The sequence below is a fragment of the Mesocricetus auratus genome, unplaced genomic scaffold (assembly GCF_017639785.1).
Source record: "Mesocricetus auratus isolate SY011 unplaced genomic scaffold, BCM_Maur_2.0 Super-Scaffold_100007, whole genome shotgun sequence".
NCBI classification, from domain to species: domain Eukaryota; kingdom Metazoa; phylum Chordata; class Mammalia; order Rodentia; family Cricetidae; genus Mesocricetus; species Mesocricetus auratus.
Window position 1 is genome coordinate 31,167,317 of NW_024429191.1, and position 105,056 is coordinate 31,272,372.

The window sequence follows — 105,056 nt, forward strand, 5'->3', positions numbered from 1 at the left end:
CCAGCCTGGACTACCAAGTGAGTTCCAGGACAGCCTCCAAAGCCACAGAGAAACCCTGTCTCGAAAAACCAAAAAAAAAAAAAAAAAAAAAAAAAGCAAAAAAACACAAAACAGATGCCAAAGACACTTTTCTCGTCTGCCTCTCTCATCTGCCTCTTTGGGTTGATGTGAAGTGGGCCGGAGCTGGCAAGGGATTGGTGGCGGGACCACAAGGAGGCGGAACTGAGGGCCAGCGGCGCTAGTGTCCCACGGACTGTCACAGGCAAGGCGCCCGCCGACCCGGAAGGAGCTGAAGAGAGCAGGGGCCGCGGCAGCCATACCGCTTGCAGAGCCGGCTCGGAGCGTGGAGGGCGGGCACGGAGCAGGGAGTCGCGTTCTCTGGAGTCGCAGGTGGGTAGCAGTGCCCTCGTCGGGAAGGAACCCGGGCGACAGCTGTGGCCCTCCGGAAGGCGCATTATTTAGGCTGTACACTCGCCCAGAGCACTTGTCCCTGGCCCTTCGCGAATGGAGAGCCTGGTTGTTGTTTAGTTTGTTGTTTTTCGGTGCGAGGGACTACAAGTCCCGTTAGTGCCCACGGGGACCGCTCTGGTGGCCCCCGGGGTAGGACAGTGGTTGTCACACGCAATTGTTTCAGGAAAGAGTGACAGGACGGCACGCGAGCCTCTTTCCTTCTCCCGGGCCTCAGTTTCCTCACTTAGTAAGGCGAAGAAGGAAGCAGGAGTCATTGACAGCTGGAGAGGATGGGAAGCTCGGCGTTGTCCCAATTAGTGTGGGGACCAACCGAGCCTCTTCGTTTTCAGTAGTTGTCATTTGCCACAGCTCTAGTTGAGCGAGGGGGAAGATACTAATGGGGAGGGAGGGAATCACAATTTCCCAAGACAAAAAAAAAATGTTTTGAAAACATCCAAGTCAAACCTGGCGGTGGTGGCGCACGCCTTAATCCCAACAGAGTCAGAGTCAGGTGGATCTCTGTGAGTTCGAGACCAGCCTGGTCTACAAGAGCTAGTTACAGGACAACCTCTAAAGCCACAGAGAAACCCTGTCTCGAAAAAACCAGAAAACATCCAAGTCTGTCCCTGTTAGCTGGAGGCATCAAAGTCGTCGGGAGTTTAAGGTATTGGGGTGAAGAAAATCGAACCTACCGTCGCGAATTTGGACATCAGTGGGTGGGTATCTGTTTTACAGATGACCAGTGAGGGAGGCTATACAGTGTGCCAGGGAGTGGTGGCGATAAAGGGGAGCAACTCGTGGCTACCACTGTACCCTTTTAGTAGATTTGTATTTGTGACCAAAATATTTTGACCTTTAAAGTTTTTGTGAACTTAGGCAGGCACCCTGACCCTATAATTCCACCTACTCAAAAGGGGAGGGACATCATTTGAACCAAGACTGCCTGGGTGACATACCTAAGATCCTATCTGAAGAAAAAAAATTTCCCAAGTGTTAAGATACTCCCAGGGCATTCGTGAGTTTATAGGAAAGTGGCCCCGTTGTCAAAATGTCAGAAGAGCATTGTGATTTTGAAAACTCACAGTTTAAATAAGGCATGTTTTAACCTTCCTTTGCCTAGTACTGTTGTGCTGGAGTAGAAATGCAAGCAGGACTTGACACATAGGAGTGTAGTCTATCAGGGATGGAAATCACTGCCACCTCACTCGCAGTTTACAAACTAGAGTGCTACAGAGTGACTCACCACTTCCCCCCTTCCTCCCTCACGCACATGGTGGGCTGAAACTCATCGTAATTACTCTTTTACAAAATATGATGAAGAAATAATACTTAAATCCGTGTCCAACAGTTTCTCCAGTCTATGTAGTTTTTAGAGTAACTTTGATTATTGTTTTAAAATATTTTATTATATGCATCATTATTATGAATGCACCTGTGTTGAAGGTCACCCCAGGAAGTAGAGGTAGAGGTCAAAGGACAATTTGTGGGAGCTTGCTCTTGCTTCCCACCACGTAGTTTTCTTTCTTTCTTTCTTTTTTTCTGAGACAGAGTTTCTCTGTGGCTTTGGAGCCTGTCCTGGAACTAGCTCTTGTAGACCAGGCTGGTCGCGAACTCATAGAGATCCTCCTGTCTGCGCCTCCTGATTTTCTGAAACCAGGCTTGGTGACAAACTCCTTTACCTACTGAGCTACCTTGCCAGCCCTCTATTGGTGTTTTGAGGATGCAATTTGTTATATACCAGTTTGAATTTTCTTAGTCCACTAGTGGCAAGTCCAAGTTCAGTACTCACTCTCATAAGATTCTTTTTGTTGTCTCACAGGCTGCCCTCTTTGAGATCCCCCATCAGCCTCCCAAGTCTCTCTTTCTCTTTCTCCTCTCCCTTTCTTCTTTCCTAGCCTTTTGACAGAGGTTTTTCTTAAAACCCTCTCTCCTTTTTTCACTCTTAAAGTCATATTTCTTGTGGTTTTAACCTTCTTTCAATTGGGCGTTATTTTTTTCCAGAATAAACAAGTATAGACTTCAAAAAATTATGAATTAAAGGGTTTAGTTCACATAATTGCTTTATTTTAGGGGTTGGGGTAAGGGATTAGTTATTGTCCAGTAAGCTGTTTTCCAATGAAAATGTGTGAAGCAGAACTGTTTTGAAACATTTATATAAACAAAATATAGTCACTCCTGGTGCGGTCTACACTCCTTTGATCTCAGTACTCCATCAGAAGCAGGCTGATCTCTGTGAGTTGCAGGTCAGCCTGGGATACAGGAAAGTTCCAACCCAGCTACACAGTGAGACCCTGTCTCAAAATAAAACAACAACAAAAACCAAGGTCAGGCATAGTTTTATCTGGTATCACAGGCTGGCCTTGAACTTGATACGTAACTGGAGATGACCTTGAACTTTGCATCCTGTCTACCTCCCAAGTGCTGTCCCATGTCTGGCTCATATGTTGTTGGTGATCAAACCATGCAAGTAAGGCAAGCACTCTACTAACCAACCTTCATTTCCAGCCTAGCCATTGCATTTTTAATGGTAAGTTAGATTACAGATAGCAGTCCATCTGGTGTGTGGGGTAGGGCTTGTATGCGCCATGTTGCACCTGTAGAGATCAGAGTACAACCTGTGGAGGTTAGCTCTCTCCTATGTGGTCCCTAGGGATCAAACTCTGATCTGGGTGTCATCAGCAGTTGCCTTACACACTGAGCTTTCTTGCTGGTCCTTTTCTATTTTGTTTCAAATTGTTTTTTTTAAGTTATCATAAAAAACAATGGGTTTTATTGTGACATTTTTAAAGTTTTATTTTATTTTATGTGTATGGGTGTTTTGTCTGCATCTGTGTATATGTACTGCGTGCATGCTTGATGCGTGTAGACCAGAAGAGGGCATCAGATCTCTTGGAATTGGAGTTACAGATGTTGTGAACCGCTGTGTAGATGCTGGGAACTGAGCTGGATCAGCAAGAACAAGAGGTCTTAACCACTGAGCTGTCTCTCCAGCCCCTGTCTTGTCATTTTCAGGGTTGTATATCACTGTGTCTTGCTCATGTTTACTGTGCTGTTTTTGATCGTCATTGTTGTCTGTTGGAGACAGAATCTCATTAGTCCAGGCTGGCCTTAACTCACTATGATCTTTCTGTCAAGTCACAAATGCTGGAGTTACAAGTTACAGGCAAGCACACCATACCCAAATCTCCCCTCCTCGTCACTATGTAGCCAAGTGGTGATCCTCCCATTCAATCCCAGCACTGGGGAGTAGAGGCAGACCTGGTCTACATAGTGAGTTCCAGGTCAACCAGTGCTACTCAGTAAGATCCTATCTCAATAAAAATATAAAAAGAATAATGATATAGTCCATGCTGGTCTCAAACCAAGAATCCTCCTGCCTTAGCCTAGAGTTATGATTAGGTATGTGCCATATTGGTGGTTTGTAGTGAAATTTCTATACCTGAGTCGGCAGGACACTATCCTAGTACTTTTTCTGATGGCAGTCAGAGACAGTTCTCTGTGGCTTTGGAGGCTGTCCTGGAACTAGCTCTTGTAGACCAGGCTGGCCTCGAACTCACAGAGATCCGCCTGCCTCTGCCTCCCGAGTGCTGGGACTAAAGGCGTGCGCCACCAACACCCGGCTGAGACAGTGTATTTCTATGTAATGTGAAAACAGGGGTGACGAGGTGGCTGCTCAGGGAAAAGTGCTTGCTGCACAAGTCTGGCGACCTGAGTTCAAGCCCGGAACACATAAAGTTGTTCTCTGACCTCCACACAGGTGCCATGGCATATGAGCCCCTACCCACCACACAAAGATATGTACATACACACGCATGTGCACGCGCGCGCGTGCTCGCGCGCACACACATACACACACACAATAGTCAGTCAGCAAATTTTAAAATGAGAATGCTATCAATCTTTTTTATATTTAAAGTTATTAATATTAAGTTGGACATGGTACCACAAGCTTATAACCCCAGCACTTGGGAGAGCCAGCCTGAGCTACATGATAACTTGTCCTAAGGGAAGGAAAAAACCAAAAACTTTAAGATTTGTTGAACTAGACTTGACATACAGTAGTATTTACCCTTTAGTATGTTCAGAATGTTCTCAATATAGTCACAATCTTACACAACCTTCACCACTAAATCTAGAACATTTTTCCTCACCTCTAAAAGAAACCCAGCCCCCACTAGCAGTCGCTCCTCTCCCCCTCCTGTCTCTCACTCTAGACTGCACTAATCTGCTTGCTCTCAAGACCTGTCTGTAGTGGGTATTTCACACCGAGAGTTATCCAGGGAACTTCAGTGGGACAGAGTTTTAAGCAATGATTTGTAACCCGAGTTCTGTTCATTGTGCTGATTTTCATGTTACCTGAGTAGATTGCCTTTTAATCTGCAGAGCTCTTCCTGTTTGGTGTTCAAGTAATAAATAAATCTGCTGACGTGCTGTGTTTCCTTGTAGGCGACCTTTGCTCTTCACATGTCTCTGTGATGTGTCCTGGGTTGTGTAACCCACTCTCGGGGCTCAGGTGTCTGTTTGTAGCTAAGTGACTTTATTCTCAGTTGGATGTTTTTATTTTTACGTCTATTTGAAAAAACAAATAACTAATTCTGTTTAATAATTCCTAGCACGTTTTAAGGCTTTTAAAAGTTATAGTTTTGTAGAAATATAGTATCTGTTTTCTCAAGTAGAGTTTCTTTGTTAATTAGATAATTTCTCTGAAGATAAATTTTATAGCAGCATTGGTACCACCCTCATGCAGACAGCTCTTTCCTTCAAGGCTTATGCTGCTCCGCCCTCCACCTTTTCCTGTAGCTCTCCATCCCAGGGAAGACTTTGCCTCTCGACTCACTGTCATGTACAGGGATGCCCTTAACCTTTAGATGATTCTACAACCTGTCACTGTAGACAGTTCACCTTCTGGCCTGGCTTCCTGTACCTTTTACCCCAATGTCTCTTTATCTTTCTGTGCTGGTGTCAGACCTTGGAGCTGCCACCACGCAGACCTGAACTCCTTTGACCTTTGTTCTCCCACATCACCATGCACCCTGGTCTACTTCACCCCCTCCCCTTTCCTACAGCCACACTTATCTTTTGGTTTCCAGACCTTTCCTCGACTCTGTTGGCTCTGTTCTGTGGGAAGCCTGCCTTTGTCACCGCACACCTCAGTTATCCTGTTGTGTACTCAACCTGGAATGAGGGCGGCTCACACCCATGCTTCTCATGGTGCCCTCCATACTATTCCTCGTGTTCTTCTTTCTTCCCCTTAGCACTAGGGTCCGACCCACAGCCCTCTCCCTGTCCTTTCTCACCTCTATCTTGGAAGTCTGAGTTTCCTAAAGCCCAGCATCGCTGAGGGTGGGGTGTAAGATGGGGGTGTTGAGGGTAAAAAAAAATTAGTGCTGATTGGCAGTGCTGTGAATGTTTACGAGATCTCCAACACTTTTTTTTTTCTTAAATTCAGTGGTGGCTGGGCGTGGTGTTACATGTCTTTAATCCCAGCTCTCTGGAAAAAGAGGCAGGTGGGTTCTGAGTTCAAGGCCAGCCTGGTCTACAGAGCAAGTTCCAAGACAGCCAGGGCTACACAGAGAAACCCCATGTCAAAAATTAAAATGAATAAATAAATAAACTCAGTGAAAGGACTCAAACCCTGGTCCTTTCATGTTCTTGGCAAGTATGATGCCACTTAGCCATACCCCAGCCTCTGAGCAATCATTTGACTTCATCCATCACCTATCACTACAATACCTGTTGGCTATCTCGAAATTTCCTCAGCTCTCCTCTGCCACTGTTTTGAGAGAGGGTTTCACTATATATGTAGCCCAAGAGCTAGCCTTAAAGTCAGCGTCCTAAATTCTGGGACTTAGAGGGCCCTACCCCTCTTCATCTCTGGAGTCAGATTGCTCTTGGCTCCACAGATTTCCTGGGCCTCCCTTCTACTCACAGAGAAGGGGTGTCTCAGTTCAAGCTCCCTGCCAGCCTTTGCTCCTTCTTTTGGTTAATTTCTCCCCTCCTTTTCTCGATTAGGTAGCTCTTTGCTCTGGACTCACTAGGTAGAACAGGCTAGCCTTGAACACACAGAGATCCATCTGCCTCTGCCTCCCTAGTGCTGGAATAAAAGTGTGCAAAGGTTTTAGTCAATATAGTCAGTTTCTCCATAAAATGGAACGCCAGTATATTTGAAGGATTTGGAGGTTATTTAATAGTGAGCTAGAGATACATATACAGATAATTGCTGAGTACTGTAGACCATAGAAGAAATAACACCTGCAGGGACATTATTGAGGGTTTCACTCCATGCTAGATTTGTGCCACTAACTTACTTAATCTTCACAGCAACAGCTCAGGTAGCTGCTGTTATCTCATTTTACAGGTGAGGGAAGTAAAGTCAGTTGCCTAAGATAGACAGGAAGTGGTCAGGTCCTGGCTTCAGAGTTCCTTGTCTTAACCTCTAGACCAGTGGTTCTTAATCTGTGGGTAAGGACCCCTTTCTAAAACCTCTGTCTCCAAAAAGATTTAATTACAATTTATAACAGCAACAAAATTACAGTTATAAAATAGCAATGGAAATAATTTTGTGGTTGGAGTCACCACAATATGAGGAAGCATTAGGAAGGTTGAGGACCACTGAGCTAGACCATAATATTCCTAGATATTCGATGAATGGTAGCTGTTTTGTGTGCTTTCCTTTGATTTTTTTTTTGGTTGTTGTTGAATGACTGTAGTAAGTTGAGGTGGCCCATGCTTATGATCCCAGCATTCAGGAGGCAGAAACAGGAGGATTTGAAAGTTTGGGGCTAGCCTAGAACATGTAACAAGACCCTGTGTCTCAACTGTAGGCCACCTGCAGCCAAAATCACATAACTGACTCAGCACTCTCTTTTGTCTTCATTGTAGGTGAGGAACAATAAGGTGTAATGCCTGTCTAGTATGTGATTTGCTAGTTAGCATCCATTGATTTCATTTTGTCTCTGAAAACTTGTTATGAAGTTGCAGATGGTCTTGACTTCCTCATCATTCTCATCCTGCTCCACCTCCCAAGCCCTAGGATCACACCATACCTAGATTTCTGTTGTTATTTTAAGACATTGTTTTGTTTCAATGTCTTCTTTGTGTAGCCCTGGCTGTCCTGGAACTTGCCTTGTAACCCAGGCTTATCTCAAAGTCAGAGATCCGCCTGCCTCTGCCTCCTGAGTGCTGGGATTAAAGGTGTGTGCCACCACTGCCCTATTTTTTTATGTAAGAATGAGAGAGAGAGAAAGAGAGAGAGAGGGAGAGGGAGAGAGGGAGGAAGGGAGGAAGGGAGGAGAGGGAGGGATGAGAAGAGAGAGATTCATGAGCATAAGTGCAGTTGTCCTCGGAGTCCAGAAGAGGGCATCAGATGCCCTAAAGCTGGAGGTACATGAGGTTGTGAGCCACCTGATGTAGGCACTATGAACCAAACTTGGGTCTTCTGGAAGACCAGCAGGCACACTCTTCCATCTTTTTTTTTTTTTTTTTTTTTTTTAAGAAACAGGGTTTCTCTGTATTATTTTGGAGGCTGTCCTGGCACTCCCTCTGTAGACCAGGCTGACCTTGAACTCACAGAGATCCGCCTGCTGGGATTAAAGGCATTCGCCACCAACGCCCGGCCACTCTTACATCTTAACATCTTAGGTGTGTGAGTGTTTTGCCTGTATGTGTGTATGTATGTATGTACTGTTTCAAATGTCTGCTGGTGCTCTCAGATCAGATGCCCTGGAGCTGTCTGGGTGTTGTGAGCTGCCCTGGGAGTGTTGGACACTGAACCCAGGTCCTCTGCAAGAGCAACACGTGCTCTTGATTGCTGACCCATCTCCCTAAGCCCCTCTTCAGCTGGGATTGTAGGTGAGAGCCAGCACAGCCTGTTGTGAACTAGTGGGGTTTGGGCAATTTTTGGTTAAATTGCATTTGTGTAGCTAGTTTGTCGGTCTACAATCTATTTGAGGAGCCACGTGGGTCATCCCTTTTTGTATTCTTAGCAGTGTTTAGCGCAGGTCCACAGGTCCTTGGACTTACTGTAAACTCAGAAAACATCAATTAAAATAACAATACATTCTGTATCTTTGGAAAGATAAACTTTTCACATGTATTCTTTAAGTTCCAATGTATTTCTATATTTTTTTTGGTTTGTTTTGGAGACTGAACCCAGAGCCTTATGCATACCATTGCCCAAACCCTCAGCCCCCACACATTTCAATTTCTATGTCACCCAGACCATAATGGTAGCAGGTTGTATAACTTCTGGGGAAGGGAAAATTTTTGAGCAGTTTCACTATGTAGTCCAGGTTGGTCTGAACTGGATGTACAGCTCAGATTGTCCTTGAACTCAAAATCCTGGCTCGTCCCTGCCAAGGACTAGAATTCATGTGTAAACATCCTGCTCATATTTCTCCTTCTTTTGTTACTGACACATTCATAGTTTGTATTTGATCTCAAATTGGGATTCTTGGGCTATAAAAACAGAATTTGAGTTAGGTATAAGGGTGTATCTCAAAAATTCCAGATACTCAGGAGACTGAGTCAGGAGGATTGTGAGTTGTAGGCCAGCTTGAGGAGTTTAGTGAGACCTGGGCCCCCTCCCGCAATGAAAGAGATTAAAGGGGAGGGATGAAGCTTAGTGGGTAAGAGCTTGCCCAGCACTCTTGAGACCCTGGTTTAGCACCTACCCTCACCTCTCTTAAACCAGTTTCAGAAAGGAGAGAATAAAGGACTTAGAGTATTTCAGAAAAACAAGCTGGGCTCATATGCTCCCTCTTCTTCTAAAGTGATATGGGTATAGGGTCGCTTGACTGCTTGCCCCTGTCATATCAAGTTTGACAGCCTACTGCAGAGATGACTAAAGCAGGCAGGACATGTCTAAAGAATGACAAAGACAGCATAGCCTCCCCAGTGTTTGAACTTGGTCCAAGTTTCAGGCCAGAGTTACTTTTTCACTCTAGAAAATGAACTTTGTTAACCTGTGAAAGTACATTTCTGTGTCTATGAACTTTCAAGAAACTTTCTGACTTGTTTTTCCTGTTACCCCATTAGTTTGCCAAGCTCTGTTAAGTAAATGCTGAATTGTACTGTTTTCTACTGTGACTTAAAAGATTTGTTTGATATGTGGTAATAGTTAAATGTTGAAAAATTCAGAAAGATAGCATACCCCAAATTTATCACATGGAACCGATTACCATGAGAAGAGACAATAGGCATGAAGGTACATGTAGTGTTCTTAGCGCTTAGGAGATGGAAACTGGACTATTGGAAATTCAAGGTCCTCCTTGGCTACATAGGAAACCAGCCTAAGTTACATGAGACCCTGTCTCAAAAACCATAGAGAAAGATAAGCTCTGCTTCACTGCAGATTCTCTCTCTCTCTCTCTTTGTGTGTGCTAGTGGGGAATTGAACCTAGGGCCTGACATGTTAGACAAGCTGTCTACACCTCTCTCTTTGTGTTAGTGGGGATTGAACCTGGGGCCTGACATCTTAGACAAGCTGTCTACACCTCTCTTTGTGTTAGTGGGGATTGAACCTGGGGCCTGACATGTTAGACAAGCTCTCTACACTACGCTCCCCCCATTTACATTTTATATATTGGGGAGGGACACACACATGCCATGGTGTCCTTGTGGAGGTCAGAAGACAGTTTCCAGGGTGGTTTCCAGGGACTGAACTCAGATCTTCAGGCTTGGCAGCAAGTGTATTTTGTCGATCAAGCCATCTACCAACCCATACACTGAGCTTTTTTATATATTTTTTTTATTTTATTGCAGGGGTGGGGAGAGGGATAAGAGACTGGGATGGACTTGTGTTTTTGTGTTTTTGAGATGGTCTCAGAAAGCCAAGGCTGTCTAGTTAAGTCTGGCCTTGAACTGTTCTCCATGACATCTGATCCCAGGCTTTTTATTATTTATTTCTGAGCCATCCTTAATTGAGTATACCAGGCTCTTGGTCTTGAGCCCACAGTGTAGCCCAGCCCAAACTTGAACTTGTTGATCATCCTGTCTCAACCTTCTGACTAACTGGAGTTAAAGATTTGTACCACCAAGCTCAGCGGGGAAATTCTTAAACCAATTATTATTCTAAAACTCAGAAAATAGACCAGACTGGTCTTGAACTCAGAGATCTGCCTGCCACTGTCTCCATAGAATACTGGGATTAAAGACTCGTGCCACTACACTTGACCTTACTAATTATTATTACTATTTGTTGTTGAAACAGTCAAATGTAGCCCAGGCTAGCCTTGAACTAGCTATACAGCCAAAGATGTCCTTAAACTCTTGACTCTCCTGCTTCTTATCTCCTCAGATATCAGGCATGAAAACTTGTCATACTCTTTCTCTCTTCTCCATATTTTCTTCCCAATGTCCAATTTTCATAGCTCATATCTACATATGTTGAACAAGGCAGAAGAGAGCTTTGGAAATCCTGGGGTTGGCTAGAGTCATAGGCAGTTGTTAACCACCAGGCATAGTTGCTGGGGATTGAACTCAGGATCTCTGGAGGATTAGGAAGTGCTCTTAACCACTAAACCATGTCTCCAGCCTCCCAGTTTTTCTTGTTTTGAGATGGAGTCTTACAGTTCACCCTGCAGTCTAAGCTGGCCTTGAATTTGCAAGCCTCTTGCCTCAGCTTCCCAATGGCTAACATTACAAGTATGTGCTACCATGCTTGTCTCTAACTTAGTTTTGAAAAGGTTTTATGTTAGTTTATACTTCTACCTAATTTATTTCCTTTTTTTCTAAAGAGACAAGTTTCACCATATAGCTGTGGCTGGCCTAGAACTGCTATATAGACCAGTCTAACCTCAAATTTACAGTGATCCTCCTGCCTCTTTCCTGAGTGCTGGGATTACAGTTGTTGGCCACTATACGGCTCTTATTTTTTTCCCTAGTCCTAGTTGCTGCAATTCATTTTGTTCCTTCCATGGACAAAGAATGGTCTTTTCCTGATAGGTTAGTGGCATGTTGAGACTGATGCATCAGCACAGATGAGGTTCTGTCAGCCTGGATAAGTCTGTTGTTGGTGTTTACAGGTGTGCACACATGCATGAGTTCATGTGTACCACAATGTATGTGTAGGTGTCAGAGGGCAGCTTGTGGGGTTGGTTCTCTCCCTACCATGGGAGTCCCAGGGACTGAACTGAGGGTGTCAGGTTTGGCGGCAGTGCCTGCCTTTCTCTACTTAGGCCTCTCCCTCGGCTCTGTATTACTGTTCCTAACACTTGTATAATGTTGGTGAGTACTTAGGCTTGTTTAACATCTAGTGTATGTTAGCAATGCTGAGTGCTAAATCTAAACCTTGTTTTTCAGACCCTGTAAGATCTGGACATGTCCTTCATATTTGACTGGATTTACAGTGGTTTCAGCAGTGTGCTGCAGTTTCTAGGTAACCTCCGCTTTGCTCTTTGTAGCTATCCCATTTGACCCTGTTTATGTAAATGCACCTGTTTGTTGAGAGCTCCTTTATGTAAGCCTGTGGTTAAGAAAGTGAACTTTGAAATTATGAAATACATCCAGTGACTCACTCCCTTGAAACCACAAATCTCAGGTCAGGTGTGGAAGAGCGCACCTGTATCCCGGCTCTCAGGAGACTGAGACTGGAGGATTACAACAGGCTCCAGGCCAGCCTGCTCTTCAGAATGAGCTCAGTTTTTTTTCAAAACTTGTATAATCTTGGAGAATTTGCTTTTTCTACTTTACTCCAAGTTTCCTTATCTATAAAATGACATTTTTCTTTTAATGTGCTAGAGCTTGAACCTAGGGTCTCACATGTTGGGCACTGAGCCATGTTCCCAGCCTTGGCTCTAATGAATCTACTGTTACAATTTATTTATTTATTTAGAGACAGGGTCTTACTATGTACCCTAGGCTGGCCTGGAACTCATGGAGATGGGCCAGCCTCTGCCCCTAGCCCCAGTGCTGAGGTTAAAGGTGTGTGTCACCATGTTTGGCTTCTATCTCTTATAATTGTTGTCAGTAATAATCCTAACAGAAATATATATTGCTTCTTGGCTAATTTATCTGCATTTTTTAACACTTTATCTCATTGAATCTAGTGTGGAATCCAGTGTGTTACTTTTGCTTTTGGTTTCTTTTGGTACAGAGACTCTGACTCAAGGCCTTTTGAACATTAGTGTATGGCTATTGCTGTATCAACTGAGCTCCCATAGCCCTGTCAAGTATTAGACTTATTATAAACATCTGTGTCTAGGGCTGGGGCAAGGTCTCAGTCAGCTACAGTACATGTTCAAGCATGAGGACCTGAGCTGATCCCTGCACCCACAAAATAAAAATAGAGGCTGAGCATGGTGGCACACACCTTTAATCCCAGCATTTGGGAGGCAAAGGCAGGTGGATCTCTATGAGTTCAAAGCCAGCTCCAGAATAGTGAATAGTTTCTACACAGAGAAACCCTGCCTTGAAAAACCAAAAATTAATTACATAAATAAAAATACAAAACTGCTGATGGGGGTAAGGTAGGACTGGCTGGAGAAATGGTTTAGCTGTCAAGAGCACTGATTGTGCATGTGGTGGTGGCACATGCCTTTCACCCCAGCAGAGGCAGACAGATTTCTGTGAGTTCAAGGCCAGAAGAGCTACACAGTGAGACCCTGTATCAAACAAACAAACCAAGCATGATTGTTTTTCCAGAGGATCCAAGCTAATACTCAGCACCCACATGGTAGCTGACAACCATCTGTAACCAGCTCCAGGGATCCAACTTCCTCTTCCGGCCTAAAGCACCGGGTGTGCACATGGTGCACGGGTATACATGACATGGTACACAGATATACATGCAGGCCAAACTCTTATATAGCTCAGTGGGCTAAGGTGCTGACTGCCAAATCTGATGGTTCCCAGGTTCCCAGAGTCCACTGAGTACAGAAAGAGAAAAAAAATAAAAGTTTAAAATTTATTACCAGCTGAGTAGTGGTGCCACATGCCTTTAATCCCAGAATTCAGGAGGCAGAGGCAGGCCCATCTCTGAGTTTGAGGCCAGCCTGGTCTTCCAAGACATCCAGGGTTACACAGAAAAACCCTGTCTTGGAAAAAGCAAACAAAAAAGGTGCCTACAAACTAAGAATAATTTAGTGCAGTACACATTTTGTGGGTTGTTTGCCTTGGGGGTTAACATGCTAGGGATTGGATCTAGGTCTTCATCTGTGCTAAGTAAATCCTCTACTATCAAGTTACATTCACTGCCCCAATCCACAATCTTCTTTTCTTTTGTTTTCAAAGATTTATTTATTCATTACGTATACAGTGTTCTGTTTGCATGTATGCCCATGGGCCAGAAGAGGGCACCAGATCTCATTACAGATGGTTGTGAGCTACCATGTGGTTGCTGGGAATCGAACTCAGAACCTCTGGAGAAGCAGTTGGTGCTCTTCACCTCTGAGCCATCTCTCCAGCACCCCCAATCCACAATCTTTCAAAAGTAAAGTTTAAGTGTTCTGTGTTCTAGGTATCCCTTTTGAGAATCAAAGTGATGTACTTTACTATTTAGTATTTAGGCCACTGAAAAACAAAAACAAACCAAAAAGAAAATAAAATTTAGGCTACTAACCATATGTGATGGTATATATCTGAGGATGGGAGTTAAAGGCCAGCCGTGGCTGTATTGGGAGATTCTATTTTCTGTTTTCCCTTTTTCTTTGTTTTTTTTGTTGTGTTTTTGTTTGAAACAAGATCTCACTATATTGCTCTGGCTGTCCTGGAACTCACATCTGCTGGTCTACAAAGTGAGTGGATCACAGAAATCTGCCTGCCTCTGTCACCTGAGTTCTAAAATTAAAGGTGTCAACCATTATGCCTGCCTGGGAGATTCTATTTTCAAAAACAAAAAGAAATAAAAGGAGGAGGAGGAGGAGGAACAAAGAGAGAGGAAAGAAATCAGACAGAGAGACAGAGAGAGACATTCATAGCTTATCAAAGATTAGGACTTCAGTTTACTTCTAAGACTAAAGTGTCAATAAAAACTAAACGTTGTTTTGGAATGAACTTATTAGAAAATGGATGGCCTAAAATGTTCCTTAGTGGCCTAAGATGTCAATGTAATTAGGTGTATGAGCATGCCGTGGCAAACAGATCAGAATATGACAGGAACTGGGTCTTTCCTTCCACCCTATGGGTTCTGGGAATCAAACTCAGGTCATCAGGTTTGGCTACAAGAGAGTGTGCCCACCCAGACATCTTGTCAGCCCCAAGTAAATATTTCTTGAGCTGCTGCAGTGAGTCTAGAAAAGCTTCCTGTCCCTTTTTGGTAACTTTGGGTGCAGTTGAACAACTGAGCACGTCAAAAGTAAAGCTCAGAGCTGCCTGGAACTCACAGAGATCCGCCTGCCTCTGCCTCCGGAGTGCTGGGATGAAAGGTGTATGTCACCACCGCCCAGCTAATGTGTAGGTCTTAAATCGCTGTTTTAAAACTGAAAATGAGGGACTGAGGAGATGGCTCAGTGGTTAAGAGAACTGGCTTCCTGCCCTTCCAGAGGACCTGGGCTCAACTCCCAGCACCCACATGGCAACTCATGTAATTGTCTCAAGGGACCCCTCTTGTGGCCTCCTCGAATACTGCACTACAGGCAAAAAATAAAATAAAACCTAAAAATAAGAACTATGCCTTACTTGGTGGTACAGACTTCTAACTCCGGTTACTCAGGAGACTGAGGCAAGAGGATCACTTTTTTTTCCGAGACAGGGTTTCTCTGTGACTTTGGAGCCTGTCCTGGAACTAGCGCTTGTAGACCATGCTGGTATGGAACTCACAGAGATCCGCCTGCCTCTACCTCCTGAGTGCTGGAATTAAAGGCGAGCATGTGCTGCCATACTTGACCTGGTTTTTGTTTTTTAAGACAGGGTCTCATGTAGTTCAGGCTAACCTCCAACTTACTACATAGCTAAGAATTGCCTTGAACTTCAGATTCTCCTGCCTTTATCTACCGGTTACATACCTGTTGGGATTGCAGGTGTGGTAAAGTTGGGGTTTATTAGGGTTCTAATATCAATTTAAGCACAGACATTAGAGATGGGCACTTAAAAGGACATTGCACCCCAGGAGCTCTAGACTTCTCAAGAGCTGGCACTTTAAGTGTCTTAACAATAACCTGAATACAATGATAACAGTAACTTTCAAGCCATGTCTAATATAAAGTCATTTTTTTTTTTTTTTTGGTTTTTCGAGACAGGGTTTCTCTGTGGCTTTAGAGGCTGTCCGGGAACTCACTTTGTAGACCAGGCCTGCCTCTGCCTCCCAAGTGCTGGGATTAAAGGCGTGAGCCACCAACGCCCAGCTATATAAAGTCATTTTCATGATGGGTGTTTGATGTCACTCTGACTGATCATTGCTCTTTATTCTGCAGGACTGTATAAAAAAACTGGTAAACTGGTATTCCTTGGATTGGATAATGCAGGGAAAACAACGTTGCTACACATGCTGAAAGATGACAGGCTTGGCCAGCACGTCCCAACACTACATCCCAGTAAGTATTTTCTTCCATTTGAGTAATGCTGAGTCAAAAGTTCATTTGACTTGGGGTTTTTGATGGATAAAGTGTGAGATTATTCAACCTGTTCCTGAAATAGCTGGGTAAATAGCAATCTCCCTGGTTCCCAGAGCACAAATTAAGATCTCGAAGTAATGCTCAGACATTTTCATCCCTGCACTTTAATCCAGCCTAGGTTACAGAAGAAGAACCTACAGAACCATCAGCAGAAAGAAACAAAGACAGTTATCTAACTGTCACAGTGAAAAGATTGTAAACCAGGCAGATACAGTTTAAAAACAAGTTGCTGGGCAGTGGTGGGAGGCAGAGGAGGCGGAATCTGTGAGTTTGAAAGACCCTTTGTTTCTTTATTACACTTTTTAGTTAGGAGTAGGTGTGTGCATGCTGCAAGGGGAGGTCAGCAAACAAACTGGATGTCAAGTGCTCTCCTTCTACCCTGTGGGCTCTGGGGATCAAATTTAAGTCATTAGGCTTAGTGGCAAGTGCCTTTACCTGTTGAGTGATCTTGCTGGCCCGCTTCTCTCTCTCTGTCTCTCTCTTCCTTTTTTCCTTCCTTCCTTCCTTCCTTCCTTTTAAAGAGATCCTGTGACCAAGGATTTAGAGGAAATATGTACTCAATGAGGGGATAAATGGAAGATAATAAATAAGCTTGTCTGTATAGTCCAGGCTAACCCTGAACTTGCTCTATAGCTAAGGATAGCCTTAAACTTCTGTTCTTCTTGCCTCTACTTCCTAAGTGCTAGGATTACAGTCATGAGCCTCTGTGTCTGGCAGATTTCTGATTGTGTTGTGAAAACATCTTGTTTTTATTTAGCTTCAGAAGAACTCACTATTGCTGGCATGACTTTTACAACTTTTGATCTGGGAGGGCACATCCAAGGTAAGATTCTATTTCTCTTAGTCTCTGTTTTATCTTAATTAGTAACCATGACTACTGTGGTCCAGAGCTTGGAACTGCATGTTCTTCAAGTAAGGAAGAATAAGGTCAAGGGTCATCAGCAGATATACTGGCCTTGAAAGCCAAGAGGGTTTTTAATGGTACTTCTGAGTCACTGGAGTCTGGACTGACTGCTTGTGGTGGTGAGTTATGAAGACAATTCAGCTTCCATTTTCTCTTTGCAGCAGGCTCCTCTCACCTGTTGTCAAAAATCATATTGTGAACCCATGATACTGCCCCCCAAGTCCCCAGAAAACCGTTTCTCATAACACTTGTCATTGCTCCAGCATTCTCTGTGGTCCTTTCTCTCTTGTTTTCCCCTCTGCTGTTGTTCACAAATCCCCATTTGTAAGATGTGACGTCCTCCCTGGAGAAGCTGCCCTAGCTAGGAGTGCTCCAGCTGTACCTGTGTGGGACTTAGTGCTTCTGTGTGATTTCTGCAAGTCCTGAGCCCTAGACTCAACTTCTGTGGACTAATAGCCTGTCCATTTTTTATATTCCAGTAGTTCTTAGCATGTGGGGCCCATGGTACAGCACAGATAGTGACCACTCCAGACCGAGAGGCTTCCTGAATCCTGCTGTTAGGGTATGGTTAGAGATGGTGGGCTTCCTGAACACTGCTGTTAGGGATGGTTAGAGCTGGTGGGCTTCTGGGAGGATGGTATTGGGTTGGGTGCCAGCCCCACAGTGCCAGTGCTCTATAGTAGAGCATGCCACCTCATATGCACTTCATTCCCAGCACCATAAAAATAACAGTAAAATATTTTTTTAAATGATGCAACATGTTGTTGTAAAAGATCTTCAGTGGATGTAGCTAGTGAAAAAGCACAATTGAGACACACATCTATTAATCTCTGGGGTATGAAGATTAGAGAATTAGAATCTAGTGCTGGGGAGGTGGCTCAGTGAGTAAGACTCCTTGCAAACCTGAAAACCTGAGTTCAATTCCCAGAATCCACAGTAAGAGGAGAAAACAGACTCCAAAGGTTATTCTCTAAACTACACAAGCTTGCTCTTGCACACACACACTTGTACTCACAGACACATCATAAATAATAATAATAAATAAAATAAAACTCAAAATTTAATGAGGTTTACCTGAAATTTCATTTCTACAATGTATTCCAGATGGACTATAAAGCTCAAGTCAGGGAAGAGAGTCATTTCCCATGGGGTCCTCTGAAAGTTGCTTTCTCAAGGCTGGAGAGTGTAGAGTACTGCCTGCTCTTGCAGAGGACCTAGGTTTGGTTCCCAGCACCCACATGGCTGCTGACAACTGTCCTTACTCCAGTTCCAGGGGATCTGGTGCCCTCTTCTGGCCTCCACAAGAACCAGGCACACAGCATACAGACATGCAGGCAATACACTCATACACATAAAATAAAAACAAGAAAGTCTTTTTAAAAATTAAAAATTGAGCCAGACAGTAGTGGCACACACCTTTAGTCCCAGCACTCAGGAGGCTGAGGTAGGCAGATCTCTGTGAGTTCAAGGCCAGCCTGGTCTACAAAACAAGTTGCAGGATAGCCAAGACTACACAGAGAGAGAAACAAACAAATAAATATCATTTTTTAAAAAAGATTTATTTATTTATTATGTATACAGTGTTCTCAACGCATGAATCCTTACAGGCCAGAAGAGGGCGCCAGATCTCATTATGAATGGTTGTGAGCCATCATGTGGTTGCTGGGAATTGAACTCAGGACCTCTGGAAAAGCAACCAGTGCTCTTAACCTCTGAGCCATCTCTCCAGCCCCCTAAATATCATTTTTTTAAAGAAACCTTTAATGGAAAAAATTACCCTCATGTTTTCCTACACTTTAGCTAATTAATTTCTTAATAATAAATTATAAAGAAATACCTTTGATAGATATGTAATGTTACTACTTATTAAAGATTAAGGAAAATTTGCATGCTAATGAGATGGCTATACTTACTTATTTTTATATAAAGAGTTAAATCCTAGCTGAATATTTTCTACAGTGAGACAGAGAATCTTTAGCATTTTCAAACTCTTTTTTTTTTTTTTTTTTTTTTTTTGGTTTTTACGAGACAGGGTTTCTCTGTATTGTTTTGGAGGCTGTCGGTCCAGCCCGGCCTCGAACTCACAGAGATCCGCCTGCCTCTGCCTCCCAAGTGCTGGGATTAAAGGCGTGCGCCCAGCCAAACCCTTTTTTTTTAAGATTTATTTTTTTATGTGTATGAGTGCTATGCATATACGTCTGTGCATCACATGTGTGCCTGGTGCCTGTCTAGCCCCTGGAATTGGAGTTACAGATGGTTGGGGACCACCATGGGGGTGCTGGGAATTCAACTCAGGTCCTCTGAAAGAGTAATAAGTGCTCTTAACCACTGAGCCATCTTTCCGACTTTGATGTTTTGATTATATAGACATAGTACAAAATGGCAAAAGTATATTCAGGGCCATTTTAGAAACTGTTGGAAATTCTATCCTAATCCCAAGCTAGAATTATTTAATGATTTCCCCCCCTCCTTTTATGGAGCTGAAGTCAGCAAATTAATCAGCAGTTTTTATAATGAAACATTCAAAAACAATACAATCCAAAGTTATATTAATTTGATACTTACTGAGGAATGATGGTAGGAAAATATTGAAAGTCTTTTTTTTTGTAATTAAACCATTATGTTTCTATAAGAGCAGAAAACTTTCTGTATAGCTGAAATACTGCAACTCCTAACACAGAGAAGTCTGAACTCTGAACTGAGGTGTTGGAGGCAGTGTTGGTTAGAGCTGTAGTGTGACGCATGCCTAGTGCATGTGTATGTTGTAAGAACCAAGGCTGCAGTGAAGTCAGGGTCTGCCACATGCACATGGGCCAGCAGTGCCAGAAACACCCCGGAATCAAGACTCCCTGGTTTTCGAGGTCACTTGTGGTTGATGGGCATTCAGATTCTTGACCCACAGCTTAAGAAGCTGAGGTATGGGCTGTAAAGATGGCCTAGTGGTTAAGAGCACTGACTGCTCCTCCTGAGGACCTGGGTTCAAATCCCAGCCCCCAGATGATGCCAAACAACTATGTATAACTCCAGTCTCAGGGGATCTGATGACCTTTTCTGCCCCCCTCTGTGGGCAATGCATGCATGTAGTAGTCAGATACATATACTCAAAATTTTTAAAATTTAAAAACTGGGATATAATGTACATGTACCAGGAATTCCTTAGAAAGTAGATAGAAAACAATAAGTGAAATAGTGGATCTCAGTTTTCCCAGTCTGATGAAAATGGAAACTGGGGGCTGGAGGGACAGCTCAGTGGTTGAGAACATTTGTTGCTCTTGCAGAAGACCTCCATTTGATTCCTAGCAGTCACATGGTGACTCACAGCCACCCCATTTCCAGTTCCAGGGAATCCACTTCCTTCTGTTCTCCTTGACTATCAAGCACATAAAATAAATCTAAGAAGACTGTCACCTCTCAGGTGTAAAGAACTCAGTGAGCTCCAAGCTTTGTGATGCAGGCAGCACTAAGCCCCACAGAAATTAAAGTACTCTGAGCCAGCGACTGGGAGAAGAGCCCCTAGAGGAGAAAAGACATGTAACCCACAGAACGCAGATAGGAGGGGCAGCACATCAGGCATCGAGGTGGCTCAGCAGATTGGGTGTTTGTGCCGAGTCGATGACCAGAGTTCACTTCCTCAAGATCCTCACAGTATAAGGAAAGAATAGACTCCCCACAATTGTTTTCTGGCCATATAGTGGTGACCTATTGATCCCAGTACTCTGGAGGCAGAAGCAGGTGGATCTCTGTGAGTTCGAGGCCAGCCTGGTCTACAAAGTGAGTTCCAGGACAGCCTCCAAAGCCACAGAGAAACCCTGTCTCGAAAAACCAAAAAAAAAGAAAAAGAAAAAGAAAACAAAACAAAAATTCTTTTCTGACCTTCACACATTTACTACGGCATGACTACTACTCCTATACACTACTCTCACACACAGAAAATAATAAATGTAAAAAGATAAACCACATTTATCATCAGAAACAAGGTAAACATGAAGACAGTGAAGAAATGTTTCAAATACTGAAAGAAAAACTTTTGTTTAGATTTACTTATTTTGAGTGTTTTACATGCGTGTTGGTGCACCAGATAAATGCCTGGTTCCCTTAGGGGTCCAAAGAGGGCATCGATTCCCTGGAACTAGAGTTACAGATGGTTGTGAACCACCCTGTGGGTGCTGGGAACTGAACCCTGATCCTCTAGAAGAGCATCTCTCTTAACCACTGAGCAATCTCTCTAACCCCCATGAAAATGTTCTTAGAGTAAATATGAAATGTCCTTACAACGTTATCTGTTGAACATTCATTCCCTGGATGGTGGCACTCTTTTGGCATATTCTCATTAGTTAAATTTTTCTGTTTTAAATACAACAATTTGTAACTTAGCCAAGCCTGTACCCAGTACTAACATCCTTCTGACCTTGGCTTCATATTTATCACTAGCTAAAACCTGAGAAACTAGAAATGTCAAAAAAAGTAATACCATGCTCACACGCATGCATGCATGTGCATGCACACGCACACACATGTATATAGTTTATATTGCTTTATTTTGGTTAATGGAAGTTAGCAGTGGTTCTCTAGTGAACCGAGTGAGAGTCACTGTGTCTGTGAATGTACACCATGTGTGTGCAGTGCCTATGGGAGCAGAGCAGGGTATTGGATTCTCTGGAACTGGAGTTGCTAGTGGTTGTGAGCCACCCTATATGGGTTTCAGGAACCAAACTAGGGTCCTCTGGGAGAACAGGAAGCACTCTTAAGCACCCAGCCATTTTCCTGCTCCTATTTACTTTCTTTTTAAAGATGTATTTATTTATGTGCTTTATGCATGTGGATGTTTTGTCCATATGTATATTTGCACGTCAGAAGAGGGAATCAGACTACAGTTATAGATGGTTGTGAGCCACAGTATGGGTGCTGGGAATTGAACCCCGGGTTCTCTGGAAGAGCACTCTGTGCTCTTAACCACTGAGCTATCTCTTCAGTTCCCTAATTCAGTTTCTTTCTTTTTTTTTTTTTTTTTTTTTTTGGTTTTTCGAGACAGAGTTTCTCTGTATCATTTTGGAGTCTGTCCTGAAACTCGCTCTGTAGACCAGGTTGGCCTCTAACTCACAGAGATCTGCCTGCCTCTGCTGGGATTAAAGGCAGGCGCCACCAACACCCGGCTCCTATTTCAGTTTCTTAATGGGAGGAAAGTTAAGGACTGGATTTACCCATGATCAAGGAAAGTCTGAAATTTGTTTTGGTTTTCTGGGGAAATTTTGGTACCAGAATCTTTCACAAAACAGGCAGTTGACTACACAATGAAACAGCAGCCAAAGGGATGCCTCAGTACTCTTGAAATCTTACTGGATTCACCATCAACCATCTGACAGGCTTGACCAACACATAAATCCTAACTCCTGATTGTTTTTGTTAGCTCGAAGAGTATGGAAAAACTACCTTCCTGCTATCAATGGCATTGTATTTCTTGTGGATTGTGCAGACCATGAAAGGCTGTTAGAATCAAAAGAAGAACTTGATGTAAGTTGAATAATGAAAACTAAAACAACTCTCTGTGGGCAGCCTGAAGGAATCGGTGCAGCCTGAGCTGCCAGAACAGCTTTCCTGCAGTGTCTGAGCTAACCCCAGCAGTCTGGTGGGCTTGGTGGTGGTTTTCACTGATGGTGACTCTGTTTAGAGTGGAGTAGCTCAAACTAGTGAGGAAAACTCGGAGCTCACGTTCTCCAGAGTGTGCCCTGCATGTGTGTGCACGCCTGCTCATTCCCGAAACCAGTTGATCAGGATCCCAGGATAGTTCTTCGGCAACTATCCAGCCAGCTTTGTGACCGCCTGCAGAAGGCAGTAGGTGCATGTTCTCACCCTCTGCACCCTCTCTAGGTCAGGTACTCGTAAAAAGGCTCAGCAGTTTCCAGCAAGACAGAACTCAGTCTGAGACCACAGAGTAAGGAGGTCCGTGATCTGACTGAAGGTTAACCCTGACCCTAAGTAGTCACTGCTGATCCTTCTCAAGCTTCCATGAAGCTAGTTGTCTAAGATGGGACCAGGTTGCCCCACCTCCAAGGTGTCTACACTCTCTTAGTGATTTGTATAGTACACATCTCCAGAGAACGGTAGGGAGATAGGAGAATCTAGCCTACAGTTTCTTAGTGCTCACTATCGTCTCAAAATAAGCTTTTTAGATAGCTTTAAATCAACTTGTCTTTGCTGTTATTTGCTTTGTTTCAGTCACTAATGACAGATGAAACCATTGCCAATGTGCCTATATTAATTCTTGGAAATAAGATTGACAGACCCGAAGCCATCAGTGAAGAGAGGTTACGAGAAATGTTTGGCTTATATGGGCAGACAACAGGAAAGGTAAAAACCTTTTATTTTTATTTTATTTTATTATCTGTTTGCTTGCTTATTTTTGAGACAGGGTCTCACCATGTAGCCTTAGCTGTCCTGGAATTTATTATGTAGACTGTACTGGCCTCAAACTCAAGAAATCCACCTGCCTCTGCCTCCCAAGTGCTGGGATTAAAGGTGTGTGCTACCATATCCAACTAAGAAAGGTAATAAAAAACTTTAAAGGGTGATTTGTTTGCATTTTTGGTTTTGAACAGGGCCTCAGAATGTAGTCCTGGCTAGCATTAAAGAGCTCACTGCTAAGACACTTGATTCTCCTGCCTTTACCTCACAAGGACTGAGGTCATAGGCATGCACCAGTACGCCTACCTTTGACCAATGTGAACATTAGTTCCGCAGTAGAAGCATCTTAAGTTACTATGTACAACTACACACGCTCATTGTTTTCCTTAAAGAAAACCTAATTGTCTGTGCATGGTGATGCACTCCTTTAGTCCCAGCACTCGGGAGGCAGAGAGCAGGCGGATCTCTGTGAGTTCAAAGCTTGGTCTATAAAGAGAGCTCCTATTTCTTCATTAATTTTTATTTTATGTGCATTGGTATTTTGCCTTCATGTATGTCTGTGTTAGTGTCTAATCCGCTGGAACTGGAGTTACAGACAGTTGTGAGGTGCCATGTGGGTGGATTTGTCGAGGCATGGTATGGGGCATGTTAGTACTGAAAAGTTCCAGAAAGCCACAGAACACAGTGGTCCATGTCTGAATACCAATACTTGGGAAGCTGAGGCAAGAGGATCACAGGTTTAACTACCCTGGGTGCTACATAGTGAGACTGTCTCAACAAACCAGTAAGAAAAAAATATTCCCAGACAAACCATGCATCGAACCTCATGATTTATAAACAAAACCTCCTTACTTCACACATGCTCTTTCAGGGCAAAGAGCTACTGCAGCAGAGGAAGGGACTCAGAGCTTTACTGCTGTGGACAGCCTAGCCCTCTGTGCCATACCAGTCTTAGGCAATGGCCTCACTGTAGCCAAGGCAGGCCTTGAACTTTGATCCTCTTGAGTATTATGATGACATGGGTATGCCACCACCTGGAAGAATGCTGTCTTAAATGTCAGGAAAGAGAATTTGGACTTTTTTTTTTTTCTGTTTTGATTTTTGAGACAAGGTCTCACTTTCCAGCCTAGGCTGCCCCGGAGCTTGAGATCCTCCAGCCTCAGGCTCCAGGGTGCTAGAAACACAGCGTGCCTCAGCGCTTGGATGATTATTTTATTCCTTTGTACCTCCCAAGCTCATGTCTTTCCCACTCATTGACCAAATTGTCACAGTAGAGTAAGAAAAGGCTTGGTGTGTAAGGGGACTTGGATTCTAAGCAACCATGGCTTTTTCATTTACATACCCTTTGTTCTGAAGTGGAATCTGCAGTGTGCTGGGAGTAGAACTTGCATTCTGTGAGAGCAACCCCGACCTAGCAGCTCTCTTCTCTTCCAGGGCAGTGTGTCGCTGAAGGAGCTCAATGCCAGACCCCTGGAAGTGTTCATGTGCAGTGTGCTGAAAAGACAAGGCTATGGAGAAGGCTTCCGCTGGATGGCACAGTACATCGATTAGCAGCCGTCCTGCCCACTCACACCAGGCCTCCGAGATCCATCCCCAACACGCATAACTTGAATTCAATAGACTTTTGTTGGTTTCAGAATAGGTGTTTTTTAGATTATTAATATATCTACCTGAGTGGGAATTGCAAACTGATTCAAGTTTGAATATCACAATGTTAGCTTTCTAATTCCATACAGATAGTTTTACAGTTTACAGCCCTACATCGACCCGGTCACCGTTTATAAAGATCAGCTTCCCAGCGGTACATTTGAAGCACTTTTTAACGATGTGAAACTACAAATATAAACCATATTTAAAAGCTCATCATGTGAAACTTTTATGTACTTTTTGGAAATAGTTTTTCAATTTTAGATTGTCCGCCTACCTTGTGTACAGTTAAAATCCACTTATCAGTGATTGCATGATGCCTTACTGTTTTCAGGACTACTTTTTCTTATGCAAAAGTCATGCAATAAAACAAACTACAACGTTTGGCTCTTTGTTGGGCTCTTTGTTGGGCAACTATTTCATTTGGGTGTGTCATATGTGACTAGTGTGCTCTGAAAATGGTCTAATATTACATATACGAGAGGATGGTTGATGATCAAGGTGGTTCCTTCAGAATATTAGGATGGTGCTGGGGGGCTAGAGAGATGGCTCAGGAGTTAAGAGCACTGCCTGTTCTTCCAGAGGTCCTGAGTTCAATTCCCAGGAACCACATGGTGGCTCACACCATCTATTATGAGATCTGGTGCCCTCTTCTGGCATGCAGACATACATCCAGGCAGAAAAAAAAGATTTATTTATTATGTACACAGTGTTCTGTCTACATGTATCCCTGCAGGCCAGATAATAAATCTTAAAAAAAAAAAATGCTGAAACCCCTGGAGGCCTTGAACTTACCACACAACAGATGGAGTTCAGAGTACCAGACTCCAAGATTCTGAATTCTCCATTTTCTTTACCAGTCACTCAGCCTGCCATTACTACCAAAGCTTCAGTCTGCAGCCTATCCTGTCCTGCAATCTCTTCCGCCCCATGCTAGTCATCTGTTGCTGAGTTTAGCAACTCTTTGAATTCAGTGGTTCTCTGACAAGTGACCTGGCTGTCCACATTGAGTCACTCTCAGAGCTCCTTACATGGAATGGGACTTTCAGAAGGAAGCAGCCCAGCTTAGAGACCCGCACGTCTGGGGAAAGCGGCAGCTTGTCAGGTGGGATTCTGCATTAGGCATGCTTTATTTCCTGGGAGGAGGAAAACGAAAGCTTGTTTGGGGCCATCTTTATCTCACTGGAGCTCAGCTTGCCCAGCTCAAATAGCACAGAGCACCCTCCCTGTCAGCCTCTCTGCTGATGCAGCAATCCAAATCGGACCAAATCAAACCGAATTAGAAAAGGCCCAGGTTTATGGGTTAAAAGGCACCCAGGTGATATTCCAGGCCCTCAGAGATGGGGAAGAGAGACCAAAACCAAAACCACACACATCTGTTTTATAGTGCCCTTTAGGAGTGCTCTTGAGCATCTCTGAGGGAGGAGTCCTGTTTGGCAGGCTTTTAGAGATGAGGCAGGGTTTGGGGAGAGAGATGGAAGAGAGGGATTGAGGTGGAACTTTCATCAGAATATTCCAGACTCTTTGGGTATACGGATACAGGGGTTGGGGTGAAGCTTCCACCAGAACACCCACCACTTGGGAGGCAGAAGCAGTCAGATCTCTGAGTTTAGGGTCAGCCTGGTCTACAGAGTTCCAGGACAACAGCACAGCAAAAACCAGTCTCAAAAAACAAAACAGATAGAAAATGGAGACCTGGCGTTACCTCCCAGAGAGATAGCAATGATAACCAGAGGGCTCGGTGTGAATATGGAGTGTTATCTGTTATGGGTGCCACCATTTTTGTTCATACCAAATAGTTACTTTAACTAGGGTGGCTGCCAAGTCACATGGCTGCTTCCATCTTGGTGAGGTTACCAGCCAACGTGGCTGCCAAACGCGTGGTTACTGAAAACTTTTGAACTGTGACCTGTGACCTATAAAGTGTCTGGGTCATGGATAGATTCACAGTCAACCCCACCCACCCAACACACACACACACACTCACATTTGAAATTAAACTAAATGTACAAAATAACATAACAACCGATGTGACTCTCTTTACTATGGTACTCTAGTGGGGGTGGGGGTTCCCAGCTCAGCAGAGTGCACCTGGAGAAACAGCTCCCTGAGACTTGCCCCTTCCATCTCTCCTGCCTGTTTGCTGTAAGCAGCCTGTTGTATGCAGGGAATGGATGGGGAGTGGTTCTACTCCCTCTCTCATGGTTTATGTAATCTTGAAAAATATTTTATTACTTTATGTATATGCACTTGAGTGAAAGTGCCTGCAGAGACCAGAGGCATTGGATTCCTCTAGAACTGTAGTTGCAGGTAGTTGTGAGCTACCCAACGTGGGTCCTAAAAATTGAATTCATGTCCTCTGGAAGAGCAGTATGTATCCGTAACTACTAAGCCATCAATCACTTCAGCCAGTTTATGTAGCAGGCTTTCTTAGACCAGCAGCCTCCAAATAATGTCACAGACATTTATTATTAATTTAAATGCCTGGCCTTACCTTAAGCTTGTTTTCTTGTTTTTAGCTAGCTTTTATTTTATAACTTAATCAACCCATTTCTATTGGTCTATGTGCTGCCCGAGGCTTGTTTACCTCAGCTACATAATGTCTAACCTGCTTTCCTGCTTCCTCTGTATCTGGCTGGATGGCTCCCCTTTTCTCTCTGCCCACTAGCCTTGCCTATCTCTCCTCTGCCTAGCTACTGGCTGTTCAGCTTTTTATTAGACCAATCAGGTGCCTTAGGCAGGCAAAGTGAAGCAGCACCACATCAGTGCATAGTTAAACAGTTATTCTGCAACACAAATGTAACACATCTTTACTTAGTTAAGTATTCTATTCCACAACAAGTTTATGTTTCCTTTTCAACAAATGATGTGTAGAATCGGAAAACTCAAAACCTACTATTCTCTAGAAAGAGTAAAAAAGCTACCCCCAAGCCAAGCAGTGGTGGTGCACATCTTTAATCCCAGCACTCCAGAGGCAGAGGCAGGTGAATCTCTGTGAGTTCAAGGCCAGCCTGGTCTACAGAACGAGTTCCAGAACAGTCAGGGTTGTTACACAGAGAAGCCCTGTCTGAAAAAAAAAAAAAAACAAAAAACAAAACCAAAAAGCTGCCCCCCCAGCTGGGCCAAAGGATCAATGCCAGAAAGTGAAGCCTAAGACACTACAGATTTTACCAAGGAGACTGGACAATTTTTATCAGGCCCTCTTAGAAAAGATTAAAGACAGCTGCGAAAAAAGATTGTTTTTGTTTTGCAATTGGCCCCAGATATTAAATTAAAAATAAAAGACTTAAAAAAAGAAAGAAGGCCTTGAGGGTATGACTAGGTCCCAGCTGTTAAAAATAGTTTTAAAAAAAGTCTACAATAACCAAGACTAGAAAGAGGAATTGTAAAGTCCAGTAGAAAACCCTGGTGTCGCCGGGCAGTGGTGGCGCACGCCTTTAATCCCAGCACTCGGGAGGCAGAGGCAGGCGGATCTCTGTGAGTTCGAGACCAGGCTGGACCGATAGCCTCCGAAACAATACAGAGAAACCCTGTCTTGTAAAAACCAAAAAAAAAAAAAAAAAGAAAGAAAACCCTGGTGTCCTCCCAGCCCTGGGTCTCCTGGACACCACCACCCCTTCCACCTATATATAGATGAGGCTGGGAATCTCAAAATGAATCCTCACTCAGTCTCTGGGGCTTTGGAAGTGGCTGATGGCATATCCAAGATGCTTGACCAGTCTCAGTTGGGTGGCCAGTGTGTATCCCAGCAGTAGCCACCATGGCTTTTCTGGTGAGGGAGGCTAATAAAGCTGACTCTGGGACAGGAACTAATGCAGAAATATTAAACTACACAAAATAGGGGTGTCCTATGATATTTTATTGAGGAAGAGATCACGTATGTGAGAAGCCAAGAAAGCCGAGAACCAAAGGTCTGCACACTGCTCTCCAGGCTGGAACCAGAACCCAAGAGAAAGAGTCTTTTTATCCCCCCCCCCCCCCGTACGTTCTACTTACCTGTGAACACACCCAAACGGGCGTGGTCAGCGCTATGGGTACACAGACCTCTCCCTACAAGGAATTGTTCCTGACTGCCCCACAGTTGGTTTATGCCATCCTATGGGGCATTCTGGAAAGATGACGTCAAACACACTGGTGACACATTACCAAGCCCTGTACCCAGTTCTGCAAAACATCAGCCTTCAGCCCTGCTAGCCTGTTACCAGGTGATGATCCTGCAGAACCTCTGTGGGACTGCCTTGAGGTGATGAGCCTGGCCCAACCTGACTGACGCCCTGTTGCAGAAGGCGGATGAGGTACTGATACCGAGGGGAGCAGTTTTGTCCAGAATGGAATCAGGTACAATGGGGCTGCAGTGGAAATCCAGAATAGAACTGTTTGGTTGCAATCACTCAACCAAGGGATCTCAGCTCAGTGAGCCAAGCTTCTAGCACTAACTCGGACACTGTACTGGGGAAGAGACAAGTCTGTCACTACATACAGTAATAGTCTACCTTTACCACAGCCCACATACTGCCGTTACCACAATCCATATACATGGGGCTCTGTATCAAGAAAGAGGGATCCTCACCTCCACCAAGATGATCAAAGACAAAGAGGACATTGTGACAGTTAGAATCCATCTAGCTACACAAGAAGGTACCCATTGTCCATTGCAACCGACACTAAAACAGAGATTCCCTCCAGATTTTGGTTGACATTGCCAGAAAGTAACCTGCTTTAATGCCCAGACTATACAGTGGAGGAGACTGACTTGGCCAAGCAAGAGGGTGCCAGACAAGATGAAAAGATCTGGGAGATGTTGCCAGACAAAAGGCCTGTACTTCTAATAACTCTTGGAAGTCAACTAGTAATGGAGCATCACCAAGTCACTCATCTAGGGGAGTCCCCAAAACTTCAGAGTTCCTCAGACTCTACTGTATCCCCAGCCAGAGTGTTCTCTAGATGGGGAAATGCTTCCTACTATAAAGTGGCTTGCTCTTAAACCTTCTATCCCACCCTCTGATCTCCAGGCAAGCTTTATTTGTCAGAACACAAACAAAATATCACACAGCTCTCAGGTGAATGAAGTCAGGTATTTTTTTAATGATACTAGTGTGTAACTGAACGCAGAACATCCTGGTAAGTACTGGTAAATGTCTTAATGTTGCACTCATTTGAACTCTCAGTGCTGTAGAATTGAGGTCCAGTGTGTACTCTAAGGACAGTGTGTCTAGAGAGTCCAGCATGACTTTAGACATTTCTGTGTGCCTTTGTATTGTTACAAAGAACAGTTAGCTGTTGCATGTTCTTGTGTTAATTTGATCATGATTTATTTTGTTTTGTTTTGTGTTTTTGAGACAGGGTTTCTCTGTGTAACAGCCCTTGCTGTCCTGGAACTCCCTCTGTAGACTAAGCTGGCTCTGAATTCACAGAGATCCGTCTGCCTCTGCCCATCCCTCCCCCAATAAGTGCTGAGACTAAAGGTGGGCATCATCACCACTACTTTTCTGTTTATCACTCCCTATGCATTTGATGTCAGGAACAGGAAACTAAAATGCTGACTTGACCTTGGAAGGATTCTAGTGTTGATGTATTTTGTTTTGTCTTGGCAAGAACAGTGAACCCAGGAATCTGAGAACACAAGGTAAGCACTCTGCCACTGAGTCACACCCCCAGGGTCGGCTCTGTTTTTATCACCCAGCTCTAATTTTTATTTTCCTCGTAGTTTTAAAATTACATGACTGGGGCTAGAAAGATGGCCCAGGGATTGAGAGCACTTGGCACGATTGCGGTGGACTAGTGTTCAGTTCCCAGCCCTCATGCCTGGCAACATACAAACACACCTGTAACTCCAACTCCAGGGGATCTTACGCCTTCTTCTGGCTTCCTTGGCCACCAACCCACAAGTGTACATATAGACACACACATAACATAAAAAAATAAAATAAAAATCTTAAATTACAAAAACAGTATATTTTATGCATTTTTTGTTTGTTTGCTTGCTTGTTTTTTGAGGCAGAGTTTCTCTGTGTAGCCCTGGCTGTCCTGGAACTCACTTTGTAGACAAGGCTGCTTTCAAACTCACAGAGATTCACCTGCCTCTGCCTCCTCAGTGCTAGTATTAAAGGCATGCACCCTCTGGCCTGTCTTGCTGTTGAAGTCAGTGTCTTTCACAGTTCTGCAGTGCACTGATTAGGCTAACTGCCTGGTCAGCGAGCTGTGTTCACCACACTTGGATACTTAAGTGGGTTCTGAGCATCAAACCCAGGTCCTTTTGCTTGCATGGCAAGCACTTTACCAGCTGACCCATTTCCTCAGCCACCAATGATTCTCTAGCATGTACAGAAGTTCCTGACAGTTCTTTTAAAGCTATCACTATATCTCTCTTACCCTCCTGCAGGGTCCATAGTTCAGTTCCCAGTACCTACATGGCAGTACACAACCATCTGTAACTGCAGTCCCAGGAGATTTGATGCCCTCTTCTGACCTCCCTGGGCACCAGACATATATGTGATATACATACAAATAAAACACGGATAAAATAAGATTTAAAAAATTAAATGTCACAATGGCTTCAGTGATGACCATTGGGCACTTGTTACAAATAGGCAGATAACTTTGCAAAAATAAAATTTAATTTTTTTTTCTTATTGGCTCCTGGGGGTTGGGCTAATGGAGAACAGATTTCCTCTACTGAAAAGAATTTGCTTGATGGCCTGGAGAGATGGCTCAGCAGTTAAAAGCACTTGATTGTTCTTCTATAGGACCTAGGTTCAATTCCCACATGGCAGCTCACCACTGTCCGTATCTCCAGTCCCAGTTGGATTTAACACTCTCTTCTTGCCTCCACAGGCATTGTGTGCATAGGAAGCATAGACATACATGCAAGCAAAACACCCACACACATAAAAATAATAAACAATTTTTTTTCAGTTTTTCGAGACAGGGTTTCTTGTGTAGCCCTGGCTGTTCTGGAACTTGCTCTGTAGATCAGGCTACTCTAGAACTAATAAAGATCATCCTGCCTCTTGAGTGCTGAGACTAAAGTCTGGCGCAACCACCACCAGGCTTTATTAAACTTTCTTTAGTTCAAGAAAGCAGTCTATAGAGCTGGGCAATGGCTCAGTCGATAAACCACTTACCATACAAGCATGAGGGCCTGAGGCAAACCCCCAGAACCCATGTAAGAACAGGCAGTAACAGGATACTTCTGTGATGCCAACACTCCACCAATGGAGAGATGGGAGAATCCATGGAAGCCTGAGGACCAGTTGGCCTGGCATATGCAGCAGGGAACAAGAAACATTTCTCAAGCAAGATAGAATTTGATAAAGCCCAGCATCCAAGCTACTGACTTTTTTTTTTTTTGGAGACAGGGTTTCTCTATGTAGCCCTGGTTGGCTTGGAACTCACTCTGTAGACCAGGCAGGACTCAAACTCACAGAGATCCACCTGCCTCTGCCTCCCAAGAGCTGTTGACTTCCAGGTGTGCACTGTGGCATGTGCTCCCTTTCCGCTCAACACAGGAAAGCAGTTTAATATAGCTGGTCTGTGGTGGCGCACACCTTTAATCCCAGCACCCAGGAGGCAGAAGCAGGTGGATCTTCGAGTTCCAGGACAGCCAGGGCAACACAGAGAAACTCTGTCTTGAAAAAACAAAAAAGAAAAACAAGGTTTAATATGAAACTCAGTGAGATTGCAGTCCTACTTCATCTGGTACTGGCCACACAGCAGAAAGCCAGAAGACACAAACATGGCCAAGTACTGGCACCCCTTCCAGGTCTCATTTAGATCTTGGGTTTTCACTGCACCCAACTAGACTTTAAGTTTGAGGTGGTGTCTGGTCCCATTTCCTGATTAGGAAGCTAGACAAGCTTGGTTGCAGTCTAGAGAAAAGCAAGTTTAGGGCCTTCGCTACTGAGGGGGGCAGGGAACCCTCAGTAAGTCAAGGCAGGAGAGTTCTAGCTCATTCTGGCTGTACAGAATCTAATGGGCACTGCTCTGCGGATAAAACCCTGTGACTCAAGGACCCAGCTCAACAGCTCCCGAAGGAAGCCAGCTGGGGCTGCTTCCCTTCCCGAGTGCCTGACAGCAGATGGCAGGGCATGGAGCTATTTACAGAACAGCCTCGGAGTTTCGCTCCACCCCAGCTTCTATTTGGGGCCAGGCTGAGAATCAACAGAACCCTTGCATCATCTGGCATCAGGTAGCCGCGGAGGCCCCCTTGGAGTCTCTGTCAGTCGTGATTACCTGGGGCTAGGCAGCCTTTGATGTAATTATCCTTAGTATCATGCTGGGCAAAATCAGGACAGGGCACCTCCTTGTGGGAGGTCTGTCCGTCAGATTCTCTCTTTCTCAAACACTTACATGAAGGCAAACTGTAATTGTTACCAGGTATTTAACCAAGTGTGTGGAGTCGGGCTTAGGCCCTTGGACTCTATTTCTTTCTGTTTCCCTCTGATAGTCATTCAAGAGGCGTTAGTTCCTATAAATTGTCAGCTGAGGGCTACCATGGTGGCATAAGCCTGTAATCCCAACATTCAAGAGACTGGGGTAGATGGATTGCCATCAGTTTGAGGCCAGCTTGGGCTATATAGTGAAGCCTTGTTCAAAAAATAAATGGTTGGGGCTGGAGAGAAGAATCAGCAGTTAAGAGCATTAGCTGCTCTTCAGAGGTCCTGAGTTCAATTCCCAGCAACCATATGGTGGCTCACAACCATCTATAGTGGGATCTGATACCCTTTTCTGGCATAAAGTTGTACATGCAGATAGAGCGCTCATATACATAAAATAAATGAATCTTAAAAAACGGGCATGAGGGCTGGAGAGATGGCTCAGAGGTTAAGAGCACTGACTGCTCTTCCAGAGGTCTTGAGTTCAATTCCCAGCAACCACATGGTGGCTGACAACCATCTACAATTCAATCTGGTGTATATGTAATAAATAAATAAATCTTTAAAAAAAAGATTAAAAAAAAAAACGGGCATGAGGGCCTGGCATTGGTGGCACATGCCTTTAATCCCAGCACTCAGGAGGCAGAGGCAGGTGGATCTCTGTGAGTTCGAGGCCAAGCTGGACCGGCAGCCTCCAAAACAATACAGAGAAACCCTGTCTCATAAAACCAAAATAATAATAATAATAATAATTCTTTAGCTGGGCATTGGTGGTGCATGCCTTTATTTCCAGCAGAGGCAGACAGATCTCTGTGAGTTCGAGGCCAGCCTGGTCTACAGAGCAAGTTCCAGGACAACCTCCAAAACAATACAGAGAAACCCTGTCTCGAAAAACCAAAAAAAAAAAAAAAAAAAAAAAAATCCAGCTGCTGGAGCCGGGTGTTGGTGGCGCACGACATTTACAGTTTCCTGTTGTGTAACCTCCCTCCTTAGAAAGTTGTAAGAAAGTTAGGCGAGGTAGCATGCGCCCTTAGTCCCATCACTCAGGAGGCAGAGGTAGGCAGCTCTCTGAGTTCCAGGCCAGCCTGGTCTACAGAACAAGTTCCATGGCAGCCAAGGATACACAGAGAAACTCTGTCACAAAAAAAGAGGAAGAAAGAAAGTACATAAGAGCCCCCCACACCTGTCAGGTTGGCTCTGATTTACTTTCTTCAGAGCCCTCTGTTTGTCTATGGCATTAAGTACTTTTTCTGACCTCCAGAAACAATCTCTGTCTCCGTGTCCTGTATCATATCTGTGAGAGAATTTTCACCAGGGGTTGGGGGTAGAGACTAGGAATAGTCTATCCTGGTCCTCATTAGGTCCCATACATAGACAAGCCAAAGTTTGATTCCACCAAAATTCACCCTAGGGAGCCACTGAGTTTACTAGGGTTACCAGAGTAAGGGTGAGGGGTCGCAAAGGAGTATGGGTGTCCCCGGGCTGTGGCATTACAACATGTGCACCCAAATGGCTTCTGTGGTTGTAGAGAAGGAAGTTTCTTCTTTCAGGGCTCCCAGAAGACCCAAGCCATTAGGAAAGAAGGAGTACCTGGATAGTCAGGTGAGGGTCCCATGAGCCTCCCTACCCCCTCCTTCTATGAGGGAACTCAACAGTCAACAAACCTGATCTTTTTTTTAAACACAGACTTTTTTTAACGATATTATATATAGTGTTCTGCCTGCATGTATGCTTGCACACCAGACGAGGGCACCAGATCTCATTACAGATGGTTGTGAGCCACCACGTTGTTGCTGGGAATTGAACTCAGGACCTCTAGAAGAGCAGCAGGTGCTCTTAATCTCTGAGACATCTCTCCAGCCCTTAACATAGACTTTTAAAAGTTCTTTCTTTCCTTCTCTTTTTTTTTTTTTTTTTTGTGATGATCTTTCACAAGGAGACCCGTCTGCATGTCTGAAGATGACAGCAGTTTGTCTTGGGGGACAGTCCAGTACAACAGTATCCAAGACCTTTCAGGAGGCAGGAAGACATTTCTTCAGCAAGGAGTGGGCAGACCTGTTGTGGCTGGAGGCAGGAGTCTTTGCAGCCCGATATCCCAAACAAACACCAGCACCAACTAGCCTCTCAGATTCTGGAAATAGCACCAGGCGGTACCCACCGGTGAGGGGAGGGTTTTGGCAAGCTACTTTTCTCCCTTGCTTTCCCTTGCACAACTCTAGCTGACCTTCTGAGTCTCAAATTGATCACAACAGTCAATCCCAAGCAATGGAGCATTCCTTGTGGGAGAAGGAAGGAGGAGGTCGGATCCAGATTCCTCTGCCCGCCCTGTTCTCGGGTTACAAGGTTTCAGGTGTGCTGAGGAGAATCTGAGACACTCAGAATTGCTGGCAGTTGTGTCTCTGGCTCAAGCTGCTGTCACATACACCTCTTGGACTTCATCTCCGGTCCCCACCAGCTGTTTCCAACAAGCCCCTGTCAGGGAACTGCAAAAGGCTAGTACTTTCCCTGACCCCAGACCACACTTGTTGGGTTGGCTTATGGAGGCCCTTGAGAACTTGTAAACAGAAAGGCTGTTACCAGTTCTGATTCCAGGAAGTGCAAGTCAGTAAACAAAGCACCTTGCCTCTGGGCAGTGGCCAAGCTGGCACTCCTCTCTCCCTCAATACCTTTGGAACATCATTTTGTCTCCTCTATGAGAATGTAATGTTAGCAGGGCGTTGGTGGCTCATGCCTTTAATCCCAGCACTTGGGAGGCGGAGGCAGGCAGATCTCTGTGAGTTCGAGACCAGCCTGGTCTACAAGAGGGAGTTCCAGGACGGCCTCCAAAGCCACAGACAAACCCTGTCTTGAAAAACAAAACAAAACAAAAAAGAATGTAATGTTAAAGGGGCTGGAAAGATGGCTCAGCAGTTAAGGACACGCTCTGCTCTTGAAGAGAGGACAGGTTGGTTCCCATCCATTTTGGGCAATTTACAGCTGCTTGTAACTCCAGCTCCAGATGGTCTAAAATCCTGGGAACCCAGAGTATATGTGCCCACACAGACACGTACATTATGGTTAAAAATGAAACAAATATGTATTTTTAAAAAAGAATTCGATGTTAGGATGCAGCGTAGACTGCTGCTCAGGCCACATTCCTGCCGCAATCATTCCCCGCGCACAGATACCGCCACTAGCTAACAGACTTCCAGGTGCCTGGGTCTCCCACCTGGTGAAGTGAGTTTACATCAAAGGGGATGTTGCTGACCACACCCTGCTCTTCACCCCTTCCCTGCCTCCTGCATGGAAGCCACTTCTACCCTCAGAACAAAGAGAGAAGGGACCCTTACTTACCCTCGTGCTATACAGACCCTGATTCCTGTCTTCAGAGTCCCCATCATGCTGTCTGTCTGTCTATGGCATTAATTAACTCTCCTAATAAATTTTGATCCCAACAATCCATCTCAGTGTCCTTAAGCCCACATTGAGGTGGCTCCTTGGCCACCCTGCGTAAATGGCTCAGGCAGGCTCAGGGGCCAGAAAGCAGGCCATGCTTCTCCAGGAGCTCAGGGCCCACAGGAGTCTATTTCTAGTGCATACACACTAGAAATTCTCATCAACACATGTTCTACGCTCAGATGGCCACATACTGTTTGATGGAAGCTAAGGAAGGAGGGAACACAAACGTGTGGACCCAGCACCAGCCTCCCTTGGGATGGACCACTCAGAACACTCAGCTAGAGCTGCCCGGGGCCTCGAGGACCTCAGCCTCCCAACACCCCTGGGCCTTGTTCCCAGCTTTTCCTCATCCCTCAAACAGCCACACGCGGTTATTATTATTTACAGTATCATGCAGCCTACGCTGGCCTCAAATTTAGCATCTAGTAGAGAATGACCTTGAACTTTTGTGACCCTCCTGCCTTCACTCTTCCACCCCACCCCAGTGCTGGAGCTGGAACCCAGGACTTTCTATAGTGTCATATCCGCAGACACTCAGATGGCTTCATCCCCCTTTGTCTCACTACACCTTCCCCCCAGCATTATTGAGGATGGAACCTAGGACCTCATACATGGTAGACAGTGATCTATGACAGATTTACACAGCAAGGCCCCAGACCTGGTAAGCATTTCACTACATATTCACTCCCTATACTTTCAAAGGCCTTTTCACCCAGCAACAGATGAGTCAGGGTCTGCTTGGGCATCTAGTGTTCTGACTGGGCAAAGGCCCAGGCTGCACGGACTAAAAATTCCCTGTCTCTTTTCTGCCCACATCCAGTTTGAAGGTTCATCTAGCTCCATCTGCCAGCCAGTCACCTCATCCAGCTGGCCTCAGGTTAAAAATCCTTCTAGAGAGCCTGGAGTGTTGGCTCGGAGGTTGGAAGAGCTCTTGTTCTCTCAGAAAACACGGTGGCTCACAACCTCCACAACTCCAGTTCCAGGAGTTCTGACTCCCTCTTCTGGTCTCTTCGGGCACCAGGGATGTGCACACATTTACATGCAGGAAAACAATTCGTGCATGCATGCACGTGCGCACACGCGCACACACACACCCCTAAAAAAATCTAGAAAGCTCTCCCCTGGTGTGCTGGTTCGTATGAGAATGACCCCCAGAGGCTCGTGTACTTACTTGAATGCTTGGTGGCCAGTTAGCGATGATCATAGGTCAACCCTGTGAAACTGTGAACCTGTCACTGAATAAATGCTTAGTTTTGTAAGTTTTCATAGTCGTGGTGTCTCTTCACAGAAGTAGCACAGTAAGGAAAACACCTGGCTTCCCTGAGTATGGGCTCTGCCTCAGGGGCTGGAATTTGGAGAGCTTCTCACTCCTGGGTCAGAAGTCTTTTTGTAAGCACTGTGCAGAAAGCCAGGAAGATGGGCGTGGGGTTAACAAAGAAAAGGGAGCCTTGAGATGAAGTTGGGAGACCTTAGGGGAGTTGCCAGTGTGCTAGGGAAGATCCCATTATTTATTTTAATATTTCTTTTTGGCTGGGCATTGGTGGCTCAAGCCTTTAATCCTAGGACTTGAGAGACAGAGGCAATCAGATCTCTGTAAGTTGGAGGAAACCTGGACAGCTGGGGATATCTATCTCTAGCTATCTCTATCTTTTATCTATCTCTTTATCTATACAAATAGAGAGGGAGAGAGAGAGAGAAAGGAAGAAAGGAAGGAAAAGAGAGATTTTTTACTTACGTGTCTGTGTGTGCGTGGCTGGGGATATCTCTATCTATCTATCTATCTATCTATCTATCTATCTATCTATATCTATCTCTCTTTATCTATACATATAGAGAGGGAGAGAAAGAGAGAGAGAAGAAAGGAAGGAAAAGAGAGATTTCTTACTTACGTGTCTGTGTGTGCGTGCCTGTGGCAGTACCAGGAGGAAGGGTGACGTTATCCCTTGGAACTGAAGTTACAAACAGTTGTGAGCTGTCTGACAGGGGTGCTGGGGCCTGAACTTGGGTCCTTTGCAAGCACAGTAAATACACTTAACGATGATGAGCTCAATAATTAGTTTTCTCTTCAAATAATTGTGTTGTATTTATTACCGTGTGTGTATGCATGCCACGTGTGCACTAACTTAGCTCGCGTGTGGAGGTGAAGGCCGGCTTGCAGAAGTTAGCTCTTTTCTTCTACTGTCAGGGCTGACAGCTGGTACCTTAACCCACTCAGGATTCTCATTACCTTCCTTCATTTCTTTGAGGTGCTGGGAGTGAAATCAGAGCCTCACACATACTAGGTGATTCCTCCACCTTTAGCTACACGCCCGTCTCCAGCATGGACCCCTTTCACGTTTCAGGATGGTTTCCTTTGTTTATTGTGTTTGTCATTGCAGCAAAGCAGTTGGGTGGCTTCTGCATATTTTGTTCGAGGTGGTGGGTTTTTTGTTTGTTAGGTTTTCTTTCTTTCTTTCTTTTTTGAGACAGGGTTTCTCTGTGTAGCTTTGGAGCATATCCTGGCACTCGCTCTGTAGACCAGGCTGGCCTCTACCTCTCAAGTGCTGGGATTAAAGGCATGAGTCACCAACGCCCGGCCTGTTTGGTTTTCTTGAGACAGGGTTTCTCTGTGTAACAGCTCTGGCTGTCCTGGAACTCGCTTCATAGACAAGGCTGGCCTCAAACGCACAGAAATTCACCTGCCTCTTGCCTCCCGAGTGCTGGGGTTAAAGGCGTGCACCACCACTGCCTGGCATGCTATTGGTTTTTGGTTTGTTTGGTTTTTTTGCATTAAAAATTGTTTCATGTGCATTTGGATTTTGCCTGCATGTATGTCTGTGTGAAGGTGTCAGACCTCCTGAAACTGGAGCCACAGGCAGTTTTGAGCTGCCATGTGGGTGCTGGGAATTGAACTCTGGTCCTCTGGAAGAGCAGCCAGTGCTCTTAACTGCTGAGCCATCTCTCCGGTCCCATTTTTTTCATTTTTATTTTATGTGTATGGGTGCTATATTTGCACATGTCTGTACACCATCTGCATGCAGGACCCACCAAGGCCAGAAGAGGGCACAGGATCCCCAGGGACTGAAGTATGGAAGGTCGTGAGAACCCATGTGCATGCTGGTCTTCAACCAGGGTTCTCTGGAAGAACACCATCTCTCCAGTCCCTACATTGTACTATTTTTACAAGACTGTGAGGCAAATACTACAAAATAATCACTTCCTGGTCTTTTAGCTAACACCGTGTGTAATAGAAAAGAAACTCAATGGTTTCCGAGTGCAGCACAGTATTATACATACACACATTTACATATCATACATACACATCAGTGGGTGTCAGTTCCCCTGGCCCCACCCACTTCTACCACTATGCCCACCAAACACGTCCTCACTTTCTCCTGCCAGTCCCTGGCAACTACCATCCTGCTTCTGTCTCTATAATTCTGACTATTCTAAATCCCTCATATGATCCGTATATAGCAGCTTGTGCCTGTATTCCCAGATACAAGTTAGTCTCTAAAGAGGAAGGCTATACATCATATGTCATTCAGCCTTCCATCACTGGGAGGACACATTCAGTCTGTGGCCAGGCGGTTGTTGCTCTTGGGCCTTGGAGAAGCAAGGCATCATGGAGGCCATGCATGGCAAAGCCTCAGCTTAAGGCCAGGGAAGCAAAGAAAAATCGAAATGGCTGAGGTCTCCATGGTCATTCAAGGGACATCCCCAGAGATCCAATTTTCTTCCCCTAAACCCACTGCCTCTGAGTAGGACCACATATTGGTAACAAGAGTAAGCACTGTAGGGACTAGGTGTAGTGGTCACACTGTAATCTCAGCACTGATGAGGTAGAAGCAGGGGATTGAGTTCCAAGTCATTTTGTATAGAGTTCCAGGTCAGCTGGGCTACATACAGGAGACCTGTCTCAGAGGCAGAGAAATCCTTACAAAGGGAATCCTGATACCTGATAAGCCTCAAGAGCACTACGCTAACTGACATGGAGCCAGACATGGGTTGCTGAATTGGTACCACTTATGATGTCATAGTTTCAGTTTGTTGTGTAAACCTATATCCCATGACTTTTAAAGGCAGTGCTAGGAATTTGTGCATGCACTCTGCTCACAGATCCGTGGTGCCCAATCCATGACAGTTCTGCTATTTGTATGTAACATGTGGTTCATTATCCAGAAATATTGAATGGAAAGATTCTAGAAATAAACACTTTATGTCACTATTGTTTTTACCTCACATCAAGGAGACTCATGGCTATGATACAGTAAGTTTGGATTTCTTCTTTTTTTAACGCCCAGAATGGCCAGGGTTACATAGTAAGAAAAAAGTATTAAGAAATGCAGAATCATCAAATTGATGCTGTTCTGTTGCTGTCCAGATTTTATGTTTTCTTTTTGGTTTTTTGAGAACAGGGTTTGTGTTAACAGCCTTGGCTGTCCTGGAACTCACTCTGTAGACCAGGAGGGCCTCAAACTCAAGAGATTCACCTGCCTCTGCCTCCTGCGTGCTGAGGTTAAATGCGTGAGCCACTACTACTTTTCAGGAAGTGGGTATGCAACAGTGCACACATGGAGCTCGGTGGACAACTGTACTCATGATCACAAGCACATCAGATGTCTCCAAGCTTCTGTGTGCTGATCTTGGATGACAAGTATCTCCCAAGCATCCTCCCAAACTTGAATTTCCTATCACTCCACCTCCCATATGTAACCAATTCTTATTGGTTCTTTGGGTCTCCATCAGAAGGTGGGGTGGGCACAACACCTCAGCAGTATGTGGTCAACATACCAACTACTAAAGGAAGGAATGATGCCACTTCCTCAGAGGCACCCTCCCTATGTTGTCTACCCCCACAGGACTAGGAGTCCTCAGCCAGTACCAGAAGCCATTCCCTAGACCAATCCCAGAACACGGCAAGGAGTAGGGGCGGAGCAATAATAAAACATAAGCCTAGGCAGAATTCTCCACTGATTTCTGGAAAAGATCCTCCCACACTTTCCAGTAGGTGGCTGTTAGGTGGTGTCGGAGCACAGCAACCCTGCCTTTGATGTGACACTTTACCTAGTGCCAGAGTTGTGATTTTGGGTTACCCCTTCATCCTCGACCCTGAATGCCAGGGGCTAACTCTGAAGTTCAAAGACACTCCCGTAAGGCACACTGTGGAATGTTTGCAAGCACCGCTGGAACTCGGGACTTTCTGAGCACACTGTGCAGGCATGCAATGGGATTCCCAGGTCTCCTACGCACCCAGTGCAACAGAACCTCACAGCAGCCAGCACAGAAAACATCGCTTTATTAACTGAATTTGCCAACACACAGGAGTGCAATGGGCTCCTCAGACAAAGACCCTGGCAGGGGCCACAATCCAGAAGCCCCAGTGAGTGAGCAGGACAGGACAGGACAGGGCTGGAAACTATGCAGCAGCAGCAGCAGCAGCACAATCATGCAGGGCACTGGCCACACGGGGTGACCGGACATTCTATTGCTCGTTAAGGGTTGCGAACAAGGACAATGTACAAAAAGGAGAAATAGGTCTTTGCGGTAATGAAAAATACATTTTTCTCTACAAAGGAATCTTCTCTAATACAAGAAAATAAATATTGCAACATAAGCCAAAATAATTTAAAATTGCTCTTTTCAATATATTTTCAATATTTCTCTTGTATATTAACAAATGGCACATCACTTTCTTTGAAACAAAGACAGAAGGTGTGTCTCCTCCTGTGACATTCATATCACCCTCCCCACCGCCACCCCCAAATGATTTGGATGGAGCACGAGTGTGTCCTCGAGGGAAGGCGGCAGGAAGAGCCTTAAAGAACAACCAAGGGCCCCTGACTCCGAGACCTCTGGCTCTTGGGCCAATGTGGCCAGCCAGGCCAAGAGCATGGGAGAGTTGCCTCAAGGACCTTACTATAGAGATCACACATGGTTCCACAGAGCTTCAGGCATGGGCACAGGTGGGCCACATGTGGCAATGGCAAGGAAACCCTAAGTCTAACCTGTTACCAACATTTCTGCAGAATCAGGCAGTTGATTCCTCAGAAACCCTAGCAAGTCCCATAAGGTGTCCATGCATGCACACATGTGTGCACAGTGATCTGCTCATACACACACGTGCACAGTGCTCTGCTGTACACACACACACACACACACACACACACACACACACACACACACACACACACACACTCTGAGTCTAAGACCGATGATGCCCAGGAACCTGGGTGGCTGGTTTCTCCAATGAACCTGTGGCCCTTACATCGCAGAGACTCTCACACCATTTACAAAGTCAGAGCCCATTTAATAAAGTAAATGGGCTTTTTCTCTCCTTTTCTTTACTTGTTTCAAAGTACACCTAATGACACACAAAAATACTTTCCTTGCACATTAGCCTGTTTCCTGTGATGAGGGAATGAGGTGAAGGGTAGCCAGGGTTGATGGGAAGGGTACAATATCCAGAATGAGTTACAGAGTCCTTTCTGCCTCCTTAAGGAGGGGTAGTGGATGTGGGCAAGAGAACTGCCTCTGGTCTGGAAAGGGTGCCACCTACGCCATGGGCATTGAGTGGCCTGGAGGAACTAAGGGGAGAGGCTAACGGGACCTTCTCATCCTCCCTGCAGACTGATGGACATCTTAGAAGAGACAGCTGCCCGATGAAGACTGGCACAGGGCTTGCCTACTGAAGGCGCCTGCAAACCAGCCACAGTAACAGACAACTGGGCTTCGTGGCAGGCAGGACCTAGTGGATACAGCGGGCCCAAAGCGGGTGCCAACTGCCAAGAGGCCCAGAACTCAGAGACTCTTGGAAGCGCCTCACTTGCCTACCCAGTTCAGGCTCTGGGGGAAGAGTACCAGTGGCCCAGAAAAAGGGGCCAGATTCACTCCACTCATCACTAATGCCTACCCACAGAGCCCAGCCCCTGCCCCGGGTGGTACAGAGTGTCAAGATCATTCCCTGGCTCGCTCGCCCGCTCGCCCGGAAGCATTTGGTTGTTCTTTAAGCCCCATTGCCCTTTGTGTCCCACAGGTCAGACCACCAGGCAATCCAGCAGACAAGGTTGCAACCCGAAGTGACCCAAAGCACAGGGGTAAGGAAGGTCTGTTCAAAGGCAGTAAACAAGAGACTGGGGTGGGGATGCTGACACTGACACCGCGTTGTCACTACTACCAAGACGGGCAGGCAGACTAAGTCTATGTGGTAGCCGATGCCATCCCGATGCCCAGGATCCTTGGAGTCCACCCCATGCCCTCGGAGAGTCCATTTGAATTAGACATGTTTGTCCAATCCACCAAACTGAAGTCATTATCTTTGTTTCTGATTTTGCTCAAACTCACTGTCGTACCTTGATAGTTTTGGAGTCGAGGTGGGTGAAGGTCCCGTATATTTGCTCTTTGTGTATCTGTGTGGTGGCGATGGGGGAACCACGCTGGACTCATAGTCAGGATTCTCCCCACAAAGGGGAGAGTCCTCAAAGTTAAGGACCACACTCACAGCGGCCCAGCCCAGGGACCGTAAACCAACAGCAGCAGCAGCAGCAGCAGCAGCAGCAGCAGGCGGCGGTAGTGGCAGCGGCGGCGGCCGAGGCCTTGGGCCCTTCTCTGTAGGTGTGCAATAACCGAGTCTCAGAACTCTGTTGCTAACCAAATCCTTTGAAACGAAGTTCAAGTTGACAGTTGTCAGGTCCGGGCTGTGCTGTATGTTATGGTCAAAATATTCTTTGGCATTCTCAGGATGATTCGACTGGTTCACTGGACTTTTGCAAGGTTCTGGTTGGAGAAGTTCTGGCTTTACCAGTGGTGGAAGTGACCCAAGAGTAATTCGTAAAAGAAAAAAAAACACAAAATGTTTTCACGGAATTCCTTTGTTCCCTGAGCTATCACCCTGGGGCCACTCCATCGAAACTTTTCAGAACTACCTGGGGACTTGGAGGAGGGAGGACTGAAGAGGAGTAGGAAAGGGGTACAGCAGGGAGGGGAATAGGTTTAAGGCGTCAAGGGACACAGGAACACAGGAAGATCCAGCAATACTTCAATCAGCCCCAGCAGGCCCACACTGGCCTGCCCTGGGCCCCGGGATCCCACTACACTTGTTGGAAGGATGTTTCCAGAAGGAAACCAATGAGGAAGCTCATCTCTTAGCAGGACTAGGAAACTTCAAAAGGCAAACGGTCTGGTCTGGCCAGCTCCACACGGAGAGAGCAGACTGTGGCCGAGACTGGCCCCAAAGGAAGAAAGGAAGTTGAAGCCCCAGAGTGATTCTCTGCAGTGGGCGGATCTGAGCCCCAAGCCCCGGCCTGGGCACTGGCCCTCCCTTGGAGCCTTGCACCTGGACAGGTGGTTGGCTGTTTGGGGAGTCCCCTGAGTAAAAATAGCACAGCTCAGGAAGGATTGTGGGAATCACTTCCCAGAGCTGCTTGGGCTGGGCACTGGCAGGGACAGAGCAGCAAGGGAGGGGGGGTTGCGGGTGGGTGGGCAGGCCTAAGATGTTGTGGGCTATTCGGGAGCCGGCAGGCCCCCTGCACCCCCTCAGTGCTTTCTCATAGAAACTCGTTGTGCTTGTGACAGTGAATAGACTGGCTGGGTATCACTCCTTATACTTCCTTAGGGATCAGTGGAGTGCAGCAGGGCACCCCCCCACCTAAAAAACAAACCCCAGTACAATCTGGGAGGACAAGGCGGGGCAGGCCCCGGGATGGCCCATCTGCCATGAAATAATGCCCAAATGACAGTCTGTGTCACCCAGTGGCAGTGGGCAGGAGCCCTGAGCTCTCCTTCACCTTGTCTACATCAAGCCAGAAGCCCGGCGATGTTGGGTGGACTGGGACAGGGTGGCAGAAACTGGCATAGTCTCTGGCCAGGGCCACGGGAGGAATCCTAATGTCCTAGGCCAGCACAGAGGAAAGACAACGGAGTGGAATTCACAACTCTCTCTATATTTAAAAAAAAAAAAAACCACGACAGAGTGGTGGGTCTGGGGCACTCAGCAGTTGGAAATGGCAGTTGTGATTGGGCTGAGGCCCTGTGGGGGGACCAGGGCAGTGCCCTGGTGAGTTAGGAGGCCAGTACCCCCATGCGAACCACCTCCTCTGCCCCTGCCTCCCTGGAAGCCCGTTGTACTCCACTGTCCTCTGCCTCTATGTCAGACTCGCTCATCTCCTCATCAGAGAAGTAGCCATCAGCCTCAGCGTCAAAGTGCAGGCTGACCTTTGGCCTCTCGGCCACAGCAGACGGCAGTCCTGTCCCAGCGTCAGACCTAGCACCCGGAGATTTCCGACTGATCTTGATCTCTCGGGGTGGCCGGAGCCTGCCCAAGGGTTTGGGGCTCACTGTAGGGCCAGGCACTTGGACATTCAAGTCAGAAGCCACGAGGGCTGTCGTGTCCAGGGTTTCAGAGGCCAGTGGGGGGCTTTCCATTGATGCTGGGACAGGACAGTCCCCAGCTGCAGGGCTGGATGGCAAGTGAGAAGACGTCCTCCGTGGCGGCTTCCTGGTGGGTGGTCCTTGCAGGCCCTTGCCACTGCCAGCACCCTGGGCCCAGGGCTTCTTGGGTGACTTGTCTGGAGTGGTCCGTGCACTGGGCCCATCCTGAAGCGGGGGTGGTTTCTTCTTGGCAGGAAGGCGAGTGCGGCCTCGGGCCTTCCTGGCAGGGTCACCGGGTCGTAACGAGGGGTCCCTCATGAAGCTGAGTAGCGTCTCCTCATCTTGCAGCAACTCCTCTGACAGCAGACCTGGAGCAGGATCCTCCCGGTGCCCACTGTTCAAAGACCACTCACTCATGGCCATGTCTTCTGCTGTGATCTGCACTGACTGTGCCAACCAGCTGTTGAAGAAAGTGCCATCGATGGGGAACGAGGTGGACAGACCTGACCGACGGGAGAAAGAAGGCAGGTGTGTGAGCTGTGCGCACTACCCTTTCAGGGGGCCCAAGACAATCAACACACTCAGGCAAGTCATCTTGTCTGTCCACCCCTCCTACGAATGCCATCAGAGAGCAGGGCCAGACAAAGTCCCTGCTCACCAGAGTGACGGACCCCAGGACAGGCCTTGCAAACTGCGGAGTGGAAAGGAAGTGGTGAGTTCTTTGTTCAAACACTTAAGAAATTTCAAAGTGGTAAAAGCAGAGAGGCCACCAGGGGGCGCTGCACCTTCACAGGCAGTCCCCCTGCTGAAGGAAAGCAACTGACAGAGATGCTTCCTTGGAACAGGGTGGCCAGGGCCAGCTTCAGCTTTGGGCCCTGTTTTACTGAGGTCTATTATGACAGTGACTAGGGGGCCTGCTGTCACTCCTCTTGGTCTCAGGGTGGCTCAAGAAAGGTCTACTGGGGTTGAGTCAGCAGCCCGTGGGGGTGAGGGTGGAGGAGGTGACTCTGGCCGTGTGGAATAGGGGCAAAGACTTCCCCTCCCAGCACGGGGCTGGTTTCTAGGCAGCTCTGGGCGGATCCATCACTCAGCCCAGCGAAGCTCCTGAACTGTCTCCATCCAGCTAGACTTTCTTGGGATCTCAGGTGAGGGGAGGTTGGGATGCCGAGGGCACCTGGAAGAGGAAGGGCCTAAGTGGCTCTTCTCTGAGAAGGCCCCCGTCTCTGCTTCATGCTGCTGGCCTCCAATGGGGTGAAGCTGAAACGTAGGTTGGCGTTGGCCAGGCAGCAACGGCCCCTCACTTACCCAGCTGCCCTAGGACAGACTCGGGCGCGGCCTTTATCTTCTCTTTCTTCTCAGGGCTGCTGCCCTTGGGACCCTCTCGGCCTTTCCTCTTCGAGTCACTCTTCTTGCCCTTTGCTCTCCTCCCAGAAGGCTCTGTGTCAGAGAAAGAGAGTTAAACTCGAGTGGCAGTCCGGGGTCCTCCACGACACCTAGACGCAGGGAGCGTTGGGGTAGAAGAGAAGGTAACCGCCCACAGCTCTATGAAGGGTCTTGGGGTAGGCACCGGACTTGGACTTTAGTGGACACAGTGACTGGATGTTATACAGACAGGACAGGGCCTTGAACGCCAGGATAAGGAGCTGGACACAGGGCAGAAAAGCATCATCTTGGGGTAAGAGGCTTAGGTTCGGAGCCTGACATCACAGCCAAGCTCCCGATCAAGCTTCTTGCCTCCAGGTCTGCTTCCGCAGTAAGGCAGAGGATGGGAGGTTCCAGTTTCAGATCTGGTTCTCATGTCCCCAGCTCCTCAACAGAGGCAGGAGGGCTTCCTGAACAATATTAATAAACAAACAAACAAACAAACAAAAAACAAAAAAAGAGCCTGGCGGTGGTAGCCCACACCTTTAATTCCAGCACTCGAGAGGCAGAGGCAGGCGCATCTCTGAGAGTTTGAGCCCAGCCTGGTCTACAGAGCTGACAAACTGCAGCAGCAGCAGCAGCAGAAGAAGGAGAAGAAGAAGAGTGGAAGGCATGCCTTGAGCTGTTCTCAGGCCCTAGAGCCTTCAGCTGGTCCTCAGTCTCCTTTCCTGTAAAATGGGCCCCATGCCTGACATCCCAAGGCCCCACTATCTCCCATGTCTCACCGTGGTTACCCCATAGCCTTGTCTAAGCACATTCTCTCCCCTGGGTCCGTCACTTCATGCAGGGGTAAAGCAGTCTTCTTCAAAGGTGCATTGCCCCAAACAATGGTGCTTTCACCCACCCAGGTCAAGGAGCTGCAGAGCCTCCAGAACCTACGCTGGGGTGCAGATCCTCTGGTTGTAGGATCCTGTGCCCGAAGGTGCTTCTCCTGCGCTGCCACCCTCAGCTTCCTTGAATACAAGGACTTTGTGTGGGCCTTGGGGTTCTTAGGAAGACACGTGTGTGGCCTCTTCAAGTGCTGCGGTATCCCCCTTAATACCTCAGTCCCTCAACCGCAACTGACTGCACACCCTGGGACACTACTTTCTTGCTCCAGAGAGTAAACTGTCCATGGGCAGGAAGGCTCAGGAGGCTACATAGCAGCCCGCATCTCTAAAGCTCTATCTACCTAGCCATTTCTGCTGCCTATGTTGAACATTTGAGCATGATGGCGTGTGTATGCGGGGTGCTAAGCATGTCCTTAACACGTCTAGACTCCACAACTAACCAATGCAATCGATGCCAAGACCTTTGGCCCTGATTTCTAGATGTGCTAAATGCCATGTCATACCCAGAGACTGAAAGAGGACAAAGAAAACACAGCTGATAGGAGCCTCAATTTTGTCGTGTTTAGAGAAGGAAACACACATCCTCATCTCTATGCAGATGCCTTCCTGAGGACTGAGCCCCAGTCACACCAGCGCTCAGGGAAGATGGCCAGCAACTGCCTGGCTTGAGCCCAGCAGAGCCAGGAAAACTGTGGATCTGCACCTGTCCTGGTGCAAGCTAAGCCATCGTTGATGGAATGGGGCTATCCCAGGGAACCAGTGGTGCCCCGGGGGGCAGGTTCAAAAGTCACAGTCCAAACTCTGGCTGCTTGCCCATGAACACAGCCAGGGCCTTGACAGCTCCCACATGGACCCGATGATGGCAACGGTGGTGGTAAGGGACACACCGACGGCTTCTGGCCCCAGGCCCCTCCAGGCCCCACAGACACACTTTCCCAGCAGCAGGGAATGCACCGCGCCTACCTCGACACAGCTCTTGCTCCATGAGCTTCATCTGCAGGTGGAATATCTGCTCCTGGAGTTTGCAGATGGTGTGTTTCGTCCTCTCGCGCCTTGTCACCATGTAACACAAGTTCCTAACCTGCGGAGACACGGGACATTCCCACCTTACTCACCGCCACCCATCTCAGATGGGCCATCTCTAGGGGCCTTGTCCCTGGAGAAAGCAGTGCTTGGAACATGGGCCACCGCTGCTACTTCCCCTCTGCCCAAGACATTTGAGAATTCACTTCCAAACCCTGAGTGTACAGGCAGTCTGGTCTCACGCTGGCAACCCTCTCGTCCTGTCCAACAGCTGCCTTTCCCAGCAAAGCAACTTCAGATACAAGCATCATTAACACCCAGCCCCAAGGCACCGGCGGCACTATACTTTCAAATGAGCACCACCAGGCAGAACAGCTTTCCCAAGTCTACCTGCCACACCAGGACCTGGGCCAGGTCCCTGCCACTCCCGCAATGCTCCTGTGCCCACAGCGACACAATGCCTTACTTTACAAAGGTCAGCAGCCTCTGAAGCCATCTGGCTTAGTCTGCAGGACAGGCACACATTCTCCAGGCTGTCTGGAAGCATCGGAGGTGGACCTGTCAGGGTGCCGCCTCCCCACACTGCTCTCTCACACACTTCTGGGGCCAGGGCCGGGCTTCAGCCCTTGATTCACTCCCTTGGTCTGCCATTTCCTTTGGGGTCCTATGGAGCTTTCCAGAAACAGATGTAAGGACTCAGGCATTATGCCGGCCTGTCCCATGTCACCTGGCAGAATGCACTCAGACAGCTCCCTGGTCAGCCTAGGGTTTCATGGCTTCCTAGTCTGCATGCAGGTGCAAAGGACCCCTCTGAAAGAAAGACCCCGCCCACTTATGCTTCCTTTTTCCACTCTGCCTTCTTCTCCTCTGTCCTCCCAGTCTCTGTGTCTCTTTACCTCTGTTCTCTTTCCTCCCCTGCCCCTTTTCCTTTCTAATAAAACTTCTCACTAAGCTCTGTCTGCCTGGCGTGTTTGTCCCTGTACCTCAGTCAACTTCAACAGCCATGGAATCTGCCAAGGTCCTCCACGAGTATTATCACAACAAGACAGAGCTTATCGAGAAGCTTTATTAGAAAGGGAAGAGGGGAGGGAGAAAAGAGGTAAAGAGACACAAAGACAGAGAGAGAAGAGGGAGACAGGAAAAGTCCTGTCTGCCCCAGGGAACAGTGGGAAAGAGAGCAGGAAAGACAGGAGCCCGAAAGAGAGCGGAAGTGGGCAGGTGTCTTTTTTCCCCCCCCGAAACAGGGTTTCTCTGTATTGTTTGGAGCCTGTCCTGGAACTCGCTCTGTAGACTAGACCAGGCTGGTCTGGAACTCAAAGAGATCAGCTTGCCTCTACCTCCCGAGTGCTGGGATTAAAGGCATGCGTCACCAACGCCCCGGCTGGCAGGTGTCTTTCTTTTAAAGGGGTCTTTTGCATCTGCATGCATGCAGACTATGCAACTATGGAACCCTGGGCTGACCAGGGTACTCCCTGAGACACTCCCTTGGTCTGGCATTTCCTTTGGGCTCCTATGGAGCTTTCCAAAAACAGAGATAGCTGTTTCTGACCATCGCTGTTCAGCTTGAATCCTATTCCCACCAAGGCCTTCCTTAGTTAAGTCTCTCTGTCCTTAAGCTGCGTGGAGTGGCCTTTAATTCGGAACCCCCACTTCTTGGCATGACCCCTTCTTCTAGCTCAAGGGAGTATGACCAGATTTCTGTTGGGTATGGCCTCCCCTCTTTCCTTTCTGAGACTAGTTGTGAAGAAGATTCTAGAAGACCCAGTTCAGCCTGTAAGCACCAGTAGGATGGATTCAGTATGGACTCTTCCTGGGACAGCCCATGTGGGTACTCCCACTGTGGAACTGTGAACACCAGGCCACAACGGTCCACCCATTACTGATCCCAACTTTTCCAATTCTCATGGGGCAGCTTTGGATTTTGACCACTTCATGCCAGCCTGGGACCCATGGCCCACCTTCCAACCAACTTCCTCTCCACAACCCTGCACACCAGTCTGACTCAGAGCCACCTACTGTCTGGGAGGAATCCGTTGAAAGCAACACGGTCAGGGGCTCTTTCTCCCCGAAGCCAGCCACCAGCAAGGCAGAGATTCTGATGAGGTACTCCCAGGACCAGGTGGCCTTGACCCAAGACTAGAGGGGTGCAAGGCTGGATAAAGGGACAGCCAAGACCAGTGTTGGGGTCCCTCGAATTGAGGAGGGGTCCCCAAGCTGCCAGGCAGCAGGGGATGGGAGTGGGGAAGCAGGCTCTGCGGGTGTTCTATTGGGCCAAGGAGAGCTGTGGAAGGGTATGGTTGAAAACTGGAGTCATCCCTGGACTTGCTCTCTCGGCCTCCACCCACAACAGACCCATTGGTACATTTACATTCCTCTTGTGACTGACACCATCTCCCTTCACAGCTAGGTTCTGCCCACCCCCCAGCCTTTCATAGGGACAGTAAAACCATCCCCCAGCCATGCTCTTGAAATGCAAATGAGACCACTTCCTGGAGGCCTTACACCTTCTAGGGCCTCTATATGGGTTGAATTCCCCAAGATTTCCTGCTGGGAACCTCAGAATGGGACAGAAGGTCTCAGAAGATAGAATTAGCTAAGATGAAGTCATCCTGGGTGTGTGTGTGTGTGTGTGTGTGTGTGTGTGTGTGTGTGTGTGTGTGGTATGTGTGTGTTAGAGAAGAGAGTGGCGTGTGTGTGTGTGTGTGTGTGTATGTGTTAGAGAAGAGAGTGACTTGTCCACCAGCCAAGCGCTGTTAGGGATTTTGGCAAGAGATCGCAATCTAGAGACCAGCAAGGAGGTGAGTGGCAAGGTCAGAAAAGGGCAGGACCCAAGTCCCACAGGGCAGCTGTGACTGAGAGCCCCTGCTCCCCTCCTGCTTCCCACACAAGATCCGTTCAGTCTCTGGAATGAATAGGTCCTGTAGCAAGAGCCACAACCAAGTCCCTGCAGGGCCCGACGACCAGCGTGGCTGCTAGGGGATGTGAGCTGGCATTTGCAGGGCCGATGTCCACTGCTGCAATTTTTCTGTCAGCCGTGAGTAACTCTGGAGGCTGCAGTGGCCGTGCCCATCCACACTGCCTGCCAAGGCCCAGGCCTGCTGCTGAAATCTGTAGGAAAACGCATCTTCTGGGTTGGCCATAAAAACCAATTTCATGCCGGAGGCAGCCCTGCTCCTGAACCACCAGAGATGCCCACGCTGGAGCACCAGGCCCTGTGCTTTCTGGAGCCCACTCCTGGGACACAGGCTTCACCCTCTTCCAAGAGCTGAACTGCTTATGGGGCCAACAGTGGCAACCACCAACCTGCAGTGGGCTAGGTAAGGGGAGGATTGTCACGAGTGTGAGGCTAGCCTAGGCTACAGGGTGAGTCCTAGCCTCAAACAAAATAAAACCAGCAATGGAGGCCACCGTCCTTGTGTGACCCCAAGGCCAGCTGGATCCTTACTTCCATTTCTTGGAAAAGGAAACAGAAGCAGTCATGGACCTGGGGGGAGGGGTGCTGGAATCAGTGAACGGCCAAGACCACCCAAGACCTCTTAAGTCCAACTTCATCCTGCACCTTCACTCCGGAAGCAGGCCCAAGCTGGCCTGGTGCCCAGTCAAAGGCAGGGTACTTTCAGCTATTGGCTCTGGGCCATGGTCAGAGACTGCGCCTGCTGGCCAGGCCACTGCCACCATAGGGCTCTGCAGGAACCCCCACCCCCCCAGATAGAGAGCTTGGTGACTTTCATCATGTATGTAACCCACATGTGATCCTGGGAGGGTTAGGGTTAGGTGTCAAGGCTCACAGTTTGCTTCTTCAGCCCTGAGGATTCTGGGAAGCCGTTTAGAAAGGGGCTCCTGTCAAAAGCCTCCAAGAGACTTCACAGAGTTCCCAAGTAGGCTCTTACACCTCTTTCTAGATGCTCAGATAGGTGTCACCTGCCTTTGGAGGGGTCTGTGGTAGCCCTCGTCAGCCTCAGATAGTGGCCCCTGTACCAGCTGACACTGGGGTGGGAGCATGGAGGGATCGTAAGAGGACACATTTGCTCAGGAAAATCTACAGAACTGTAGATTGTAAACACTCAATATTGCTTTTCCTGACCTCCATCCCCACCCTCCAAGTCCAAATCCAAAGTCGAGTTCCAATTCAAGGAGACTGAGGCTTCCTATCAGCTCAAGCTCCTGAGCCCCATCTGCTGCTGCCTCCCGGGCAGGGACGGTCTTCCTCGGGAGGTTAAGTCAGCTGGGGGCCACATCTGCTGGGTCCTCTGAGAAGCAACAAGAGGGACAGCAATTTGCACTGGAGACCTGGGGGTGGGGACTTGGGGAAGCCTCAGGACAGCCCTGAGATGTGGTGGCCACTAAGTCAATTAGCTTTCCCCTCTGGCCCAACAACCAGGGACATGTGATTCTTACCACATGCCTTCTGACCCGGTGACAGACTCAGTGGCTATCAGGCAGTAAGTTCCTTCTCAGGCCACCAGGGTCATTTCTCCTTACTCAGCCCCCAGGGCAGGAAGCTAAGAGTAGTCACTGTACCTATCACAGCATAGCACCAGCTGGGGTGCCCTAACCATTGGACAGACCTGCTCCCTGAGGCACAGATAGGAAAAGCAGCCAACAACAAAGTCCCTTTGAGACTTCCAAACAGGACTGTTTCCTAACACAGCCCAGGAAGAGGTGACATGATATACCTGGATCCACGAAGGACAATGACATGACTCTACAGTTCTCTGAACCCTAGAGTTTAATGTTCAGAAAGGAGATGCCAGAGCAGCTCCCGGGTACTGATCCAGACGTGCTCACCTCCCTCAGCCACACCTCTATCCTGTCTCCTAAAACAAAGATGGAAGCGTGCCTGGCTTATGCGCCTAGGCCAGGCCTGGAATACCTCTGTGGGGGAATGCCTCATGCTATGTGTCATCTGGTCATTATTCCCTGTGCTCTGCCTGGCAGTCCATGGGGTTCACATCCACCATTCATCTCTGCCCACCCAGTTCTGGCCAGCACAAATTTGCCTGGTAACTAGACAATTCCTGCTTTCAATACCCCAGGACATAGGCACCCTGGGTAACACTGACTCCTCCAATCCCAGTCACCGTCCACAGAGGTCAGAAAGGGGACTAAAGTCCTAGTATCCTTCCCTCCTGTCCCCACAGGCCATCTTCACCAAGGCCTGGAAAACGGCTGGAACAAGAAAGAATCAATAGCCAGGTAACGGTGGCACCCACCTTTAACCCCAGCAGAGGTGGGGTAGAGACAAGCAGATCTAGGTGAGTTTGAGGCCTACCTGGTCTACAGAGCAACAGAGAAACCCTGTCTAGAAAAGGAGCCACGTCCCCCATACAGAGAGAGAGACAGCGAGAGAGAGAGAGAGAGAGAGAGAGAGAGAGAGAGACAGAGACAGAGACAGAGACAGAGAGACAGAGAGGCAGAGACTCAGAGACCAAGAGCTGCAAAGTCAGTCTGAGAAGCATCCCTCATCCCATAGTATCTTCCAATCCTGGCAGCTTTCATGAGCCCTGGCTGTCCCTAGGCAGGACACACGGAGTAACCGGCAAGGCCACTGACCCACCAGGGCCACTTACCCTCTCCAGGTCCTGCCGCAGGTGAGTGAAAAGCTTCAGCCGGCGATAGAGGACATCCTGCTCCTGTTGGGCCAGGTTGTCAACCTCGTCAGTCTTGGGTGTCAGCAGCGGCTGGTTAGCATTGGCTCTCCTCTTTAGCTTCCAGTACTGGTAGATGAAATCCACCAGCGCTTCGGCCAGGTCCAGCCGTTCGGCCACCTCGGCTGGCTCCACCAGCTCATAGAAGTTTTCTTCTAGCTGCTGCAGCCGCTGCTTGCGTAGGGTCACCTTTTCCAGGTCCTCAATGGCCTGGCTGGGCTCCACAGGCTCAGAAGTAGGCTCATTCCGAGGGCCCCCGTCACTATGCTCCTGGCAGAGTGACTTGAACTTGACCTCATCGTTGTCAGCTAGTATAGTCCGCATTTCCAGGCCACGGTCAAAGGCGCATGTGACATGGAATGCTGTGATGCAGGAAGGCATGGAACACTGGAGAGAGGGGAAGGACAGTGTCAGGCAATAAAGGAGCCCCAAGGAACAATGTAGGGGTTCATCTAGGACACGGAGCATTCACAATATGCTGGAGAGACCCTACATAAAATGGCACAGGCTCCAACACCCCACAGTGTTGAAAGAGCTTTGGCAGGAGAAACAGGAACCCCGAGGTAGCTGGAAATCCCAGACACCCTGAAGGAGCCAACAACCAGAAGGTGATGACTCTCCTGGGGACAAGACACACTGTCCTGTGGGCAAAATGACTATGGGATTAGAGGGCGGGGGAAAGCTAAAGCCAGTCACATCCTTCTTTATTATATTGTCATCAAAGCCAGGTCTGCCCTGGTTCTGCTCTCTACGAGCAGCTGGATCCCTGCTTTCTCTGGTTCAAACAGCTAAAGGGTAGACCATCTCTCCCAGGCTTGGACGGGGAATGGACCACTGGAACCAGTTGTCATTGGTATGCTCAACATAGATACCACGGCCCCAGCATCCAGAGCCTTTTTGGAAGGCTGATAAATGGAGTAGAGGCCTATTTGCAAAGTCAACTGTGTTCTGGGAAGATAGGAAGGGCAAAGGCAATCTTCCACCCCCACAGCACAGACCGGAAGCACCGAAACCCCTGCTTTGTGAGAAAAGCAAATCCACAACTCCCTTCATACGTGGATCACCAAGACGGGAACCATCATCACAGGTAGACCAGTAAGCCCATCTTGTGTCAGGAAGGACCATTTGCTGAGCGGGAGAGGAATTTAGATCTTCATTCCTCTCACATGTCAGAGCTGCAGTCTAAAAGGCCAGTGTACTATTCTTCAAGCCCAGAGATACTTGTTCTCATAGGAAAAGCAATGCTCTTAGCACTCCATGGGTCCAGTCTGTCCCTATTCCTTGGAAGTCTGAGGATAGATGAAATAAATGAACCTTCCTGATGGGTAAGCACCAAGCATGGCCCCAGTCCTAAGCCTCTCAGGCTCATCAGTGATGCAGCCTTAGGGGAGAGTGGTGGCAAGTCCTGGGGTTTTAGGTACCCCGGGTGTCATTTGTCTGGCTCAGGGGTGCAGCAGGGCAGAAGAGGCCACATACCTGGATGCAGGTGCCTGTGCACTCTTTGCAGAGGCTGCAAGACAGGGCCCAGCGGCTGGCTGGAATATGTGAGATCTTGGTAATGGGCTCCATCTTCTCTGGACAGCCAATGCTGACCTGGGCAGAATACAGTGAGCTGCATCAGTGTTCCAGTGGGAAGCCGTCTGTTGTAACCAGGTAGTGCACAGACAGAGCCGTGGGTGAGCTCACAAATCCTAAGTCCTCCCTGATTCAACATATGTAGAGTTTGAGTTCCCCACCCCGGCTCAATCAAGTACCTGCTCACTTGGGTCTAGTCCCAGAGTGTGCCTATGTAAGAATGTAGCTGGCTGGGAGACACACGTACCTGGGAGTGGAGATTCTAAGACACAGGTGCATGTGTGCACATGTATGTTCACCTATGCCACAGCACACGAGTGGAGGTCAGAGGGCAACTTACAGGAGTCAGTCCTCTCCTTCCACTATGTAGGGCCCAGGGACTGAACTCAAGTTGTCAAGCCTGACAGTGAGCACCTTTACCTGCTGAGCCATCTTGGCCAGACCCCAAGGATGGGGTTCTTTTTTTTTGGTTTTTCGAGACAGGGTTTCTCTGTGGCTTTGGAGGCTGTCCTGGAACTCGCTTGGTAGTCCAGGCTGGTCTCGAACTCACAGAGATCCGCCTGCCTCTGCCTCCCGAGTGCTGGGATTAAAGGCGTGTGCCACCAACGCCCGGCTAAGGATGGGGTTCTTAATAGGTCAGTTTGTGTCTGTTGTAACCAGAAGAGAGGGCACTGGGAGGCAGTCCTGGTCTTTCAGATGCAGATCTGGCACAAATAATCACTATCCCAAAAATGGCAAGGTGGACCTCACTGGTAACCTCTGGATTGAGAACCAGGAAGGGAAGAGCCTCATGCCGACAGGGTCTCCTAGCTTACTTGTAGGCATGGGCAGCAGGGGATGGGGGGTTTCAATACATTAGAGCTGACCAAAACCCTGGTGAATTTTAGCATCTGTTTATTCCTATTCTATTTGGTTTTCGAGACAGGGTTTCTCTATATAGCTTTGGAGCCTGTCCTGCCACTAGCTCTGTAGACCAGGCTGGCCTGGTACTCACAGAGATCCACCTGCCTCTGCTTCCCAATTGCTGGGATTAAAGGAGTGCACCACCACCATCTGGTGCATCTCGTATTTTAAAGAAAATGGACCCAGCTTGCTATCCATGGCCATCCCATATGACCCCAGCCACAGGCTACCTTTGCACCCCAATCCCAGACATAGGGGCAGGGCCACGACCTGACTTCCTGCTGTTACCCTCTAGGCTAGGGGATTATCTGTGTCCTCCTGCTTGGTTTTGAGACAGGATATTATATAGCCCAGGCTAGCATCAAACTCAAGATGTAGCTGATGATGACCTACCTCTATCTTCCAAGTGCTGAATTTGCAGGTATACACCAGCAAGGCTGGTTCACTCTGATCTTAACCAAAGCCTTGTTTCAATGGATCTCATAACCTGAGTGCCCCCCTGCTTGACTGGAGTATGGACCTCAAATCGTCCCTCCTGAATGTCCCAGTGGCTTATCACCCCACTTGCCAACAGAAACTGCACCTGACCTATGACCAGGTTCACCAACAGTGTTCCCAATTATTCCTAGACCTGTCCCTCTGAGTCTTCATGGGAGTCCAACAGTCCCTTCTTTTCCTGTACTCATGCCTGGCCCAACCTGAGCTCTCCACAAATCCCTTGCCCATGTTCTGTTCTCTGAAGTCTTCTACCTCCCACGCCACGCACCTCAGGAATCCACAGGGCACAGCTGACATGCACCCATTTGGTCCCGCTTCTGGTAGGCTTCAAGGCTCCTCCTCGCTTAGGGCAGAGCAGGCACTTGGGCTGGACTCCCAGGGCACATGTCCGGCACAGCCAGCTGCCCGTAGGTACCTTGAGAATCCCGTAGCATGCCTAGGAACAGAGCAGGTGGTCATGGGTCAGGGTCATTGTCAGTGGTACCTGCTCTGTCTCCAGGCTACACTGCATGGCAGAGTTCCTGAGGTATGCGTTCCCATCATCTGGTAAAGGGGAGGGGGCCGCTCCCTGATGGAAGACCTGTGTTAGCCAGAAGTTCCTAACCAGCATGGGCTATCGGGAAAACCTCAACTGCTTCTTAAACTGAACACAAAAGTGGTTCTAAACCTCCCAAGACCAAGGTCCAAACTTTCATCTTTTTTTATATAGGAGTCTGTGAAAACAGTGGCCACACCCCATTTCTCCTGTCATTCCACAAGTGCAGGAGAAACAATGGACCCAAGAGCTGCTGCAAAGTTCAAGTCTCTGCTCCCCAGCCTCCCAGGATCTGTCTAGTTCCCTAGTGACGGGGACAAAACTGTAGTCGACATATGTGCCTCAAAGTTGGGGACCAGAGTTAGTCCCTGGCTCCAAATCTGGTCTGGAAACAAGGCCAACGATACAAAGGACCCAGAGCCTCAGGACCTGAGATTGAGAATGGGGATCTATGGGGCTGGAGAGATGGCTCAGCTGTTAAGATCGTTTGCTGCTCCTGCAGGGACCCAAATTCAGTTCCCAAAACCCACAGCCACATTTAACTCCAATTCCAGGGGATCCAATGTCCTCCTCTGGCCTCTCTGGGAATCAGACACACACCTAATTCATTTTCATACATGAGGCAAAACACCCTTACACATAACATAAAATGATTTAAAAAAAATAAAGGGTAACTGTGGGCTGGAGAGATGGCTCAGCTGTTAAGAGTGTTTGCTGCTCTTGCAGAGGACTCAAGTTCAGTTCCCAACACCCACATCAGACAGGCTCACAACCATCTCTAACTCTAGGTCCAAAGAGATTGGCTGCCTCTGATCTCCACAGGGACCCACCTACACACATGCATACCCCCCAAAAAAATCTTAAAAAAGAAAAAAGAGGTTCTGGCTTGCTCTGTCACAATAGTCCTTACTGTATGTATTTTAAAAAAAGATTTATTTATTACATATACAGTGTTCTGCCTACATGCCAGAAGAGGGCACCAGATTGTAGATGGTTGTGAGCCACCATGTGGTTGCTGAGAACTGAACTCAGGACCTCTGGAAGAGCAGTCAGCGCTCTTAACCTCTGAGCCATCTCTCCAGCCCCTAAGTTTTTTTTTTCAAAGATTGATTTTTATTTATTTTATTATGTATACAGTGTTCTGTCTGTAGGCCAGAAGAGGGCGGCACCAGATCTCATTACAGATGGTTGTGAGCCACCATGTGGTTGCTGGGAATTGAACTCAGGACCTCTGCAAGAGCAGCCAGTACTCTTAACCTCTGAGCTATCTCTCCAGCCCTATGTATTTCTTAAGTTGATTTATTAGGGACAGAATATTGCAGGTCATGGGCTACATAGAAAGGTTTGATAATTCTGAGTTGGTTCTCTCCTTCCATCTGTATATGGACACTGAACTCACGTCCCCATTTCCATCTGTATATGGACACTGAACTCACGTCCCCATGCTTCCATCTGTATACGGGCACTGAACTCGCGTCCCCATGCTTTCAAGCAAGTGCCTTTACCCACTGAGCCATCTCACAGGCTCAGCCCTACTGTCTTTCACTAAGCAAAACTTCCATAAACAATTCGCTTTTTGGGGGGGTGCTCGGGATAGTGCTAGGGACTAAATCCAAGGCCTCAAGAATACCAGGCAAGCACCCTACCACTGAGTCACAACCACTTCCCTGCTCTGACTGCTTGCATTTATTTACAGTTTACAAAACAGAGCTCCCTACCTCCCACAAGACTCCTAAGCTGTGAAAGGCAGAACCATGCTTTGAAAACACGCAGCTTGGGTCTCCATCACTACCTGATGTGCTGTCCCCGCTTTGCAAGGTCAGGAAGTGAGGAGCCAGGGGGTAGTTTTCTGAGGGGAAGACCTGAGAAAGACAGCAGACAGACTACCCAAAGGACACTTGCTCATGTCTGGTTAACAGGACTGAGCCAAGGAGTCCCTGGATGTCCCAGGTACTGCAAGGCATTTATGTTACCAACTTCTCCGTCTCTCGTCCTTCTTAGGCTACCCAGTATGCATGCTCCAATAACCAACTCAACCAGCCTCATGGCCTCAGGCAGCATGGGTCACACGGTACGAAGAAGAGTGACAGGGTCCACCCACCTGGTGCACACAGACATTGCACTTGTCACAGAAGACCATCTCGTTGCCATCCTCGCCTTCAGGGGAGCGGCACACGTCACAGACAACATCCTCATCGTACTCGATGCCCAGCCCCTCCTGTGTCTCAATGGCCTGTGCCATATTCTGGTGGCACAATGTCTCTAGTTCTTCTAGAACACGCTCTAACGTTAGCTCATCCAGCTCGGGCCTCTCTGTAGGCAGGACGGCAGAGGACACCATTAGGAGTTTAGCAGGCTTTGAAGCAATCAGGGCAAATGTATTAGTGGTGTAATGGGGAAGGCTCCACCCACCCACCCACCCACCCACCCACCCACCCACCCACCCACCCACCCATCCATCCATCCATCCATCCATCCACAGTGTGACCTGGACCTCAGCTCCATCAAGGACAACTGAACCATCCAATCTCTAAGGTTCCTGCCCATTATGGCTGCCTCACTGTCTACAACCTGCCTGCAACCATGCCCTCACCAGTGTATGCATACAATGTAGGGTGTCTCTGGGGTGCAGCTGGCGCCACAAAAAATCTACTGCTTGCTCTGTGTGTACATCATCTGTGTACACTTGGATAATGGCCAGGCTGATCCTTCCTGGGACACATCAAGAGGCTTCCTCCGGGAGGCTCATGCCCACTAACACCCAGCTCTACCTGCATGTTCACTTCATGTGTCACTGAGCCCTGTGAACTACTTGCTATTTTTACCTTCCCTCTGTAGATGCTCGAGAGGCAGAGACAATGAAAGCCACTCCTGACAGTAAAGCTGCAGGGATGCTCCCCGTCACAGCTACTGGATGTGTAGACACTATCAGGAGCCGGGAAGAAGATGGTCTCTGCCAGTTGCAATAACACACCTGGCACAGAAGGGTTACCTACCCATCTCCTTGAGTTCTGAGTTGAGCAGTTCCAACCAGTAGGCATCAATCTCATCCAGGTCATAGCGGCTGCCTCCCGGCCAGTCAGGATGGGCACCCTCACCAAGTGTGGGGCTGTCTGGTGACACCTGTGTAGGGGGGCCTTTCAGTGGCGGGAGGATCCTGTGAAACCAAGGACAGGAATGGTAAAGGAATGGGCCTTAAACGGTTCTCAGTCAGTCTGGGGAGGAACTGGCGGCCCTGTTAAGACACGAGATGCCGACGCCCCACAGGGCCCACCCTTCTATCCATCCCTCTTTCCATTTCTTTCCTGGTTGCCAGTCTGCCTTACAGACTCCATTAGCTATGGATCTACAAGAATAGTGGACCCTAAGGGCAGGGTGAGGTTCGCGTGGGAATGACATGTAATGCTGGCCCACCACAGTAACATCTGTCTTGCCCAGTCAGAGCTATTCCCAACCTGGATCAGCCCTGCCCGGGCCTGCAGGACGTGTCCCAAGTGCCATCCTGGACAATGTCCTGTGCCAGCTACTTGGGGACAAGCGAGATAGAGCCAGCTGGACTTAAGACCCTTTGGCATACCCCTCCAGGCTAGAACCCAAGACTGTCTACATGGCTTCATAATCCCTGGGCCCTCTTCACCAACAGCCTGGAGGTGTCATGGTCTTGAACTGAAATGATTCTGTCTGCTTTTCTCACGAGTTTAATCTCTGCAGGGGTCCACTGTACGACCCAGGGGAGGGCCTTCTGGATTAAAGGCCTCTTGACATAGTGGCACGCTGGCCACACACCTTTACCCTCCCTGTGGACCACATAGGCACCCTGTTTCTTACTGCCTCATCTTGCCTCCTGAAACTTCCAAACTCAACCCTGTCTCAGATGCCACCCAGATCAGCTTTCCCTGGGGACCAGGGACATGCTGCAGGCACCACGGCTCTCCCCACATTGTTCTCTCAGGCTCCCACTCCTAAACAGAGTACCTACCTTAGGCATTTGGTGACAGGATGGCAAGGATTAAAAGAAAGCTCTTAAGAAAGTGCTAGGTATCGAGGGGCGTGAGCTGACGTGTGCGTGCGTGCATGCGTGCACTTGTGTTAAGATCTCTACATGTCAACCACCTTTCTCCTCCTAAAACTGGAAATAAGGGACATTTTGCCTCAGATGGGTGGGGTTCTCTTCATGCATCTGTGTGCTACCCATCAGATTTTGAGGCCAGTTCAAAATGCCAGCCCTTCCCATACCCCACTGGTTGCCATGGTTATTGTCTGGAGCCTGGCCTCCATCTGGCCAGCCCTGCCAGGCCTGAGAGGCCTCACACTTGCCCGGGAGGCCTCCTGGGGTTGGAGGTAGGGCTTGCCAACGGCTGTGACTCAGCTAGGGCTGGGCAGGGGAGGAGAGGGGAGGGTTCAAGATGGCACAGGGACAGGGCTGAGCTTCAGGGAGGGCCCCTGGCTTCAGGAAATGCCCTGGTGTCAGCAAAGGGACAGGATGCTGGGCACAGGGAGGCAGGGGTGCCACCAGGGAGAAAAGACTGAAGGCTTGGAGATCATTTGGACAAGGAGACAGGAACGGTCAAAGGCTAATGGTCAGCACTACCATGCCACATGAGAAGCCCTCATGAGAGTCTTAGGTGACAATGAAGGCAGGACCCTCCTCCCACACCAAGTAGACGATTCCATAGAGGAGCTAACACTATGCCCTCAGTCCAACCAAATGCTGCCTTTCCCAAGAAACTGTCACTCCAAATGAACATCTCTTAAAGGCACAGCCCATAATTCTGTCACAATCCAGCTTTGTGCGTGCCCTGAGCATACGCTTAGTCAAGCGTTTGAGCATCCCTACAGCCACCTACTGCGTAACACCAGTCCCACCTGCCAGCTTCACCCGTGCCGCCTGGCTAACCCTCTGGGAAGCCAGGGCTGAGGGACACACACCAGAGAGAACGTCTCCTACCAGGCGGGGACTGACCTGACCCTAAGCCAAGGCCTCACCCTCAGACACAGCAGGTGGCGGTGGGCTGGATGGGGTGGCAGGAAAGCTTCCACAAGACCTACAGGGGAGAGCAGAGGCTCTATTCCAGAGAAGTAGACACCAGAGGCTGTGATTTCCCCCTGGACCAGGTCTGAAGGGACAGTGCAAACCCTCAGGGGCAGATTTCAGACCACGAGGTGGGCAGAACTGTCCGAGGCCAGGAAGGGGCAGAGGAGTTGGGCTGGGACAGCGCATGGGTGAGAGCAGTCGGGCTATACCTAATGTTCTCACTCTAGGCCTCACGGGGACAGCCCAGGGTTTGTTACTGTGGTCTGTCGTTTCCTGGCCCAGCAGCCTACTAGGCCCCATAGGAAATTCCCCAGAATTTCCCAACTTCCTCATCTATAAAATGGGGACAGTACTATGTACCCTAAAATTGTGATCACTGAATGATGGTGAGAGGCTGGACTTGGGAGGCTCTCAGTGTCCCCCAGGGCAGCTGCCACAAAGGCTTCCAGGCAGCTGTGCAGTGGGGGAGGGGGGCCCAGGCAGGTGGTAACGGTGATCCCAGGGAGACCAGGAAGCACATTTGCCCACCTCAGCACACCTTCCCCCAGTACATCCCCCAGCTCTGAGTATCTTAACTCATGTCAGTCCAGCATAGCCATAAGAATGCTGTGGGCAGGACTGGAGAGAGAGCTCTGGGGTTAAGAGCACTGACTGCTCTTCCAAGGGACCTGGTTTCAATTCCCAACACCCATATGGTGACTAATCACCATCTATAACTCTTAATTCCAAAAGGATCCAACACCCTCTTCTGGCCTCTGTGGGCATACATTCAGGAAAAACACTCACACACACAAAATAAAAATTAAATAAATCTGTCTAAAATCTCCCCTACAAACACTGTGGATGTAGTATATATCCTATATAATAGGTTCAAGATTGGCCTGGGACACATGAGACCACATCTCAAAAAAGCTTTACAACAAAACGAGTAAATCAGATGAAGGATTCTAGGATTATACATCAGGAGGCCAGGACAACATGGCCCGTCTCCATGTCATCAGGTGAAATACCCTACACAGAGACTTAATGAAGCCAAACCACCAGGGTAGAAGCAACTGCAATAAACTGTCACGCCAGCAGATGTTCCCAGAAGCATCTGACATTGTGACACTGACATCAAGTCAAGAGGTCAGACTCCTGGGTGACTCCAATCAGGATTTGCTTCTCTGTTCAGTGTTCAGTGGCTAGCCTGTCCCTCTTCATCCCCCTGGCCTTGACACATATGGTGACACGTTGGCATGAGAATTCTCACTTCATCGTGACTCCCATGTCATCAGGTGGTAACTGGTATTAATATCATCTCCGTTTCACAGAGGGGCTGACTGCCTTGGAAAAGTCAGGTCATGGTTCTCCCGAGTGGCAAGGTCAGGGCACGAAATTCACTATGATCTTGGCCCTATTTACAGGCCCCAGAAGGGATGAGGATCTTAAGAATGAATGAATCCATGAATCCATCCATCCACCCATCCATCCATCCACCCACCATGTGTCCATCCTGTATCCATCCATCCATGTATCCATCCTGTATCTGTCCGTCCATCCATCATGTCACTGGAGGAAAGGCATTCCCACATCCAGTCCCTCAGGGTACCTGGTTGGCCGAGTCTCCCTTGCCTGCAATCCTAGCACAGGGCTTGCATGAAGTAGGCTCTTCACAGATGTGGTTGTCAGGAAGCAACGGTGCCAATGTCAAAGGAGGGGGCAGCTGCGACCTTTGCCCCCAGTTTTAACAAACTAGGTCTCAGAAGCAAAAGCTGTGAAGCTGCCAACTCCAGGAAGGAGCGCTAACACAAACTGCCCAACTCAGGTGAGCTGGTGGGACGGGAGGCCAGACCACCAGTCCTTCAGGTTCAGAATGAAATACTTGAGTATATTCTAAAGTTTAAGGCAAGGCCATATGAGGTTATATCCCGCAAGAGTCTCTGCCCACAAGCCCAGCAGGCTATGAAGCTCGCGAGGATGCTACTTTGACCCAGCCCTATAGGACAGACTCCTCAGCGGGTAACCCAGCCCTACAGGACAGACTCCTCAGCGGGTGATACCAGTGAGTGTTTCTTAGGCCTCTACTGAGTGACGGGCCAGGCTCCTCCCTCTAAGTTCTTTAAGGGGTGGTTTAAAAGAATTCAGAACATGGCTTATTCTCATTGTAAGGGATGGGCAAAGCCTGGAGGTTTCCCTGGCCGGCCCTGCCTGCTGTGTGGAATGGTACCATTCTAACCCTAGCTGGTTGTGTGACATCAGCTATACGCAGGTCCCACCCCGAGTCTTCCAGAGATGCACCAGTTTACTATACCTCCAACCACAAGGAAAAGTCATCACCCTTATTTTAGAAATAAGAAAAATGAGGCCCAGAAAGAATACATTTCTGGTTCAAGGTCCTACTGAAGGTAATAGGCAATTTGGACAAAGGTAATCGGACTTCAGAGCCGAGTTCAAGTCCAAAGCCTCAAAGGTACCCCTACCAAAATTTTTGGACCAATGTGTTTTTTTGTTGTTGTTGTCTGGCAAGAGAATTAACCACTAACACAAACAGGCTGGGAAAGAATCCTGGAACTGGTGAGCCTCTTACCAAACCAGCCCTGCCCCACTGGTGCTTGCCTGGCCGCCTGGCTCACCTCACCACAGGCTCTGGAATGGCCTCCGCTCCAGCAGGCACCTGCACACCTTTCTCCCACTCTTGTCGCCACGGGTCCGCCAGGACATAGTAGTCATCCGGGCTGAGCTGGCACGAATCTGGGATCTTCATGGCTGTGATCAAGTCTGTCCGGAAAACCTGGCAGAGGTGAGAGGTGAAGAGTCTTCATGCTGCCTCAGAGAGGCCAGGGGACAGACAAGCAGGGCACCACAAAGCGGGGTCAGTGAAACGGCCGGGCAGGAAACGGACTGTGCCATCAAGCCACCAAGCCTGATGACCTGGGACCCACATGTAAAAGGAAAGATTCTTGCAAATTGTCCTCTATCTTACTGAATGGAGACAGGTAAGAGAGAAACCGAGAAGAGAGAAAGCAAGCCAGTGCTGGGAGGTCCCTCACCAAAATGCAGCCGCCCCTTTATCCTCAGTCCCAATGGGCCTAACCTGGCCTCCTGGCTCCTGTAGCCACACAGACAGACAGACAGACAGACAGACAGACAGACAGACAGACAGACAGACAGACAGACACTCCAAGAGTAGAAAGGTCACCTGCGAACACAACACTACTGCTATGTGAATGTTCCAGGACTTTCTTCTGTAGAGTTAAAACTGTGCTACAGATTTGTACCCCTAGACACAAGTGTGTGTATAATACCAGGCACCAGTCCCAGAAAGTCTACGAAGAGTAAAGCAAGAGGCTGGAGCTTGGGACGTTTCCATGAGCCATGACTTCCAAGTCCCCTCAAAGACACTCTCATCCCACCGCAGCAGGGTGTAGTGCCACCCGTCACTGGCGTGTGGTTTGGGGAGGAAGACCTTTGTCTTCCATCATCCTTAAGCCTGTCTTGAATTCCTACAAAGCCATATTTTGGGGTTTCCTCGGCTCCCTCACTAGGAAAACTGTTCTTTGCATTGTGCTGTCTGCGGCCTCCCAACTTCTACCCCAGAATAACCTCTGAACCCCTTCCCAGCTGTCGGTGGCAAAGCCCCCTGTCTCTGCGCCCCAGCCCCAAGTGTTGCTATGGAATACAATGGTACCTCTAGACAATATGTGACTTACTCAAGGCCCAACTTTCCCAGCGGTCATCACTTGAGAATCACAAGCTAAGGGCGAGCTCATATCAATGAGAAGGGAGAAACCACTTCAAGCACACTCCGGGCCTAAGCCCCGCCTCCCATGGCAGCCTTTTTGCAAAGTCAACACCCATTGATGAAGTGTAAGTCCTGGGGCTGTCAGTTCACTTGGCCCTCTGGAGGCTCTTGACAAACCTGTTCAGCTGTAACCCACTGCCTGTTAGGGCCAGCTCAGTGCCTGTGTGTGTCTCGTGGACTCAAGGACCACAGCCACAGGAAAAGAACGGAATGGGTTCATCAACGGACGTAGAAGCAGCGTCTCGCAGAATTTAATTAATATCTGCATCTAGCTGGAGAGGGCTCTGACTTGAAAAAAGGTCAAGTTTCTTGAAGACTCTATTTGCCAATATAATTTAATTGTTAAGACTAACACCCTAACATTTAATTAGGGTGCCAGTGTGAAAAAATTAAAACCAGATTAGATTAAATGCTAATTAAACAGAAGATGGAATAGGTCTAGGATTTCACAGCCCTGATAATTTACATATCTTATTAGCAAGCAGCAAGCGAGCTAAGACAAGAGTGCAAACCCAGGCACTTTCGAGAGACCCTGGCGGCCTGCTTCACGTTGGTGAGAGGTTTTCCCCGATGGGGCATCTGGAGACTACGTAGCAGAGTAGTACTGTGACTGGGCTATTTCCCTAGAGGCTTCAGGATCTAGTACAACCAAGGTTTGGGCCTATCTAGAACTCCCTCAAACTTCTCAGCGGTGGGAGATCCAGACCCTTTGAAGGCTCTGTTGCCACAGGGACCCATTCAGAAGCCAGCCTCTAAGGCGGCAATGCGGTTGGAAACATCCTTCTGGGACATGACTGAGGCCCCGCTGCTCAGGAGGCAGAGTGAGTTCCAGGCCAGCCAGACTACATAGGGAGACTGCCTCAGCATCAACCAAGTGCTGGGGACGTAGCTAAATTGCTTGCCTAACATGAAGGAAGTCCTGGTCTCAATACCTAGCACCACGTAAAAAATGGGTGTGGTGGGTCATGTTTGTAATTTCAGCACTGCAGGGTGGGGATGGAGGCAGGAGAGTCAGTTCAAGGTCAGCTTGGACTATAGGAGTTGTTGTCTTAAAATAAAACCATCCTGCAGGGTGCTCATCTAGCCTTTACCTTAACTGTCAGGGACCTTTACTCACCATCAACTTTGGGACTGCAGGGGACCTTTCCACCCACCCCCAGGCACCTTCTAATTATTTACACACACAGACGCGGTCTGCTTTACATGTGTCTCGTCCTCTCTCCTGTCACACATTGTCCTGTTGTGAGGTGTGTCCTTAGTGCCTGGTGCTAGACACAAAGACTTTAAAGTGCTGGGAACACTTAAAAGTAAGAGTGAGCCGCAAGCCAGAGACCTCAGAGGCAGAGACTCTCAGCCACATGGACCTATAAGAGGCTAAGTGACAAGCAGCCTCCCTCTCCCTACTCCTGAGAGCCTGATGCTTCACGGCCACTGAAGAGCCCTGCTGCGTTTGGAGTGACCAGAGTCATACTGCAGAGAGGCAGCCCTGACTTTAGGCCAGGTCCTAAGGCAGTTCTAAGTTTTGTCCCTGTCACTAGGGGACAGGTGATAGGACATTAGTGGCCCTTTTAGGAAGGACTCAGGGAAACTCCAAAAAAATAACACTGCCTCTACCAGTTACCTCACAGTGACAGTTTTTAAGAGTTGTGCTTAAAAAGTAATTTCCAGCTGGGGACTTAGCTCAGTAGGTGGAATAGGCACCTAGTATACCCACAGGCTTGGGTTCAATTCCCAGCACCACTAAAACGGAGCTCAGTGACGGTGCACACCTGTAATCTCAGCACTCAAGAGGTGGAGGCAGGAGGAACAGGAGTTCAAGGTCGGGCAAGAAAGGAGGCTCAGTAAATAAAAGCGCTTCTCCATACCACAGGCCTGATGACTGGCCTTCAATACCCACAGCCACCGTGGAAGGAGGAAAGTGACTCAGAAGTTACCTATCCTCTGACCTCCACAAGCATGGGGAGGCTCATATGGGCCTGGTGTACACACACACACACCAAGATCATCCTCATCCTCAGGTACATAATGGGGCTTCGTGAGACACCACGGAAAGTCTTTGGTTTTTGAGGCAGAGTCTCCTACTGAAAATTGGTTTCAACTTCAAAATCCTCCTGCTTTAGCCTCCCAAATTCCTGACTCATGGATGCGCCGTCACATTCAGAAAGAGCTGTTCTTATATTCACTATTAGTACGGAATCCAAGAGGTAGGTGGTACCACCACACCTCCACAACAGCCTCCCCCTCCCCAGGGCACTGCTCAGTGCCTCTGAATTAGCCTGAAGTCAAATCAGGTGGATTCCCAAAGAAGAATATGCAAATATGATGGAGGCCTTTAGAAGTGCCAAATCCTGCAGTGGCTTCCCACAGGAGGGACTCTGAGTGAATGCTGTCAACCTCACTTGGTCTACAGTCACCTAGAACACACCCGTGCTGCTTGTGAGGGATTATCTACATCAGGTTAATTGAAGTGGCAGAACCCATGTTAATTCTGGGTACCAATATTCCACAGGCTGGGGTCCCAGACTGAATAAAAGAGTTGAAAGTGAGTCAGGTTTGGTGACGCACTCTTTTGATCCCAGCAGAGGCAGGTGGATCTCTGAGTTCGAGGCCAGTCTGCTTTACAGAATGAGCTCCAGGACAGCCAGGGCTCAATAGGGAAACTTTTTTTTTTTTTTTTTTGGTTTTTTACGAGACAGGGTTTCTCTGTATTGTTTTGGAGGCTGTCAGTCCAGCCTGGCCTCGATCTCACAGAGTGCTGGGATTAAAGGTGTGCACCACCACCGCCCGGCAATAGGGAAACTCTTAATGGGAAAACAAAAACAAAACGTTGACCGTGAGCTAGGCACTAGCACCCCTCTGTCTGTGCTTCCTTACTACAGATACAAGGTGAATACCCGCTTCAAGCTCCTATGACCACAACTGCGTTCGTTCTCCTTTAAGTTGCTTTGTCAGGGAATTTTTACAGTAACAGGTGGGGCGACTAAAGAAGCTTCCCAGGCCATGTGGCTGCACGACTGTCCTTGTCACCCAAGCATTTTTTTTTTACCCTTTGCACATCTCCCTTGTCAAAGTAGGAGCAGCATGCTTCATACCCCCTGCCCCCAACCTGGCCCTCAGAGGTTCTAGGAAGCTCTGCCTAGGAACCAGCCTGGGCTTTGTGTGCACTGACAAAGCCCCTGTTAATGGAATAGCTGGTTTCCTGGTACATCTTCCCTGCCAGATGAGCTCGGTGAGCTCTGTCTGGACTAAATGATGCTGGGCGGTGATGCACACAGGGCTTTGTCACATCCTAGGTGCTGACTCCAGATGTTTGAACAGATCAACACCTTGGCTTCAGTTGCAGGCTACAGCCAAGTACTGAGTGGCCTGTTTCTTAACCTACATAGATTTTTAGTTTGAACTACCAGAGGTTAGGCTTGGAAAAAGCTTAATGATTTCCCTAAAACTCCTTTGAATAATTTATGAAAACTAAATATAGAGTAAAACAGACACCGATGAACAGAAGTCTTGCTGTGGCAATAAAGTTGAGGGGCTGGAAAACAAGCAATTTCCTTAGACTGTGAATGTTTACTACTCTTCTCTTCTGGTTGTCTTTAAAGGTCTGCTGCCTAGCAACCAAGTTCTGCTGAGCTGCTGGGACTGTAGCATTCTCTAACCATACAAAGGAGGCTTTGGCTTCAGACTCTATCAACCAACCCAAGGGCCAGGGGTTCAAAGGCCACCCTGGAGGGAACCAAAGACCTTACTCCGCCTACATATGAGGATGTCAACCTGGAGCTCGTGACACGATCCTGCCCCACAGGTCCTTTCTGTGTACCTGCTGCCCAGGAAAGGTTGAAAACAGGCTCCGGGGAGTATCTATGCAGTCGGGTGACCTCCACAAACCAACAATGGCAACAGGCAACTAACTTTCGAAGCACACTGACCCTAGGTCAGCAGGCACGCAGACATTTTATAGCACAGTGTGTGATCTGTGGCTTCAAACATTTCACCCTGGAAACTCAGTTCTCTGCTTCCTTTTCTTCGGGGCTGGATGGCTGAGGAAGTCTGGTTACTCCAGAGAGACTCAGCAGGTCACATAATTACAAAGGGACTGGGGGCATAGCTCAGTGGATGGAGCACTGGCTTAGCACATAGGAAGCCCTAGGCTTGATCCCCAGCACCGCATAAACTGAGTGTAGTAGTATGTGCCTGTACCCCCAGAATTTGAGAGACAGAGGCACAAGCATTGTAACTTCAACACTATCCTTGGCCATATAGTGAGTCTGAGGCCATTTCGAAAAACTAAACACACACACACACACACCCCAATCTCATGTGATAAGCCACATAAGGCAGGCACTGCATATATCCTATGGCACAACAGAACACCCAAGACTTCCCTGAAGTATGGCTAACTGTGGAAAGTTCCTATCAGGCAGAGAGGTTGCATATGTGTGCAGGGGTGGGGTAGGGTGAGAACCCAGAGCCACTGTAAACTGTCCCAAAGCCAGTGTAAAGGGCTTTGGCCAGGACCTACCTCTCCCTACTTCTATCCTTCCTGCCCAAGGAATATTTGAGCATCTGTCCTGAATCTCATTTTAGGTTGTTTTTTTTTTTTTTTTTTTTTGAGATAGGGTCTTACGTAGCTCAGGCTGGCCTCAAACGTTCTCTGCAGTTGAGGTCCATAGTGAACTCTCCATCCTCTTGCCTCTACTCCTTGGGTCCTGGGATTACAGGTATGCACCATATCTTTATGAGGTGTTATGAATTGAACCCAGGGCTCCATGCACGCTAGGTAAGCACTCTACCAACTGAGTTACACTGGCATTCTCTGGAACTCATTTCTTTTTTACTGTGTGTGTGTGTCTGTGTATGCCCTTTGTGCACAGGGGCACATGGAGGGCAGAAGAGAGTGTTAGATGTCCTGGATTTCCAGTGGGCTGTAAGCCACCCATTGAGTGTTAGGAACCAAACTCAGGTTCTCAGAAGAGTGGCCAGTGCTCCTATTTGCTGAGCCATCTCGCCAAGCCCAGGAACCTCATTTTAATCACAGTTGTCTCCTGAGTGTCCTATCTTGTCAGAAACAACACTTTGTAACGCGGAGGCACAGTTCATGTGTCAAACACTTTCCTTACACTGTTGGCCTCAAGTCTGCTCCCCCTATTTCACAGTTGTGGAGACTGAGACCCAGGAGTTAGGAAACCACTTGTTTCAGATCTGTCTCCAGCCACATTAGTACTTATACCCTGAGCCAGCCATATATTACATCTTGTAAGTAATCTTTCCTGGGCTGGAACCTGATACAGTTTCTCAGCCAAGAGAAAATTTACATTGCTTATTAGGTATGTAATCCCAGACAGGGGTTGGGGAATAGTCACCTCCACCCATCTCCAGCTTCAAGCAACCACGGAGCCAAGCCAGTCAGGTGCTCAAAAACACTGAAAAACCACTCAACAACTCACTCTTATTTTCATGAGGATAACAGCACTTCCTGCTCTTAAAGAGAATTTATGATACACATTTCCTTTGCAAGACAAGTCCCAGAGGCCAGGAGGCGTTTCCAGCTGGCGGGAAGATCTCCATTTCTGCCTCTACCAGAAGTGGATCTGGCCCTATCCACCACCCAAGTGAAGTCTCAGAGAGCGAGTGCCTGGCCCTGGAGGAAGAGCATCTGCACCCCACCCCCACCCAGTTGGCTGGAAATCTGGATCTAATAGGGACGAGCAGGGGAGTTCTTTGGGGCTCCCCTGTTGTGTGTGGGCACTCTGCACATGATGACACATGACACCATACTGGTTTTCTTTGTGTTTGAGTCAGGGTCTCCAGACTAGGACCAGGTTGGCCTCTAATCCGATATATAGTGGGTAACCTTGAATATCTGATCCCCCTGTCTCCACCTCCTGAATGTACCCCCATGCCCAGTATATTCAGTGCTAGGGATCAAACCTAGGGCTTAGTGCACACGGTGTGATCGTTCTAATAACTATACTGCCACCAGCCCATTGCTGGTTTGTTTGCTTGCCTTTAGACAGGGTCTCATGCAGCCCAGACTAGCTTGGAACTTGGGTATGGCTAAGGATGACTTTGAATTTCTCCTGTATTTGTGTATATGCTATGTGTGAAAGGGATGAAACTGTGCTGTGGCTGGAGAATAACATTTTGGGCTTGATTCTCTCTTGCTGTGACTCAGGTGGTCAGGCTTGCCACTTTTACCTGCTGAGCAAGTCTGATGGTCTCATGAGCTTGAACTCCTAAACTTTCTGAGGTGCTGGGGAATCAAACTTGGGACCTCATGCATGCCAGATGATCCACCAACTGAGCTACATCCCCAGCCCTGACCAGTGTTTTGATACAGACTCTTATTCCAAACATCTGGGCGTCATCTCCGCACCTCCAGGATTATTTTCCTGATTTTTGACCCAACAAAGTGGCCACATCATCATTCTTTCAGGGTGTCCTCACGTAGCTTTTTAGGACACATCTGGGGACATACTATTGCTGTTTGCAGAGGGTGCTCTCACTTTCTTGGCCAGATCCTGTGTGGACATGGAGGGGGACATTCACTCCTCAGCAGAACCTATGGAGGAGGATCAGACCACAGGATCCTGTCTTCCCTGTTCTGGGACCATTCAAAGTGGCCAACTTCTCCTGACACTCATCCATCCCACTCTTCTGGAACTCTCCTTTTTGTGATGGTTTGGATGGATGGCCCCCAGAGGCTCATATATTTGAATGCTTGGTCCCTAGTTGGTGGACCATTTAGGAAGGATTGGGAGGTGCGGGCTTGCTGGAGGGGATGTGTCACTAGGGGCGGGCTTGGAGGTTTCCAAAGCCCACACGAGGCCCAGTTTCTCTGCATATGCTTGCACATCAGACAAGAGCTCTCAGCTACGGCCCCGGTGCTGCCTGCCCCCAATTAAACACTTCCTTTTGTAAACTGCCTAGGTCATAGCATGTCTCCACAGAATAACTAAGACCACCCTATAGGTTACATGGATATCTGGGGGGCAGGGAGGACAGCCATATCCCCAGAACAGGGTCCAGGTAGGGTTCTCCAGATGTTCATCTCAAGGCTCAGAGAGAAGAGTCACTTGCCAAGGGTCCCAAAGGTCCTCAGCAGCAAAGCAGGTTTACTTACCCCAGTGACACATTCCCTGAAGCATCTGCATCTGGCCAGGCTTCCCAGGCACCCCCACTGCTTGCTGATCTCAGGGGGGGGGCAGTGGAGGCTCACTGGCTTAACACCTCCAGGGGAAATCCCCACCGCTTGGCCTGCTCTTCAGCCCTAGGCACGAGGAAGACACCAACCACGGGCAGGCCTCCAGGTCTCTCCCAGAACCATCCTTAGCACCCAGGTAGGTCCCTGCCCACTCCAAGTGTGTGTGAGTAGGGTACGGTGACAACTAGCCAGGGAGAATGTATAGGATGCCCCTTTTCTCCCCCTGGATTAGATCCTGTCTGCCGCTTAACAATCTGGCTGGAAGCAAGAAGCCTGGACCCATTATCTTGGAAAATGAAGGCCAAGCTCTCAGCTCGTTCCCCAGAAGGAAGGCTCTTTCCTATTTAAGTACTGGTCTCTACCTAAGGGTAGATCGAAGGTGCTGGAGTATCAAAGATGATCTCGGGCTGCAACTTACATCAGATTCTCTGAAGTCACGATCCACGAAGGAAAAAGCAGTAAGATTCCAACGTTACCGGGCAAGAGAGCACAAGCCAGGACTCCAAGACTTCAGCAGAATTTATACAGCACCAGTTCCTCAGACTGGGGGTTCCCCTCTGAATCTATGGTCCCCACCTTTCCTTCCATGGCCTAAAGGCAGACCCCAACTCAGCCTGGAACTCCCCTTTCCTTTCAGCTCAGGGAGAGGCCTGGGTAAGAAGCCATAGGGGAAAGCTGGCTTCAGCCCTGTCCAGGGTCCTGACTCTTGGCCAGTGCTCTGTGGCCCTGGAGCACCCTACAATAGGCAAGAAAGGGTTACCTGTTTTTTTTCTCAGCTATTTTACAGTTCACTACATTTCCACTGCTAGTTCAATGCTAAGCACCGTGGTTCCTCAAGTTCCCCATGCCACTACTGGACACACAGGAATTAAAACGGAACGAACCACAGCTTCCTTAGCTCTGCAGCCACTGGAGAGCAGTTTTCTGTACCTTCCTGCCACAGTAAGAGCACAGAATGGGACTACCTGGCAGCTATCCCACAAGGCACTGGGCGGATGGGACTCCCAAGAACCTCTTTTGCTAGGGTGCCTGGAACCTTTGAACCCTAAGCCAGGCAAGGCCCTGTGCCTCCAGTTCACTCACTCACCAGAGCAGACACACACTCTCGCAGCCAAGCCTTTCTCTCCTCCCTCTCACTAGCCAGATCATTTGGAAGCTTCCACTGATGCTTTCTTCTCTGCCCCACTGTAACTCAGAATTTATACCGGCTACGGCTCAACCCTCTCACTCAGAGGATGAGGAAAACCTCTCAGGCTGTTCTCCAGCCTGCTGTGGGAAGAAAATGGCTTGGCTGCAGTTCAAGGCAGGGAAGACTCTTTAGTCCTCCGGGGTGTACGTCACAGCCACCTGGAGGGGCTCCTGGTCTGGGCCAGGGCCATGCACAGTCCCCAGAAGGCGCCTTGACAGAGGTTTGAGTCTATTTTTAGGTACAGAGCCTCTGGGCTGGAAAACCCAAGAGGCAGGGGAATTTTCTGCCCCCATGCAAATTGCTTTCTTTTCAGCCTTGCAGACACCTGTTTCCTCCTAAGGTTGATCCCAGCCAGTGTAGAAGGCTCCTCATCCCCCACAAGCTGGGAGGGGGTGGGGCAGCGGATGAGATGGTGCCCTCAGGAGTTTCCCCATCTCATGCCAATTCACAGAACCATGGGGAAGCTGGAATCAGCCAGGATTCTCAGAGGCAACATCCTCAGATCCTAAAAGAACGTGACAGTTCCTGCCTCCCAGGACCAGGAGGGCCAAGTAAAGGTGACTACAATGTTACTCAATTCATGAAGAGGCAGAGCCTTCCAAGAGCACACTTTTTTTTCCTTCCCAACCAGTATTTGGTACACTCGGTCCTCCCAAGTAGCCAGCTTAGGAGGAGGGTATAGAACCTGTGTGCTTTAACCTTAAGCCTCAGCATCCAAGTCCCTCCTTCACTACAGCCCCAGAGACAACCCCATCCCACTTCCTCTCAAGCATGGTCTGGAAGGTATCCGGGCTGGCAAGACGGCCCAGCAGGTAAAGATGCCTGCTGTCAAGCCTAAGGACCTGAATTTGACCCTTGGGACCCAAATGGCAGAAAGATGCAACTTCTTCAAGTTCTTCCCTGCCCTCCACATGCGTGCCACGATATCCACATGCACTCGTGTGTACCTATGTGTTAGACACACACTAAACAAATCAATGTAACTTAAAAGGAAGATGGGAGAGCACCCTTATAGGGTCCCAACCCCACCTCCCAAGGGAAGGGTGCTAGAGCACAGGGCATCCTGGGAGGCAAGGAGTCATTTGTTAAGTACAAAGCTCTGGGGAGACCACCTAAGAGCATATAGGGCGACCACCCCAAATACACATCCAGGGGCTGATAAATCTGACACCGAATGGCACTAGTGGAGAGCAACAGGAGAAAAGGGGACTGTGGCCTGGGGAAAGACGGGGTCCTTCACCCCACACCAACACAAAGCAGCTGCATGTGTAAGGACCAGGCTGGAAACGCCCTCAAAGTTCTCCCAGCCACTTTATTTATTGTGGGTTTTCAAAAAATACCAGATTATGTCTGATGGGGGGGGCACACGCCTCTAGCCTTTAGTCCCAGCACTTGACAAGAGGCAGAGGCAGGCACATCTCTTCGAGTTTGAGGTCACCCTGGTCTACATAGCATGTTCAAGGCCGGCCAGGACTACACAGAGAAACCCTGTCCCACAACAATAAAGACACTAGACTATATCACTGCCTTGCTTATGAGCATTCAAAGGTTTCTCTTGGGTCAAGAAGAATGGCTTAGATGAATTGGTCCCCAATCATTCCATCCTGCCACACTGGCCACCTTTGGCCCTCTGCCAAGAACATGTGGCCTTCATACATGTGCTCAGCCTGTTCCCTCACTCCCCACAGGTGTCAGCTCCAGTCACTCCCCCAGCCCAGCTCCATCCTTCCCGGAACCTTACCACCACTACTTACCTCTGAGGGCTTCTTTTCGTTCTGCCGGGGCCAGCCCGACTTGGTACTGCTGGGTAGTTTGGAACATCGTGATGCTGATGTGGGTGTCACGTGACCTGCAGAGAGACCACAGGCCATGAAGGGTCCTGGAGGGTCAGAAACAGCACCCAACCACATCAAGGATCAGGAGGTGGGAGGCAGTGTCCCTGCTCTGGGGCCTAGCCTTTCTACATATCAATGGAAATATTAAGGCTTCTTCGCTCACCCCTGAAAAGAGGTTTCAGAAATCAACGGCAATTATCAGCTGGTTCTGTGACTCAGAGAGAGAGAGAGAGAGAGAGAGAGAGAGAGAGAGAGAGACAGACAGACAGATAGACACACACACACACACACACACACACACACACACACACACAGACCCTGGCCCTCTGAGGTTCTGTTCCTACTTGGTCAAAGATTGCTGGAACATCCCATTCCCTGTCTCCCATCTGTCCCAGGTTAGGAGAGTCAGGGCATTCCTGCAGGCATTAGTAGGTTATAGAGGCAGGGTAGGGCATGAATCTGGGCAGACCCAGAGACTACAGGCTAGATCCAAGTTAGCCTCCTACTTACTGGCCACCACAGGCAAATGACTTGATCCCTGTAAGCCTGAAAGCGGTGGATGGGTGATGGTTAGTGTTAACTGCCACAGTGATAGGACATAGAACCACCCAGGATGTAGGTAAGCCTCCAGCATACCTGTGAGGGATTGGTTAACTTCTGGCCAAGCCCCTGAACTATTTTGACTATTCTGGATTAAGGAGGGAAGACTCATACTAAAGTGACCGGCACCCTGCCACATACACACCCCAAGCTTGGCATCCTGGACCATATAAGTGGACCAGAGAGTTCACCTCTCTCTCCTCTCCTCAACTGCAGAAACTATTTGCGACCCTGCGCTCCAAGATCTTCTTGTCAGCACGCCCTTCCTGCCATGATGGACTGGACCCTGCACCACGAGCCAAAAGAAGCCCTTGCTTAAGCTGCTTTTGTCAGGGGATTTTATCCCAGCAACAGAAAAGATACCAATACAGGCTGGCCTAGAACTCATGCTTCTCCATCTGCCTCCTGAGTGCAGGGATTAGGTGTTTGTTTGCTTCTCTAATATGAGTGTGATGGTTTAATGTTCCTCAAAGGCGCATGTGTCAAAGACTTAGTCCTTTAACTAAGATGAGAGGTGGCCTAGCTTTTTAGAACCTGGAACCTCACAGTAATTACTGAAGCCAATTACTCATGCAATGAAAGTCCCCAAACTGTGAACTAAGTAAACCTTTCATTTCACAGGTTAACAATTTTGCATATTTCATGATAGCAACAAGAAACTGATTAACAGGGGATACAAGATAAACCTTGACTGAGCCAAGGATACCATATCTATAGCCTTAGGATGGTATAGCCTTAGGATGGTACAAAGGGATTCCTAAACTGCATGACTGCTAGACCTCAGCCAGAAGGACCAGGAAGACCCAAGGGTTTTTCTATTTTTTGTTTTAGACAGAATCTCACTAAACAGCTCTAGCTGATCTGGAACTTGCTATGGAGTCCAGGCTGGCCTTGACCTCCCCTCAAAGAGATCAATCTGCCTCAGCTTCCCAAGCGTTGGAATAAAGACATGTACCACCACAATCAGCTCAATGCAAGGTATTTGATGGACACAGGAGTGTTTAAGTTTAACTAAGCCAGGCAACACACAACATACCTTGGCCACAGAACTCCAGATGTTGTGATCCCCTCCTGCCACAAGGGGATTGTGAAGTGGAGTGGGCTGGAGCCAGAGTCAAAACCACAGGACAGTGAATGAGGCCCGGAGGCAGCATGGGGCTGGGTGTCTCAATCCTCTGGCTGCTAGAGGCTGTAGACAGGGGTTTGGAACTAGAAAGGGCCTTCAGATGCCACTAGGTGACCAGGTCTAGAGATGCAGGGCTCCATGATCAACCTCCCCAGTAGTGTGGCCTCCTGCTTAGAGGGCCTCCACCAAAGCAGTCACTGCAAGGTGAGGTCTTCCCGGCAGCATGTCCCTTCCCATTCATGAAGATGGAACTCCTTAATTCAACAGGCTCAGGAGGTCCTGGCTTTCCAGCTACTAGAGAATGGCTACGTTATGTCACCCATCACCCAGGAGGAAAGCTCTCACCGTACACAAATCTCTTTCTCTGCTCCCAAAATGTCATTTGTTCCTTGACAAATGTGGCCTTTCCTCCACTTCTAGTCATCCAACTGACACACCCCACCCCTTATCTAATCTACCTCTGAGAATCTACTGCCAAGATTCCATGAAAGCTGGGCTTCTTCAGTAATTTCTTCAGTCAACATTTATAATGCACCTACTATGTGCCAGATTATAGCTGCTAACAGAGTCATGAGCATGACAGGAATCCTCTGATCAGTTTGCCACTGGTTAGGACGCTACTTACTATAATAATTAACTAACTGTAATAAAGGGTCACAAATTTCATGTCTGTTTTGTAGAGACTTCTAAAAGGGTCTTCACTCAACAGGAAGCCAAAGGATTCATTTTTTTTTCCTATCAGCCAGCAGCAAATGCCCTGAGGGGAGTTAGTTTATTCCAATCAGAGGAAGGCCTGCCTAGAGGGTAGAGTGTAGAATAAAGGGGATGGTGAGGGTCTCGTGTAAGGGCAGGGACTGACTACCTCAGGGTCAGAGGAACCTGACTTGAACTGGTCTCACCCACATGGCTGCCCTAGGCTGAGCTGAATGGAGGGTTAGCCTCCTCCTACCAAGCCTTTGGGTCTTAATCCCTGTCCCTATATAGCCCCAGGTGGGAGGGCCTTACTGTCAGTGGTATCCGAGTTGTCACTGCTAATGGAGTATTTACGCCTCTTCTCTTCCATCTGCAACAAAAGGCAAGAAGGGTCATTATCTTCACAGACACCTGGGGAAATCCTCAGTGTTTCTGGAAAATGCCCATCAGCTATGTCCTCAACCCACACTTCCATGCAGAGAAAGTATGAGGACATGCCTCTCTTCCAGCCTTATCCTTTCCACAGGGCCAGTGTTTGTGAAAGGTGGCCCCGGGGAGCTCAGAGGAGCAGAAGTCTGCCCAGTGGTGTAAAAAGGACAGCAGGGAGACCAGCAGGAACAAACTGAAAGGGGACAATGACAACTCAAGTCCTGGTTCCCATTCAATGAAATGAGCAGACCAGGAAACGCAACCCACCACAGGGACCCCTTGAGCGCCCCCTAGAGGGAGGAGGGGAACGAGGAAATAAGACCCATTCTTCTAGGACCAAGCTATCACTGAGGTCCAAATCCTGAGCATAGCAGCTACTGGGTGTGGAAATGGGGTAGCAGGTCCTTTCTCAGACAAAATTCAATCCTATTTATCTCAGCTTGCACCATCTGACAAGGTCTGCACAACTTCATCCACAGACCCGAGTTCCCAAAAGCTTGGTGAGCACTAAGACACAGGCCCATTTACAGATGAAGCTTGCCTCGCTCCACTACCAACTGGTTGAATGGAGCTGAGCACTGAACCCAGAGCCTGGGGTCTGGTCCTCAAAATTACCCAGAGCTCCTTTTGTGCAAATAGTCTGCTTCAACTGGAAAGCTGTGCCTACCCACTTCTTCCTCTGGTCTCGCAAAAGCCTGAACGGCGGAGCCCACTTGGAGGAGAACACCTAGAGTGGTTTAATACCTGGCTTGGGTCAGGGTGCTCCCACCATGGTCCCATTCAGTCCTAGAATGGCCTCGCCACAGCCAAGGACATCTAGCCAGATCTTGTCAAGTTATAGCGTGCCCATCTTCCTGCAGTGCCAGAGACCCTGGAATATCCACTCACTAAGGGGGGAGGGACATTACTCCAACCTCGGGGCCAATCATGATGACCTTCCTGCTTTACCCTTGACCCCAGTTTGGAGCCTCTTTTACCCATGATTCCCCCAACAGATCCAGTGTTTCCTAAAGGGCAAGAGACTGAGAGACACCTGGCAGAGCAAGCAACCAGAGACAGGAAGGAACAAGACCTCACCCTTTATGGCAGGTAAGAGGGGGTCCCCTAGCACACAAGGACCCCATGGAGCTCTCAGAATAGCGCTTGGTTTTATGGCTGGATATGACAACTGCCTTCCTCGAGGTGCAGGGGTTACCCACGGTGACAATGTTTGTACCAGACTTAGAAGACCCAATTCCTGACCAGCAGACTTCATGGCCTCTTTGCAGCAGAGAGGGAGCCCAGAACCACAGCCATCACCCTTTGTGATATCCAGGATCTGAGGAAGGCTGGCTTGCTAAAGAACTCTGGCCTTAGCCCACACATGGCCCTGCCTAACCCTGTCAATGGTGTGGCAGTAAATTCCTCTAACAACCCCATGCAGGAATTCTCTCATTTTCATCAAAGAGGGCAACAGTACTTCTAAACCAGGATCTCCTGTAGCACTAACAGCCAGCTGGTGACGGAGGGCAGTGCTCAGTAGTCACCAGTCATGTGCTTAGCACACACAAGTCTCTTGGCACAGCCTCTAGACAAGGAGGAAGAGGAGCAGGAGCTACACATGGTATTTATGAGTTATGGGTTCAAATCCACCACTCACAAGGCCAGAGGTCTTGGCAAAGACATACTTCCCCTGAGTAGGTAAACCGGATCCGATTTCCCCATACGTCTGAGTTTAAAATGCCGGCAACCGAGTCAGAATTCGAAGAACACCCTGAAAGGGCCAAACAAAACATTTGTTGGCAAGAATCAGCTGGCCAGACTACATGACTGTGAAGAACTCTCAGTTCAGTGGCTGGAGCACCGCACGGGTGCTTAGCTAGTAAGCGCTCGGCAGCCATGCGCCAGAGTGGAGACCTTACTGGGACCAGCCCTTTGGAAAGAATAGTCAGTGACCATGGTTGTCCACTCCTTTCTCATAGCACTGGGTTCTTGCCCAGACACCAACAGGTGACCTGTCAGTTTCAGACCTACATCCAGTCCCTTCAATAAGGGAGCCCTTTGTTTCACTAATCACCTGGCCCACTGGCAAGAAAGGGGACAGACACTGCTAAGCGGGTAACTAGCAGGTGGGGGTTCCTCTCTAAAGACCCCTCCCAGCTCTCCCCAGGCAAGGTCTGTGCTGGCAGATGACTTCAGTGACACATGGCACTTGCTTTTGAAGGAAGTAGTTAGTCCTGAAATCCTATCTTGTAAAGGAGTCTAGGCAAGAAAGGTCTTCTCTTGCCATTCTTCTGGGTCCACGGCCCTTCCCATACCACCCCAGGACTGTGGGTGACCCGAGTGCCCTCAATGGAGCAGTGGTCCCTGCCTGTCTGCTTCCTCTGCACCACAGCCAACCTCTGGCAAGTCCTGAACACAACTCACATTTTCCAACTCTACCATCATCCCACGGGTTCAAGCCCACCTCACCTGGCCCATCTATGCTCATTTCCTTCTCTCACAGACTCCAAACTCCACACGGCAACCAAAGAGACCTTTAAAGCTTAAATCCCGTCACACTGCCCCAACTCCCCCACAGGCTTCCAGCTGATCCAAGGCCAAATCTCATCTCCTCACAGAGCCTACACCAATCCAGACCCTGCCCGTCCCAAGTTCATAGTGACCACCCCTTCCTCCCTACATCCCAGCACGGTGGCTTCCCTTTTGCAGGAGTGGGGACTGAACCTGGGACCTCATTCACGCCAGGCAAGAACTCTACCAATGAACTACGGCCACAGCCCCTGGCCTCCTTTTTTTTTTTTTTCTTTTCCCAAGTCAAAGATGCTCCATGCTTTCAGACCTGGGCTGTGTCAGCTGCCTGTGTCATTTTTTGCCCACTACCCTATTTAGAGAAATAAACTGCCCTGTTTCTGCCTTCAGAGCCCTCATCAGTGTGTTGAGCTACTTGCCAACTGTCCTTGGGAACGAGTAAAGAGAATGTCTGGCTAGATCGTTGTGTGAACGCCAGGAACTCTCTCACACTGCACCCAGTATAATGGGGAGTACTGAACACATTCTGGTCCCTCCCTCCTGGAGTGTCAGGACCACACAGCCCAGCTGGCTGGCTTGCTGCTGGCAGACACCAACACCCCAACCCAAGATTCCCTCCTGTTTTCACAGTCCTCCTTCCCAGTCTTGACCCTACACATTTTCCAGGCAGCTTTATTTGGTTGGGCTCTTGGCTAATGACCAATGTCAACTCAGTAATAGGGCAGCAATTTGGTGGCAGATGTTTTCTTGGCAACACAGGCCATCGGTCTTAGTCCTCACTAAAGTTCTGGCCCTGGAACACCACTGCCCAGTGCCAGTCTCTTTTAAAGATGTCTCTGCAAATAAATTCAAATAAACACCCTGGGCCTCCATTAACGCCCTCCCAGCTGACCCTGGGAACAGTGGGTCTTTCAGGCCAGCTCCTGCAGCCACTCCCTAGGGCAGTTAAAACACCCCAACCTGGCCTCCAGTCCCTCCTCTCCAGGGGCCACTAGGCTTGCCCTCACACACACAGCAGGATTCCGTCCTCCTTTAAAAAAAAAAAAAGAGGTAATGGGGGCGCACCTTCAAGCAGGCAATTTACCATTCCAGACACAATCTCTCAGAGAGAAACAAAAACTCTCCCTGTCTGAGGCAGACCACGAAGGCGTGTGTGTAATAAGATGCTAATACAATTTAATGATATTTCGGCTGGAAAACCTGTCCTCAGAGCCTCCTTGTGCAAGGAAGGCCAGACATTCAGAAAACAAGAGCTCACACACTCTTAAACTGCTTCGAAGGGGGTCACAGCTCCACTCTTTCCCATCTCTCAACTTTAATGCCTTCTCAGGGACAATAATTGCAGACACAAAAAGTGATTTTGTGCAACAGGGCAGAGGGCTGCTGTCTATGACTGTCAACTAACTCTACTTCTCCAAACCCCAGGGGAACCTGAGCCCTCTTCTACTACACCATCGCCTGCCTACCTGCTATTCTAAGTGTCCCAACCAGGACCAAGCTTCCAGGACCCACGTGCACTGGGAAGGCTAGCTTAGAGACCCAACCAATGAGATCCCAAGAATGAGATGGGTTCTGTCTAATTTATCGTTTGGTATTTCCTCAAACTTCCTCAACCCTACACTCAGCCCCCGCCCAAAGCAAAACTCAGTGGACTGTGGTAACTCTAGTTGCCCGTAAGCACCTGTTGGCCGCTTCTCATCTCTTCTTCAGAGACGAGAGCTGGCTTTCTGGCCTAGCCTGGAGCCCACAGCAAAGGTCACAGTGCATATAATGCATTGGCTGGCCTCAAGTTCACTAAGAGTGACTGGTTGGTAGGCTGCAGGTGCTACCTCATGCCCCACTTAGGGCTTCGTCTTTCCTCCCTTCCCTTTCACTGTAGTGAGAGACTGAACCCAGAACCTTGCACTTGCTACAAGTGCTCGGCTATCAACTTCACCCTCAGACTCAGGTTTACTCTTTAATACAATCTGTCGTTTTCTATGCTCACCTAGATAGGGACTGGCTGATAAATAAACTAAGGTCTGTAGTGCTTTTGCCACGGCTGGAAACAACATTCAAACCTAGGCTAGCTGACTCCATTGTCAAAGGGCTCAAGTTTGTAGGTATGCTTACAGTTCCTAGTATAGATGGAAGTTTTCTAAACTCCAATGGAATTTCTGAATGGAAGCTAAGAGGATTCCCTAAGGTTCCAGAACCAACCTACCTTAGAGTTAAGCTTTGAGCTAACACCTGCCATTTATATGTGTAAGCCATATGCTATAGATCCCATATGGGGGACATAACAAGTGTCCTAACCCCAACCCTGGCCTCCTCTCATCCAACCTAAATATCTATGAGATCTCTAGACAGCTTATTGCACATTTGGTGAAGTGCAAAAGACAGCCAACCACCTTCTAGTCTAATAGAAACACTGGTTGTAAGTAACCAGAACGCCCTGCCCACCACCTCAAAGACAGGGGAGCCAGTGCCCAAGGCTTAGCTTAGATACTAAGGTACCATAGAGATCTGGGGAACCACATTCCCACACTGTCAACGAGAGCTAAATGACTGAGATCTTTGACAGCAGCCTCTTGGATTAAAAGTCACTGGCCATTTAGCCAGGCGATTTGGGGAAAGGAAAAGCATGTTGGAGGGGAAAACATTTGCTGAATCCAGAGTCCAAATAACCCTGTCCTTAAACACTTCATCTGTCAGAGTGATGGGGAGACCCTTAGCCAAACAGTTTCAAAACCAACATTCACTGTTAAGCCCTGCTGCGCAGGGTGAGGACTTCCCTCTACAAGGCATTTGCTGTGGAACCAAATGCTTTCCCATTCAAAACAACAGCCAACAACACTTGGAACTACAGAGGAGAGGGCTCCAGATCAAACAAACACCCCACCACCACCACCACGCAAACTTTCTCAATAAATTATTCGCCCGCTTCGGATCAAAGCCGGTTTTTGCAGCCTGTGACCTAAAAAGCAAATATCATAGCCTAAACATGAAAGCCTTCCCCCATGACTGGGTCAGTTTTATTACTCACCCCCCTTACAGTTTATTCTGTTATTTTCGTCCTCTGCTTTAGTGGAGTGCTCTGCAAGTCCCAACCCGCCCCAAGAAGATTGGACCAGAGTACCTGGAGGGCTTGTGTGTTCGCTTGGGACCCTAAGGGTAAAAAAAAAAAAAAAAAATCAGGCTAGGGGAAAAAGAAGCCAGAACCCTGAGAACCCAGGAAACGGGGCCAGGCCCGGTTGGCAGTCCTCTGCTTGGCCTCTCTGCCAAATGTCCTACTGGGAATTTTACCAGTTAGAGGACAGAGACAGTGCCACTTGGGGAGGAGAACCCACCTCCCAAGCTCGGGTCTGTTTGCAAGCATAAATGTTTAAAGGTGCATCATAACTGTTCTTCCGGGCTCAAAACTCTTCATTTCAAAATGGGGGTCCGCCCCTCCCCAGCCCCTCAAGCACTTCTCTGAAAACAACCATAATCCTTCCTACTGACCTCTTGCAAACTACCTCTGGGTAAAACTTTGTACCTCTGAATCCTGCAGATGGGGGGGGGGGGGGGTGTAATAGGGACAAGGGTGAGGTCTGTAAATCTTCAGAGACCCGGGATGTTGAGTGTAATGTACCATCGGGCATAAAAGAACCCCGGCGCCCCTCCCCCGTCCCCCCCCCAGCAGGAGGCCTGAGGCCAAGCAGGTTAAAAAAAAGTGCCCAGGCCGGCTGCAGTGGCTAAGGGGATTAGAAGAGGGTTGCGCGTCTCCAGCCTGCCCCTGGCGGCGGGCGATGGGCACGCAGTCTGGAGGCGCGCCGGCGTGATTCCGACCGCGGGAGCCGGGAGGAGGAGCCGGAGGTGGCTGCGGGGGGCTCCGGCCCAGGCGTAGGAAGGGCAAGAGGCGGTTCGGGCCGGGGGCGGTGCCAGAAGGTGGGTGGGCTTGGCGCCCGGGGCAAGGGAGGGGTCTAGGGGACTAGGGGGAAGGGCAACTGAGCCCCAGGTGGGGGCTGGGGTGCTGAGCGGGGCAGAGGTGTGCAGTAGGGGCACCCGGCAGGGCTGGCCGGGCCTCTCTGTAAGGTAGAAGCCTCCAAGCCGGTTTTGCAGACGTCCTCACCCTCTGGCAGATCAGCTACGAGTCGCCAAGCTGAGCCAGGATCTGCTTTTGCCCGGAGAAGGGGGTGTCTCAGGACCCAGGGATGGGCGGGAAGGGACCGTGGGGAGCTACAAGTCTGCACCCAGGCGGGGAGTGGGCGTGCGAGAGCCGCTCCGCAGGCGCAGGCAAGTGGGTGGAAAGGAGGGAGGGAGAGGGAGGAAGGAGGTGAGTCGGGAAGATGCCACTGCCGGGGGCGGGGCGGGGCCGGGGATCCGGCGGAGGGACTGCAGCAGAGCTTGGTGGGGGCGGGGGCTGCAATGTCACTCATTTTGGGGTCAGGTGCGTGTGTCCCAGGCAGGGCCCGCTACTTGCCTACTGCTCCTAGGTACCACTCAGAGTTTAAGGGCCGAGGGCAGGGAGCTGCAGAGTAGTCCCCGAAGCGGGATGCGAACCGGCAGAGTTGGGAGAAGGTAAACAAGGGCCACGCCCCCTGCCGTCGCCCCGCGAGCGCGCACCCGCCGCTCCGGCCGAAGCCGGTATATTTCCACTCTAGCAGCGTCTCTCCCCCGCTGGACTCCCGCGCAGCCCCGGACATCTGCTATCCCCTACCCCAGTACACACCCTGGCTACCTGGGTTGCGTATCCTGCACTCACCTGGGAAGGCTGTCCCCTACCCCTCAAAAAAAAAAAAAACTAATTTGTGCAATGCCTCTGAGCCCAGGAACCGAGCATGCTGCCCCCGCGTGCAGCGCCCGCGTGCACCCAGCCTGGAAAGGGGGCGCAGGGCGGAGGCGGTGGCCCCCGGAAGGTGTCTAGGACTGGACCGGCTGCACGTGAGCCCAGCGCGGGGTCATGTGCATCGGCTCAGCCCGGTTCGGCACCCGGACGTGCTACGTATCAACAAAATGAAACTCGGGGAGACAGAAGGGCAGATAGCTCCGGGTTTCCCGTGCCCCGGCGCCCCGCCGCTCGGCCTCCCTACCCCGCACCCCGGTCGCGCCGCAGCCCCACGGGCCGGCCGGAGCCCGCGAGGCAAGTTGCAGCCCCAACACCCCCACCCGCCCGCGCCTCCTCGCCGGCCCAGGGGCGCTTTGCCGCAGTCATTAATAAAGAAGGTCGCCAGGCTCACCCTTCCAAAAGTTGTTGCATGCGCCCCTCTCAGCCTCCCCGCACTGTACTCTTTAAAACACGGCTGACCAACATGCGCAATCTCTCTCCCCAGTGCTGTGCGTCCCCCCCCACCCCCCGCGCTGGCTTCCTAGAACAGGCAGCCAGCAAGAGAGAGAGGGAGCGAGTGAGCAAGAGAGAGAGGGAGCGAGGAGCACTGGCAGATCTGTTGCAAAAAAAAAAAAAAAAAAGCCCACAAAATAATGCCGTGGAGATGCGCAGGGCCCATCCGCCGGGGGCTGGCTCTTACCTTGCTCCGCGGTGCCCTCCCGAGGGGCGCTGCCCTCGGCTACGCGCCGCGGCGGGGGCCGGCGCGGGAAGGATGCTCCCGAAGCCAGGAGCTCCTGGGGCCGGCGCGGGAGGGCGGGGGGCGCGCATCCATCCGGGGTCGTGGCGAGGGAGGCGACCGGGCCGCGGCGTCCCCAAGCCCGGCACCCCTGCTGGGAAGACGGTCAGCCCTCCATCCCAGAGCCGGTGCCTCTAGGAGTGGGCGCAAAGTAACTCCATGGACGCTACTCACCCCCCAAAAAAATAGCCTCCAACTGCGATGGCCGCGGTCGGCACCATTCACCAACCCCCTGTGTATGTTTCTGTTTCTTTTTAAACCAAGACTTCCTTGTGATCTCTTTAGAGGAGAAAAAAAATGTGTTGGGGTGGGGGTGGGGTGGGGGCGGGCAGGAGGAGAGGGAGGGGGAGTAGCCACTTTTTTCTAATTCACTCGGATCTCTGCTCCCGGCACCCCCCGCCGTGCCCCCCCTCCCCGCCCAGTTGTTTGGCTCCGGCGACAGTCCCAGGTAGCGTTGCGGGCCCCCCCCCGGGGGGGTGCTCTGCTTGGTCCCCCGCCCGCTTGCACGCGGGCCCGGACTCCTCGTGGACTCCCGGGCGCCCCCAGCCCGCCCTGTCCCCAGGGCCGGGCCCGAGCGCTGGCTGAGCCCGTGCAAGTCCCATCAGGTCGGCTCACACTTCACACACTCACACACATACCCCGCCCCTCCACTCGCTCACTCACACTTTCTGCTCACACCCCGCCCCCTTCGCGCCCCAGACCCAGGCGGAGCCCCCCGCAACCTTAAAAAAAAAAACAGCCAAGCTTATACTTAAAAAAAATCTTTTGGCGCCATATTAATGACGTACTTAAAATTTGCCATTTCTCCCTGCGTCAAAAAGACGTTTCTTTGCAAATAACAGCCTGGAGGCGACACACGCGGAGGAAACGAGGCTTGCACTGAGTACCCCGCCCGCCCGCCCCACCCCCCGGGACTCCGGTGCTGGAAGACCCTCGTCCTCCGCCCGGTTTCGGAATCACTGGTTTTAAAATCGGAATCGAATAAATCGCGTGGCGGTTTTTTTTTTTTTTTTTTTTGCAGCGCCAGAAGTGAGCAGAAAGTGCTGGCAGGAGTGCAGGGGAGGGGCGCGCATGGGGCTGGGGGAGGGGGCGCGGTCCTCCTCCCCCACCCACACCAAATGCAAACTAGCATCCCAAGCTGGGAAACTTGAAATTGAAATTGTGGGCGACCCCCGGAAGAGAGGGGCTGCCGTAGAGGGGGGGGTCCCTTCTTGGGTTCGTTGCCCCCTCCCCCTCGCGGGTGCCTCCTGGCGCCCGGTGCTGCCCTGCATTTCCGGGGGGGGGGTGAAACGCGCTGTGATGGGTGGGTGGCTAGCAGGGTGGCAGCACGTCCTAGCCTCAGGCGGAGTTTGCCACCGGGCACCCCCTTCCTTCTGCCTCGTGCCTCTTACAACCGCAAAGGGTTAAAAACCGAGGGGCAACTTCCCAGGGCTAGTACTTGGCGAAGAAGCGGGGCGCCCCTCTCCCCACCCTCTCCTCCTCGCCCCTCCTCCTCCGACTCCACTTCCCGACTTGACCTTGTGGTGCACAAACAGTGCTCTCCAATCCTCGCAGTTTCTGGAAGAAGAGCCTGCGCTCGCCAGGCGGGCGGGCTGTCGGGCGGCTAGCCGGCAGTGGCGGAGCCTTGGGTCGGTTCCCTGAGCTGCGGGCCACACCCACCCAACCCGCTTCGCCCAGGGAGCTCACCTTCTCTCTAGGAAGGAAAAGGCAGACCGCCTGGATGGATAGGCACGTGGGGGGCAACCTTCTGCCTCCTGGGAATGCTCCAGCTGGGGAGGTTGGCTGGTTTTGGGCTGAGGTTTGGGGAAGGCTGGCCCAGCATCCCAAACCATCTCCTCCTTGCCAACGTTTTCTGCCCCCTCCAAGATAATCCAATGATTTTTTTTTTCTTCCCAGCTCACCTTGGTTTTTGGAAGCAGGTGGATGAGTTTTAAATCCCTTCCCCTCTCCACGACTGAAGGTTGTTTATTTTTCCTTTCCCCTCTACCCCCCCTTGCATGGAAAGATAAATATTCAATTTACATAAGATGACATTTATGTGACAATTAAGAAGATTCCCCGATGGAATGTTGTGAACACATTTGCTTATAGGAGAAATAAATCTAATAATAAACAAACTCATAACAGCTCAACTCCTCTGACAGTGAGATTGTCTACACAACAAAGAGGGGCATGATGGATGCAGAAATAAGCATTTTCTGCAACAAGAAAGAAATACGAACTCAAGGGGAGCCACCAGCAGAATTTCTCTCCATTGGCCTTCATTCACAAAGTTTGAAGAGGCTTGTTTGGCAAGAGGAGGGGCTCATTATCACCTCACAGTCAGCCTGGCTAGGCTCTGGTTCTCAATGGTCCACTGAGAAGATTTTCCCAGGCCAAGGTCAATGCCTGCTAACAGGTGTTGCAGACTGGGGATGCAGCAGCATGGTTAATGGCTACTAACCCCGGCTCTCCTTTTCAGAAGGCCGTGTGAAGCAGGCCGGTAAATACATCTTCTGGATCTATTTTTCAGCTTGGTGAGCTGAAGATTCCAGAGACCACATGTGTACATACCCATGTACATAAATATGTAAATTTGCATCCTGGATGAGGAAAGCAGGACTTGGTTAAGAGTGCACAGTGTACCTGATTGCTTTGCAAGTGTGTTCTTTCTTATAAACTCTATTTATTTTTTAATATTTTTAATTACGTGTAGGTGTCCATGCACCCACTTTTAATTATGTGTCAGCACGAGGGCAGATGTGCATGAATGCAAGGCGAGGCAGGCCAGAGGCGTGGGATGCCCTGTGACAGACGGTTGTGAGCCACCTGAACTCAGGTCTTTGGGAGAGCCAGAAGTGCTCCTGACCACTGAGCCTATCTCCTGCTCCTGCTTTTTGTATTTGCTGTTGTTGCTAATGACTGAGCCCAGGGCCTCGCCCATTCTAGGTGAGAACACAAGGACAATAATGCCTCTCTTTCCTCTGAGGATACAAACGAGAACTCCCAGTGTGGGTAGAAAGGACTAGAAGATGAAACTGTTGGAAATAATGGGCGACATAGTCAAGGTCCTGACAGCAGTGCTAGCCATGAATCTGGGATGCAGGAAGAGGCACAATGGTTTAGAGACAGAGTCTAAAGGTACCCACAGATTTGGTCTGATGCTTGGGGCCTCTATGCAGGACAAGACAGGTTTTTTTCTCCTGGTCTTCAGGAGCCCATGAACTGGAATGGGAAAATGTCTTGACCAGGAACTATAAAATGACCCAGAGAGATGGTAGAGGGGAGGGATGAGCTTTTCGTGAGCACTGTGCCCTGTGTGGAAGCTGTTCACAAAAGCCCACCTACCTGTTCAGAAAGACTTCAGTAACTCAACAGTAACCACATAGCCAGCAGTGGTGAACAAACACCTAAGTCAAGATGACCTTGAACCCAGTGTGGTTGCCCTTTACTGCACACCAGAAATAAAAAGTAGCATTATTTATAGTATATGATTGATCTTAGCAAGAACAACTGCACTATTTATTTTTTTATTTTTTTGGTTTTTACGAGACAGGGTTTCTCTGTATTGTTTTGGAGCAACTGCACTATTTAATCCTTGATGTAGTTCTCTAACTTAGGGCTGGACCAGGTCCCCCTAAAGAATCCTTAGGAAACATTCCAGTTTAGGATCAAAATCCCCTCTAGTCCTTGGCTTTCCCAGAGCTCTGTGCTATTGTCCAAGGTGAACCTTGGAAGTGTTTTTTGTTTTGTTTTGTTTTGTTTTGTTTTCCGAGACAGGGTTTCTCTGTATATTTTTGGAGGCTGTCCTGGAACTCGCTCTATAAACCAGGCTGGCCTTCAACTCACAGAGATCTGCCTGCCTCTGCCTCCCAAGTGCTGGGATTAAAGGTGTGCCCCATCAACGCCTGGCTGAACCTTGAAAGTGTTAACAAAATGATACCAACAAAGCTAGTTTGAACTCCATAACTGTCACTAAAAACCTCACAAGCCACTCATTAACTGGTTTGAAAAAAGTGAGAGTGAATGACTTGTGGAGAAGGCATCTTTTGTTTGTTTGTTAGGTACTGAGGACACAGGCTCAAGTTAAAGGATAATAAATGCCCAGTCTCTTGATACCTACTTTCTGATGATAGAGACACACATCCTAATTAATAAACAAATGTAAAATTGTTTAGCCAGGCATCATGGCTCACACCTATAATCTCAGCCCTTGGGAAGCTAAGGCAGGAGGATTGCCAAGAGTTAAAAGCTAGCCTGGGCTATACAGCAAATTCAAGCCAGCCAATACAGCAAAATGAGACAACAGAGGGAGAAGGCCCCAGAGTAGCCCTCACCAAAAACCATGGAAAAAGAAGAAAAGTAATAAAAATTAAAGTTATACACTAGTTTTAAGTGTGTGTGTGTGTGTGTGTGTGTGTGTGAGAGAGAGAGAGAGAGAGAGAGTGCAGGTGCTTGTGGAGACCAGAAGAGGGCATGAGATACTCTAGAGCTGGAGTTACAGGCGTTGTCAGTTCCTTGGCTTGAATGCTTGAATGCTAGGAACAAAACTCCAGTCATCTACAACATCTTAACTGCTGAGTCATCTCTCCAGCCCTGGAAATAAGTAAATAAATAGAAAGCTTAAGATAGGATCTTACTGAATAATCAAGTGTGAGTCCAAACTAGCCTCAAACTTACTGCGTAGGCCAGGTTGGCCTCAAATTCTCTGCAAAACTTATATCTCAGATACCCAAATGCTTGGATTAGAGATGTGTGGTGGTGTGTTTGTAGGTAATTACTACATTGAAAATGTTCAATTGGAAATCAAAACAGCATAGGGGTACAATTGTAATTTTTTGAGATTTATTTTATGTGTATGGGTGTCTTGCCTGCATGCATGTGTTTCATGTATGTGCACTGCCTGCAGAGGCGAGAAGAAGGCATCAGATCTAGGGACAGCATTTTAAATCGGATTGTCTGAGAAGATGACCGGTGAGGAGTGAGCCGTAGTGTGTGTGTGTGGGGGGGCATTCTGGAGTATCCCTCCATAGGTCTGTGGGTAGAATTCAGGGGGCTTGAATTTTGATGGGATAAAAGGTCACATCTTCATTTCCATCAATAAGAGGTAGTGCATTCTTCAATTATGAATAGAGACAACAAATCTTCGCTATCAGCTGCACCTGTGATATCATTGCTGGTGAAAATCACAGGTATTTTCATACTTCATTACAGCTGTTACTAATACCCTAAAATACCATTACACATCACTATTTCAAATCATGCTGCTCTTGTAATTTAGTAAAGTACACATATTGGTATGTTACACATTTTGAAAATATCATGAGAGTTATACTCATTATAATCAGGTTTCTTCATAGCTCATAGAACTTATTTCAAGGGCTGCAGGTTGGTGACTCACACCTACTATCTTACTATATAGGGGAAATATGGAGGAGGATCAGGAGTTCAAGGTCCTGCTTGACTACATAGTAAATTTGAGGTCAGCCTAAGCTGCCTAAGGTCCTGGATTCAATTCTCAGTACTGCAAAAATAGTAAAGTCTTGTACTCAAGAGGAATCTGTAGGTCTCAGAGTACTTGCATGGCACAAACAAGGTTAAGGGTCTCACATGTAGATGCTCTTGGACAAGAGTGTACTGCCTGTAAAGGGTGAAACTTTATAGGGCCTTGAGAGGCCTTGTTAGGGCTTTGGTCTTTGCTGGAGTGACATGGAGGGTTTGGAGCAGAGAAGTGTCATGATCTGACACTAGATTTTATAGGCCCAGGCATCTCGTGGAGAGCAGATGCCAAGCTCAAGGCTGAGCCAGGAAGAACATTCAGTATGGCAGAGGCTACCTTTGGCCAGAATAGGAGCAGTGATAATTCGTGAAGTGAGCAGGTTCGGCATATATTTTAACAGAATTTGCTGATGGAACAAGAGAGAAAGAGAGGAGTTTAGAAAATGGGAAGGGCTGGTGTGGGGGCGTAGTGGGGGAAAGGCACTTTCAGCCAACCCTCACTACCTGAATTCAATTTCTGGAATGTGCTCGATGGAAGGAGAGGATCAGTTCCCGCATGGTGTCCTCTGACTTCCACACACACACTGTGGCATGTGCATGCCCATGAATACCCACCCGTGTCCATATACATACAAATAAGTAAAATATAATTTAAATTTTGTTTTAAATAAAGGGATAGCTACCAGTGTTTTGTCGTAAATCGATGAGAGGATGAATTTTCTGTTTCCTAAGATGAAGGAAATGGAAGGAGGTTTGAAGAGGAAAGGGGCTCCTTTTTGGACGTACTGTGCCTAAGGTGCCTGTTGAATGTCCAGCTTTAGGCTTCTCCTAGGCAGCTAGACATGGCAGTTTCAGCTTGGGCAAACTGGGGGCTAATGGATGCTATAGGGCTGTAGGGCTCTCTGAGGTCCTCAAAGAGGTATGGAAAGAGGAGTCCAAGGATGATGCACTTGGGTACCATAAGGCTGAGAGATCTGGAAGGGGAGGACTCAACCACGGCACCACTAAGAAAGAGGAAGAAGGACTGAAGATGTAGCTCAGTTGGTAGAGTGCTTGCCTGGCATACACGCAAAGCCCTGGGTTCGATCCCTGGCCTCATATAAACCAATGTGGTGGTGAGGGTCTGTAACTCTAGTGCTTGAGAGGTGGAGAATCAGAAGTTCTGGGTAATCCTCAGCTGCATACTGAGTTTGAGGACAACCTGGGTTCATGTAGACCCTAACTCGTAAAAAAAAAAAAAGTAAATAAATCTAGAAACAAAACAGTTTAAGAAGCATCCGGAGAGATGGAGGAAAGTTGTGAGAGCTCAATGCAATAAGCTGCTGACGGATCAGAGAGCATTTGATCATGAAGCTGGGCATGGTGGTGCAGGCCTTTAATTCTGGCAGCTCTCTGCATGTCTGAGGTCATCCTAGTTTGCACAGGGAGTTCCAGGCCAGCTGGGGCTACATAGGGAGACCCTGTCTTTAAAAAAAAAAGCCAGGAATGGTTGTTCACGCCTTTAATCCCAGCACTGGAAAGGCAGAGGCAGGCAGATCTTTGAGTTTGAGGCCAGCCTGGTCTACACAGAGGTTCAGGACAGCCAGGGCTATACAGAAAAACCATGTTTCAAAAGACAAATCATAAAAATCTGAAGGTTCAGAACCATGGAGGTCACTGGTGACCTTGACAACAATAGAGTGAAGCAAGCAAAAACTTGACTGGGTTGTCAAGAAAGAGTGGCAGGGGGTAGGGCATGGCTCAAGAGGATCAGAATTTCAAGGTCAGCCTCAGTTATACAGAAAGTTCAAGGTCAGCCTCAGTTATATAGAAAGTTCAAGGTCAACCTTAGTTATACAGAAAGTTCAAGGTCAACCTTAGTTAAATGATTCTGTTTTTTTAAAAAAGGTGCAGATTTCAACAGTCTGGTCTTGATTTCTGGCACACCCAGAGAGAAAGAGATAGAGTGGCACATTTCTGGACTGACACCCACAGCTTTTCAATAAGCAGGCTTAAAGCAGGGCGCAGGGACCTATAGCTCTACGTTTTCAACAATCACTTAGTTGTTCTTTCTGGCTTTTTTGAGCTAGAGTCTTACACTGTGGCCCAGGTTGGCTTAGAATTCACTATGTTGCCAAACACATCCTTGAATTTGCAGTAATTCTCCTGCCTCAGTGTCTCACCTGCAATGATTATAGACTTGAATACACTTGCCTTACTTGATCTTTATTTTCTTTTTTCTCATTATTATTATTATTATTATTATTATTATTATTGGATCTTGAGTAGCCTTGAACTTGCTATGTAGCTGAGGATGACCCAGAACTTTATATTTATTTATCATTTTAAAGATTTATTTATTCATTACATATACAGTGTTCTGCCTACATACCAGAAGAGGACACCAGATTGAATTGCAGATGGTTGTGAGCCACCATGTGGTTGCTGGGAATTGAACTCAGGACTCCTGGAAGAGCAGTCAGTGCTCTTAACCTCTGAGCCATCTCTCCAGCCCCTTATTTATCATTTTTAAAACAATTTTTATATAACTTGACCTTCAACTTCTGATCCTCCTGCCTCTACCTTTGGAGTTCCTGGTATTACAGATATGGGTCACCATACAGGGCTGGGAATTAAAGCCAGGGTGTAAAATTGAGCTACACCCCCATCTCGTCCCCCACCCTTTCCTGGTGGTTCTTTTTTCCCCAAGACTCACTTTTTTATGTTTATTTTCCATGCTCTTATTTATTTATTTATTTATTTTGGTTTTTCGAGACAGGGTTTCTCTGTATTGTTTTGGAGGCTGTCCTGGAACTCGCTCTGTAGACCTGGCTGGCCTCGAACTCACAGAGATCCTCCTGACTCTGCCTCCCGAGTGCTGGGATTAAAGGCGTGCGCCACCGATACCCAGCTTCCATGCTCATACTTATGTGCACCACAGGCATGCCTGGTGCCTCCTGAAGCCAGGAGAGGATTTCAAATCCCTGGGAACTGGAGTTTCAGATGGTTGTAAACCACCATGTAGGTGCTGGGAACTGAACCCAGGTCCTCTGCATGAACTGTAAGTGTTCTTAACCACTAAGCCATCTCTTCAGCTTCCTTACCTGGTCAATCTTGATGCTCTTGCCTGTGAACCATCCTTTATGAAACACGGAGTTTGTGCACACGGTGTCAAACACTGACTTGGCACTCAGTAATTGCTCATTAGACAACAGAAGTTCTTCTTCCAGGAGTCTTTACTAAGAACACAAAAGTGCTTCAAAATAACTTGCAATTTATGTCCAGAAGCAGAGGTTCCCTGTACCCTACGTGCCTTAACTGAAAAAATATATATATATAGCCTAAGATTTGTTCAGCATTCATGCACTGAATATTTATTGAGTGCCTATGTTCCAGGCAGCATTCAAGGGCTGGAGAGACAAACTATCTGACTCAGTCATTTGTCTGAGTCATCAAGGTAGGCAGAAAAGAGCACCAGATGTGCCAGCGGCTGTTGCCAGCAGCCTACCTCCAGAGGACGGGTGGGGTGAGGAGTCCTTATGCAGGCCTCAAGCTGACAGTCACTCATTTGGTGCTCAGGGCAGTGTCTATTCAAAGATAGGAGCACATGGATGACCGGGAGCTTCTTCAAGGGAAGGTTCTGATTCACCAAACCTGGGATAAGGCTTGAGAGTCTATGTTTCTCATAAGCCTCCAGCAGCTCCCTCCAGCGGGTCACCCTTGAAATGGAATGGGCATAGAGGTTTAGAAAGCCAGATCACAACTCTGTTCTCTCCCTAGGGTTCCTGTGGGGAGTACTGTGGAGAAAGGAGTCTCCCCTGTGGGAAGTGATTCCATGAAGATGCTTCTTACACAGATACAAATAAGCTTTGCTCTATTTCTTTCTTTAAAAAAAAAAAAAGCAGTCTCACTATGTAGCCCTGTCTGAACTCAAAGTGAGATACAGCTTCCTCCTGTTTCCCAACTCATGGAGTTAAAGGCACAGTCTATCATCTCTGGCCTTCTTCTTCTTCTTCTTCTTCTTCTTCTTCTTCTTCTTCTTCTTCTTCTTCTTCTTCTTCTTCTTCTTCTTCTTCTTCTTCTTCTTCTTCCAAGGTATTATGTAGCCTAAGCTGACCCTGAACTTTCTGTGTGGTTGAGCATGACTTTGAATTTCTGATCTTCCTGCTTCTACCTTCCAAGTTCCCAAGTGCCGGAACTATAGGTATGTGACGCTGTGCCTGGGTTTATGTGCTGAGGATTAAACCCAGAGCCTTGCTCACGGCAGGCAGGGACTCTGCTAACTGAGCAACATTCCCTGCCCTCATATTTCCTTTTATCAACCTTTCTAGAATTCCATCTTTCTCTTCTATCTAGAGTCAGTAGTATGAGGTGACTTTATTGAAGAATGGTTATCATCCAGTCCTTCTTTCATTCAATGAATATCTGCCAAGTACCTACTGTGTGCCAAACAGACCTTCAGAAGACAGCAAAGCCCGAAGTTTAAGCCTCCTGGACACTAACGAAGAAACTACAGCTGGGGCTTGGACTAGAATGAAAAGCCATTCAGGACTCCTTGTGGCTAAAGTTTCTACTACCTTGGCAAGATCTGAACTTGGCTCTGCCTGGGTGTACTACAGTGAGTGGCTGGGAGAGTTGCCTTTCTGCAGCACAATCAGTCAGTTCAGACATGGTTCTGACCAGTCCCAGGAGATGTCTGGATAATGTGCCAGCCGGGCCACCTGTCCCTTCTCATCTTCTCAGACCTAGCCCATTGGCCACAGATGGCAAAGGGCAGTGGAGATCCCTGGGGCTTCCAGACGTCTCTCCAGAACCTGGCAGCAGCCAGTAACGCCTGTCAAATCAGTGCCTGCCCAACCAGAGTCTAAATGTGAGATGCCCCATTTGGAACTGAGAGGATTAGCCCCATTCAAGAGCCACCAGGAACCTGAGGTACTGGTTCTAAGTCAAGCCAGGTAGTGTAAGAAGAAGTCCTTCACCTCTCCTAGGTGAAGCAAATCCCTCCCATTACCAGAGCTCCAGGCTCCTCCATGCTCAGTGTCAGAGCAGTGACTGGCCTTCTTAGAAATAGCTCCACCTTTAGAAACACAGGCTGGGGATGCAGCAGGTCAGTACAGTAATTACCTAGCATGAAGAAAGCCCTGAATTCGGTCCCTAGCACTGCATAAACCAGACCTGGTGATGAACACTTACAATCTCAGTATTTGGAATTGTGCTGGCTTGAGTTGTTCAAGGTCATCCTCCGTCACATAGTGATTTCAAGGTTGAGACCCTGTCTCAAACAAACAAAAATGATAAAAAAAGGTGTCTTGGGAAACAGGTTTAAATGGTCAAAATAATTTCTTTTCTTTTTTTGAGACAGGTCTCACTATGTAGGACTTTCTGTCCTAGAATTCACTGTGACAACCAGTCTAGCCTTGAACTTACAGAGATCCTTGTTTTCCACCTTCAGGGTTCTGGGATCAAAGGTGTGCACCACCATGCCCAGCCCAAGAGAGTTTCTTGGGTCATACAGATGTAGTATTCCTCCATTCTTCACTCCTTAACAAAGTACACTTGGCTTGGGGAAGTCACTCAGTTGGTGGATTGCTTACTTAATGTAAACAAGGCCCTAGGTGTTCTCTCTAACACAGCAAGAAAAAAAAAGTTTACATAGTCATAGTTTTGGAGGCTCCAGGACATGGTGCCAGCCTCAGTGTAGCTCTGGTGGGAAACTCCTGTCTGATGGCATTGCAGTGGCAAGAATTCTGTGAAAGGGGAGAGATCACATGGCCAGACACAGGGAAGGAACCCAGGCCAAGCTCAGGGCTGTATGGTGATACACTGTTTGGAAAACTTGCTGTTCCCTTCGGAGGACAGGCTCCCCAGTGACCCACACACCTCCCACCAGGCCCAATCTCTTGCAGATTCCATCACCTCCCACATCAGCATACTGGGGACTAAGCTTCCAACCCATGAATCCTTGGGGGAATGCGCCACTTGTAAACCATAGCAGATGTCAAGTCAGATGGGATGGGGGGAGGAGGAGAGGGTGTTCCAGAGAGGCCAGCGGTGTCTGCCTGGGACTCTGAAGTGTAGCAGAACATCAGACAGAATGGTCTTAGAGGATTCTCCCGAGTAGGGAAGTGCCCCTCATTCTATCAGGGGCCTTCTGAGGTGAAGTTGGGAACAGTGGGTCTTCAGTTTTGGAAGTGGAGGTGAGAATATGCAATTTTACTCCCAGCAGTCTCTTCCAGGGAGGCCCTCTGACAGGAGCACAGGAGATCTGCCTAGAAGGGTGAACGAAACAGAGCATGGTACCAACTGAACAAGGTGCCAAGAAAGGAGCAGCCTTGTGTACCTCTGGTGTGGAGAAAGACTTTAAATTGTGATGAGTGGAGCTGGAGACATGGTTCATCAGTTAAGAGCACTGACTGCTCTCACAGAGGACCCAGGTTCAAGTCCCAGCACCCACATGGTGGCTCAGAGCTCAGAGCTCTTACTCCAGTTTCAGGGAGTTGGAATGCCTTCTGATCTGCATGGGCACGAGATACACAAGTGGTACGCAGACATACGTGCAGGCAGAACACCCACACACATAAAAGAAAGGCCTCAAGGGATAAGCAAGCCTCGGGATATGAGATGCATGTCATCTCATTCACAGCCAAACCAAATGCCTGTGTGACAAGTCCCCCTTTTGTTTACTTTTAGGTGGGTAATGAGGGCCTGGGGCATTCTGAGTCTGAATGAATCTCTGCTACTAAGATGAGCTCCAGTCAGCCGGGCGCTGGTGGTGCTTGCCTTTAATCCTAGCACTCGGGAGGCAGAGGCAGGTGGATCTCTGTGAGTTCAAGGCCAGCCTGGTCTACAGAGCAAGTTCCAGGACAGCCCCAGCAGTTTATCTGAAACCCTCAGAAACGCACTTATGGCCAGTCATGGTAGTGTGCACCGGGAAGCAGAAGCGTGAGGATTAGGGGTTATTACATGTTATCCCCAGCTGGCTGTCCTGGAACTCTCTATGTAGACCAGACTGACCTCAAACTCACAGAGATCTGCCTGCCTCTGCCTCCTGAGTGCTGGGAGTAAAGGCTTGTACCACTACACCTGGCTTTGATTTGTGTTGTTGTTGTTTTTTATCTTTAAATTATAATTATTTGTTATATTTATGTATATGTGTGTGTGTGTTTGCATGAGAGCCCAATAGGCCAGAGAGGGCATCAGATCCATTGGAACTGGAGTTACAAACAGTTGTGAGTCACTATGTGGGTGCTGGGAACCATACCCAGGTCCTCTGCAAGAGTAGCATTCTTAACCCTTGAGCCATCTCTCCCAGTCTCAATGGAGCACACTTGAAATCCCAGCGCTTTGGAGATAGAAGCAGGAGGATCAGAAGTTCAAGGTCATCTTCAGCTGTAGAGTGAGACCCCATCTAAAAATAAACTTTAAAAAAAGAGAAGGGGGCAGGGCGTTGGTGGCGCACGCCTTTAGTCCCAGCACTCGGGAGGCAGAGGCAGGCGGATTTCTGTGAGTTCGAGGCCAGCCTGGTCTACAAGAGCTAGTTCCAGGACAGCCTCCAAAGCCACAGAGAAACCCTGTCTCGAAAAACAAAAAACAAAAAAAAACAAAAACAAAAACAAAAAAGAGAGAAGGGGGGCTAGAGAGATGGCTCTGGGGTTAAGAACACTGGCGGCTATTCCAAAGGGCCCGGGTTCAGTTCCCAGCACCCACATGGCAGCTCACAACTGCCTGCAACTCCAAGATCTGGCACCCTCACACAGACCTACATGCAGGCAAAACACCAATGCATATTAAAAAAAAAGAAAAAAAAAGAGGTTAAGAGCACTGGCTGCTCTTCCAGAACACCTGAGTTCAATTCCCAGCAACCACATGGTGGCTCAAAACTGTCTGTAACTCCAGTTCTAGGGGATCTGACACCCTCACACACATATGCAGGCGCAACACCAATGCACATAAAATAAAAATAAATAAATTATAAAAATGAGAGAGAAGGAGGAGGAGGAGGAGGAGAAGGAGAAGGAGAAGAAGAAGAAGATGGATCAAGAGAGTAATTATAGCCTTTGGTAAGTGTTGGGAAAAGTCAAGGAGTGAAAGAGAGCTGGGCGTGGAGTGGGGCCACCTCTGTGACAGAAATCTTCAGCTAAGGGACAGTGACACTTACTTAAAGACACTTGGATGGACTCTACCAGCCTGCTTCTAGTATTGTGATTTGTGTGGCCTGGGCCTGTTTGGCTTTCTTTGGTACCTAGAATCATGGTCTTTCTCTGGACAGCTCCAGAGGAATCTGTTCCAGAGCTTGGTGCCTCCTAGAGCCTTCCCATGGACTTTAAGCCCCAGCAGGGACTCAGAAAACCCCATGGTCCTGGGGTTGTGGTCAGCTAAGTGGGTCTGGGACTGGGAATCAAGTGGAATAAAGACACTGTTGAGAAGGCTGGCTTCCAGAAGACACCCAGCTTTCTTATTTTGGCAGGTTAGGTTCTATTTCTTCCCAGTATATTTGGTTTAAACATATCTGGCCCCTGAAGTGATAAAGGTGGGCATAATTCATTGCCCAAACAGTTAATAAGAACCCACATGGGGCTGGGACATTCCTTAGGTGACAGTGTTTACCCAGCATACATAAAGGCCTGTATTCAACCCCAGCACCAAATGAACAAACATGGTGACACATGCTGTATGTAACTCCAGAACTCAGGAGGTGGAAGCAGGAGAATCAACAATTCAGGCTTGAGATGGCTTAGCTGGTAAAGGCACTTGCCACCAAGCCTGACAACCTAGTTCCATCCCTGGTGTGGTAGAGATAGGAACTGACATGTAAGTTGTCCTCTGATCTCCATATGCACTCTGTGATGCCCAGAGGCATATATACACCCACACCCAGATAAATAAATATGGTAGGATAATTTTTTTGTTTGTTTTTTGAAACAGGGTTTCTTTGTGTAACAGTCCTGGATGTCCTGGAACTCTCTCTGTAGACCAGGCTGGCCTCGAACTCACTGAGATCCACCTGCCTCTGTCTCCCGAGTGCTAGGATTAAAGGTGAGCACCACCGCTGGGCGTTGGTGGCGCACGCCTTTAATCCCAGCACTCGGGAGGCAGAGGCAGCTGGATCTCTGTGAGTTCGAGTCCAGCCTGGTCTACAGAGCGAGTTCCAGGACAGCCTCCAAAGCCACAGAGAAACCCTGTCTTGAAAAACCAAAAAAAAAAAAAAAAAAGGTGAGCACCACCACCTCCCGGTTTAGAAGAAAATTTTAGTAAAAGAAGTTCAAGGTCATCCTGGACCACAGAGCAAGTTCATGTCCATTGTAGGTGACAGCAAAGGATATGAAGACTAGGCCAGGGTTTGGGCTCTGGACTGGTGTATCCCGGTGTGAGCTGAACTCAAGTTGGAATCTGTGCTGTTCTAGGCCTAAGCCCCACTTGGCATCAGGTTACAGATATGTGGCTGAGGTCCCTGTACTACAGGAGGGAAGAAGGACAAACCATAGAGGCACCTGAATGGAGTCAGGACTCATGTGGGGCCAAAAGCAATAAGGCCCACCAGGTCCTGAGGCGTCTCACTCCAGTCAAGTCTCCATAAATGGCCTCCTGGCCTTCAGTCCTGGTTCTGACCAGCCCTGTGCTGTGGAAAGTGCTCTGGCATGCAACGTAGCTCCCTTGAAAACTCCTTAGGGCACAAAGAAACAAATGTTTCCCCCCTGGGCTTTGACATTGCTTGCCAAACACCCAGGCCCTGTGGTTGTAGCAGGAGGTGCTGAAGTCCAGTCAGGGCCTCAGGGAGAGGCTGGGGATGGAGTCACACTACAGGCACACACCAGGAAGATGATGGAGAAGTTTTGCTTGAGTTGATCCTCATCTAGGCTAGCAGTAGGCAGATTATCTGCCTACCACAGTTCCTCAGGGCAAGTTCTAGAAAGTACTTTGACATCCAGGCCGGGCAGGAGAGGCACACTACAGGTGAGAGAGACAGAGGGGACTGCATGGGCAGTACAGACCTCCCTGGACACTGTCTGTCCCTAGACACCCCATCCCTTATGTTGCCAGTCCCCAGCTGCTCTTCTGTCCTGAGTTCAAGGTTGTCCTGGGCCACAGAGAAAGTTCAAGCCCAGCCTAGGCTACATGAGACACTACCTTAAAAGATAAAGAAAGATTTAAAAAAAGAGACGGAGAGAACCTTGGGGCTGGGGATGTGAAGGAGAGAGCTAGCGTTAGGAGAGAACTAGTTCACACAAGTTGTCCTCTGACCTCCACACACATGCCTTGGCATGTATGTATGGTAGCCTCCCACTCATTTATTTAAAAGAGAGAAAGTGAGAAAGAAATACGATACCCGACAAGGTAGGATATAAGTTGCTGCTCACAAACAATCTGCCCTGTTCATGTCAAGGGCAGCGACGGGAGGGGAAGGGAAGGGAAGCCTGAAAGGCGATGCTGATGTGGGGGCTGAAGGGAGGGAAAGGGTACCCGTTATGGATGCCTCTGTGTCTGCCCGTCATCCACACACGCCCACACGAGCCTACGGCCATGTCTCTGGAGTCCTCATCTTTTGTGCTATTTCCCCAGACAACCTAAAAATAATTTCCATCTAGCTTTGGGATTCGTGATTTGATGCTTGCCTAGCAGATACACTTTTCTACCCACATTTTAATCTAAGATCAACATCCAGTTCAAGTGAGTCTGCATTATTTATGCATAGTGAGCAAGAGGTAGCCCAGAGCAGTCTGGAGTAAGTCTATAGAAGAATGGTCCTGCCAGGGTTGGTGGGGCATCTCTGGAATCCCAGTGATTGGGAGGTTGAGGCAGGGTGACTGCTGTGAGTCTGAGGTCGGCATGACTTACATAGCAAGACCCCTCTATGTCAAAAAAGAAGGAACGAACAGTCCTTATGAAGATGACAAGATCAGACAACATGCATAGATTGATGATGACAGTATGAAAGAGGACCCTGAGGTCCAGGAGCAAAGGCACTTTAAAAAAATTCATCTATTTACTTTACAACCTGGCCTCAGCCTCCCCCACATCCTCCTCTCCCAGTTCATTTGCCCCATTGTCCACCCTACCCTGC

General features: G+C 48.5%; 2 protein-coding genes across 18 annotated transcripts; one reads left to right on the forward strand and one right to left on the reverse strand.

The window, feature by feature from the left end:
* The first annotated feature begins 238 nt into the window (after positions 1 to 238).
* On the forward strand, positions 239 to 25,338 carry Sar1b (secretion associated Ras related GTPase 1B). The gene is made up of 7 exons (XM_005071838.4): positions 239 to 390; positions 11,752 to 11,827; positions 15,801 to 15,920; positions 16,759 to 16,824; positions 22,313 to 22,416; positions 23,122 to 23,253; positions 24,742 to 25,338. Exons 2-7 carry the CDS (start codon positions 11,770 to 11,772, stop codon positions 24,856 to 24,858), a joined length of 597 nt encoding a protein of 198 aa, XP_005071895.1. The 5' UTR covers positions 239 to 390; positions 11,752 to 11,769; the 3' UTR covers positions 24,859 to 25,338.
* Positions 25,339 to 42,028: 16,690 nt separating this feature from the next.
* On the reverse strand, positions 42,029 to 90,153 carry Jade2 (jade family PHD finger 2). Of its 17 annotated transcripts, none has more exons than XM_040748581.1 (16): positions 88,442 to 88,830; positions 85,978 to 86,099; positions 82,109 to 82,194; positions 80,325 to 80,382; positions 79,230 to 79,382; positions 78,104 to 78,139; positions 77,513 to 77,607; positions 66,200 to 66,357; positions 61,546 to 61,706; positions 60,651 to 60,862; positions 58,283 to 58,450; positions 56,515 to 56,631; positions 54,961 to 55,425; positions 49,331 to 49,448; positions 47,421 to 47,552; positions 42,029 to 46,618 (listed from the first exon to the last, which is right to left on the reverse strand). In XM_040748581.1, exons 1-16 carry the CDS (start codon positions 88,567 to 88,569, stop codon positions 45,807 to 45,809), a joined length of 3,021 nt encoding a protein of 1,006 aa, XP_040604515.1. In that variant the 5' UTR covers positions 88,570 to 88,830; the 3' UTR covers positions 42,029 to 45,806. The 17 variants fall into 17 exon arrangements, with proteins under 17 accessions (XP_040604515.1, XP_040604517.1, XP_040604519.1 ...); XM_040748583.1 differs by having other exon boundaries at positions 86,071 to 86,099; positions 88,442 to 88,829; XM_040748585.1 differs by lacking the exons at positions 82,109 to 82,194; positions 88,442 to 88,830 and adding an exon at positions 90,055 to 90,114.
* Between the last annotated feature and the right edge of the window lie 14,903 nt (positions 90,154 to 105,056).

Bases quoted from the DNA above. Each gene is read 5' to 3' on its own strand.
- Jade2 (XM_040748581.1), bottom strand. From the start codon at position 88,569: ATGCGCGCCCCCCGCCCTCCCGCGCCGGCCCCAGGAGCTCCTGGCTTC. The intron at 77,608-78,103 runs GTAAGTAGGAGG...GTCTCTCTGCAG, and splicing joins TCATTTGCCTGTGGTGGCCA to GTCACGTGACACCCACATCA. The intron at 66,358-77,512 runs GTAAGTAGTGGT...CACCTCTGCCAG, and splicing joins ACGAAAAGAAGCCCTCAGAG to GTTTTCCGGACAGACTTGAT.
- Sar1b (XM_005071838.4), top strand. From the start codon at position 11,770: ATGTCCTTCATATTTGACTGGATTTACAGTGGTTTCAGCAGTGTGCTG. The intron at 15,921-16,758 runs GTAAGTATTTTC...GTTTTTATTTAG, and splicing joins CGTCCCAACACTACATCCCA to CTTCAGAAGAACTCACTATT. The intron at 16,825-22,312 runs GTAAGATTCTAT...TGTTTTTGTTAG, and splicing joins TCTGGGAGGGCACATCCAAG to CTCGAAGAGTATGGAAAAAC.